Genomic DNA, 120341 nt, shown 5'->3' with positions numbered 1-120341 from the left:
TCACTGAATCCCAGACTGGCCTAGAATCTAAGACAGTCCTTTTGCCTGAACTTCCAGAGTACTGAGATTACAGGATTGCCTCCACGCCCCGACTGCCCGTGCCTTTTCTTTTTCGTAAAGTGTACATGGGCGCTGGAAAGATTGAGTCCTCTAGAATAGCAACAAACGCTCTTACTGGCCGAGCTCCCCTCTCCAGCTCCTCAAAGAGGAGAGACAAGGAAGAGGAGAAGAGGATGGATTACTCTCGTTGATTAGGTATATGGTTTTGTCTGCAAGTATGCGTGTACTTTGTGAATACAGTATCCTCCAGTCAGAAGAGGCATCCCATCGTCATGGAAACTGAGTAACAGTTGTGAACTGCATGTAGGTGCTAGGTACAGTCCGGGTCCTAAGAGCAGCCAATGACTGTATCCACTGAGCTGCATCTGAAGCCTGGAGTGTGACTTCTGATATACTGTATCAATTATTCAAAACTTTCCATTTTTATTAATTCGCCTAAAGCACATTGCATAACAAATTTTAGACTTTATTTCAAGTAAATATATTTTTCTAATGACTAAAAAACCGAAAGGAAATAATGGGTATGACCTAGGAGCTAAACAAGGGTGGTGCTAAATGTTTAGTTCACTACACACATGACAAGCATGAGGGACAGAATCAGACTTGATATGTTGATAGGATTAAGACATGACTTTTAACTTTGAAGAGTAAAACGCACTTTTTATGTGTAGAATACCTTGTTTATAAAAAGCATTAGGGACTTCCGGAAAAGGCTGTGAATAATAGACTGTTCATCATTACTCGTGTTCTAAATTAACAAACTGTCCTAACAAATTACTAGGATTTGCTTAGTTCTTGGGGAGGAGTGGGCTTTGGTGACTGTGCTTAAGCAGGAAACAGTACTCCTAAGGTGGTAGCAATCAGAGTGGGATCTTGAGTTCCTAAGCAGTATCATGCCTACTTTTACAAGCTACCCTTCTCATAAGACAAGGTGACCTCTTTTGGTTCTCTGAAAAACATCAAAAAAAAAAAAAAATCTGTTTCTCCTGAAACTCATTTAAAAAAAAAAAAATATGCCAGACTTACATGGTCTTAGATTACTCCTTTCAGGACTGTTTTAACTGGTTTCCTTAAAGCAGTTCCCAAGCCTCTACCCAATTGGAAGACCTATTCAGACTAAACAGGACTGAACATCACCTATAACTGAGTAGCTTTTAAAAGCTGAAGATGACACAAAAAATTAAGTGTTGACTGATCCATAAACTTAAAAGCACCATCTACAGAAAGTGAGAAATCATTGGACTTCTTCCAAAGACATGTGATCATGCTACCCTTGTAAACTCACATGCCTGCAACTTGCTGCCCATGCCATTCCCCCAAGCCCTGCACTATTTTGTCCCCAACACTGGTCTTTTGTGTTTTATTTTCTCCTTATCCATATAGTTCAAATTCTTGAAAGCCAGTGTCCCCTATTACATTCCCTCTTCTGGACTCCACTGACTTCCTTGGGCTAAGGGAATATGGGTAGAGGTACGTAAAGCCTAACTTTATTGTCCGCAAAAACACTGCAATCACAAAGGACCCTGTATACTTAGTAATTACCAAACATGGGTCAAGTTGGAAATACGGATCAACAGGCAGAATACTTGCCTAGTATCTCAAAGATGCAGCTTCAGCCCTCAGCACCACTCAAGAGTTGGTTGTGGTGGTGCCTACCTATAATTCCAGCACTCCAGCACTGGAAGCATGGGGGCCAGTTCAAAGGAGTTAGTTACCAGCTACAAAGGAGTTAGCCTGGGCTTCATGAGACCCTGTCCTAAAAAATACTGTCCCACACCCACACAGCATTATGAATAATGGGCAAAAATCATGCAAGCTTTGTAGTAAATCTGTATAGTCTACTATTTTGTATTGGACATAAAACAACAGTTCACAGAAACTAAAGCTGTTTTGATTTAAAGTTCTTTTCACAAAAAACCTGGCCAGTAAACCTCAAAAGGAGAATGACACTGTCAGAGTAAAGAAAGATACAAACTTGTTTTCATTTGTCTCATAAGACTACAGGAATAAAGAAAGCATTCTTTTGCAATATACACAGTATATGAAAATGGGAAATCTCAACAGCCTAGCCACCTCAGGTGGATATATTAACAAAACTTCTAAAACTTTAAAATATGCCAGAACAGATTGATAAGGTGCTATCTGCTATATATCAAATGCACTGGAGTGTGTGTTACTTGCAGCAGCTTTTCCTCTTCCTCTCATTGCTTTGATGTCAGATTTCTGGTGTGAAAATGTTTCTTTTCATAAACTTCAGGTATCTCTTTGTATCCTCAAAGTTAATTACAAATGAGGGACCTGTTGAGACATGTTGAGGTGTTTTGAGACTATGTTGAAACATTTGCTTTAACAGTTGTCTATTCTGGTTTCAGACAACTGTGTGAGAATCCTTCTGAATTTCCTTTTGTAATCCAGCACCCACTACTATCACAGGTGTATATTCCTCATTCACTATTTATTGAAAACTGACCATGTGCAAAGCATTCACCCACGGCCTAGCAGAGTGCATTCAGTACAAAGAAACAATAGCCATTCCAGATCAAGTGTACAAACACTCTTGAGAAAGGGTACAGGATAGTCAAAATGTGTTGAGATAGGAAATAACCAATGGATAAACAAAAGGGATGTGTCTACAGGGCAACCTACGTTTAAGAGCAGGCTGGGCTAACATCACACCATGGTGCTGCTCAGAAGAGCAGTTACTCTGCACCCCTGTTTTCCTTCGTCACTATCTCTGTTTCCACTTATGTCACTAAATTCACAATCAACCACTTGGATTTCTTTTAAACCACTGTTGTATTTGTCTGACTATATATAATGTTAGTACTACAGAAAGGGGAAGATGCTTAGTTAGAACAAGGGGGTCAATTCATCTATCCGAATATGCAATGAATAGCAATTGTGATATATGAGATGGAGCCACTTCAAAGTACTGACAATAAGGAACAGCTGGGAACAATGGTCTAATATAAAAGGTATGCCCACTGATGACTATTGAAAAATCTAGCACAGGACTTCCTGGGCACAGAAATGTTTGTTGTATGACCATGAAAAAACCGAACTTGCAAGGCTCTCTACTTTGAACAGCCACCACCTAAGAATTATGACACTGAACAAAGTAATCCATTAAGTTCTGAACTTCCATCTACAATACAGTAATAATTATACACTTAAGTAGCTACTAGAGGACTGATTAGGGACTGCCCTTAGCCAATTACCTGGAACAAAACACACACTAAATAGGACTTGTTTTTATTTGACCTAAAGGAAAACAAATTTCTCTACTCTTAGCTGAAAACAGAACCTTGACCCCACTAATGAATCTTAACTCTTTATTTCTTACTTCAAGCCTCCAGATAATCTTATGATCAACAGTGATTTGATACTTTGAAAAAATTAAGATTTATTTTTATCTGTAAGTACTTGCTCATAGGTATGCGTGGACACTATATGTGCACACGGTGCCCGAGAAAGCCAGAGGTGGCTCCGATCTACTGGAGCTGGAGTTACAAGCAATATGAGCCATGTGATATGGGTGCTGGGATCCACATTCCCATCTTCTTCAAGGGCAGTGACTTCTCCTAACAGATGACCTCTTAACACAAGAGTTATCTCTCCAGTTCTAGTAATATTTTTAAAATATTAAACATCTACTTTATTAAACTTTATCCTGATGTCTTAGTAGTACTCGTTCTTATAAGCTGTCCTTTCCTAATAATAAAGAATATTATAGAATATCATTTATATTACTGGCAAATATTATACTTAAGTCACATCTGGTCTCCAAGAACTTTTTTAACTAATTTTAAATGATAGGAAAAGGTAGACCAAAATACAGTGCAGATAGATAATTTGTTTACCTCAAACAAAAGGAAATGGCTCTACTAATTTAGGATTTCAAAATGAAACTGCAAATGAGCAAAACTTGGAATGTGGGAGGTTGCACACAGTATGTATGCAATCCACCTCTCAAAACATTACCAAACACACTTTCCAACTTAAATAAAAAAGCCTTAGTCCCTAAAAACGGCTAAAATGGCTTATTGATATGAAAAAATTTACCAAATTTAATCAGAAATAAAATCAATCCCATAACCCAAGGAAAACCTGTTTTACAATACAGCCCCACCTTTGGGGTCAGACAGCTGAAATGTTTATTTAGCACTACAGAATCAATCAAAGTTGCCGGTAGGTAGTCATGTACAACAGAATTTGACAAATTATACTTACATATGTTTTCTTAGGCATAGTCAGCAGCAACTGGAATAATTCAGATTTATTATAGGACAGTAAGGCTGAAAACCACTGGGAGTCCAACAGCTTTGTCTGGTATGAGGAAGAAACAACCCTAGTGCAGCAGAGCTTCCAGCAGTGGGCTAATGAGGGCAACCTAAAGATGGCTTTGACTGGTGGCAAGAACAAATGTTACACAGACAAGTCTCCTAAATGCGTTCTATATCCAGCATCTGTATGTTCGGGGTTATTCCTCCACCCGATTGTATTGACCTTCTGGTGCTTCGGGTACCAGATACCTTTACATCTCAAATTCTCTGAACACTTTTTTCTGAACACAGTTCTCAGTATAAAATACATACTTGGAAAGTCTGGAGGGAGACAGGGAAGGAAAACAACAAAGCCACTTTGCCCTGATCACTATCTAAAATCCTTAAGAGGTTTTGTGTTATAAATACTAACATGCTTCTGTAATAAGTAACACCTTTCTGATAAAAATATTCAAAAGATTAAACTAAATTAATAGACTTTGCCAGGTGAAAGACTAAAAATAGGATTTACAAGTAACCCCTAAAATTCCACTTGCATTTAAAAAAAAAAAAAAAAGTCTGCTTTGTAAGTATTCAGCTCTAGAAATCTGCATTTGCTGGGGTTTAACTGATGCCAATGTTTACACTTAAAGAATCACTATAAAAACAAAGCTCAGGATATTTAAAGTTCATGAATTTCTGATCAGGCTTAAAAGAGCTCACACTGATTAATGGACCTAAACTCACTGGGGCCACACGGATACTGCTACAAAAGTTCCAGCTGTATGCTCTTGGTAAGACGGGGTGACAACTCTGTGTGCTTTGTATTTCTTTTCATTCAAACTCCTTGATAAGATGCAAAGGTTTTAACTATGCAATAGAAGGTACATAATTTAAAACATTCTATAGAAATAACATGTTACCAGTAATTTACAATTTAAAAAGAAATCAGCCACAAGAAAAGTCAAAGCTAGAAACAAGATTTTACTATGAATCAGTGCTTCTATTACCCTTCTCAAGGAAGTGATATTGTAATGTGATGTAAAGGCAACATTGAAAGGTCATCTTTAAATTAACCACCTAATTTATCCCCTAAAATTACATAAGAATCAGTCTTGTACAGGTCAAGTTCAGTAAACTAACATGTTCTCTCAGCACAAAGCAGCACTAGAAAACAACAGGACAGATGAGAGGTGACTAGTTTTGTAGTGTCTGCTCCATCATCAATAACAGACATCAGACAGCATCCATCCCAGAGCAGACACAAGTAAAGACTAGGGCAAGAATGCATCACACTCTTGGCTGAGAAATGTCCTGTCGTCTCTGGAAATTTCTAGTTTGAATGAAACAATTTTTTCAAAGTAAATGAGGTCATGTAAGTTGGCTGCTTCAACAACATCATGATGAGGTGTGAACGCTCTGAATACTCCTTACATTCAGCAGGATTTACCAGAGATGTGCAATAGCTTGTCAGGGCAACTTCTAGATAGCTTTTATTTATTTGGGGGTTTTGATGAATTCTAGAAGAGTAGTCTAAAAAGATTTAAAAGGGTATGCTCTGAAACAGACATGAGCAATTTTTCTTTCAGAATTCATCTTGAAAAGAGTATCATTAAAAAAAAAAAAAGAAGAAGAAGAAGAAAGAAAAAAGAAAGACTCCTCTCTGATAGTGTGTCCCAACATTGAGCCAAGATGGCCAACTAGCACCGAGAAGTCACATAGAGCTCATTTGCAGTTCTCTTGGCAATTATCCAAATGTGGGTCAGTGAACACAGTACTGGAAGCGCCATTTGCAGGTACATTACAGTCATCATTAAATAAGCAGGAGGTGGGCATGTTCTTCCTAGGGGAGGTAGGGTACTAGCAGGAGATGAAATAAAATCAAGGGATACTGAGGTTATTCGATCACTGCCCTTTTAGTCCAGAGGTCACACTGAGGAGACTATTATGCTTTAAAGATAAGGACGATGCACTGCAAGAGCATGTATGCAGCATGATTACATTAGAATCAAGCTGCACCCAACAAAGGAAAAAAAAAATCCCTAAGTAACATTTAAATATGTGTTATCTGCCAGTCACAAATAGGAAAAGCACCTAGGGTGAACTCCAATTTACCAGGACCTTGATCAGGACCACAAAGCCTGAGTATCTTTTGTAATGCAGAAACACAGCCTCTAGTCACACTGGTTTAAAGAAAGTGATGGGTTTTGTGTTCTTCTTACTCTTTAAGTGAATTTTAAAACATGGTTTTACTTAAGGACTTTTAGCCTTCATACCAGCGTTAAAACTGAACCACTTCCAAATCCTAAGAAACAAAACCAAAGAGAAGCAAAAGCCATACAAACTAATATATGCTTCTCTCCTTCCTGCTTTTTAAGGAAATATGCCAAGCCAGGATCACATTTAAAAGTCAAAGTGTTAATTCTTCAGCATTCCTGACAACTAGAAGCACATTCACTGAAGGCTGAAGGTGAGGGATTGGATGGTTTAACTTTAATATCTGAAGAAAATGACTCCATTAGAGGAAAGAAAACCATCCCATCTCAATAAAGATTAATGCAAATGTGGCTAGAAAAAGCCACCAGGTACTCCAAGGGTTGATTCACTGTGGAAGAACTCAAGAAGAGTACTCTGACGTATACACAAGTCTAAACATCTCCCTTGTCCAAGTAGTTGTGTAAAATTCAAGATAAAGGTTTTAGTTTTATCTTTTAATGTCATTTTTCCCCACTTTATGGAATGAGGAAGAGTCCTCTTTTCCCCCACAAAAAAGGGAGCCACATTAGTATGTGTATATATTCCCATGACTCTAATATAAGTGCGGATCTCCAAAGCTTAGGGATTTTTCCATAAGAGAGTGGGCCGTTCTGGTTTACCCTCATGATAAAAGGGTATTCCACCACAGAGAGCCAGAGGTTTTCCAGATGTGTGTAAGAGAGCAGGTGCGCAAGGCAAGCAAATGAGCGCAAACAGTATTATGGAAAACATTTGAGAGGTTAGCTCCATGAGGACTGTGGGCTCCACAAGAGGACTTGACTGGGTAGCCTGGTCGGACACAGGAACAAGAACGCAGAGGACTGCTTCAGAGCTGGAACCCTTCCATGGGCGCCTCACACTGCTGGAAGATGTACTGCTGCTGGCTAAGGTCAACCTGCGGTGCGATGCTGCTGTCCTCATCTTCCGTCCCAAAGTAATGCTCAATAAGATCAAAAGCCTTCTGATAGATCTCCTGGTTTTCATGACTCTGTAAGAACTCAATTTTATCCAGACCTAAAATGAAGAAGAAAGAAGAATCTTTCTTGAAAATCTCAGGAAAAAAAAAATCTCAGTAACTACATTCTTAATTCTACTTTTTTGATGTAAAGATCTCTATGTACATATCAGAAATGATTATTACTATTACATCCAAAAACTAATATTATACAGTAACATCTTAAATTTAATGCACATGGCAAGCTGTTTCTGGCCTAGAGAAGTAAAATTTAGCTCGTGTTGTCACGTGTCATCCAGTGCTCCCATATTCTATCATAAACATGTGACTATCGTTCACTTCCTCCTCATTTTCAGCCAAAGGCTGCCCAAAGTCTTACCATATGCTTCCTCAATCAAAGCACAGTAAGGATTAATGCCTGAGCCGTTTCTTTTGGCTTCTTGTTCTCCAAGCCTCAGAATGTTTTCTAAGCCATTTAGGGCAACCTGTACAATTTTTGCATCCATGACAGTGAGGAGATCACAGAGTGGCTTGATACAACCCAGTTCTACTAGGTACCTGAATCAACAAAAAAGAACAATTTAGTCATACAAAATATTAATTGTTAGATTCTTATTGAATCTGTGAGGCATCTTCAAGCTTGTAGTAAAAATAAAAATAAGCTGTCAACTATGGAACTTTAGGGAGGAAAGAGTTTATTTAGCTCACACATATCAACTGCAGTCTGTTATTGAAGGAACCCTCCAACCGTCTGCAGAACCACCACTAAGCCATCTCCCTCAGCCCCAACTAGAACATAGAGTCTTGATGAGTTAATGCTATCATTATCTCTACAAGTAGGCACACTTCTCAAATACACGTTGTGTGAGCTAAGACAAGAGGGAAACAAATGAAGGACTCTTCGGATGTATGTCTTTTAACGGCAGCAGGACTTAACATGTAACACAGACAGTCTAATGAGAGAGACAGACTACACATTCATACACTACACTATCATGTTCATGGCGGATGTTCACAGTCCCCATCGTTCTACTCTCTCAAGTTAGACATGGAGAAAAAAGATAAGTGATGCAGCTAAAACCTGTATACATGGAATGTCACTGTGGAACTTAGTGCTAGTCTTTATATTCTTTCTACCATACTTTAAACTTAAAATACATATATAGATCTCTAGAAGGGAGATCACATAAAACTAATAACACTATACTATTATATGATAAAGATGAAAATCACTTATGATAATATGGAGATTAAGAAAATAATCAAAATCTATTCTTGATTACTAATTTAAAAAAGAAAACACCTCACAATAAACTAAGGACAGAGGAAATATGGTAAAAAGCTTTAACAAGAAATGTTTACCTAACATCATATTTGAAAACAAAAACAGAGACTAAGCAAGGGATACTCTCTAACTATTCCTATTTGCACACTATTTGCAAACCCAAGCAGTATTTTTAAGAAGGATTTAAAAAGGAATATAGAAAGAAATGGAAGAAAAATATTCCATTATTATCTATGCAGGTTAGAACACACACACACCCTAATCAAAACAAGCCTGGATAATAAGTACAGAAAGTCTATGATATAGGGCATGATACAAAGCTAATACACAGATGTAACTGTTTATACTCCAGTAATGAACACTTAGAATCCAAAAGTAAAAACGTAATACCATTATGGTAGCATTAGAAAACAGTATAAATCTGGTAGGGCATGGTGATGTACACCTTGAATCCCAGTACTCCAGAGGCAGAGAAGAGGAGCTTCTTGAGTGCCAGGCCAGCCTGGTCTACAGATTAAGTTCCAGGAAAACCGGAGATACACACAAAAACTATGTCTTGAAAAAAAATAAAACAAAACTGAAAATGAGGGAGGTTGTAGAGACAGCTCAGCATTTAAGACTGTTTGCTTCTCTTCCAGAAGGCCCAAGTTCAGTTCCTAACACACCATAGGAGGAGAAGGAGAAGGAGGAGGAGGAGGAGGAGGAGGAGGAGGAGGAAGAGTAGGAGGAGGAAGAGGAAGAGGAGGAGAAGAAGGAGAAGGAGAGAGAAGGAGAAGGAGGAGTGGGGGAGAGAAGGAGGGAGAAACAGAGGAAAAGAGGGAGAGAGAGATAGAAGTCTTTTTAAAAAACTGAAAAGAAGGAAAACAAAATGTCAGGGTTACACAGATAGCTCAGAAGTTACGTGTACTTGCTACTCAAAGATCTGAGTTCAGTTCCATCACCAATACCGGGCAGCTCACCACCTTAACTTGTCTAGCCTTCCAGGCACTTGCATTTACATGCACACACATACCCACACACATCACTCATACATGAATTAGAATAATTGTAAAAATAAGTCTTAAGACTAAATGTGCCTAAATGTACTTCTGAGTCTGATCTTAACACTGATAATTTCCCAAAGTGCCAGACACAAAGTGCATTCACAGTCAAGAAATTCATTACTTACTGATCAAGGCTTTAGATCATATATTGGGGATGGGGAGAGGTTAAACTTGTTTACCTTTAATTTCCAAGATGCTACCTAAGTAGTACTTACTTGATCTGCTCAGCTGATCCTCCAGAAGTTGCATTTGTGATGGCCCAAGCAGCTTCCTTCCTTGTCCGGAACTCTGCTGTTTGCAATATACTAATAAGAGCTGGGAACATGTTAGCATCTATCACAGTCTGAAAGTGAAGAAAAAGTTAAAAACACGGAAGTTACAGGATTTTTAAAAATATTACAAATTGTCATTATAACTTGTTTTATTTTTTGTTTTGTCTTTGCTCTCACTGACCTGGAACTTCCTAAGTAGACAAGGCCTGCAATTCACAGTTCTAACTGCCTCTGCTGTCTGAATGCTGGGATTAAAAGCATAACTTTACTAACTTGAAAAATGATGTTTGCTTTCCCTGTTACCATTTTCTAACCTTTATAAATAATTTATGTGTATGTGTGAATGCATAGACACAACACTGGCTCTCTCTTTCCACCATGGGTTCTGAGGATCAATTCCAGGTCTTTAGGCTCACTCAGCAAATGCTCTTACATGCTAAGCCATTGCACAAGCCCTGTTATCTTTTTAGGACGCTTATACTTAGTACCACAGATAATACTCTTATGGAGTTTGTGGTCTTAAAAAGTCATCAGAAGAGATGATTCAGGAGATAAAAGTTCTTGCTGTACAACACTAGCAGAGTTATAATTCCTAGAAGCCATTAGAAATATCAGATGTAGTGGCAAGCTCAAAATGAAGGTATTCAAAATTTTTACTGACTATTAAAGGCCTTTTGTAATCCTAGCTGGACTGAATCTCACTGTTCAGACCATGCTGTCCTCACAACTCCCATAGATCTCCCATAGTATCGCCTACCTGTTTATGACACAAACACAATAAACAAATAAAGTGAAATGTATTTAATTACCTGGGCCATGAAATGTTGATGCAAGTTTTTAATCACAATACTAGAGAGGGAGAGGCAGACATATCTCTTTGAGTTTGATGCTAACCTGGTCTACATAGTGAATTTCAGGCCAGCCATGGCTACACACTGTTACCCTGTCTCAAAATAACAGTATTTCTTTTTACCTTAATGGCACATTTTACTCAATTGCAGTTACATATTGTCACTACTCTTCCTAATATACTTCCTTCATGCTTGAAACTGGCCCAGAAACCTAATAAAGGTTAGTATAATTTCCTCTAAAAGGGTATATTTAAAGAAAACAGATCCTCCTGGGTCTAGTGGTATTCATCTTTAATCCTGGCACTCAGGAGATAAAAGCAGGCATATCTCTGGGAGTTATGAGGACAGCATGGTCTGAACAGTGAGATTCAGGCCAGCTGGGATTACAAAAGGCCTTTAATAGTCAATAAATCTAACACATGAGTTCACTGGAAAAATATAATTTAATAAGAAGTAAAGCCAATCTATTTAGCATATAGTCCATCAAAACATTTTGAAAACAGAAGTACTTCTTTTTGGATCTTCAGTAAGTCACCAAACTTTAAATGGTAAAGAGAAAATGCAGGGCTAAATAAAAATATCAAAAGACTAACGTCAGAATAAAGAAAAATTAGTCTGAAAAGGTAACACTGGAAGTTGACAGTTCTGTAAAAAATGCTGAAGTCTGCATATTAAAGACCAACCAGCCGGGAGGTGGTGGCGCACGCCTTTAATCCCAGCACTTGGGAGGCAGAGGCAGGTGGATTTCTGAGTTTGAGGCCAGCCTGGTCTACAGAGTGAGTTCCAGGACAGCCAGGGCTACACTGAGAAACCCTGTCTCAAAAAAACAAAAAACAAAAAACAAACAAAAAAACAAACAAATAACTTTACTTATAAAGATTTTTAAAAAGAGTCTGGAGAGATGGTTCAGTTGTTTGCTACTCTCTCAGAGGATCTAAGTTCCATTTCTAGCACCCACAGATGGTACACAACTGCCTGTAACTCCAGTTCCGGGAGATTCAATCCCTTCTTCTGGTCTCCAATAGCATCACATACACATGACAGACATACAGTAAATCAGGCACATATCTCGACAATGCACCTCACATACAAGGATAAAAGGCAGTACGACAGCGTTACCTGAATCTGTGCCCTATTTCCAGCAGTAATATTAGAGATTGTCCAACATGCTTCTTTTTTGATAGATTCCTTTGGGCTACTCAGCAGATGCAATAAACTCTGAAGAGCTGAGCAATTCAAAATTACCTAAAAGAAAGAAAAAAGAGTTTTAAGTTTTAATTATGGCATTGTTCTCAATATATCATTTGATTTTGGATTTCTGATGTGTTTTTGGTTCTTGAGACAAGGTCCAATGTAGTAGAGTGGCCTCAAACTCAATGCCTAATACAAGAGGATCTTGAAATCCCAGATCTTCCAGTATCTACTTCCATGGGGGTTAATAAGTACATCTTTAATTCAACAAACTTATTTTAAGACAAATGTAGGAGAAGGGGAAAAAAACCTCCTCCAACATTTTAAGAAATAACTTTATATACATAAAGTATTTTACACTTGCATTTATTCGTGTATGTATATAGGCTGGAGTGAAGCACAATACATATGGAAATCAGAGAGAAGTGTGCAGTAGTTGACTCTCCTTCCATCATGTGTCTTAGGAATCAAACTCAGGCATCAGGGTTGGTGGCAAGTGCCTTTATCATGTGAGCCAAATTACCAACCTAATAAAAAAAATAATTAGTATGAGTCTGAAATGCATTCTAAGATTATTAAAGTGGTTTCATTGTGTACATTCACAACCACTGACTGGGACATGTGTGGTGGTGCACACCCTGTAATCATTCACTTGGGAGGCAAACAGGAAGATCTTGAATTTGAAGATAGCTTTATCATTATAGTCAACTGGTTCCCTAAGAAACAAACAAAAAACTAAAAAGAAATAAAACAAAACCCCATAGTACAACATCTACAATGATGTTAGTATTTAAAAACTCTAAGAGGCACTAGAAAGACGGCTCGGCAGTTAAGAGTACTTGTTGCTCTTGCCGAGAGCACCAGGCTCAGCTTCCACCACCCACATGGTGGTTTATAACCAGGATCTGATGCTTTCCTTCTAGTCCTCAGAGGCACCAAGCTTACATATGGTACACATACATATGTACACACAAAACACACAAAATAAAATGAATTAAGCATTTTCTAAAACTAAAAATAGGGGCCAGGTGTGGTGACACATACCATTAATCCCAGCACTTGGGAGGCAGAGGTAGTTGGATTTCTACTGAGTTTAAACCCAGTTTAGTTTATACAGAGAATTATAGGGCCAACCAGTGAAACATTGTAAAACACTGTCTCCACTGAAAAGAAAAGGGGGAGGGAAACTTTGCTGTAGGCTTCTGGTGCTGAATGATGACATTCTAAGCCTTTGGGGCTGATTTTCTAGAGGTTGAAGAGGGGTTTAACCTCCGCAATCTCTCTACCTTATACTCAATAAACCATAAATACATACTGAAGTCTACAAGATACAAAAAGTTAAACTACCTTTAAAAAGCTTTCAAAAGTAAATCAGATTATATAAGAAACTAAAATTATACAGATAAAATCATTAAAATGGTGTAAAGTTCAAGAATCCATCACTCTATTCCAGAAAGAGGCAAGTATTTACAAAGAAATAAATCGAAAATAAGAGGTAATCTAATGGTTTTACTTACTACACAAATAAAATAACATACCAGATGTATGGAATATATTCTTTTTAAAAAATAAAAAAAATAAACCTACCGACAAAGTAGCCAGGAAAAACAAAATAAAACAGTATATTTCAGGCTGATCTGGAGATGCTGTGCAGCATTTCCAGACATACGATACTAAAATAACAGGCAAAAAAAACCCCCAACACTTCATCTAATAAAAACTGCTACATGTCAAAAATCCTAAAGTTAAAAATGGACACCATCTCATATGAAAAACTATTTGTAACATGCACGGCAATATGGCTCAAAGGGAAAGGTCATTTGCTGGCAACTGGCCTGATGATCTGAATTCAGTCTCCATGACCCACATAGGAAAAGAGACTTCCATTAAGTTCTTCTCTGACTACCATGTGACATACACAGGTATCACACCAACACATGCATAAAAAGACACAAAAGAGATGTAAAATAAAATTACAACAAATATTTTATCTTAGTTAAATAAATTAAAAGGAAAAACTTAAAATTAATAGAAAATTTCTTCACAAGTATAAATATTCAAAACTAAAACAAAGCTATGCATTTCCTATTTAATGTACCAACTAAAACAATGAAAATTCCAGCTCAAACTGTCTTTCATTTACAAAGAGCCTGGCAGTGGTGGTGTGTGCCTCTTAATCCCAGCAGAGGCAGGTGGATTCCAAGTTCAAGGCCACCAAGGTCTACAGAGTGAGTTCCAGGACAGCCAGGGCTACAGAAGGAGGACAAGAAAGGTAAGAAGGTAGAGAGGGTGATGGGAGAGAGATGGGGTGGGGGGAAGAAGAGTGGAGTGGGGAAGGGAGGGGCGGGGCAGAGATATACTTCTCATGTTGCCTGGCGTAAAAAGTCTTCTTACTACATCCTCACACCACAGAAAGCTGAAGAGCCAGAGAGGACAAAATTCTATTCTTACATGACAGAAAAGCAAAAAAATAAACAGAACTTTCTAAAATCAGTTTTGTCACAAATATTGTTTTTATTTTATTTTTTATTATTTAAAAACCTTGCAAATAAAGTAGGAATAACCCACCAAAATTAACGAGGCCCTAAGTCTATAAATCTCAGTAAACCTCTATGTAGTTAAAACAACCATTCTGAAGCTATGGCGCTTCACACTTTCACTATGTGATACACTCATTCACCACCAAAAATCCATGACAAAGTTAGAATAAGAAAACAATTAGCTTTATTCTTTCATAATTTGTGCCTGAAAAGCTGGATAACCTAAAAAAATAAATGTTTATCATCTACCAAAATTAAGCCCTAAGCTATAAATAAGCAGACCCTTGGCAAACAATAAGACTGAAACTGTCTTTAAAAGTTTCTCCTCAAAGAAAAGCAGAGGCCAGATGAATTAGAGTCCTAGCAAACCACCAAGGAAGACTTCATACCAGTTCTTTATTTGTTCCATAAAACATAAAGGAAAACTGCCAAATTCATTCTACAAAGCCAGCATTATCGTGACATCAAAACCAGGTCAAGACATATCAATTTAAAAAAAAAAAAAAAAAAAAAAAAAAAAAAATTTTCTTGATGAACATAAATGCAAAAAAATTTTTAAAATACTTAAAAACCAAATCCAAGGACACATTAAGACCAAGTGGGCTTTATCACAGAAAGGCAAGGTTGATTAACACATATATATCAGTAAGTGTAATATACCATGAGTAAACTCAGAGACAAGAAACTATATAACCATTTCAACTGACTGAAAAAGCATTTGACAAGTTCAACATCCCTTCACAATAAAAGTTATGATAACTTTAGGAATAGATGGTTCAAAACTTTAATACCTCAAATTTATAATAAAGGATATATACAACAAACCTACAGCCAACTTTAAATGGAGACAAATTAAGAGTATTTCCTCAAAAATGAAGAACATAAGTACACTTTCCTCTCTCTTTTTTGATAGTGCCCAAATTTTTAGCTAAAGCAACTTGACATAAAGACAAAGACATAAAGGAATTAAAACAAGAGACATAAAAGTCTCCCTATTTCTACATAGGATTCTGGTTTGGTTTTGTCCTTTTGTGTTTTTTGTCTTTTACTATTTTGAAGCAGGGTCTTAGCTCTAACTGGCCTAGAACTTCCTATGTAAACCAGGCTGTCCACAATTCAGAGATCCGCCTGCCTCTGCCTCTCAAGTGCTGGAACTGACAATGTGTGTCATTGTGCCCAGCCTTGGATCTAATAAATATATTAAAGTTGCAAGTTACAAATTTAATATAATTAAACAAAGAACATTTACTTGTACCAACAATTTACTCTCAGAAAATTAGAAAAAATATTCCATTCAAAATAACTCCCCCTAAAATCTATCTACGAATGAATTTAGCCTATAAGTAAAAGACCTCTACAGTAAAAACTTCAAGACAATGACAAAGAAAATTTCAGAAGATACTAGACAATAAAAACAGATTCTGGATTGGCAGAATAAATTTTATTAAAATGGATATAAGTAACAAAACTAATTTACAAAATTAATGCAGTATCTACCAAATTTCTTATGTCATGTTTCTCAGCTTTAAAAAAAAAAGGCAATACAAAATTCATATGGAACAACAACAATAAAAACAAAAAACAAAAACACCAAAACCCCACAGCAATCCTAAAGAGCAAAAACACTGCTGAAGTATCAGAGTACCAGACCTCAAGTTACACTAGACAACTACAGTGCTAGAGACAGCCAGATACAGGACACCTCTACTTTGCCCTCAGCAGATACCCTGAGAATTCCATACCCTACCACAGAGATACCTACAGCCTAAAGTTTAATGCTGCTTTATTCGTTATAGAAAAAAATTAGAATAAACCTAGCTATCCATTAATATAGATTAATGGATAATAAAAAGTTAGTATATATTTAAAAAGAGTATTATTCAGGTCTCAAAATTAAAATTATCAACTTTGTAGGATAATAGATATGCTTAGAATATATAATATTAAGCAAGATCACATGAACTTCAGAAAGAAAAAGCCCACGTGTTTTCTCTCATATGTACAATCTAGCAAATAATTTATGTCTATATGTAAGCAAGTGTACATGTGGGTATGTTATAACATGTAGAAAAGAGAACAAGAAAGGCTAAATATTGAGGGACAAAGGATTGAATTAAAGTAGAGCAAAGTGTTTTGTTTTTTCAAACTATTGACACAAACAATTCTAGGTTAACTACCCAGAAGGAATTATAAAGCTTCTAAGAGAATGTTAAGTGAACAATAGGGAAAAACAACAACAAAAACAGATGCACACTGTTTCACAGAAGTATACAATAACACTGCAAAAGCTAAACACGTCAGAAGTGTGTATGAGGAGTAGCAGCAGTTGGGAAATTCAATTAATTGTTAATACTGGGGGTAATAAAAGATCAAATTGCTGAGAGATGTCACAATATAATTTTTAAATACAAAGAAGTGATCTAGAAAATAAACATGTCAGGAATTAAAAAGAATACATGGCAAAGAGTATTCTAGAAAAACTTCATGGGGAGGGGGCCTTGGGCCACACAGAACTTCTTAAACAAAGAGAACACTGCAAAAAAAATGCCTAAAAGTGGGGTGGGGGTGGGGTGAACACATGGGCCACCCTAAGAAAAGCACCCTAAGAACAAAAAATGCCTAAAAGTGGGGTGGGGGTGGGGTGAACACATGGGCCACCCTAAGAAAGCACCCTAAGAACAAAAGCAGTGACTAGGAGTAAGGCTATTATAAAGTTTATACTCCCAAAATAAATAGGCCCAAAAAAGAGAATGAAGCTAAAATCTAAGTTAGGAATTTGTCAGGTCCTTTGTAAGACACAAACTGCATCTAAGAGGGAAGTAACACTTTGTTAAAAGGTCAGGAGGATATCCTGAGCTGTTCTTATGGGTGTCATACAACTGTGTCTTCATCAATCAGCTCTCTGAGACCGTGATGTGATGTGAGTGGTACTCAGCTCTGAGGAAGGAGGCTTTCTACTGGTATATATAGCTGTCTGAAAATTTCAAATCCGATTCCAATGATACATGCTTCTTGAATGTCAATGAAACAGCTGCAAGGCCTCCATGTTCCTGTAAGTAACCTCAATAAACCCACCGATTTCACTAAATCAGATAGAATCCTTTCTTTGATCTATTTTTGTCTTATCTATGGTGAGTATATCTTTCTATGTATTGCCTGAGAAAAAAAAGATCATAAAGGAAAGAATAAATTGAGGGAAATGATGGTTTGGAATGAATAGGAAGGTAAATTAAGTAGACATGGTAAAAACAAACAAACCAAAACCTCCTTATACCACTCTACCCAACACCTCCCCACATCCCCTCAAGATCATCATCATCATAATAAAATAATAATAGTAGTAATAATAACAACAACAATAATAAAAATTAAAATCCCACTATGTTGCCTAGGCTGGACTAAAAGTCAATATTCTCTTGCTTCTGACTCCCAAGTATTGGGATTAGAAGCATGCACAACCCCACCTAGCAATATATGTTTGAATACTTTGTGCTATGCCAGGATCTATTAGATTACAGAGGAACAGACATGATTAAGGTTAACATAGTATAGATCTAAAATTATATAACCTAGTGTAGTTTAATATGAAATTTCCTTCTAGGTTCATGTTTTGAATATTTGGTCTCTGGGAGGTAGCAGTACTTTACAAGGCTGTAGAGATAAAGAGACACCTAAGATACTGAGACTATTAAACAGCGTGTCAGTTGGGATGCTCAACAATACAAAATTTAATAACACAACTGTGCTTGTCAAGTTCAATGGACTCTAAAGTGAGAAACTTTAGAAAAGAAACTTTAGCACTTGTTCATACCTGTGTCTGAATATCATCCCCTGTGACAATGTTTCCCACAGCCCGCAAGGCAGGAGAAACCACTTTATAATCATTATGCCTGCAACCATAAAAAAAAAAAAGTTAGAGACAATAATTCTATCCAAAATCTTCTCTTTGGGGATGAAACTCAAAATAAGGAAAATGTGATTCAATTTTAGAGCAGAAAGGAACTTCATGATTACAGCTATTTAGGGAATCTAGCATGGTAGCAGAATTGACCATTACCTTAAAAAGAAATCATTCTCATTTTTAAAAAGTCTTTCCTAGTAATCTTTCCCGAGTACTTCAGCACCGAATTCCACACTTTTATTCTTTGCTACAGGGACCCTCTCTCTCCCTTACTTGTCTCATGGAGCTTCTGAGGTGACCAGGAAGCACAGGTAACATTTATACACTGTTCTTATTTCTGAAACTGCTATGTCAACAGTTCAGCTAACTTCAGAACCCAAATGAGATTCACATCTCAAACACTTTACTGTTTCCACTAAACTACAAAGCTGCCTTAATGGTCAAGAAAGGTTTCCATAAAGCCTGCTGTATATATGTGAAGACAGATATTGAGGACAGATTTCAAGGTAAATAAAACAATACATTTGAGACTTTCATTATCTTATTATGGCTATATTTCTTCTAAGTATTAGCTAAGATTTGGCTAACACAGTCTCAAATTATTTATGCCAAGAGTAAATCTTCCATGCTATCACCAAAAGCATTACAAAAATAGATCCAAAGTCTAAAACTAGTCTGGGTTGTTAAGTAAGAAACCGCAATTTATCATAGCAGCATGCATTTGATTTCTAGTACCTGGCCTTAGGCCTTCCAATATGGGTAGAATAACGGAGATAGAAACACACAGAGAAAACTTTCCAAAACATTCTGCTAAAGGACTAATAATGGTAGAGGAATAATACATTCTTCATTAGGTCTCAAAAATGAAACTAAAAATGACATCAATATAAACAAGAGGCAACTGGCCAATGTATAATAAATCAGTAAGATTTATAACCGACTAATACCAGGGGTGTGGAAAAAATCGTACAGTGTACTAGTTAGCATCAGCTGCTAACCTGGCACAACCTGAATAAGTCTCAACTGAGGGGTTGTCTGGCTGTGAGAGATTGTCTTGGCCCATGACTGCTATGAGTGGGAAGAGCCCGGTCCACTGTGAGCAACACTAACCCTAGTGATAAACTGGCTGAGCATGAGTTGGGCAGCAAGGCAGAACAAGTCAGTAAGCAGCAGTCATCCAGTTTGTACTCAGGTTACTTCCCTGGTTTCCCTCAGTGACAGACTGTGACCCGGAAGTGAAAATCAAATGAACCCAGTCCTCTCCTCATCTAAGTCCACTTCTGAGACTGAATCATGGCAACAGGAAGGAAGACAACCCAGGAGTGCGTCAGACACTTTCTTAAAGACCATCTTACATCAGAAGCTCCACAAGTCTCCTGCACACTCCTGCATCGATGACTGCCTGGATTTTATCATTGGGTCCATCTGACAGATACGAGAGGGCCCAGCAGGCATCAGCCAGTACATCAGTGTCGCTGACAAACAGCAACCAAGAAAGGACATTCAGACAGGGAGAAACCTGTGGGGAGAAAAAAAAGAGGATTACAACTTCTGGAGTGAGATAAGACTCTCAAGAAGCCTATCAGACAGATGCTGGGTGAGTTATGGAGTAGTTTATACTTCTAGTTAGGAACTCCTAAGTGTCTGAAGGACATTTCTATCTCTGGCAATGTGGTCAGTAGATACTCAGTTTATTAAACTGAGGTAGTCAGAACACAAGAAAAATTACTTCAGGAAGAAAATTCGTATGCATTTATCCTTAATACACACAACAAGGAGGTAAAGGAACTTCCACAAATACTACAGCTGAGAACTTCTGTTGCACAACTTTGTTATCTACGAAAACTGCTACAGCCCTAAAAAGTAATATAGAGCTTCATAGTGCACTGAGAAATTACCCTAAATTAAAACAAAAACAAACTACCAGAAGCATTTTCTCTACAAACCAATACATTTTCTAACATTCTAAATTTTACCAAAAATTACCTTAGCCAGGTGGTGATGGCTCATGCCATCCCAACACTTAGGAAGCAGAGGGAAGCAGACTTCTGTGAGTTCAAGGACAGCCTGGTCTACAGACCAAGTTCTAGGACAGCCAAAGCTACAAGAGAAACCCTGTCTTGAAAAACAAAACAAAGCCGGGCAGTGGTGGCGCACACCCTCAATCCCAGCACTTGGGAGGCAGAGGCAGGCGGATTTCTGAGTTTGAGGCCAGCCTGGTCTACAGAATGAGTTCCAGGACAGCCAGGGCTACACAGAGAAACCCTGTCTCGAAAAACCAAAAAGAAAAAGAAAAGAAAAACAAAAAAAACAAAGCAAACAAAACCTTTTGCTGTAAACATTACTATTTAAGAGCATTTTTCCCTAATAATTTCCCAAAAGCACAGTGTTTACCTTAGCAAATTCTGGAGGTGGGCTCTTCCCTCTGCAGAGATTAGATAAAGCCCATACTGCGTTCCGGGTCATGGTCAAGCGGTTTTGCTTTGAAAATAACCTACAAGTATAATGGTTCCATGGTAAGTTTTAAGATACTAATTCTCTATAAAGGAAATACTACTGCTGATAAAGGATGTCTCTATCTTTTCTCCAGAACAATAAAGATTTAATTCCTTTCCTACATTATTCATTCTCTGAGAGAAACTTCACTAATTTTAATACACTATTTGAGAATTTCAGTAAGAGACATCACTCTAACAATATAACAAGACAGGTGAAATCAAAGTAACACTAGGATATCCAAAATGAAATCCCTAGATGTGATACTTCTCATATATTCATTACTCAAAAAAAAAAAAAAAAAAAAAAAAAAAGACACTTACTGCAGAAGAGGAGGGAGGATATTGCAGTCTAAGACATAGTCCCTGCACATGGTACTATCTCCAGCAATGTTCCCAAGAGCCCAGACTGCCTGTAAAAGAATCATTCATAAAGTTGCATACTTTCATTCCCTCACAATTCTTTAAAAGAGATGCCAGTAACATTTTACAAAGTCATATAATAGCTCACCAATATTTTATATAAAGATTATTATTAACTCTAAAAACCGCTCATCAGGGAGTCAACCCAATTCCAGGATTAGAGTTAGAAAATATGTGACTGTGTGGAACGAGCAAAAGGAACCGTTTTCCATGCTAGGAACTGAACTCAGGACTTCACACAGGCTCAACAACTGCTCCCCCACTAAGCTACACCACTAGTCTGGAGGTGATTATTTTAAAGGATCCTATCCTCGCTCATAAGCAATATTTATAGTCCTTTGCAGAGGACAAGAATTTAAATGGCTTTCTTGGTAGATTAAAAATGTACTTAAGGTTGCTTTTAATAGAAACTCTAAGCACGTAACCAAAATAAAAATACAGACGTTTATTAAACTTGTGAAGGTTTAATAAACAATGGTCTCATAGGTGTACATGCCATACCGACACTTTTGGGGGGAAGACAGCTAAAAGCTCCAAGAATCCCATGGTTGGAAGGGAAATGCTAGAGGATTTCTTTCTCCTATTTAAACAAGCTATGAATCACTGTGCTGGCGTCATCTACATGAAGCTGGGTATGACTATGAGAGTGTGAGCTCTCTTGTGTGTGGTACTGCTGAGGTCTTACCTGCTCCTGGACATCTTCAAACTCTGAGCTAAGCAACTCGATGAAGATAGGCACGGCTCCTGCCTGAATCACATTCCGGGTCTGAAGAGAGTTTCCTGAAGCAATATTTGTCAGGACCCAAGCTGATTCAAACTACAAAGACAAAAGTAAGTTGCATTATTTTTTAAAATTTAAGTTATTTACATAAAGCAATACAATATTTTGGACATAAAAAAAAGTCTGGAATCAGACTGGGACTATTACTGGCATAATGTAAATACCATGCTCATTTAAAATAATTTCCAGAATACCTCAGTCTATAAAGAAATATTCAGAGGTATCTAAAATTTCAGACCAAAGTATAGTTACCATGAAACCACAGAAAAATAATGTGTTTTATAAGTTGATAGAAATGGTCTCTAATGAAAAGAAACAAAATGACAAATAAAATACTTCAATACAGTTAACATACCATTTCATTAATTAAAGAATTAAAAAGGAATAAATGCATTAATATACGTATTATACACATAATCTCTGGACAGTCCCAAGAAACCATTGATAAGTTTACATAGACAGGCCTAGTTGATTGGGAAATGGCCTGGAGCTCTCTATGTAGACCACACTAGCCTTGAAATCAAGAGGTCTGCCTGCATCTGCCTCCCAAGTGCTAGGATTAAAGACAAGTACCACTGTGCCCAGCTAAAGATAAGTTTCTTATAAGAAAAAGGGAAAGGGGGATGAGGAGGAAGATGAAGAAAGAGGTGGTGGCAAAGTTGAACAGAGTTGAAAATTCGATCTAGTATTACAGTATTGGTAAATAGAAATGAAGTCATTGCCAACAACAATTACAGCATATTACCAATTTTAGAGATCCCTAATTTTCTCTTTAGCTTAACATTAAGAAATCCAAAACTGACCCCTGAATAAGGTTAATTCCTTCTACCATTCTCTATTCTTTAATAAATAGTGTATGTAGTAGAAAAAAAGTATCACATTTCTATTTAGAGGTATAACTGAATGAAAAAATCAATTACATGTCATCAAAAATATACTTGTGGATATTTTCTAAGGTTTATATCAGGTAAAAGGCAACTGTCACAGGGAAAATTAAGCTGTCAATCATTGGATGTAGCAGAACAAATCCATGTGGCTATAGTAAATGTACAGCAAAAGAAACAAGATAAAAGTGAGAGAAACCTATGTGTTCTTTCTTGTCCCTTGCTTTAGTTTGCTTATTTTTAAGAGTAATGTGATCAGTAAAGGGTTACATTTATGTATGATGATCTGATTTGGTCTATAGTTGGGAAACTGTCTCCAGAACAAAAGGGCAGTCAAAGACACTCTGAAAGCAGAAATGCTTGGCCAGTACTATATGACTTACATACATGCAACTACATCAATAAAGACAGGAGGAGGGGAATAAAAAAATTAAAGCTGAAAGATCATGGGGATAAAAAGCACTTCATATATTTATCTCTAGTTAAATTATTAGTTGAAGATATGTTCAAACTATTTTCAATCTCTCTGAAACATATACATAAAAATATTTCATTTGCTTTTAGTTCTACTACCTAGGAAAAGTTCAAACAGCATACACATTATTTATCCTATAGAGGAAAGGTTGCCTAAAATGTAGTTTATGTAACTCACTATTTAAAACTGATTGGTTAGGGGCTGGAGAGATGGCTCAGTGGTTAGGAGCACTGGCTGCTCTTCCAGAGGTCCTGAGTTCAATCCCCAGAAACATGTAGCTCACAGCCATCTATAAAGAGACCTGGCACCCTGCCCTCTTCTGGTGTGCAGACATACATGCATACAGAACATTGTATACTTAATAAATCTTTAAAACTAATTGGTTAAAACACAAGGCAAATGAAAAGAAAGCAGCAGACTGTCCTATCAGAAGGCAAGTACAAAGTTCAAAAAATAAGGGCTGGAGAGATGGCTCAGCAGTTTAGAGCATTGACTGCTCTTCCAGAGGTCCTGAGTTCAATTCCCAGCAACCACATGGTGGTTCACAACCATCTGTAATGGGATCAGATGCCCTCTTCTGGTGTGTCTGAAGAGATCAACAGTGTACTCACATGCATAAATAAATATATTTTTTTAAAAAGTTCAAAAAATAATTACCAGTTACTATAGAGTTCAAGTCAAAAGAAGTTGAAAACTGATGAGAGGTGATCTGGAAAGAGTAGTCCTATCTGGATACTACAAATCTAAGAGAAAAACCATTGCAGTCAGATTTTGATGAAAATCACACTAATAATACCCTGATAACATAAAGAGCATGTTAAAGAGTTATCGGTAGGGAAAAAAAATCAATTTGAACATAAACTGCTGCCAGGTTGATACTGCTGGCTGAGTTTAACATCAAAGGTCTCTGGGAAAAATAAGAATCAAAAACCTACTCAGAAAAATAAAACAGAAAAACAGAACTGCAATGATGATTAGAAAAATGAAAAAGTGATCAAGAGCTGAACATGAATGGTAAGCAAGCTTCTGAAAGAGCTAATGTGCCATAGTTACGATTATACTCACTACATAATCATAACCATAATGGTAGCCATCTCTGAATGCAAACATCATTCCAGGATGGAAATGTAAAAGTAGTTTTGGTATTTATTGCATGTGTGTAGGACAGATGAAATGAGAAAGACAGAACTCACTTCAGGAATGGAGGCCTGCTAATGTCAGCCACTAGCAAATGTGTTTAATATGTAGGTAATTTTTTTTTTTAAAACTTGGATGAGAGTTACCTAGATGTCATTTCCTCAGTTTGTATTACAAGCTCCGTTTCACTAAGATAGGAAGCTTTGTTTTTTAATATTTCAGCCTTGAATGCTGGATTAGAAAGCAACCAGAAAGAGGTCGTTAAACAGAAAATCTCAGAACTAATGGTGACTACAAATACAGAAAGATATAAGAGAAAGAAACAATGACTACTTAAGTACTTGTATTAACTCAAGAGAAAAATAACCTGAAAAATGAAAGGGAGTATCTAAGAAATGTTATCACTAAAAGTAACGTAACATGGGCAATATTATTACAGCCTTAGCTTTCTCTGTTGTCCTATACTGATGTATTCTTAGCAGTCCAAAAACTGCACCACAGAAAACAGCCTATTGCATAACTACAATTGCTTATAAATTATGACCCGCTGATGTTTTGCACAGGAACTTGCTAAATAAGAACTGATTGCTACAGCTGTAATCTGTGTTCTTCACTTTGTGTTTTTCTCTCTGTCCTCTTTCTGAGTCTCTACCTTCTGGTGCTCAGTTCCTTTAATAATAAGGAAAATGAGAATCCAAAGCTGAAGTACTTCTGACCTCCTATCAAGTTTCCCACTCCAGGTTGAGGTACGCCTGGCTCCCTTTCTCCATTTGGATCAGGACTCTGTTGCTGGCCACTTTGCCGGTTCCACTCTGGTTCCTAGCAAATGCCAGGCTCACCTGGAGAGCAAGTGAAAAGAAAGGCTCACATCAGAAAAATAAACCCAGGTTATCAAACTCTGCAGAGAAGAGCACCTGAGGTATCTGAGCAACCCTCCAGGAAAGGTAGAGATCAGTGAAGATGGGAAGGGAAGAGGGTGAAGTTTACTGCAGTTTATCATACTAAGTTTCCAGAGGGGACAAGAAAGTCAAGAAAGGGAAAAAACTAAGCAAACTTCATTCAAATTTGCAACTTTTGGAGGAGTGCCATCTAATGTTTAGAAGCAGGAAACACAGTGTCTCAGCACTGCAGAAGATAGTATAAAGATGCTGGGCCTGAACTCAAACAAGTGGGCCCACAGAACATCTCAGAGAGCAGACTAGTCTCACACCAAAGGTTAGAGGGAATCACTAAGCTTGACCATACTCTTAAGCTAAGTAACTGCTTAATTCCAAAATCTTAGATTCTACCCAAATTCACTTCCAGTTTGAATGGCAAGAGAGTATCTGGGTAGTGATGTCCAAACAGAGGTATTTTTAGCTTACTTATTTGAGATACTCTACTGGTTTGAGTAGACAAAATGGTAGAAGTTCACTAAAACTCAGTTCTTTAGCTACAGGATGAAAAAAAATTAAACTTAGCCCTGGGATTTATTATTGAATCATCCAATTTCCTTTGTGCCATGTACTACCAGTCTCTTTCTGAAAGAGAAATGGTAAAAATCTTATCAAAAAACACTACTCACATCTCCAGAAAACAGGCAGGTATAAATACACTATCATTTACATGTAGTGCTCTCCCCAAGCCACAAAGCTTTCCAGAACACATCTATTTATTTGAAGCCATAGCAGAGCAAGTATGTCTCCAACATACTTCAATTTCGTACTGCTTTAGAGCTGATGGGTGTTACCCAGTACTCACTAGAGAGAGAATAGTATGCTGTGCTTCACATGCAGAAGGAAAGCTGGAGACGACAACCACAAACACTAGACTGGTTACTTCTCAGAGTTAAGGCAAAAATGTATAAAGTGGTCACTTGAGAGGAATCATTTTTCAGTCTTTGATCTCAATTACTAGTCTGGACAAGGGTGGAATCTAGAAATTTAGATAAAAGCAAATCAGATCTTTTAAAGATGTTCACCTAAACTCTAACCAATTATGAATCACAAAATGATATAGGACTTTATATGTGTCAGCCAGGAAAGGAAACTGTATAAATATACTATACTGCATATAAAGTACAGGAGAATGTAGAAACAGGGAGATTTGTTTCTCAAGGCTTATCATTTTAAGTCTAGAAGATTCTGCCTTATTTTGTTAGTGTATTAGTAGGCTTCTATAATTATCTAATAAAAACTAAGAACTGCTGATCTGATGGTATGACTGGCACTGTTCAACTACGCTCATCCCCCAGAGACTGGGGAGCAACATCTTTATAATTAACAAAACAGCTGTCTTTTCCCACAAACCATTTCAAATGATAAACTGCAGCAAACTCCTCTTTTGATCCCTAGTTCTCTTGGCAGGTTGCTTAGGGGCTCAGGCTCTGTTCTCTGCAGTGTTGGTTGTCTGGATTTCCTTTTTTCTGAGAAAATCTCTCTTTCCTTGCTCTCAGTGTAAACATGATTTTTCAACTGTCTGGCAATTCTGGACTTAAATGGAGACCAGAATTATAATCCAGAAAGCAGCAAGCAAAACAGAATCTTATATTCAAATAAACATAGGGATTGGCAAAGGTCAAACTGGAGAAGAAAAACTGATAGGACAGAGAAGTACTCTACCTTTTCTGGATTTCTTCCTTCTCCTCTAGAAGAAATTCACCACTGTAATAAAGATGTAAAATACAGAGAAAGATGGAGCAGAAAGAGAGAAAGTATCAAGACAAAGCATTAAGACTCAAGAGTCATCTGCAATGGCCTAGCCAATAGGAGCCTGGGAAATAGAATGTCATTTATAAAATGCCTCAATCATGAGTAGACAAAGGAGGTGGGAATTAACCTTATTGTTGGCAAGTATTTCTCCCATCTTGTGATCTATTTGTGATTTAACCAAATTTTATAGCTGCAGGGTATCTCTAAAAGGTCTGAGCCCTTCTTTGGTGAGAACTTAGGGGTGATAGATATTTATCAATAATTCAGATATTAAAGGAATCCTACACATACCAAGAATGTATAGCTACTGAATAATTAAAATAGTAGCAAAAGTTTAAATTTACTCAGCATAAAGTAGCATTTTTAGAATTCCAGATACTCTAAGACTGCAAACATGACAGTTGGCCCCTTATACTATAAAAATTGTTCAGTCCTAAGATGGTAAGCTCTCTGTACATTATTAGAAAATCAAACATAAAGCAAAAAGTTCTCATGGTAAAGTTTCTGTGTCGGATCTTCTGGTGTAGGAGGAGGGTAAGTTAAGAGCAGGTCTGATTACTGAGTTTCTGGGCCAGTCCATGTTATGTTTACCATCTTGAGAAGGCTAACAAGTAGTGTGTCTCTTGTCTCTGTCTCTCAAAACACAGCTTGCATAGGCTCCTACTGCTAAAATTCAAATAAAATACAAATTCTGTGAGTATTAACTAGGACCTACATAGTAACAAACTTATGCAAGCAGTTTATAAGGTAATTATCACCAATACCACTTTTAAACAAACAAGTCTTCATATAGATTAAAATAAGTAACTCAGACAAAATGTTTTCTAAAACAAAGTTCTACAACAAGAAATGAAAATATCCGCACCTGCAGTGTACAATTTTCTTTTCGTTTGAGGAACTCCACAAACCTGGCCACTACTCCTGGTGTGTTGATGACTTCGTCAATAGGAGGATTAGGTTCTGTTTCCCCATAAAATAAAAGAAATCTCAATGTAATAACTTTATAAATCAAAATTAGTCATAATACCCCCTCCTGTTCATTCCCTGACCAACTCTCATATTAAAATCTATCCCCAAAAGAAAGATTAAAATTGAGTTTGGTCACTTTAAAAGTAGTGTGGCTTGAAAGATATCACAAAAATATAAGCTTTAATCATGAGAATAAAGGAAGGGAACAATTCTTTGTTTAGTTTTTTAAGTATAAGTGAAATCTCTCCTGTGTGCACCCTCAGTACTGGATCTTGCATGCTAAGCAAATAATTCTTGTCACTGAGACATATCACCAGGTCCCAAGAATTCTTAAAATTAATGCCTTTACTATTGTGATTGTGATTCTCTTTTTTTTCTTTCTTTCTTTTTTTGGTGTTTTTTTTTTTTGTGTGTGTGTGGTTTTTTTTGTTTGTTTGTTTGTTTGTTTTTGGTTTTTCGAGACAGGGTTTCTCTGTGTAGTCCTGGCTGTCCTGGAACTCACTCTGTAGACCAGGCTGGCCTCGAACTCAGAAATCCGCCTGCCTCTGCCTCCCAAGTGCTGGGATTAAAGGCATGCGCCACCACTGCCCAGCTACTATTGTGATTCTCAACCTTTCTAATGCTGTGACCCTTTAATACAGTTCTTCATGTTGTGATAAACTTCAACCATAAAATTATTTCATTGCTACTTCATAGCTGAAGTTTGCTACTGCTATGACTCCTAGTGCAAACATCTGATACCCAGTAGTTTTATCTGATATGCAGCCCTGTGAAGGGGGTCATTCCAACCTACAGGTTGAGAAGCTTTTGTGTCCAAAGACAACTACTACTATCCAACAGCAACAACTATTATCAGTATTCTGATATACTTTCCTTAAAGTAGCAAAGTATAGGAGGTAGGAGGTTTCAATCTCTGCCCTGAGAACTTGGATGACAAGATTCCTAATGCACTTTATCACATTATTTCACATTTCTCACTAACAAGAAAGTGCCAGCAAGAATTCACTAACACTCATTTTGATATATGACAATGAATATAAGTTGTCATTTAATAAATACTTATTAGGTGAACAGATGGGAAATATCAGATTTTTATCTGTAGTAGTAATGCCAGAAAACATAGTTAGAGCAGAACCGCCTAGGGAGCCCTTTAGCCAGCCTTACTGTAAAGAAAGGCAAACCAGGCATGGTGATCCACACCCATAATCCTAACACTCCAAAAGGGGAGGCAGATCTGGAGTTTAGAGGCAAGTTCCAGGACAGCTTGTATGCTACATTACAGCTCTATTTAATTAGTTTAATGTTGTTTGGAAGAAAGGGGTTTTGGTAATGTGTCCTTTGCTTGGTTCAACAATTTTTTTCAATCACTCAAACATAGCAAACTTGGTAACACTAGAGATATACTAGTTAATATTCTGAATTACAAAAACATTGTATAAAAAAGGAGGAATAAAATAAAAGCAACCGTTTGGTTGGTCGGTTGTCAGTACAGGAGATAAAACCTAGGCCTTGTATGCATCGCAGGCAAGCCATCTACAATTAAGTTACTTCTATGGCCACAACAAATGATTGCTTTTATTTATATTTTAAGATGTGGTCTTACTATGTTACCCAGGTCAGCTTTAAATCCTAAGATTCCTGCCTTAACCTCCTAGAGTGGTAGGCAATTCCACAACCATCTTAACAACTACATAATTTTTGTAACGTATTTTAAATTTACTTATATACTAAATACCACTTGTTTGGTTTTTTTTTGTTTGTTTGTTTTTTAGATTGATTTGATTGATACACATTGGTGTTTTGTTTGGAACAGGAGCTACAGATAGTTGTAAGCTGCCATGTAGGTGCTGAGAATTGAACCTGGGTCCTCTAGAAGAGCAGCAGCAAGTGTTCTTAACCGCCAAGCTACTTCTCCAGCCCTAAATACCACTTCTTATATGTGTGTTAAATTATAATGCTCAATTTTTTAATGCAGTTATCATCTCAAGATATAAATACTTTTAATAACATGATTTTAAACAACCATAATTTAATAGTATGGTTCACTATTTATTATCAACATTTTAATACTGCTCATAATTACTTTTACCTGCCCAGAATAACAAGTACTATATACTATTTCATTCTAATTACACAAAAGGATTTATCCTATTCCATAATAAATCTATACTTAACTTTCAGTGGTAAACTACTAACATTAAAATCAGTAATTACCATTCAAGTAATTTTTTATGAAAAGCAAAGCTTTTGAACTTCAATCAGCATAAGCTATTATTATTATTACTTACTATGAGGTCTTTTACATGACAATTCCCAAATGAAAGTAATGTTCCTTTCTGGCAAGATCCATAAATAAATAAGAAAGGAAGAATTTCTACTTATAAAACATACTTCAAAAGAAAGCACAGAGAAACCCTGTAGAAAAGAGATTATAGACAAGGAATGCTTTACACAAGGATGATATGTATTCCAGACTTACCTTTTGAAAGTAGTTTCCTAAATTTCTGTGTTGCAGAAAGCTGCTGCTCTGGGCTATTCGAGAATATCATATCAGTCATGTCAGAAGTAATGACGCCCCCCTGGATCATAGACAAAGAGCAAATACAACACAATATTAATCTTAGTTCAGTGAAAAGACAACATAAAATGCTATCAAATTAATAACACATTTTCAAAAGTTATACAAGTACATAAAAATCTTTAAATCCAAAATTCCCAGATTCAAGTCCTAATACCCACAAGGCAGCGCACAACCACCTCCAGTTCTCGGGGACTGCCATTTTTCTTCTGGGCTCCCTGAGCACCAGGTACCCAAGTAGTGTACAGACATACAAACAGACAAAACACATGAATAAAGTACAAAAACTTAAAGTTCTTTTTCACGACCTCTAAATCTAAAGCAACTAACTGTTGCACATATCTATTATTGGTCATTTCTATTCTATTCTTTTTATTTATGAGACCAGATGTCATGTATCTCAGGCTGGCCTCAAACTCTCTATTTAGCCAAAGGCAACCTTAAACTTCTTATCTCGCCACCAATTCCTGAGCACTGAACTTTTAAGTGTGGCCACCAGACCCAATTTATGTGGCACTGGGGATTGAACCCAAGGCTTTATAGATAAGCACTCTGATACCTGAGACATCTCATAGCCCCAGCCTAATTAATCACATACCAAACTCTTATCACTACTAGGTAGTTTTCCTAGTTATTTGTTAATATCTGAGCTTCCAGATTAGTATAATCTTCTTGATACCCAATCAACCTGACTTTTTATGTTTATTTTTCCAACAGATGTATAGACATAAAATTGTGCATTTTAATAGGGCAGCATTAAGTATTTCTATAAACGTTCATCACTACTGCTGATGATGGAAATGTTCAACTAACACTTAGTAAAGGAGGTGGTGGTGATCATTCAGAAACCAGATTCTAACCACTACCAAATTCAAAAATGGAGTCTGATTCCCAATTAAACACATGTTTAAGGAACTACTACATATGTCTTCATATATAAAAACTATATACACCTATGTGTACATAATAGTGTTATTATATATAGTAAACAACTATCATTTTCTTCCTTTTTATATATCCTCACTTTAAGATTTATATCATGGTATTTAAGTTACAGGACATCAAGAAAAAGAGTGAACATTACACAAAGATTTTTGCATCCTCTTTTAGGGAGAAGGCTGGTTACATAAAAGCTATACTATTTTAGAAGAAAACATGACTTCCTTATCTTTATTTGAAGCTCCATATGGTTTAAAAAGTATATATATGCCTAATAAATAAGGTGTACATTCTGATAGCTAACTTTGTGTCAACCAGGTTACCTAGACAAATATTAATCTAAATGTTACTCTGAAAGTATAGATGTGATTAACATTTAAATCAAGAATCCGAATAGAACAGATTATGATTGCTTTTCTTAATGTGGGGTGAACTTAATCAGCTATAGTATTTTTAGACTGAAGTTTCCAGGAAGGGAGAGAATTCAGTCTCAGACTACAACAACAAAACTTCTTGAGTTTCCAGCTTGCTGATCTACCCTCCAAACTACTTGGTTGGCAGCTCCCACCATAGAAGCCTTTCCCTCCCTCCCTCCTTCTCCCTTTCCCAGCCCCTCTCCATGGTTCTTTCTCCAATAAACTCTGACTAATACATCTAGAACACTATATTCTGAAGAGGTGGCTAAGAAGTTAAGAGTACATACTGTTCTTGCAGAAAGACCCAAGTTCTGGTCCTAGAACTCACATTGGGACACTAACCTCTAACTACCTCTAACTCCCACTCCAGGAAACCTGATGCTCACTTCTGGCCTCCTTAGATACAAGTACCCACACAGAGAGACATCTTTTAAAAACAACTACACTCACTTAGTATCCCCTTTAGTAGTCGGAAAGACTGCCTGTCTATGTGTCTGTCTGTTTTTCAGTTCTGGCTGGCCTTGGACTCTATAGAACTAGCTTGAACTCAGAGATCAGCCTGCCTGCCCCTCCGGAGTACTGGGATTAAAAGTGTGCACCGAACCTATCTTCTAAAGGCCTGAGAAGATTTATCACAAACTGATTAAAATGATGGCCACAATTTCTGTGTTTGGGGAAAACCCAATTCCTCCTGGCTTAGGCAAACTGTAACATTTCCCACAGAACTCTTACCAACAATCCCTTAATACACTCTCATCAAATTAATGTTTGAGACCACCATTTGTGGAGGTGGGATGCAGCTCATCGGCCGAGCTCTTCCAGAATACACAAGTTCCTAAGTTGATCAATAAGACACAAAATTGTTCCAATTGTTTTCTAATGAAGACTGGGATGAATATAATTATTACTACTCAGTCAGAGATAAATACTATTAGCATTCTGAAATGCTTCCTTAGTTATAGCTATATATGTGTATATATAATACTATATATACACACACACATATATATAATACTATATATACATATATATACATATATGCATATAATATACTCTGTCAAATCTAAAAGGAATCTTCTTTAGCAAACTAGAGAGCTATGTAGTGATATAAAACCAAACAGTGTGTCACATGCCACCATTTGTATAGGAAAAGGGGGAAACATTTGTTTTCTTTCACACAGAGGTACTCATAAAGAATAAATAAGTGAGTATTAGTGACTACCAGGAGGAGAAAATATTTGGTGACAGAAATGGCAAATACTTTAAAAAAAAAAAAAAAGTCATATACAGGGATGGCTCAGTGGCAATGCTGTTTATCTAGCCTGAAAAGGCTGAGTTAAATCTCCAGCACCACAAAGATGTATGCATGTGATTTTATTAAACTATATTAACAGTTCAAAATACAGGGCTGAAGGGATGGTTCAGCAGTTAAGAGCACTTGCCATTCTTGCAGAGAACTTGGGTTCAATTCTTAATACCAACATGGCAGCTCACAACCACCTGTAACTCCAAATCCAAGGAATTCAGTACCTTCTTCCAGCCTCCAGGGGCATCAGGCACACACACACACACACATTAACATACACACAGGCAAAACACTCATGCTCATAAAACAATAAATATATCTTTAAAATACATAGACTTGCCATGCAGTGGTGGTGCAGGCCTTTAATCATAGCACTTGTGAGGCAGAGGCAGATGGAAATTTATGAGTTCGAACCCAGCCTGCTCAACAGAGTAAGTTCTAGGACAGTCAGAGCTACAGAGAGACCCTGTCTCAAAAAAAACAGAAATAAGAAGAAAAAACATATATACCAATTGCTCATTATAAAGGGATTTAATGACATTTTTATAAATGCATAGCATATTTTATAAATTAAAATTATTTAATTAATTATAATGCACAGAAACTCAGCAGATCTTTTATCTTTTATGGAACCCACAAAAAAGTTACAACAAAACTATCTAATACTTCTGATACAGAATCTAGTTTCCCAATGCATGTTGGTTCTACATCACAACTTTGGGGAGGGTGCATATGCATGTGGTGGTCAGGACAAAAGACAGTCAGTTCTCTGACCTTATGAGTCAGAGACTGAACTCAGGCTTGATGGACAGTGCCCTCTGTCACTGAGCCACCTCACTTTCTGTACTTTCTGTACAGCATACACCCTTCACTGTATACATTATCAAGTACAGTGAGATGTTTCAACACATGTTTTACAGTTTTGTTTTTGAAACAGTATCTATGAGGCCAATGAGGGACTGAAACTATCCTCCTTCCTCTGTTTCCCCAGTACTGGGATTATAGACAGACATTACCATGCCCAACTAACTTAGCCTTTCTATTAAACTGGAAAAACAAAAACAAAAAGCAAAAAAACAACATCTCTTACCTTCATCACATATAGACAGACATTACCATGCCCAACTAACTTAGCCTTTCTATTAAACTGGAAAAACAAAAACAAAAAGCAAAAAAACAACATCTCTTACCTTCATCACAATACCACCAAAGAGTTCTTTTTATTATCATACTTACTGGTGCCATCTCCATGTTATTTATCTGGGCCTCATGAAAGCCACCATCGGACATAACTTCTTCTTCTGTTTCTTCTTCTGCTGTAGCAACATTTCTTCTCTTGAATAACTAAAAAGTAAAAGAATGTTAGTCATATAATTTTAACACAAAGAAATTCAACACCCTTTTAGTTCTAAAGCTTTGTGCTGCCTTTAGTGTTTCCTGGTGAGGAAGACTTCAGACTTCTTTCTCTACAATCTTACAATTGACTCAATCAACTACCATACTATCTATGCCAGTATTCAAGAGCATAAAACTTAAGCAAGAGAGACATGATACTGATGACATAAATGTGATGGCAATGATGATGTCAACAACCCACACAGATGAAAACAACTTTGGGGCATATTGAGGTCATTTCCCTCAACACTTGATAAAACAGGCACAAGGCAGTCTTAACAGTTTTTCAGGAAAAAAATGACAGACACTATTAGAATGATTCAATACTTCATTTTAACAACCTTCAAGAATAGATAGGATATTGAGGTTTCTGGAGTTGTTAATCTCTAGGATCAATGACAGCAAAGGATGACTACATGAACAGTATCTTTTAAAGCCTCATTAATTTTCTGAGGCAATCCTTTATACTGTCTAAGTCTTCAAAACCTACTACTAGGTTTATACCACTCATCACAATTTGAACTAGCTACAAACTAACTGTAACAAGCAGCCATCACACTAGACAATCAGCTCAAAAGTTTAGGAATTCAAAGAGAGAAAAACAGTGTTAGATGCAGCTAGAACCTGAAGCTCTACAGAACACACTTCAACATCACTGGTTCAGGTGATGTCAACCACCTACGCAACTTTGGGGAAAGGACTAGGAATAAGTAATTCATAAAACACTTAGAATGGAGCAGGGCACTCAGGAGATAGAAGCATGTAGATCTTTGTGAGTTCAAAGCTAGGCTGGGCAGCCAGAGCTACACAAGGAAACTACCTCCACAAAAATGCTTACAATGCTACCTGATATATCAAATACTCAGAGTTAAGTATTATCCACACTTCAAAATATTAATTGCTTCAGTTCACTAATTTAGAGCTGTATAGTCATTTACAAAAAAAAATAACAATTACAGACTAACTTTCCTTGTATAGTTAATAAAATTTTGCAAAATAAAAAATGTGAGCTTTATGTGATAAGACAGAAAAGTGATAAGAGAGTGAGGCTTTTCTATGGCTGTAACCTCAGAAATAAAACCCTGTTGTGGTGGGTATTAATCCCAGCATTCAGGACACAGAGGTAGGCAGGACTGCTCTATGTAGACAATTCTAGTCCAGCCTGGGCTGCACAAGATACGTAGCAGGGCTTACAAAAAGATAAAGAGAGAAAGAGGGGAGGTAAGGAAAGAAGGAAAGGAAGGAAAGAAGACGCAGGCTCATAAAGCATTACAAACACTCAGAAATTAAGCACATCAGGAAGTTTAAAAATAACGAGAAATTAAGACCATTCTATAAAGTTTGTCATCTGACTTCAAAAATGTGAATTATTTAATTAAGCCTACCATAATGAATAATTAAAAAAAATAACATTTATCATTATAGACTTTAGAATTGGGGGAAGTATTTACAAAGAAAATAAAATACACCAAGAAGTAATAGTAGCATTTGGAAACCAGTCTGAAGGAAAACAGTTTCAACATTTTAAGAGAATCTCTGTTTAAGGGGCTGAGGCAGAAAGACTGACAGGAGTTCAAAGACAGAGTCTACACAGTGACTACCAGGCAGGTCAGAGCTATCAGGCAAGACCCCAGTTTCTACATGACCCCTACTCAAAAATCTACTAAATGACTAACTTCAGCAAAAGGAAGGAGTTTGGGAGTCAAAGGACCCTTTCACGGGGGTCACCTAAGTCCACCAGGAAATAAATATTTACATTATGATTCGTGACAGGAGCAAAATTGCAATTATCAAGTAGCAACAAAATACATGGTTGGGGTCACTATAGCATGAGGACTTGTATTAAAGGGTGGCAACATTAAGACAGTTGAGAACCACTGCCCTAGAAAACACGAGATTAAGGAGACAGCATCATTATAATAAAAAAGGTAAGAAATTCACAGTAAAGAAGTCTGAGTACAATAGCTATACAGCAAGTCCACAAAACAACATTAACTGATCCAAGAGAGAAAAAAAAAAGAACTGGGGAAGAACTTCTCCCACCAAAAAAGAAAAAAAAAAGCCAAAAAATTATCCAAAAAGTTCACAAATACAAAGTTAAACTAAAAAACAAAGCTAAAATTAAAAATTAACAGGACATAGTAATATATGCCTTTAGTCCCAGTATTTGGGGGTAGAGGCTAGCCTAGTCTACACAGCAAGCTCCAGGACAGCCAAAGCTAAATAGTGAGAGCCTGTCTCATATACAAACAAATGAATAACCTAGCTACAGAACAAAACGACTAAATGTTAGAAAGTTAAAGCTAAAAAAGTTTAAAAAAAAAAAAAAAAAAAAAACACGTGGGGGAGTGAGGTTTGTTAGAGAGATTGCCTCAATGGTAAAGAACACTGCTGCTCTTCCAGAGGACCTGGGTTCAATTCTAAGCACCTACCTAGTGGTTCAGGAACATTTCTAATTCTAGTTCCAGGGGATCTAACTGAGCCTCTACTGTCTTCCACAGGTATCAGGGATGTACAGAGTACACAGACATACATAAAAATAAAACACATACATAAAATGCAGAAATAAAGTATTTTTTAAAGGGATGGACAGATGGCTCAGTAGTTAAGAGCATCTGTTGTTCTTGCAGAGGACCAGCCATCCCAAGTTCATAGCTCCCACATGGCGTCTCACAGTTCCTGGATCTGACATCCTCATCTGGCCTCCATGGGTACTGCATGCATGTAGTGTGCATGTATACATACATGCAGAAAAAAATACCCATACACATAACATACAAATAAATAAATCTGTAATTCAGTAAACACAAAATAGGTTCTTTCTGTACAGGAAAATGTTTAGTTTCAACTGTCTGAGAACTAGACAGAGGTCATTTGTACATCCTACCTACACAACAAATACTAATTTCTACTCTACTAATTGATGTAGCCAACACTTTATTCTTGGCAGTACCAAACGCTTGCCGTACATCACTCAGACCTAACTGCTGGCACAAGGCAGTGACTTTTCCAGATAAATGACAAGGCAGCTGTGGGGAAATCAACAGTACTAAATGAATTCCCGTTTTCCTGATCTTTACTATCTTACGAACCAAGCTTGAAGTTTTAGCAGTTTATCCATACAAAACAGAATTTATGAAGTGACAAAGTTAAGATTTCTTGAGGAGAGGGGTCTTTAGTTGGCCTAGAACTCCCTCTAAACTGGCCACCAACTTAAAAATATCCACCGTCAGCCGGGCAGTGGTAGTGCAAGCCTTTAATCCCAGCACTTAGGAGGCAGAGGCAGGCGGATTTCTGAGTTCAAGGCCAGCCTGGTCTACAGAGTGAGTTCCAGAACAGCCAGTGTAAAGAGAGAAACCCTGTCTCAAAAAAACAAAAAACAAAAATCCACCTTCCCCTGCTTCCCAAGTACTGAGATTAAAGGTATACCACTATACTTGGCTCAAAGTTAAGATTTTTTTTTAAGATTTATTTATTTTTATGTCTATGAGTGCACTATCTGCATCTGCATGCCAGAAGAGGGCACCAGATCCCATTATGGATAGTTATGAGCCACCATGTGGTAGCTGGAATTGAACTTTTGGAAGAGCAACCAGTGCCCTTAACCACTGACCCATCTCTCCAGCCCTCAAAGCTAAGATTTTTAAATGAGCAATATTCCAGAAAATTAAAGCCCTAGCACAATTTCAGAGTTTTATACAATAAATAAGGTAAGCTTTCAACTATAACCACAAATACTTTTAGTTAAAAGTATGGTCATATTTTTCAATTTATATACTATGGATGTTGAGCTTCTGCTTTTAGTAGTTAAAAATAAATATAAAAAGCTATGGAAATTTCAGAACAGAACTGAAACATGAATAAGCAATCACAAAAAAAATAAGAATCAGTATGGTGAAAACCTTTTTGACACTGACACAAGGCTACTAAGAAAAAACAAATCTTTACCTACTGAACCAATTGCTATCCTGTTTTGTTTTGAGACAGTCTATAACCTAGGCTGTCCTCAAGCTAGCAACAATGTTCTTGTCTCAGCTTCCCAAGCACTTCAACTATAGGTGTGACCTACCACACATACCAGCTTTGTCCTGAGCATTTTAAAAGTGAGACTAAGTTCTCTATCTTCTAGTACATTTTCATACTTAAAATTATAATGATTAAAGGCATAAAAAGTTGATGAAAATTAAAGTTGATTCTCCGCATGGCAGAGAATCAACTCCCACAAGTTGTCCTCTGACTTCCACATACATCCTTGACCTACCATGTCTACTCCTACCCTGCCACACAAACATCATGCATACACACTAAATAAATCTAATCTTAATAATAACAACAACAACAATAATAATTCTATTACTATTATTCTAAAAGCATTATCCAAAATGTCCTTTTGGATAAAATACACTGAGAAAAGAAAAGGTTGAATTCTTTGAAATTTTACTTCAAAACATTAGGCATTAGAACTGTACAGAGACATGAGGCAGCCACAGCACACTGACGACAGCCACTCAGGTTAAGGTTTGGGTTTATGAGGTTCATAAACCTTCAAACTTTATCTTCAAACTTCACAAACATTTGTAATGAGGCAATGCTCTGTCATGAGAACATGGTAACACGTGCAAATCAGAAGCACAGAGCACTTTCCAAGGTGACTGACAGCTGAGACTGGAGCATCAGGCTTACCTGTTCTTCTCTTTTCTGCTTCCGTAACTGCAGTCCTTCTTCCTCCCTCCTCCTGCGCATCTCATCAGGATTCAGAGATTTGTTCTTGTAACTTTTCAGGCGAAAGTTCTCTTTTCCTGGCGTGGACATGATTTCTAGAAGAAAAGAGAAAACAGATGAGTATTAAGAGTTTTATTATTCAATGAACTCAGCCTTTAACATACATACATACATGCAAACATGTATATTACACACACACACACACACACAGACTCACCAAAAAGGTTATTTTCAATTTTTATTTCATTTGTTTATTTGGAGGAAGGATACCAGCACATTGTATAGAGGTCAATCAGCCTACCAGATAGAGCTTGGATTGCCAGACTCAATGGCAAGCATCTTACCCCCCAGTCTATCTCACAGACCCATTGCATTTCTAATAGCAATACTAAAATATTCAACTTTTTCTATGGCTAACTAATTCCATTGTATATGTCTGTAACAATTATATTTATCTCTCATCCGCTAAAGGACATTTGGGTTATTTCTACCCTTTGGCTAGTATGAATTACACTTCTATAAACATTTATGAAGAAGGTTTTGTGCAGATATATTTTCATTTCTTGTGCATATATAGTTATGAGTGGTCTTGTGGGTCACAGTAATTCTATGTTTTAATCCCTTGAAAAACTGCCAACTGCTTTCTGAGGTGGCCTCATCATTTTATATGCCATCACTTCATGTGAGCTGCAATTTTCTACATCTTAGCTAATAAAACTTCTTTAATCACCCTAGTATGTACAAAGTGGTATCTCATGGTTTTGATTTGTAATCTTCTGGTGACTAATGAAGTGCAGCAGATTTCACAATTACTATCTAAGTATGTATCTCTCAGATCCTTTATTTTTAAATTGGGTTTCTGTCTTTTCATTCTTGAGTTGTAAGAGGTTTTTGTCTGTTTTTTATTCATTATAATCTATAGATAAAACTCTTAAAATCTTAATTTTAGGCTAGCGAGATGGTTCAGTAGTTAAGAGCAGCTGCCACTCTTGCAAAGTTCCTGAGTTTGGTTCCCAGCACCCACACAGTGACTAGTGTCCACAGCTCTGGTCCATCTGAAGCCCTCTTCTGACTTCCAAGGGCACCAAGCACCCATATGGTTGCACAAACATACATGCAGGCAAAATATTCATACACATAAAGTTTTTACAGATTCACTGTAATGAACTCTCTAATTTACTTCTTATTCATGCTTTTGATGTCATATGTAGAAATCCTTAACCTTATGTCCTAACAGTTTTATACAGGTTCTCTCTTATAATAGTCCATTTCATGTTAATGTTTGCACATGATATGCAGTCAAAGTTGAACTTCATTCTTTTGCACGCCTATACAATTTTCCATATGGTATTTGGTGATCTTTTAATGATCTTGGTTGGCACTTGCTATAGAATGCACACTTGTGGCTGTTCAAATTTTGTATAAGAAATCCTAAGTCCCAGTATGAGGTGAGTTCAGTATGATTTGGTCATGATGGCAGACCCTTCAGAAATGAGATTAATTCCTCTATAAAACACACGACCAGTTGTGCACGGCAGTCAAGAAGCATAGGCAGGTAGATCTCTGAGTTGAGGCCAGCCTGGTCTACATATTGAGTTGCAGGAAACCCAGGGCTACAGACACTCTATCTCAAAAAGACGTGAACAGGGTTTACTTGTCCCTTCTGTCAAGTGAAAAGACAACCATCTATGAACCAGGACACAACCTCTTGCCAAAAATTAAATGTGCCAGAACCTTGGCCTTGTCTTTTCTAGCCTCCCAGAACCATGAGAAATGAATTTCTGTTGCTTGTGACGCATACAGCTGCCTGACAGTCCTCTTGCTGATAACTAGTTTGTCATATATATACATATAGTTTAGTTTTATGCCTTTCAATTCTATTCAATTGCTCTTTGAATTATCAATGCCTTATGTAAGTTTTAGAACAAGAAAGTATATGCACTCCTCCTTATGTTCTCTTAAAAGACTACCTTGGCCATTACAATGTCTTGTACTTCTTCCACATCAATTTTCAGAACCAGTCTGTCAAGTTCTACAAATCAGCTCAGATTCTAACAGAACTGTAATGAATGTATAGATCAACTTGGAGAGTATTGCCACCATAACAAGCTAAACATTCCAGTTTATTAAGCAAGTTAAATTTCTATTTATAGTCTTGATTTTTCTAATGGTAATTTTTTTAATCTTTATTTCAGTGTGTGTGTATGTGCCTATTTGTATATATGTACACCATGCCTAGTACCTCTTGGGACACCAGAAGAGGGGGTTGGATGCCCTGGAACTCAAGTTACAGACAGATAATTGTGAGCCACTGTGTAGGAGCTGGGACGCAAACCCAGGTCTTCTACAAGAACAAAAAGTGCTCTGCACTGCTGAGCCATCTCTCCAGCTCCCTATATAATCTTTACACACCATTCTGAGTATAAATTTTAATTTCTTTTGCTAAGCATATTCCTAAGTATTTTTCATTTTTTTTGTCCTAGTGAATCAAATTTTAGTTTTATTTTAGGTTTCCCATCACACGTCTATAGAAATACAACTTATTCTTCTGGGGTTTTGTTTGGTTGGATTGTCTGTTTGCTGGTCTGTTCTTGAGGTAGCCCAAGTTGGCCTCAAACTCCACCTCCTAAAGACTGGGGTCTTAGACATGGATCACCACACCCATTTTCAAATGATTCTTACATATTAACCCAAAATATCCTTCAATAGTGCTGCGCTATTAGTGTTAACAGTATTTCAGTGGACATACAAGAGCATTTCCTGCAGAGCTCACTCTACTTACACTTACTAATCTTGATACCTTTATGTCTTAACTTGTCTGGTTAAAGCTGTCAATACAAAGCTGAACATAAATAGGAAACAGACATTCAAGGCAGCCATTTAAGCAGGACATTACCCTAGAAAGTATTTCTTTAAAAGTTTTTTTTAACTTATGTATATGTGTGTTATTGTGTTTGTGTGAGTATATGTTATGGTTCTTGGGTGCCCACAAAATCCAGACAAGGGCATCAAAACCCCAAGAGCTAGAGTTACAAGTGGTTTTGAGTATTGGGAACTAAACTAAGGTACTCTGAAAGTGCAGGAAGTGCTCTTACGTTTTTAGTGTGAGCTTGGCCTTTAACACTGAGCCATCTCTCCAGCCCAGGAGGTGCTCTTAACCACTAAGCCATCTGCTCTCCACGGGTGTGCACTACTGTGTTGAGAGGCTCCTTCCTATTTTCATGAGTGTTTCTACTGCTGAAGGAATTTGGATTTTTGTCAAGTGCTTTTTCTATGTCTACTGAGATGTAATTTTTGTTTTTATTTTACTAATTTAAACCAATCTTGCATCTCTAGAAAAGAAAATCCCATTTGACTATGATGTGTTAAGTCTTTTTCACTATTGGACTCCATTTGTCCTCTGTTGAGAATTATGCTATGATATTGGCCTGTACTTTTCTTGTGAATACCTTATCTGGGTTTGGTATAAGAGTCTTTATAAAATGAAAGACTTTGTAAAGATTTAGTACTGAGTCTTCAGATGTGTGGTAGAATTAGGAGTTGAAGCCAGCAGGCCTAAGCTTTCCTCTGTGAGAAGCTTATTCTATAGCTCCACACCTTTTATGCTTTCATCTAAGCTCTTATTGTGATACAACTGTTGATCATATTTTTATAACCCTTTTACTATAAGAGTAGCTAGCTAGTAATGTCCCCAACTTTGCTTCAGTTTTGTATACAGTAATCCTCCCCTTTCCTATGGTTTTGCTTTCCCAAGTTTCAGACACCATAATCAACCACAAACTAAATCTAGAAAATTCCAGAAATAAGTAAATCGTAAGTTTTACACTGTTCATCATTCTCATTGTTATTGAAATCTCACACCATCTTACACCATACTGTCAGGTGAGTAAATCATTGCTTTGTCTAGTATACACATGCTATATCCACTACCTACTTGTTGGTAACTAAACATTTTGGTCATCACATCAATTGTTGGTATACTGCAATTCTTCTATGTACGGGTTCAGTTATTACCCAGGTTCAAAACCCATTGAAGGAAAAAGAATGTCTCCTCAAATGGCAAGGGAGGAATGCTGTACTTGATTTACAGTTTGTTTCTTCACTGACCTACTACCTAATAGTTCTGTCCACTACTGAAAGTCCAGTAATGAATTATCCTTACTCTTACAAATTTTTCAGTTATCCTTTCATTTGTGTCACATACACACATACACACCTCTTTACTACAGGCCTAGTAAGACCTTGTCTTTGTCTCCCTAGTGGGGAATGCATGCTACTCTTACAAAGGATCCCAGAACCCATGCCAGATGGATCACAACCACCTCTAACCCCAGCTCCAAAGTATCTGACACCCCTGGCCACCACTGCAGGCATCCACGTTTGTTCACAGACAGACAGATAAAGAGACTCATGTCCCCCCCTAAAAGAAGTCAGACATAGTAGCACAAGCTTGTGATTCCAGAACTTGGGAGGAGGCAAGATCAAGATTTCAAGGCCACCCTCAGCTACATAGCAAGTTCAATAGCATTCTGTGCTACATAAAAGGGCCTGTTCCAAAACAAAATTTTTCCAATTAAATTTCTAAAATCTAAAAATATTTTCACAAAAATTAACTACTTAATCATTCTTTTTCCTAAAGAAAAAAGATGATTTTAGCTGAGGAGAAACCCCTTAAAAGTCCTAAAGACAAAAAAAGTCAGAACTTGCTTATGGGAGAATGTACAATGCATACATTTAAAACCATTAAGCTAAGTCTAGTGGCTCACACCTTTAATCCAACACTCAGAGTAAGATCCAGTACAGACTGGTCTATACAGAGAAACTGTCTCAGGAAACAAAAAAAACATACCTACAATGCCTTTGCCACTGTTTTGATCAACTCTATATTTGTCATAGAATATGCTTTTGCCTCAATTCATTTAATAACAGCTCTATTCTCTGCCAATCTATATCCAAAACTCACTGACTAAAGATGCTATTTTTATTACATTCTAACATTATATATTCCCAGCATGCTAAGTCAGCCTATCGCTCCTGTAAACCTGAAACATATCCTAAATGGGCTAAACATTTAATAGCTACAATACCAATAATGGGATACCACAAAATATATTTTTTAATGCATATTGATGTTTTATCTGCATTTATGTCTGTATATCATATGCCTGCTTGGTGCTCACAGAGAAAAGAGGGCACTGAATCCCTTGGGACTGCAATTATAGACAGTTGTGAGCCATCATGTAGGTGCTGGGAATTGAATCTTCATGCTCTGCAAGAACAGCCAGTGCTTCTAACTGCTGAGCCATCTCTCCAACCTTCAAATGCAAACACTCTTAATTACATTGTAAGAAAAGACCTACCATCTTATTAGAAAATATGTGACTTTAACATGGAAAACTCAAACTACAAGAAAGCATTACTACATAATCAGAAAGATTTGAGTTACACATAAACCCTAAGAAGCGTAAGGTATATACAGACTTCTAAGGAGTTGTAGGTTCCTAAAAATGGAGTGTATTAAAAGTTTCTTTCAATCCTCTGCTCCCCCAAATGGTTTTACTGGCCAAAGCTGAACACCTGCAAATGCACAAGAAACAAGATGATCAATACTGCCCACCAATCAGGAAGCGTCACAAGATCTTCCAGGTACCTCTGAAGATACAGAAGCTAAAAACTAGGCTGCCAGTACAAAGTCACTGAAATAGCCAGATCGTTTCACCTGTTCTCTGAAGATAGTCAAAGCAAAACTCTCCTAAGCCCTTCAGATGCTCAGAGTAAAGAAACAAAACTAGAAAGCCTGAAACAGCGCTTCAGTGCAAGCTCAATCAACAAGCCACACCCACAAAGCTTCGAATTTGGTTTTGGCACTACACTCTAAAGTGAACAGATGCAAAGTCTCAGTAAAGAAATACAAGAATGGAAACATAGAAATAAGGCAGCAAAAGAAAACGCTAGTATGTGCATACACACACACAAACTATAATCAATATTCTCAAAAAGGGATTGGAGAGTTTGCTCAGTGGTTAAGAGCACTTGCTGCTCTTACAGAAGACCTGACTTTGGTTCCCAGCACACATGTCAGACAATTCACAATTGTAACTCCAGCTTCAGCAGTTCCAACACCCTCTTCTGGCCTCTGAGGGCATTCACACCCATGTGTGCTCACATACACAAACTGGGTTTTTCTTTTTTTTTAAAAAAAAAATCTTAAAGATTAAATACCAAGAACAAAATTAACAGAAACATGACATACATCTTTATCGAGTTTAAGATCAACAGACCATATTAAAATACAATGTCCTCATCTCTGAATGGTGCTACATGCCTGCAATCCCATTCACTGGGAGGAGCAGGGGAAGGCAAAATCAATACCTAGTTTGAGGCCAGTCTAGGCTAAATAATGCCTCAACAACAAATCTTACATTCACAAAGAACTTCAGCAAACCAGAAGGCAAACAAGGAACAGCCAAAAACAAAAGGCACAAATAAAAACAAAACTAAATGGATCAAAAATCTGCTCAAATTCATCAGCTGTAGGCAAGCCTGTAGGGCATTTTCTTAGTGATTGATATGGGAGGGACCAGTCCACTGTGGATGGGGGTCACCCATGGGTTGTTGGTCCTGGGTTCTATAAGAACACAGGCTGAGCAACCCATAAGGAGCAAGCCAGTAAGCAGCACCCCCACCCCCCACCCCATGGCCTCTGCATCACAGTTCCTGTCTCCAGGTTCCAGCCATGCATGAGTTCCTGTCCTTCCTTCAAGCTTAATAAACGCTTTCTTCCTTTTGGTCATGGTGTTTCGTCACTGCAATAGTGACCCTAATTTGGACAAATGGCAAGTGCTCTTAAAAATCTTTGCAGTGTTTTTACTAAACATATAAAAAAAAAAACCTGCTTTTTTACAGAAAACATGATGATTAATTTTAGAAAACAAAGACTTGGAATATTTTCCTATAGTTCATCCTCAGCAGATAATGACAATGTATTTTCATATTGTACTGTATTAGAAGGCTTGATTTTTAAATTTGCTATGTAAGTTAAAAAGAAAAACTCTTCATCTTGAATCTTGGCTTGGTAGGATCAGGACAGAATTTCCAAGCACTTCTGAAAAAGCTGTCAGCATAATGCTACCATTTTATACTAGGTATTTACATGAATAATAGTCTCAGCACTATTAACTTTAGAATCAAAATATCAATCAACTCTGAAAAATGCTAAAGATGTTCTACACCTTACAACATCAAACATTCAGGCAAGATTTAATACTTCATATAAAAATAAACACACAACCAACTCATACAAATTTGCTTTAGTCTTTAATAAATGGTAAAAGTATATTTATATCAAAGAATTATTTTAAAATAATTTCTGGGACCTGGAGAAATGGCTCAGTGGTTAAGAGCACTCACTAACTGCTCTTCCAGAGGTCCTGAGTTCAACTCTAAGCAACAACATGGTGGCTCACAACCTAATGGGATCTGATGCCCTCTTCTGGTGCATGTGAAGACAGCTATGGTGTACTCATATATATCAAATAAATAAATCTTTAGAAAAATAAATAATTTCTCTGATTTATTATCAGAAAATGCTTGATCTACCTTCCCATTCATAGTATACCTACATACTTTGGCTGCATAAAAATGTCTTGGGCAAAAATGGTCCCTAGCAGAAGAAGTCACACATATGCACCTTGATATACATTTTACAACTGTCAATAGTCACAGCTGAACCACACAGAGTACCATGATTCTACAATGCTACAGGAAGGAAGGAAAGTAGGGCTCAGGAATTCAAGACAGATAATTTAAAGTGTCCTGTATAATCTGGGGTGTCGAAATTGAGATGCAATCAACATTAAAATTCTTACCTAAGGGACAAGAAATACTAACTTTTCCAAACCTCAGAGACAAATTTCCAGTTTAAGGATCCATAGACTGCTTTTTTTAAAAAAGATTTATTTATGTATACATATGGCTGTTTTGTCTGCACAGACACTTGCACACAAGAAGATGATATCAGATCTTCAAGGCTGCAGTAACAGACAGTTGTGAGCCACTACCTGGGTGCTGGGAACTAAACTCAGAACCTCTGGAAGAACAGCCAATGTTCTTAATCACTAAGCCATCTCTCCAGCCCTGGAATGCTCTTTAAAAAAAGAAAAAGCCGTGCAGTGGTGGCGCATGCCTTTAATCCCAGCACTTGGGAGGCAGAGGCAGGCGGATTTCTGAGTTTGAGGCCAGCCTGGTCTACAGAATGAGTTCCAGGACAGCCAGGGTTACACAGAGAAACCCTGTCTCGAAAAACCAAAAAAAAAAAAAAAAAAGAAAAAAGAAAAAAAGAAAAGAAAAAAAAAAGTAGGGGGGAAAGGGCTGATGAAAACATAAGTCAGTTCTTGTCTACCATGTTGGGGTTCCAACATTAAAGAAGAAAATTCAGGTACTGGAAAGACAGCACAAGAATTTGGAACACTGACTGCTCTTCCAGAGGACCTGGGTTCAATTCCCAGCACCTACATCAGGTGGTTCACAACTGTTTGTAACTCTAATTCCAGAGGATGTGACTTCCTCTTCTAGACTCTAGGGGTATCAGATAGTGCACAGGCATGCACTTGGGAGGCAGAGGCAGGTGGATTTCTGAGTTCGAGGCAAGCCTGGTCTACAGAGTGAGTTCCAGGACAGCCAGGGCTCCACAGAGAAACCCTGTCTCGAAAAACAAAACAAAACAAAGAATGTGCTCTTACAGAAGACACAAGTTCAGTTCCCAACATCCATGTACAGCATCTCACAACTGCCTGAGACTTCTTGACAGGAACTGCAAAGTCTCAGGACACTACCACCTGCTCTCATGTGCAAATACCTACAAAGACACACACATAATTAAAAATACAAAGGGTGGGCTGGAGAAATGGCTCAGTGGTAACTGGCTCTTGCAGAGGTCCTGAGTTCAGTTCCCAGCAACCACATGGTAGCTCACAACCATCTGTAATGGAATCTGATGCCCTCTTCTGATGTGTCTTAAGACAGCAGCAGTGTACTCATATACATTAAATAATTTTTTTACAAAAGGACATATCCCAAAGAAATTAATAAAAAAAAAAAAAAAAACAGGGAGAAAAGATGAGGATGACATACAGAGACAACCCAAGACAACAATGTCAACAAACAGATGAAAACCACCAATCCAGGCTGTGTTAAGAGAATAAAGGAACAAGGGTTGTTTTTGGCACATACCCTAGTCCCAACACTTGGAAATGAGAGGCAGAAGAATCTTGAGTTCCCTGGGCTTAACAGAGAGACCACTTCAAAAAGCCAAAAACAAAGGATAATGATTCCAAAAAAGAGCTCAAGAAATGAAGCCACTCTACCCCCAAAAATATATTAACTCCTAAACATCAACTGGTTAGCAGGAAATTATCTCATAGTAGTCTATATGGTTTGGCTATATTTACAGTTGTATTAACAGATCCTATGATAACTACATTGACAAGGGAGGGGCAGTTTAAGTTTAGGTGACGCTGATAATGTAACACCAAGAAATATTTTTCTCTGAGGAACATCAACACTAAAACTATTCTAGCAAGAAATAATCCAGAGCCTGACATGGTTACAGACACCTTTAGTCCCAGCACTTGGAAGACAGAGGCAGGCAAGCGATCTCTGAGTTAGAGGCCAGCCTGGTCTATAAAGTGAGTTCCAGGACAGCCAGGGCTACACCTGTCTCAAAAAAATGAAAAAAGAAAAGGGGGGGGGGGGAGGAACAGGAAGAGGAGGAGGAAGATGAAGAAGAGGAGGAAGAGGAAAAGAAAGGAGGGGAAGGGAGGGGAGCCAGGCATGGTGATGCACATTCTTGATCCCAGTACCTTGATCTCAGGGTGGCAAAGACAAGGTGGATCCAGGTCTGTGACTATGAGGCCAGCCTGATCTACATAGTAAGTTACAGGCAGCTAGGACTACACAGTAAGACCATTAAAGATAATTAATAATAATAACAATAATAATAGCAGCAATAGGGGTTAGGGCTGTAGCTCATGTGCTTCAGCATGCCCAAAGACCTTCATTTAAGCCCCAGAACTAAAAGAAGAAAAAAAAAAAGAAAGAAAAAAAAAAAAGAAAAAAAGGGAGAGGGATGACCCAAAGACTTTCATTTAAGCCCCAGAACTAAAAGGAAAAAAAAAAAAAAAAAAAAAAAAAAAAAGGGATAGGGATGAGAGGAGCAATAAAACAAAAACAACAACAAAAAAAAACATTTATCAATATAGAACCAAGCAACACTTAACAGAAAAAATAGCATGTGAAAGTATAGAGACTGGAACCAGGGTGGTAGTTTTTTCTTGCTACCCTATTTTTAAACTGAGGTAAATTTAATGGTCATAAAATAAGGAACTTAAGACACTCTCTTAACTGTAAATAAGTTCAGCCTCTAGTTTGTTCTGATGTAAAGACTGAACTGCTGATAAAGCCAAGCTTTAATTATTGGTACAAACATTACGATCAGCCTTATGGCTTGAATCTTGGCCCCACCACTTACTATGAAATAGGGCAAGTTACCTAATCAGACAGTAAGACAAATCTTCTCAAAGTGGTTTTCCCAAAGATAATAACTGAAAAACATCTGATGTAGACAGAGTTGACCCAGAATGAATTTTACTACTTTCTGTGAGTCTCTCTATTCCTCAGTTAGAAGCCCTCATTCTGACCCCAAGCTGTCTTGTTGGTCACAAAGCATAAGAGACACATGGACAACTCAGCACATATCCTTATTCGTGCTGGAAAACTATTCCTGATGAGCAAGCAGACTTTATCTTTGTATATGAAGGGCAGCATTATTCTTGTTATATGAAGAGGATTATCCCCATTATTCCCATTCTGGATTATTGCCAGCTCTCAAAAATTATTCCAATTAGTCTACAACATTGGGACAGAATCAGTTTTTTTTTTTTTCAATTTAAGGTCAATTTTGCAGTGTTACTAAGGTCTTCAAAAAAAGACAAAAGGAAACTACAACTCATCAGTCCTCATTTCCACACTTTCAACAGACTACTTCACAATCCTAACACAAGTCCTATCTGTACTGCATCAAGGGAAGAGAGAAATCAGCTCCATTCAGCTGAATGAATTGTTATGGCCAATGTTTTCTTCGATTATTACACCTAAATTCACAAGCCCCACAAAGTACAAAGATAACAAAACAAAAACAAGAGTATTAAGGGATTATTCTTATCAATAAGTCAGTCACTGAACCAATCAAAGGTTTGTGCTGAGGATAACTTTGAGGATAACTTTGAACTCTTGATTTCATATCTCCCTCCCAAATACTGGTGCTAATCCTAGGGACGAAAAGACATAATCCTACTCTCCACTCGTGGGAAAAGGTTAAATGATAAAATAATTGAAAGCAACAGATAACAACAAAATATCTCAGGAAAATGACTGGTATAAAACAATTTATGACATAGTAGAAACTGAAGAAAATTACAAATACTGAACCCATTGAGCCTGCCAGTCAACACAGAAACAATACCGCTTACAAAAAAACCATTAGTCTAATACAAGCAATCCTGCACTTAAGGGAGGGGAAGGGATGAGGCAATGGCTGGAGGGGGTAGTTCAATAATTGAGACTTTGCTGCTCTTCCAGAGGACCCAAATTTGATTCCCAGAATCCATGTAGGAATCCATGTACAATTGCTTGTAATTCCAGCTCCATGGGATCCAACACAACCCTCTTCTAGCAACCTCTACAGGCAACTAACTCCACACATGCAGCATACACTCACATATGCACACATATAATTATTTTTTAAAAAAGAAAGCCAAGGCTGGAAAGATTTCTCAGTGGGTAAGAAGAGCTCTTGCTGGAAAAGGGTAAGGATATGAGTTTCACTCCCCAGCACCCAAACTAAAAAATAAGGGAATGGATGTACATGAGTGTAAACCCAGTATTGTGGAGCAGAGATATGCAGACCTCTGCTCAACTGCCTGCCAGCCAGCTTAGCTGACAAGCTACAAGCTTCAGATTCAATGAGACCCTTTCTCAAGACAGGCAGGCGAGCAAAAGATCAATAGAGGAAGTCCTTCTCCAGCTTCCACATTCACACACATGAGCACAAGAACCTGGACAGTCAGGTGCTTGCAACCCTCATGCAAACACCCCCACATACACAAAAAGAACCTACCACTAACAAAGTTTTTTATTTTATTTTTTCTGTGGTTCCCTTTGGTATGTGTCATTTCTAGATTAAAGTCAAGATGTGTAACACTTCATGAAGACCTCCAAAAAGCACATAATACAAGGACTGGAGACATAATCCAGTGACAGTGCACTAACCTAGTATGTGTAAGACCAGGAAATGGATCCCTGGCACCACAAAAATAAAAACAGCATATTGCCTGGCAGAGTAGGACACACCTATAATGCCAACACTTGAGTTTCAAGACTGCCACAAGTCTACATAAAGAGACCCTATCTCAAATGAAAAATAAAGCATAATGTAAGTGTTTGATTTAAGGTAATATCTTTATTCTCTTAACTCTAAGTTTTGTAGATTTGATTTTGTAGACCTTTTGGGAGGGTTAAGGGTTAACTACAGGCCTCTGGCATGCTACACTCCTGCCTGTTACAGGTTTTGCTTTCTTGTTTTGTGACAGTTAAGTTCCAGGCTGGCCTCAAAACTCAGTATCTTCCTGCCTCTGTCTCTCAAGTGCTAGGATTATAGGAATAAACTACAAGCTCTTACAGTGTATTTTTTATCTGCAAATAATGTTACCCTGGAACTGTAAAATTTCAAGAATTATACTGTCTTCTTCCAGTGGTTTCTGGACTAGAAAGAGCACTTGCTGTTCTAGCAGAAGACAGGTTTGGTTCCTGGTACCCAAACTTAAACCATCTCCAACTCCAGTTTTAGAGGCTCTAACACCCTCTTATGGCCTCTGCAAGCACCAGGCACCATCACGATGCACTTACATACATCAGGCAAACATTAACACACTTAAAAAGTAAGTAAAATATTTATTAAAAACAAGCTATTCTTAAAACTAATATTGTGTTCTTTCATGCTTTCATTTATACTAGAAAAAGCTAATATCTGCTTCAAGTTGCTGTAAATTTGCATTTTTCTTTACTTCTCAGGCCTCCATCTTAAAATTGTGTATCACATAAACAATAATCTGCCAAGGATAAATTATTTCAACAAAAGTATAGAGCTAAACCATTCTCAATTTCCTTTCAAAATTTAGATCTTTCAGCCTTTAAAATGGAGAAAGGAGGTCAGGTGTGACACATCTTTAATTTCAGAATTCCAGAAGTAAGAGGCAGGGGGATCTCTGAGTTCAATGGCAGCCTGGTCTGTATATGAATTCCAGAGCTATGTAATGAGAACCTGTCTATAAGTATATAAATAAATATTGTAAACATCATGCATACAAATCTATACAAACACATGCAAGCTATACAAACAAATCCATATAAACAAACGCAGGCATACTGTTGTTGTACCTGTAACCCCAGCATTTGAGAGGCTGAGGCAGGATTGTTTTGAGTTCAAGACAACCAAGAGCTACGAATACAATGCTAAGCCAGCCATGACTAAATAGTGAAACCTGTCTCAAAAACAAACACAAAGAAAAAGCAACCTACAGGCAAGAAGGTGGGGACTACTACCTACTTAGTCATCTAGGCTGATCGAAATTTTGAGCTGACTGCGTAGTGCACATCTGAAATCCTGCCACCCCGAAGGCCGGGGCAGGACGAGATGCTCAAAGTCAGCCTACCAAACAAAAACCAGTCTCAAAAAAACAAAAAACGAAGAAGTGGAGGAGGAAGGAGATGGTGTTTGAAGGAACTGTTTTAAGAGGGGTGGGGAAAGGTCAGATGATACTGTTAAATATTTCAAAAGCATTTCTCGGTGGCTGATTCTGATAGTAATTTAACCAAACCGAAGTTTAAGCCTTAAAATCAATTCACTTGAAACTTTTCATTGAAAAGTACTCTGGAAACAGCTGCATTCAACCCTCACATTCTTCTTGCCGACGTCCCTGATCCCAATCACTCTCCAGTTTTCTGCTCCCAAAGCGAGCCTCAGCTACGGCTTGGCGGTTTCCCTCGCATCACCGCTCACACAGCCGACCAAGTTGTCATTGCTATAATTACCACACCCCCGTCAGCAGCTCCAGGCCCGCGTAGTTATGACATCTGTAAACTGCAGCCTCCCGTCTCCACCCCCACCTCCCTCCAAACACCGGCCCCGGTGGTAACCTGCCAATTCCCGGATCGGCCCCGCACGCCTCGGCCTCAGCCACCGCACTCCGCGCCGCCCGCCCCCGCCCTCAAGCTAGCGCGGCGCGCAGACTCCGCGCCGCCGCCCGGCGCCCCGCAGTCCCCGACGCCGCTTCCACCGCCGCCCCGCCCCGACCCGACCGGCGTTCCTCACGGCGAGCACCAGCGCTCCCCACCCCCACCCCGCTCCGCTCCGCCGCCGCGCGGCCGTTAGGACCGCCGGGCCCGTGACGCACGGGAGCGACGCGAGGGTCCGGTCCCCGGCGCGCCAGCGCCAGCGCCAGCTCCGGCCGCCGCCCGCGTCCGCCTTCGCCCCGGGGCCTCCCTCGGGTCCACGGAGGGAACCCAGAGCCGCCCGCCGAGGGGGAGGGGCCGCGAGGAGCCCCCACTCACCGGCTCCAGGCCACCGGTCCCGGTGCCACTACGAGGGTGAGACGCTCGCTCTTTGCCCGCCCGCTGCGCCTCTTCTGCGCACAACCTTGACCAGCCGGCGCGCACCACGGCGGCGCTCACCAGGCCTCGCTCTCCGCTGCCGCGCACAGAGCCGCGAGACCCAGCTCAGCCGGCGTGCGCACTGCGCCTGCGTGCGGGGGCCGGCCTGCGCGCCTGCGTGCGCTTCTCCGCCACCCGCCGCAGGGGCTGCCGGGAAGCGGAGTCCCGGAGCGTAGACGCTCTAGGCTTGCACCGGCCAGGGAAAAGGCAGCGGCCAGGGCGTGGGTCTCTGAGGACGAGGTTGGCAGTCAGTAAAGGCGAAGGCATGTAGAAGTTTTGGAAACAAACTTGTCCTTACTAAGCTCTTCCAGAATGGACGGATCCCCCTCACATCACTATAGCTTCCCTCTCACATGGTAGGTACCTCACACCCGAGCATGCTTATTGGATGAATGATGGCATGGTTGGAGGCTGAGGGAGTATTACAAAATACGTCAGTGTCTCACGTTCAAAGAATTCACATGCAGCCCGTTTGCAAGAACCTTCTAGGTATTCTCTTCCGTTCTCACCCATTTTGCCTGTTAATTTATTAGTATCATAAAACATTACATTGATTTTTGAGCCTGGCATAGCGGTAACGCACGCCTGTATTTTCAGCACTAGGAAGTCTGAGGCAGGAGAATGGCGAATTCTAGACCAACATTACTACGTAGAAAGACCCTATCTCAATTACGGCAATTTTCAGCCAAAAAATTATTGCTTTGATCCGAGAAAGCACGCTAAAACAAACTGTTTAGGGAAATGATAGAATTTTTCTTTCTGGGGTGTAGAGTGGTGGCTTCAAAGGAACACTTTAAGACTGCCAAGCAGAGGTCACAGGAAAAGCTCACACACAGGACACGGTTTAACAAGTCAGTTTAAAAGGAATACTGAGGAGCAACGGACATGAATCAATACTGTTATAAATGTAAGACAGGAGGAGAAAAAGGACCATATGGACTAAATCCTAGGTAATGTTAATGCAGTGTTTCTTTCTCTTGGACTGTGTTGGCTTTAGTAAACTTGACACAAACTAGAGTCAGCTGGGAAGAGAGACCCTCAGTTGAAGAATTGCTCCCATCAGATTGGCCTGTAGGCCTGTCGGTGGGGTGTTTTCCTGATTCACCGTTAATGTGAGACTCAGTGTGGGCGGTGCCGCCTATGGGCTGTATAAGATAACAAGCTGAGAGTAAGCCAGGATCTAAATTCCTCCATGATATGTTTCAATTACTCCAGGTTCCTGGCTTCCCTCAAAGATGTACTGTAAGCTGAAATGCCTGCCCCCAAGTTGTTTTGGTTAGTTTTATCATAGCAACAGAAAGCACCTGGAACAACTTTCTTGCTCCTTCAGTCCATCCCTCCCTTTCTTCTCACTTTCTCCCTTCTGCATCACCTTCTCCACTAACGGTGTGTTCATTACATCAAAGCTAAATTTGATCAAAGCAGCTTGGGAAAAAGAAAGCATTTTATCAGAGAGACTTAGGGGCTAGTTTTGTTAATTTGACACAAGCTAGAGTCCTCTGGAAGGAGGGGACCTTAGTTGAGAAAATGCTTCCGGAAGGTCCAGTTGTAAGGCATTTTCTTAATTAGTGATTGATGGGGGAGGGCCCAGCCCATTTGTGGGTGGTACTATCGGTGTGCTGGTGCTTCTGGATTCTATAAGAAAGCAGTCTACATAAGCCACAAGGAGCAAGCTAGTAAACAGCATCCCTCCATGGCCTCTGCACTAACCCTGTTGGAGTTTCCTGTCCTGGCTTCCTTCAATGACTGAATACAGTGTGGAAGTATAAGCCAAATAAACCCTTTCCTCCCCAATTTGCTTTTTCGTCACATTGTTTCATTAGAGCTATAGAAACCCTAAGACAGGTAAGTATGCCTGACCATAACTGGGTTGATGTCTGATCATTATATTCTGCTCAAGACTCATTCAGAGTGGTCCTTGTGGAAACTGGTTATTCCCTAATCCACCCTTACTCCTAAGTGGATACAGCCCTTGAGAATCCTAAGCAAAAGTCACAGGTATCCTCTAGGTCTCTTCTCTTCAGCAGGGCCTCCTCAGCCCAGTGAGACAGACAAAACTCTGCTCAGGGTCTTGGCTGCTACTTTTACAATCCGCAGTTACTAAGGAAGGCTTGGGCAAGTGTTGGGCTCTGTGTCTTGCACTACCTCAGCACCTCTTCATTAAGGTCTTTTGTGGTGCAAGAGTTGATCCAACTCAACCCCAGTAGAACAGCTGCATAATGCCTTTACACAGAAGCATAAAGCCTGCACAGATGTGCACCTGCAGAAATCAGAAGGTACCCGATCTAGAACTGCAACTGCAGACAGTGAACTGCCACATGGTTACTGGGAGACAAACCAAGGTCCTTAGCAAGAGCAGCAAGTGTCCTTAACCACTGAGCCATCTCTCCTGACCCAGGACACTGTGTCTTTACTATCACTAGATGTGATAAGCAGAAGTCTAAGACTCTTCTGACCCTGCCACCACTGTGACCTCTGATTCTGGTGCTGCTCTGTATGATCCCCACCTGTATTAGTCAGGGTTCTCTAGAGTCACAGAACTTAGGATAGTTTCTATATAGTAAGGGGATTTGTTATGATGACTTACAGTCTGTAGTCCAACTCCCCAACAATGGTCAGCTGTGAATGGGAAGTCCAAGGATCTAGTAGTTGCCCAGTCCCACAAGGCTGGTAGATTCCAACAGATGTGCTGGCAAGTAAATATAAGCAGAAGAAGAATCTTCCTTCTTCCAATGTCCTTATGTAGGTCTCCAGCAGAAGGTGTGGCCCAGATTAAAGGTGTGTACCACCACAACTGGATCTGGGGCTTGTTTTGCCCCAGGCTGACCTTGAACTCAGAAATCTTGCCTTAGTCCCTGAGATTCATATCCACTGTGCCTCAAGATCTCCATGCCAAGATCCAGGTCAGAAACTTACATCTCAGCCGGGCAGTGGTGGCGCACGCCTTTAATCCCAGCACTTGGGAGGCAGAGGCAGGCGGATTTCTGAGTTCGAGGCCAGCCTGGTCTGCAGAGTGAGTTCCAGGACAGCCAGGGCTACACAGAGGAAACCCTGTCTCAAAAAACCAAAAAAAAAAAAAAAAACCTTACATCTCCCAGCCTCAAGATCAGGATCACAGGTGAGCCTTCCAATTCTGGATTGTAGTTCATTCCAAATATAAAGTTGACAACCAGGAATAACCATTACACCACCCCTTGAATGTCTATAGGACCCCTTACTTATTCCTAGCCAATAGGCTGAATAAAAGATGATGGAAGGCCTCCTGTGATGACACTTCATTTAGTATTGCTTTGTGTTTATGAAACTAAAAACTCGTGCCGGCCTTAAGCAAGTTGTCATACTGTCATTTGCCTATAGAAGGCCACCTGGTAGGGCCTGCTGATGGCCTCTAGGACCTGAATAGCCTTTAGCTAGCATTCAGTAAGAATCTAAAGCCTGCAATCACATAATCACAAGAAATGAATCCTGCTAATAGCCTGGGTGAGCTTGAAAGCAGAATCTTTCAGACTTGAGCCTTCATTTGAGAAACATGTACTTTATTGCTGCTTGATAGATCCTGAGCAGAGGATCCAGGTAAACTGTGAATACCCTCTGTGAATAGGTTTGATAGGTATGTATGCCCTGCCACCCCTCCCATCCCTCGACTCATGGGGAATGTCGCTATTAGGAGATAATGCCTTGTTGGAGTAGGTGTGGCCTTGTTGGAGGAATTTTAACTGTAGGGGCATGCTCTTAGGTCTCCTATGCTCAGGCTCTACCCACTGAGGAATTCCAGTCTCCTGGTTGCAAGATGTTGAACTCTGCTTCTCCAGGACCCTGTCTGTCTGCCTGCATGCTGCCATGCTTCCTGTCACGATAATGGATTAAACCTCTGAAACTGTAAGCCAGCCCCAATTATATGTTTCCCTCTATAGGAGTTGCTTTGGTCATGGTGTCTCTTCACAGCAATAAAACCCTAAGACACCCTCCCAACCAAAAGAAACTCCAAGATAATAAGTGGGTGTGAAGCCACTATGTTTGTGGTAATTCATTTCACAGAAATCACAAACTAAACTAATGCCCTGAGTATTGCTGGGTTATTTCACCATGTTAGAGCCTACAAGCTACAAGCAGTGTCTAGATTCTTTTCTACTCATGCTTGCTAACATCTGGAACATAATGTGTGTAGACACTGATCTTAACCCAGCTCATCATCTCTTTGTAAACTATTTTTATATGTTACTACTTTTATCATTCTTTTTTTTTTTTTTTTTTTTTTTTTTTTTTTTTTTTTTTTTTGTCTATGAAAATTAAAACCCGGGCTGGTGAGATGGCTCAGTGGTTAAGAGCACTGACTGCTCTTCCGGAGGTCCTGAGTTCAAATCCCAGCAACCATATGGTGGCTCACAACCATCTGTAATGAGATCTGATGCCCTCTTATGGGGTGTCTGAAGACAGCGACAGTGTACTTACATATAATAAATAAATAAATAAGTTTAAAAAAAAAAGAAAGAAAGAAAATTAAAACCCAGCTGACAACATACATACTGATACTGTTTTTAAAACAACTAGAAAACTGCAGGTTGAGAGTAGAAGGTAGCTTAGTCAGGAAAGTAGCAGCCACCAGAGTCTGAGGACCTGAGTTCAATCCCCAGCATCCAAGCAAAAAGCTAGGTATGTTGATTTGGGCTTTTAATCCCAGCTCTGGGGAGATAGAGATAGGAGTATCCCTGGGGCTTGCTGGTCAGCCAGCCTGGCCTAATGGCCTAATCAGTGAGAACTTCCTCTCATAAATAAAACCAAAAACCAGGGTGGATAATTCCTGAGGAACCACACCTAAGGTTGCCCACACAAATGCACATACTTTGGCATGGTGGCACACACCTTTAATCCCAGCACTGGGGGAGATAGAAGCAGAAAGATCTATGGCCTACATAGTAAGAGCCTGTCTCAAAACCTCTGCAAGTTGAGCTGGGAAAAAACCTGCCAACATAAGAGATATAGAAGTAAATAAAAACAATACAAATATGGATTTATGTTATTACTCAAAACATAAATGTAAAAAGACATTTTAATTAATTAATTAAAAGCATGCAATGGCAATGCATGCCTTTAATTCCAGCACTCAGGAGACAGAGGCAGAACTCAGATCTCTGAGTTCCAGGACAGCCTGGTCTACAGAATGAGTTCCAGTACAGCCAGGGCTACTATAGGAGAAATCTTGTCTCAAAAAAAAACAAAAACAAAAAAACAATGACAAATATATATAGAGAGAGAAATTGATTTAGAATTATATAATCTACTGTATTTCTTTTTTGTTACATACATCCTGTTACTAAAAACAAAATAGCCAACAGGCCTAGTTAAAACTGGCAGCTAGTAATAAGTACAGGAATTAAGTAACAGGTATAACAAAAGTGTGGCAATATTTTATAACGCTCCTATCCCTTCGCTTCAGCAACTTATTTTAATTCTCTGTTTAGACTTTGTAGGATATATTGCTCTATATTCTTTTCGAACACTTGTTTTTATGCAGTAGTGCTGGGGAATGAAGCCCAGGGCTTCACACATGCCAGGCCAGTACAACACCAACTAAGCTCAGCCTCTTAGTCTGTACTTTAAAGTATATAAATATAAGAATAGAAGCACAATAAAAGAACTAATTAAGTACATAGTATCTGTATTAAATAATGATGTATTTCTGTCCTGAGAAGGCTGAATATTTTTATTGTTTCCTTTTCCATTAACACTTGCATGAACTGCCTGGAGCCCTCAGTCAGTCTGCCTGCCTTCCCCCACCCCCTCCCCCATCCCCCACCCGTCACCCCCCCACACACACACATAATGGTAAAGCTGAAGAAAGTCAAATAGGAAATTTTGACTTGCAGCTCTGCTTTTTTGATTGCATAGCAGTGGTTCCTATAGTCATTGCAAAGTAATGACACCAAGCTAAGTTTTCTCTCAAACAGTACACAGAGTAATGAAGGTTTCATTTACTGGCAAAGCAGGTTAGAAGCTTCTTTAAAGGCATTCTGATGTATACTGTATGCCACCATAAGTTAAACATCTTTTCTAGGCTAGGATACTGTCAGTGGTAAAGCACTTACCTAGCATACCTAAGGCCATAGGTTCAGTCCCTAGGACCACAAAATAGTAATAATACCCACTATACGTAAAACCTCGTTCCATAAAGAAAATGTTATTAAGCACAGATGTGACCTGAAGTTGCAAAATTGGAGTTAAATTTTAAATAAGTTTGAGTAAAGAAACTTAGGAAGTACATTTTAACTTGCTTGCCTTTTTCTAAGGACTTATTAATATTATATATGTATACACACACACACATACTTACATATATATATAAGTCTCTGTGGCTGTCTTCAGATACAGAAGAGGGCATCAGATCCCATTACAGACGACTGTGAGCTACCATGTGTTTGCTGGGAATTGAACTCAGGACCTCTGGAAGAGCAGTCAGTGCTCCTAACCACTGAACCATCCATCTCTCCAGCCCATCCGTGGACTTTTTTTAAAGTATAGAACTAATCCTATTTCCAAAATATTAATCCTTCCCCACTGTGTTTCACTGTAGTAACAGCTTAGCCCACCCCCTCTGTGTTCCACATGGCTTCTTCACAGCTGACCTATTCTCTCCTCAGCTTGGTACTGTTCAGTCAACATATGCAGGCCGAACTGTCCTAACAACTAGTCATCCTTTGACTGTTCTTTTTTATTACTGTTTGTCTTAGTTAAGGTCTCATTGCTGTGAAGACGTGTGACCAAGGCAACTCTAACAAAGGCAAACATTTAGTTGAACTGGCTTACATTTTCAGAGGCTTAATCTACCATCGTCATGGTGGGAAGCATGGCATCCTGCAGGCAGCTTGGTGCTGGAGGAGCCAAGAGTTCTCTATGTTGATCCAAAGGCAGCCAGAAGAAAGATCCCTTCCACATTGGGCAGAGCTTGAGCATAGGATCTCAAAGCCTGCCCCTATAATGGTACATTTCCTCCCAGGCTACATCTATTCCAACAAGGACATACCCAATAGTGTTAATCTTTGTGGGGCAAGCATTCAAACAGATGAGTCTGTAAGGGCCAAACCTATTCAAACCACACTATTACATTTCTTTTTATTGGAAGAGGGGGCAGGGAGGGTTGTGTGGAAGTCAGACAACTTGCAGTTCTCTCCTTGAACCATGTGAATCCCAGGGATTGAACTCAGGTCATCAGCTTGGTAGCAAGTGACTTTACCTACTGAGCCATCTCAACAACAGCCCCACCCACATTTTTTTTTTTTTAATGTGCTAGAGATTGAACCTACAGCCAGCACAGGAGAGGCAAGCACTCTACCACTGAGTACATCTCTAGCTGAACTGCAATATAGTCTCTTTTGGGGAAAGCCAAGGGTGGGGAAAGCCCATCTGTGTTCTGTAAACAAACTCAGAACTCCTTAAGTAGGAAATCGGAGATTTCTAGATACCTAGAAATGATTGGCTTAGGAGTGAGTATTACAGCCTCTCAATGGTCCACTGTCACGACCCTGTGTACTTCTTACTTTGTGTTGATAGACCTAGCTATGACAGACCCAAAATGGGACCTCACAAGCAAAGGACGAAAATGGAGACCTGTCAAGCCAATAGCGTAGAAGCCAGATTTTAGGACAGCACCATATAATAGAATAAGTATGTTTCTTACAAGGAGAATACAGCTTAAGGTAAGAGTAGAAGGGAATGTTCTTATGAGGAGTTGAAGATTGAACAGTGAGAGGTCAGAGGTTTAGAATTACAGATAACTATGAATGTGGCAGTAGGCAACACACAGATGGTTAAGATCAGCCCCTCTGTTACAAATAGCACCTTACCGTCAAATTCAGGCCCAGTTGGGGTGGAGTCAACTTTTTTGGGGGGGCGGGGGGATTTAGTCTTTATATGAGCTATTCTCTTTGCCTACAGCACTCTCCTAGCTCTGAGCCCCTCTTACCTTCTGGCCTCCATTTGTTTTGAAGCTTCTTCCGAGTCCTTATTGTGCATGTCCTGCTCTGACTTGTAATCTTTAACTATGTATTCATATTTGTTCATGTGTCCATATCTGCCTTTCTGATTATTCAGGATAAAATGTTTTGGAGATATTTGTCTTGCTTAGCATCCAGAAAATAACAGAAGTGATTGTAGTAGCCAATAAATGCCTGATGAGTTACTCCTTAAGCCACATAATGGATGAATGGCATTGGAGTTTTGTTTGTTTGGGTTGGGTTTTTGTTTTTGTTTTTTTGTTTTTTTGTTTTTGTGGGGAGGTGGTTGTTTTGTTTTTCCATGACAGAGTTTCTCTGTGTATTCTTGGCTGTTCTGGAATTTCCTCTGCAGACCAGGCTGGCCTTAAGCTCAGTGATCTCTCCTGCCTCTGCTTCTCAAGTTCGTAGACTAAAAGTGCACCCCACTATACCAGGCATCGAGTGGCACTGTTTGATATGACTAAACTCTTGATGTCCTTTGAGTTTGCATCATTCCATTTCACACATTAATGATTCACAGCCAGGTACTCAAACGAAGTGATTTATTGGATATCCAAAGCACTTTATAAAATTACATAGAAAACCTGAAAGCATCCTGTTGTCCTAGTTTGTGTTATCATTTTAGAAAATAACAGACTTGAAAAAAAAAAATCCTTGTTCTATGTAAAGTATTCTTGCTGTCACCTATAGGAAAGGAGATGAAAGATGTCAAGTAGAAAAAACAGTGGGTAAGTTTTAGCTGGCATCTGCCCAATCAAGCCCAGAGGTAAAGGTGAAGGCACTAAAATGCTAGTGTGTGGTCAGTGCCTTTAGTGACCCTGTCATTCTGAAGAGATAACCTGTTATTCATCATTTTTGTCAGTTATCTCAAACCCTTCTGCTTCTTAAAATTATATAGACATTAAACAGGGCTGCCATTTGAGACCCTTTGCCAGGACTGTGGTAAAGAGACCATTTCTGGTCCAGGTGAGTAGCCCTGCGACCACATCTGATGCTGTGAAAATGTCCTATCCTGTGTACAAGTCCACAAATACCGGGGCATGGCCTGCATGCCACTAAAAACAACAATGGTTTCAGGGTTGGAAACACTGTCAACAACGCTGTCATGAACATCTAAGGCCCCAGGACTCAATGGCGGAGGGATGATATTTGAGAAATTGCCCTGACAGAAGGATCCTGTGAGTACTTCCGCCTCAAACACATAGATTAGCTTGTCTGTGTTAGAGGCTGTCCTGACCTTGTCTGCTAGTTTTGTGAGGCTCTTGGTGAAATATATGCCAGCTCCATAAACTGGGTCTGAAAGAGAAAAAACAAAATACATTCCGGTAGATGATGTCTATCTGGGTGCTAATATGTATCCTCTTTCTAGACACATAATTAATGACCTCCACCCTAAGACTCCCCTGAGACAAGATCACTGATAACATCAACAATAATTTTATGTTAGAACACACAATTAGAATTTACAGAGAAGTAGATGGCTTTCAGAGCAATTTCACATTGATTAGATTAAATTAACCTGTAATTTGGATAATATTTTCATTTAAAGTATAAAAATCTAAGATTTGGAGAAATTATGATTCAAGTCGATATTAACCAGGCAGCAGCAGTAAGGAAATGTGTTTTTCTTAGAACATTGGCAGGCTACACAAGCTACAAATAGGTCTATCTCTACAGCTACTGAGACTATAGTCTTTAAATAGCGTCCAGTAAGAACAGGCGGCATCAAGATAGGAGGATAGTTGAGTCTGAGGCCAGCCTGTGCTAAGAACACAGCATGAAAATCAAAAAGAGAAAGGGGAGTGGGCAAGAAGGTAGTCTTGGGTGTTGCAAGAGAAACAGTGTAAATGTCTTTGGTTTGTTCAAGAGCAACCTTGGTTTAGGAGAACATAGTCCTCATATCCCTTGCAAGGTATCCTAGTCTCTTACTGTGGCCTGGTACAATGCCCCACTAAGTATCCTCCATTGCTTTGAACTAGGTTTATGAAGCCTATTATAATATACCAGGAAAGATAGATTCTGAAATATTAACAACATTCAAGAGCCAGGCATGGTGGTATATGTCTATAATCCTGATGTAGGAGGATTCAGAGTTCTCAGCAAACCAAGACTATATAGAAAGACCTTGTCTCAAATAGCAACATAACAGAAATGAAAATAAACAAACCAAACCCCTCCAGACTAAAAGCCAAATTCTGGGCTTCAAGATGGCCCCTGTTCAGTAGCCCTTCTTCACTGTAGTGGGTCTTAATGCAGCTTAGTGACATGTATTAGCACCACAAGGCCAGGGTTCAGTCCTCAGCAGCAAAAACATCATGTAGAGGGGACATACTAAAGCCTCTGAAGCTCTAGTGTCATTCCTTCTTCCTGTCCCTTCTACACTGAATCGAACACCTGCTTAGGCTCTGGAGCAGCACTGGGAATTAGAAATGCAATTTAAGCTGCATGTGACAATTTGATAATTTTCTAGTATCCATTCTTAAAAAAAAATAAGGAGCCAGGCGTAGTGGTACACATCTTTAATCCCAGCACTTGGGAGGCAGAGGCAGGCAGATCTCTTGTTAGTTCCAGGACAGCCTGGTCTACAAATCAAGTTCCAGGCCAGCCAAGGCTACACAGAGAAACCATGTCTCAAACAACAAAAGGATGAAATCAAATTATTAAAGTATCATTTTAATATCTAATTATCAATATAATAGTTCACTAGGGAGGGGGCTGGAGAGATGGCTCAGAGGTTATAAGCTTGTTTTTCAGAGGGCCCAGGTGCAGTTCCAAGTATCATATGGTGGCTCATAACCATACATATCTCCAGTTCCAGGGGATCCAACATCTTCTGATCTCCACAGGCACCAGCACACTCGTAATGTAATACACATACATCCGTGCAGGAAAAAGATTACTCCACATAAATTAAATCTTGTAAAAAGTTGTATACTTTAAAAAAATGTTCACTAAGGAGATACTTTATGTGTATAGTAGGCTTTGAAATCCAGTATCTGTTTTATTCATATTTACAGTACATTTTGATTCATGTTAGCCACATCTTGTGTTCCACAGCCATTGGTTGCTAGAGGCTGCCACACTGAGCAGTACATGATAAATGGCTATGGTGATGTTTCTGTTCTGAAAACATCACAAAGAGAGCTCCCTAAAACATAAATGCAGAAGAGACAGTGCCAAAACAATAGTAGTCTGAGATTAAAAAATAAATAAAAGTTTCATTGCAAGAATTTCTTTTTGAATATTGCCTCAAGGACAAAAGAGATAAAGCTAAGAACAAAGCCTAATACATATATTCACATATAAAAATATATCCATATATATTAATATATGGATATGGGATGTTTATTCTTAATTCACAAGGAAATCATGGCCTTAAAATTCTAGTGTCCAAGCCCAAGCTGTGGTGGCGCACATCTTTAATCCCAGCACTTGGGAGGCAGAGGCAGGCAGATTTCTGAGTTTGAGGCCAGCATGGTCTACAGAGTGAGTTCCAGGACAGCCAGGGCTACACAGAGAAACCCTGTCACAAAAAAAAAAAAAAAAAAAAAAAAAAAAAATTCTAGTGTCCATAGTTTAGTTGTCTGTGAAGGTTTTTTTCAACAAAAGGCTGAGAACCTAAAGGACTGAGAACATGTTTTTTTCTGTTTTGATTTTAAACTATAAATGACAGGAAAATAAAGCATGATACTTTTTTAGAGCAGTTTGCTCAGTTCAAATATCCTTTCTTCCAGATGGTAGAACCAAAATAATAAGAAAGAGATGTAACTAGTTCTGACCCAGAAACTGTAACCATGCCCCTCCTCAGCCTAACGCACCCTTTTTATCTTCTGACCAAAATCCTAAGCCTATCTGCCCTGATGGGGGCATCTCACTGTCTCTGGAGCTCACTACACCCACTGTGTCTGTCGTGTGAAGCCACAGACTCCCACTGCTCAGTCTGCCTGCTGTCTTGACTTAAAGCTCAGCAAGTATAATGTTCCCTCTATCTCCACCCCTCCAGGCCAATGCACAGACTTTCAGCCTGCTTGCCTGCTCTATTATTTTCTCTGGCTCCAACAAAGTAATCTCTGAGTTCCCTGCCGAGTCCATTTTTTAAATTGTTTTATTGATGTTACCAGGATCCTGCAAAAGGGATTCTGTGTCCCCTTGTGGGATCATGAAGGCATGAACTTGACCTCAAATGAACCCTCCTACTTGCTGAATTTTTCAATTTTTTTGTATGTTTATAGATTTCATTTATTTTCTATGTATCTGTGAGAGTGCTTGTGTATATGTTTGTACACCATCTGTATGTAATGTCCATGGAGGCCAGAAGAGGGCACTGGATCCCTCTGGGACTGAGGTTACAGATGGTTGTGAATCACAATGTTGGTGCTAAGAATTCAACTCTGATCCTGTAGAAGAACAAGTGCTTTTAACTTCTGAGCCATCTCCAGCCCTGCTGGCTGGACTTCTAAAAAAAAATTATAGTTATTCATTTTTATTTTATGTGTGAGTGGTTTTGCCTACATCAGTGTGTGTGCACCAAGTATGTGCTTGGTGCCTGGATAGGTCAGAAGAGGGCATCAAATCCCCTGGAACTGGAGTAACAGATGGTTGAGAATCACCATGTAGGTTCTGGAAATCAAACCTGGGTCCTCAGTAAGAGCAGCAAGTGCTCTGAACCACTGAGCTTGCTGAATCTTTAAAGGAATCATATTGCTGGAGAAACTGTAATCTGGCTACAATAATCTGACCATGTTCTAGCCTGTGAGGCAGCCCAAGGGCAGCAGTCCCGGTCTAGGCAGTAGACCTAGAAAGGGACAAAGGCTACTGAGCAATCCTCTCCAGCAGCACACAGTGTTTGTTCTGTGTTTTCCCTCTCCTGTTTCAAAACAGGCGTTATCACTACACTTCTCTCAATCCATTTCATACCAGTAACTAATAAGTAAGAGGGGGCACTTCATCTGCCAGATTATACATACCTGATTAGTTCACAGGAAATACAGGACAGAAGGGCTAGGCATGATGGTACATGCCTTAAACCTTAGTAACAGTACCAGGGAGGGGAGGCAGCAGGCAGATCTCTGTGAGTTACAAGATAGCCAGGACTACATAGACTACATAGACTCACTCTGTCAGGGCACAAGACACAAGTTTCTTCAAGTCACTTCCTTAAGTAACTAAGTCACTTTAATTTAAATGTAAGCTTCTAACTAAGAAATGAGGAGTTGGTCTTGATAATTTTGTTGAAATGAGAAAGGTAAGGAAGGGACACATCAAGGTGCTCTCTGCAGACAGGATAGCTAGACACAGGAAGGAGGTTAAAACCAGAACCATAGCCAGGCGGTGGTGGCGCACGCCTTTAAACCCAGCACTTGGGAGGCAGTGACAGGCGGATTTCTGAGTTCGAGGCCAGCCTGATCTACAGAGTGAGTTCCAGGACAGCCAGGGCTACACAGAGAAACCCTGTCTCGAAAAACAACACAACAAAAAACAAACAAACAAACAAACAGAACCAACCATAGATCCGGCTGTCCACACTCACATCAAAGTATTGCCCACAAACAAAAGAGTTAAAAGAACAACCATTTCTAAAAGACTTCGCCTCTGAAGTCCGGGAGCAAAAGATCCCTTCCCCGCAGCCATGCACTGATGTCTGCTTGCCTGTGTCCATGTAGGCAGCCCTGAGGACAAGCCCAGAGGACAACCCTGATACCTACCGTAAGATGTCGAGTATAGTCTGTGGAAGCCAACTCTGCACACTGCATTGCAGAACTGATATGGGACCTGCTGAAACAACCTTTGGCTCCCAGATCCCCTTAGCGTCCTCTCTTCCATCATTTTCTTCTTCTCTTGGAAGGCAGCCAGCAGCATCTTATTGTCTATCTGTTCCACCTATAAGCAAAGAAAAGAAGAGAACTGATGCTCTGAAAAATGGCTCCTTAAATTGTTTCCTGCACTGCTTGAAAAATACACGTGCTATGTGGATGGAATGCATGACATTTGCTTTTCAGTTCTCTCCTAATTTGGCTTCTCTCTCTCTTCAAAATCTACCTACCTCTTTTTTCAATAAAGGCATTTAATAACATCAGTTGTTAGGCCTATAGAGCCAGACGTAGAGAGACAGGAGGATCAAAAAGAGATGAAGGACAATCTCAGCTACATAACAAGTATGAAGCTAGCCTGGGCTACATGAAACTCTGTCTGAAAAGAAAGTAATAAAATTCGCAGGCTTGGCAGATGGCTCTGTTAGTTAGTAAAGTTCTGGCTTGAAAGCATGAAGACCTGTGTTCAATCCTCAGACTTTACATTTTAAAAAGCCAAACACGTGACATGTGCTTGGAATGCCGGCATAGGGAAGACACATGTCCCCGGGGCTCTCTGGCTGGCCAAGCTTGCCTAATTAGCAAGTTCCAAGTAAAAGTGAGAGACCCTGTTTTAGTTACTATTGCATTGCTGTGAAGAGACACCATGTCCAAGGCAACTCTTATAAAAACCTGCATTTACCTAGGGCTTGCTTACAGTTTTTGAGGTTTAGTCCATGATCATCATTAAAGGAAACAGCTACGTGCTAGAACAGTAACAGAGAGCAAGACAGACTGGCATAACTTCTGAACCCTCAATGCCCAGCCCCAGTAAACCACCTCCTCCAATAAGGCCACACCTCCAAACCCTTCTGGGAACCAAGCATCCTAATGTATGAGCCTATGGAGGTGGGGGGGGGCATTCTCATTCAAACACCAGAGACACTCTCAAAATCCAAGGCGAGCTGTGGAAGTGAAATGTCCTGAGGCAGAACAATAGCTAAGGTTTTTCTGACTTCCATATGTTAGAGACCTCAAATATAAGTCTTTCCTGGCAGTCTTCTATGAGAAGGAATTCAAATCTTTTTATCTCCCCCACCTCGTAAGACTTTTATGCAAATGAAAACTTTATTTACAAAGGCCAGGCAGCATTCTCAGAGCTTAAGTAATTTAGGCACTGGCACTCCTCTGCCCCCCTTCCCTTCATCTCCTTTTCACGGTTTCTTTTAAAGCTGGCCAAGCCAGAGACTGTGAGGTCAGACCCCTGTCAATGGGGACAGGACACATCTCCACGTGTGTTAGAATATAACCGAGTGAGCTCCCCACCCAGTGTGCTGGCTCTTCTGCGTTCTGAGTGGCACACTCTGCTGATGAGAAGTAGAGTTTTGCCTTGTTGAGACACTTTAACTGGAGAAGCCTCTTTATTCCAACACCGTACACACACCATGAATGCCTGTCCTGCTACATGCACAGATACACTGTGTCATCAGCATGTGCAGCCACTGGTACTGCACATGCAATACAGACCAGCAATACAGACATAGTATATGTCTCCTTAAAGCTAATGGTTTAGTGAGATAAAAGTAGGTAAACAGAGGTAGCAGGGCAGGCTAAACACCGTGTGCTTTGCACGGTAGTGCTCAATGATAGGTAGACACTTGCTCATAAATCTTGAATCTGTGGCTCTGCTGGACGTGACATCATGTCTACCTCCTGATTCCAACTCTACTCTTCAGGCCTGTATTCCCACCCAGTCTTATTCCAGACTCCAGGTGACTGAGCGGCTGAGAGAATTTTTATTTTGGCTAAAGAACCAGTTAACAGCTCAGTAAACCAGAGCCTTCTTTGATTAGATATACCTTCACAACCCACAAGCCACACTTTTCAAACTGTTTCTCTCTGTCCTGAAGTTCCTGAGTTAAAGACACTGGGTATCGGTGAAATGTGTATGATTGTTTCATTTCATCCTGTTCTCCTTGCTGGTCAGTCCCCTGTCCTGAAAAAAAAAAAAAAATGAGTAAGATAAAACCTTGTTTCAATGCTCCATGAACACAGGGGGTAAAAAATGTTAATTATTTTTTTTTTTGTAAGTTTATTTTATGAGAGCTCTATCTGCATATATACCTGCATGCCAGAAGAGGGCATCAGATCCCATTATAGATGGTTGTGAGCCACCATATGGTTGCTGGGATTGACCTCAGAACTTCTAGAAGACCAGCCAGTGCTCTTAACCACTGAGCCATCTCTTCAGCCCCCAAACAAATTCTTGATAGGCAGTAGTGGTACACACCTTTAATCCCAGCAGTTGGGAAGTAGAGGCAGGAGAATATCACAGGATATGCATGCCTGGTATATGCATGCTGGTGAAATAAAGAGTTGAGCCACCTTGAGTTCGAGGCCAGCCTGGTCTACAGAGCAAGTTCCAAGACAGTCAGGGCTACACAGAGAAACCCTGTCTTGGAAAATCAAAAATCAAAATAAATAAATAAGGATCTAAACCTGTAGCAGATTATCCCACTGGGAGCATAAGCTTCGTACGGTTTAGGACATGCCGGAAGAGCCGTCCCAGGCGCTCAGGAGCTGTTTCTGATTAAAACAAACGGAAACCCCTGCTCTCCTTTTGGACCTAAAGGTATCTAAAACAAGACAGAAGCCTGCCACCTCTGCATTTCATATTTGTCTCTTTTACTTCAGGCCTAAGTGCACAGATATGTCTAGTAATAAGGAATACCAGTCTACTTTATCTTAAGGCTGAAGACACCTAATCCTCAATCACCTTGAGACCACCTCCAAGATGAGAACAACAGTCTGTGATGGAGAATCCAGGTTAGCCCCTGCCTTGGACAACTGTTATTAACAACAATTTATGTGACCACCTTGTAAGGCTCTGAGCTGAGGTAATGGTGGGCAGGAAAAGCCTTGATGAGGACTGCTTGCTTTCTCTGCCTACCCTCAAAGTATTCTTTTTTCTTTCAAGATTTATTTTCATGTTATGTGCAGGTGTGTTTTGCCTGCATGTATGTCTGTACAGTGTGTGCATGCAGTACAAGCAGAGACTAGAAGAGGGCATCAGATCCTCTGGAACTGGAGTTATAGATTCTTAGTGACCATGTAAATGTTTGGAACCAAACCCAGGTCCTCCAAAAGGATAGGAGACAGCTCTTAACTGCTGAGCCATGTCACCAGTCCCATAATTCATCCTTTAATTAAACCTAAAACTCACATAAGTAACCAGAAGAAGAAACTGAGGGCTCTGGGAACCCTTTATCCCTTCCTCCTCTTCCTAATGTAAACTACTGAAATCTGCCTCTGCTTTTCACTACTCCTGCTGAGTCCTGGGAAGGGTGACTGAGATAAGTCTCCTGGGGCTACCGGAGCCCTAAAACCCTGGTTCTAGAACTGCAGTGCAGTAAGTCATAGGATCAAATAGAGGGGTGATCAATTTGTTCTTGCTGACCTGAGTCATAAGACTACAGAGATGTGAAGGGGGAGGCATTGATTATGCTTTTCTCCCTACGGTAATGCTATGCTCATGGTAGTTATGCTGCTCATAGGAAACGTGTGTACGTGAGCCAGGTTGCAAAGCAAGAATTAAGAAGACACCCAGGGGGAGAGCTGGCTCAGCAGTCCACAGCACTTGCTCTTGCAGAGGACCTAGGTTCCTGGGTTTGATTCCCAGAACTTAGGTCAAGTTCCAAAGGATGTGACACCCTCTTCTGGCCTTCATGGGCACTGCATGCACGTGGCACATAGGCCTTGCATGTGTACCATGCACAGAAAGCACCCATACACATAAAAAACATTAAAAATTAAGAAAGCATGGGAGACAACAAAACATTCATACAATGTTTCAGTTTCCAGACCCTTCACTTCTTTTTTTTTTTTTTTTTTTTTTTTTCAAGACAGGGTTTCTCTGTGTAGCCCTGGCTGTCCTGGAACTCACTCTGTAGACCAGGCTGGCCTCGAACTCAGAAATCTGCCTGCCTCTGCCTCCTAAGTGCTGAGATTAAAGGTGTGCGCCATCACTTCCCGGCTCCGTTCACTTCTCTACCTCCTCTTTATCAAACCAACACAGAAATGGTCAACACAGTTTTAGAATTGAGGAAGGAGAAATTCAGAAAAGTTAGGCAACTTGCCCAACACAACTAAGTAGGTAAGATTAGAAAGTTGGCTTTCCTTTGTGTCTTCTACAAGGAGACATGACGTATGTCACCTGTGGTTTGAGCAGGAGCAGAATTCAGAGCTGAAGAATGTATGTATGGTGCCCCCTGCTTCCTCCCTCCGTTCCTTGTTTTCCTCCCTTTGCTTCTTTCTCTTCTCTCTCCCCTTCTTTCCCCTCTCCTTCAATTTTGAAATTCAGTGTTTTTGTTCAAGGAAGCTCTCTATTTGACTGAACACACAGGTAGATAAACAAAAACGATGGTAGGGGTGGGGATATCTTGCTTTATCCCTGTAAATTTTCAGTTTGACTTAAGAACAAGCATAGTAAAATAGCCTAAGCCCAAGCCTGGTGCCTAGTCAAAGGGACTTTAATATCATGCAATGCAGGTGATAAATTCAAAGTAACTCCACAGAGGTCTAAGTTGTAAATCTAAGAAAACAAGAGGCACAAAAGCAGAGGCAATCCAGAGCCTCAGACCTCAAAGGAAGAGACTGTACATTACATATTTATAGAGCATGAGATTAGCTTGCAGGTCTCTGGAATTCAACAAATACTAACCAAACTCCTGCTGCATACCAGGCTCTACACGGGTTGGGCACGGGAGACACAAAGATCCACAAGCTTCTACTGTCAGAAGTGATCATCAGAAATGATAAAGCAGCCTGAAAGGAGGTTCTGCTGAGAGGCCAGACTGACTCCTGACAGGCTTCAAACTGGCAGATCAAGAGATGAGGCCAAAATCTGTTTTTAAGAACTGGGCAATTCTAGGCAAGTCCTGCCCTCAGAAGCTGCCCTGCCACCTGGCCAGAAGCAAGGACAATGGGTCAGCACCAGTTTCCAGACCTCCCCAGCAAGTTTCCAGCCTCCACACCCCATAATGGACTGTCCCTAGAGATCGAATAAGAGAGGCAGGTGGATTTCTGAGTTCGAGGACAGCCTGGTCTACAGAGTGAGTTCCAGGACAGCCAGGGCTACAGAGAAACCCTGTCTCAAAAAACCAAAAAAAAAAAAGAGAGAGAGAGAGAGAGAGAGAGAGAGAGAGAGAGAGAGAGAGAGAGAGAGAGAGAGAGAGAGATCGAGTAAGATATAGGTCACCTACCCCGGAATCCCCTAATGTGCCTTAAATCAGGCCTGTGAGCTCTCTATCTTGGTAATGGGAGACTCCAGCATGCTAGACTTCTGCAGAATAAAACACTCTTGCATTTACATACTATTTGAGTCTGGGGTATCATTCTTCTTCGTGAATCATGGACCCTTACACTGCCTTGTGCCAATTTTTGTTTAAATTTTCTGATATATAGTTGATATCCCATAGAATGAAAGAGTATCAAAATTATCCTCTCTTAATAACACAAACTTTGACCTAAAAGACGTACATTTGAACCTCTGAAATGCTCCTGTGAAGCAACATGCCTAGTCTTCTCTCAAAAGTGCCACCTTGCCGGGCGGTGGTGGCACACGCCTTTAATCCCAGCACTTAGGAGGCAGAGGCAGGCGGATTTCTGAGTTCGAGGCCAGCCTGGTCTACAGAGTGAGCTCCAGGACAGCCAGGGCTATACAGAGAAACCCTGTCTCGAAGAAAGAAAAAAAAAAAAGTGCCATCTTGCAGGAGAACATGAGACTTCCATGACTCTACACTGTTAATCCTGGACCTCCTGAGATAACACTGGTATCAGTTAAATATCCAAGTTCATTTGGCATCAAAAACAAAATGAAAAACATCATCTTAGTTCTTATGTGTATGCCTGGTAGCAGCAGGGGCAAGAAGAAGGAGCAGACGCTCTGGAACTGAAGTTAAAAGGTGGCTGTGAGATGCCATGTGGGTACTGGGAACAAAAACCAGGTCCTCTGTAAAATCAACAGGTGCTTCAACTGCCATTTCTCCAGCCTCTGGTTTCAGTGCTTAAGAAGGGGCCTCATGTAGGCCAGCCTGGCCTGAAATCGGCCATGTAGATTTCTATACTAGCACAGTGTAGTATATAACAGGTCAATAAATGAATGGAATAATCTGTCTTCCAGGATGACATATGATTTTGCTTTTATAGTTTGGTTGCTGTGTTTTACTTTTTTGAGGGGAGGGGTCAGGATTGTCTATCTCATTATATAGCTCAGGCTTGCCTTCCTGCCTCACCTCATTTTTTTTTTAATTTTTTATTGGATATTTTATTTACATTTCAGATGTTATCCCCTTACCCCATCCCCTCCCCTGCCCAGGAACCCCCATCCCATCCCTCCTCCTCCTGCTTCTATGAGGATGTGCCCCCACTAACCCCCCAACTCCCACCTCCCCACCCTTGATTTCCCTCCCTCTGGGCATCCAGCCTTCATGGGACCAAGGACCTCCTCTCCCACCTATGCCAACAAGGCCATCCTCCCCTACATATACAGCTGGAGTCATGGGTCCCTCCCTATGTGCTCCCAGGCTGGTGGTTTAGACCCTGGGAGCTGTAATTATACGGATCTACCACGACTCAAAGTGACATTTAAAATTTTTTTAACCACATTTATTTATTTGTGTGCATGTGGGTCTGTGCTTGTGTCCATGGGTACAGACGGAAGACAAGATAGCTTGTGGGAGTTGGTTCTTTTCTATCACTCAGTTCCAGGGATCGAACTCAGGTCGGATAGCAAGTGCTTTTACCTGCTCAGCCATCTTGCTGCCCAGCAACATGACATTTGAAATGAGACAATATCTTAGTTAGCTCTAGGACTCACAAAGGATCTCTATAAACCCAAATTCCCAAAGTTCCTCTGATGAGCTTAGTAACAATGACTAAGAGGTACTTGGGTAAATCTCACAATAGCAATTATAGAGACCATAATGCTGCCAGAAACACATCAACGTAACAAAACTCCAAGTAAGTAAATCAAGTAAAATACAGTTACACGTTAATGCTCCATCTGCAGAATTGGGCACGTTCCATTTTTGTTGTCTTTTCTGCATGGCTCTAACTCTGTCTTTAGGCTTTTTGTATAATCCGTGACACCACGAGTAAATCCGGTAGTATGTGTTTCTAGTTCTTGATGAACAACTAACAGTAGAAAGGCAAAACATGGCTTACGAAAGTGATAGACCTGAGATAACCATGAGGACTCACATCTGTAACCCTAGGGAGGCTGAGGCAGGAGGACAGTCCTAAATTCAAAGCTCACTTGAGATACATAATCAATTTCAGGAGATTTTATCTCAAAAACAAAACCAGGTCAGGCACAGTGGCTGCTGGGATTTGGAGGCAAAAGAAGCTGCTGATGTGCCTGTTTAACATACCAAATCAGTACTGGGCTCTAGGTTCTCCCAGCATCCCTCAGTCCCTACCTGCTACAGGGCATGGCTGGCATATCTTGCTTGCCCTCTACCCTGAACTTCCCCGCCCATGGGCTGGGCTGCCCCTCCCCAGGAGGCTCTTCCCTAGATAATGCAGACATTTTTTATTCTCCTACTCTCCCCGACCCCCCTCTGTGCCTGCTTTCTCTCTCTGGCCCCCACTTTTCTGTCTCCTCACCTGCACAGCAACTCAATGAACCAGCCCAAGAGCTGTGCCCAATAAACCTGCCTTTATATACTTTAATTTGGCTTGAACTGGCTCATTTCATCAGCACAGATAACATCTCAGTGGCAGAGACCTCAGCACTAAGAGGCATACTGGCAGGAGGACCAGTAGTTCAAGGCTATCCTTAGGTATGTAATAATGAGTTTAAGGCCAGTTTGGGTTACCTGAGCCTTTTTTTTTGTTTTGTTTTTTGTTTTTGTTTTTCGTGACAGGGTTTCTCTGTGTAGCCCTGGCTGTCCTGGAACTCACTCTGTAGACCAGGCTGGCCTCGAACTCAGAAATCTTCCTGCCTCTGCCTCCCCAGTGCTGGGACCAAAGGCTTGCACCACTACTGCCCGGCCCCTCTCTTACTCTTAACCTCTTACTCTTAATCTCTTACCCTCTTATCCTCCTGCCTCTCTGTCCCCTTCCCCCCAATCTTCCTCTTTCTCCAAGTGGTCATGGCTGGCCTCTACTTCTCTACTCCTGCTTCTCTACCTCTCTACCTCTCTCCCTCTCTCTCTCTCTCTCTCTCTCTCTCTCTCTCTCTCTCTCTCTCTCTCTCTCTGCCTCTACTACCCTCCTGGCTCCCCTCCCCATGCCCTCAATAAACTCTATTCTATACTATACCGGTGTGTGACTGGTCCCTCACAGAAAGAGATGCCTCTACATGGGCCCGCTGAGACATCCCCTTCCCCATACCTCTCCACACACCCACAGAACATACTCTCTTTATCTCTTTATCTTTTTATAAACATTTCACTGGTGCCGAAACTCGGCAGAATACTAACAACCTGGCTTTGGGAGATTGGGGTTCACTGTTTTGTTCCTTTCTGTTTCTGTCCCATCTTCTCTATCTGCAGAGAGCACTTTGGAATATTATGCTTTGCCCTGGCTTAACAAATTTACTGTCAATACCAACATTAACCAATACTAATACCAATATTAACCAATACTAAAATTTCCCTCATCCCTTAATTAGAAGGACATTTACTTGAAATTTAACAAATTTTTTCCTCTTTTAATTTTTATCTATTTATTTATTTTGAAACAGTCTCTTGATATATGTAGCCCTGGCTGGCCTGGAACTCACATAGATTTACCTTACAGGTGCCAGAATAAAAGGTGTGTGGCACAATGCCTAGCAAGGGCTTTTAATTTAATATGCAGTCACTCACCTGACAAGCTCCAAAGACTCTTCTCCCTTTTCCCTGCCACTTCTTCCTGAACTTCACACAGCATACATTCAATCTTCATAACTGCTTCCATGAGGTCAGCCTGGGAACCTTTAATCTCTAAAGTTGCTGTTCTTGGACTGACAGTCTCTGAAATGGAGACACGTGAACTTGTCTGGAGCTCAGACAGCATGCCATGCTCTTTTTTCCCAAGGTAGAGAATATGACTATTCTCAATGACGTGGTGGTCCTTGGAGGTCAGCAACCTTTCAATCCACTCCTTGGCCTCACACATCTCCTCCACGTTTACACCCATGAGGTTGATGGCAGGAGATCCACCTTCAAAGCTGCTTCTTCTTTGCTCCCCTCTGGTCCACTGCAGGGCTAAAACACCTATCGAAAACAGATATAGAAGGCTGATGAATATTTAAGGAGCCCAGAACATCACAGCCACCATATGCCCCAAGGATATCACCCCCATTGTCAGCCATAGCAGCTAAGACCCATCTACCTGTAATGCTACACCAGGTATAAAGAGAATCTACATGCTTAGCTTATGGCCTCCAAAAAAATAAAAAATAAATAATAAAAAAAAACCATACCAGAAGGCAATGCTTTATCGTATCTACCCTCTGCTGTGTGTGATTTGCCATTCACAAATAAGTGAGTTTACCTATTCTCACCTGCTAAAGTGACATATTCCTTAATCTCTTGCACCTACCAGATTTAAAATTAAATACCTAAAGCTACAGAATTCAAGGAATAAAATTTATTTTTAAAAATCAAAACACAGAAGTTGAGAGTTGTAACATGTGCTTATAATCCCCTCATTTGAGAGGCAGAGCCAGGAGGATCAGGGATTGAAGGCTAGCCTGGATTACATAGAGATTTTGAGGCTAACCTTGGCAATAGGAGACCCTGTCTCAAGATAAATAAATGCATAAAATAGAGGGAGAGAAAGAGCTAGGGAGAGAATAAGGATGCACTGTATGAAATTCTCAAAGAATTAATTAAAATATTAATTTTTAGAAAAGCAGTAGCAAGCTGGTAACCAGGTAGGCAAAATATTTCATAGAAAGACAGACCTTATGGCTGGCATCTATGTTAAAAAAAAATGCTTATCTTGACTGCAATCAGAGAAATAGACCATCACCCATCAACCAGACAGAAATTTAGAAGTTTTGCAAGGTTCAGAGAGAGAGAGAGAGAGAGAGAGAGAGAGAGAGTGTGTGTGTGTGTGTGTGTGTGTGTGTGTGTGTGTGTGTGTCCAGAGAGAGTTAGGAGATCAAACTCGGGTGTTTAGGCAAGGACCTTTACCCACTGAGCCATCTTAAAGGTTCATATTGGAACTAACTGCCCAATGGAAATAACCTGATGCCCTCCAATAACCGACTGTCATTGTACTGATGAAAAGAAATTACCTTTACATGACTGAGTCACAAAAACAACATTTTGAGGGGGAGAAAAAGCAAGTTGAGAACTATTCTGGACATTGTTCCAAGAGCCTTACACATATTCTGGACATTGTTCCAAGAGCCTTACACATTTTATTTAAGCCTCACAATCCTATGAGATAGGAACTATTTAGTTCCTCTTACAAATGAAGTCACTTAAGATTCCCAGAGTCATCAAGAAACATGCAAGGCAGTAGGACTAGTCATGTCCGCCAAGCTAGTGGGTATGGATATCTGACACTAATGTTTACACAACCTTGCTTTCTAGCAGTGATCCCAAGACAATGGGGTAGGGGCTGGAGATGGCCCAATGATGAAGAGGGTATATCGCTTCTCCAGAAGACATCCTTCTGGATGGTTCTTCCCATCTGGAAGGGTTTGATTCCCACCACCCACATCAGACAGCAACTTAAAACCACTTCTTAACTCCAGCCCCAGAGGGATCTCTGGCCTCTGTAGGCAAAAGGCACTTGCATGCATATGCCCACCCTTCTCCTGTAACTAAAAATTTTAAAAATGATGATGATGATGGTGATAATACGACTGGGTAGTCAACATCAACATCTCTCAGCAATATTGTTGGTACCAGGAATGCTATGGAAAGCATTAAGACAGAACTCCAAGGGAGGAGGCAGGGAGCTGAGTAGAAATAAAAAGCATAAAAGCCAGTGTTTAGGACAACAACAGGGCTGGATAAATGCCTCAGTGGTTAAGAGCACTGTCTGCTCTTCCAGAGGTCCTGAGTTCAATTCCCAGCAACCACATGGTGGCTCACAACCATCTGTAATGGGATACGATGCCCTCTTCTGGTGTGAAGGGAATTCTAACTGGAGGGATACCTTTTCCTGTTTTCAGTGGTTATTGGGGAATTTACATTACTTTCTGGAAGGACACAAAAACAGTACATAGTGACACTTTCTTGATCCATCATTATTAGGAGAGAATAATTATTTCAGATAACAGAATTGTTCAAATCACCAAGGGTAACTTTTCTAAGAACAAAGACACATTCAATGAACTACTCATTACATAAATATGTCAAATGAAGACGCGCTTCTCTTTACCCCGGCTAGTATAACTTTCCTTGATAACCTATGATAATCCATATCAAACATTATCATTGTTAACTATTTTCCTGATTTCTAATTTCTTCGCAGATATTTTCAAGAACTACTGAATAAGTCACGCTCCTTGTCACTGTGCTTTAGGTTAATGACATATAGAACTTCCATATTCCCTTTTTGCATGAGCCTAAAAGTCCACCTCTCACCTGTTCCCCTATACTCCATGAGATCTGACACACACGAACTGTGTTTGTTTGCTTTTATGGGTTTTATCCATGTCAAGGACTGCTCTGCCACCGTTGGCTGATGGAAATCTTTCCATCCCAAAGCTCAGCCTTGAAATATTCTTGTCTGTGAAGCCATTCTTGACTCCTCCCCTCCCCTAGTCTACCCGAGGAGTTTATACATCTTCTCCTTATTTGCCTCCTGGAACTGGTTTAATGCTTTGTAATTTTAACTTACAAAACATCTTTTGATAATTAGAAATGATCAAAATATTATCTATTATTTATTTAAATTATGGGGTGTGTCTGTGTGTTTGGGTGTGTGTACGCATGTGCACATTTGGAGGTTACAGGACAATCCGTGAGAATCAGTTTTCTCCTTTTCTGTATGGGTTCCGGGAGCTGGACTCTGGTCATTATGTGCTTTTATCTGATTAGCCACCTCACTGGTCCACAATCACCTCCTGTTACTATGACCACTCCACAGACAAATAAATAAAGGCTCCTGAGAAGCACCATACCAAGATTCTTGATGGAGTTGCCCCTTCTGTACTTCCAGCCTGCAGAGCCATTAATCATTCCACCCCGAAGAGTGAGACAGAACTAACCTCACAGGCACACAGCATCTAAGACTGGTTTTTTGTTTTGTTTTGTTTGTTTGTTTTCGAGACAGGGTTTCTCTGTATAGCCCTGGCTGTCCTGGAACTCACTCTGTAGACCAGGTTGGCCTCGAACTCAGAAAGCCACCTGCCTCCCAAGTGTTGGGATTAAAGGCGTGCGCCACCACTGCCCGGCATCCAAGACTGTTTTAACCCATCTATCCCAGCAATCCCAAACCTAGCTCAACTGTGAGATCAACTAGACAGCTTGTAAAGAGACCTGCTTGACTAGGTCAGAGTTCCCGAATCAGATCAGTAATGAGAATATATGGACAGGCACCCCACCTCTTCTTTAGAAGAGAGTCTCATATAGCTCAGGATGGCTTCAAACTTGCTTTTAGGTGAGTACAACCTGGAACTCCAGATTCTCCTGCCTCCACTCATGTCCCACTATGCCTGTAAAACTCTTAATTTCTTTTTTTTTTTAATTGGAAATGATTTTTTAAAGATCTATCTATCTATCTATCTATCTATCTATTTAATGTATATAAGCACACTGTCCTTGAAACACCAGAAGAGGGAATCAGATCCAATCCAATTACAGATGGTTGTGAGCCACCATGTGGTTGCTGGGAATTGAACTCATGACCTTTAGAAGAGCAGCCAGTGCTCTTAATCGTTGAACCATCTCTCCAGCTCCAACTCTTAATTTCTTACTCACCACTATTACTGCTGAGATTCAGCTCATTCGACCTTTTTGTCATTTCAGCACAAAAAACCTAAAATAAGCAAAGCAGAAGAGTCACAGCAGAGTGGACAACCACAGTAATAAAAACCTCTACCTGAATACACTGTCTCATTAGAGTCCATTCCCACTGCCACGCACCCTAAAGCAGCCTTAGACAGTCCAAGAGCACACGTACAGCACTATGGTCTCTTAGAACACTGGAGAGAACCTGTGGGTCCTACATCAGATAGCCTGCATATCAGATACTTACATCATAATTCATGACAGTAGCAAAATTATAGTTATGAAGTAACGGAAAATAATTTTATGGTTGGGGGTCACCACAGCATGAGAAACTGTATTAAAGGGTCGCAGTGTTAGGAAGGTTAAGAACCACCATCACAGAACATCTGAGAAATTAGTACAGGTAAAATACTGCAAAGACCTGGTAGAATTTAGACAAAATACAAGCTTTCATCCATTCAGGTATTAATGTAGGTAAGAAATTAAAGCTAAAATAAAAATATAGATCACTTCTACACATTATCAGCACACCAAACTGTTTTATATGGGTTCATTATTGTAAACTACTTAAAATTGGAGCTGACTCACTGAGCAATCAATATATGTTCTATATGGTAATTATTGTTACAGGGAGCTTACAGAAAAAAAGACTGAGTATTTCTAGGCATACCCTTTAAGACAGAGTTAACTTGAGATCTAAGTGAAATCTCTTAGAGGTTTTGAAACACCTTATCCAGTATTTTTCTTAAAGTTGATATAATGGTAGTACTTTACTGAAAACTTATAATACTAATAAGATAAAGATTAGAAGACTAGATTTTGCTTTATATCTGCACTTCAAAAATGAAGGGGGGAGAAAAAGGGAGGGAAGGAGGGAGAGAGAGACAGAGAGAGAGGGGAAGAGGGGGGAAGAGAGAGAGAGAGAGACAGAGAGGGAAAGAGAGAGAGAATGTTTAGACAGGTTGTTACTCTCTCGATACCTAGCCCTAGATGGCCTGGACTATGTAGATTACACTGGCCTTGAACTCAGAGATATTCGTGTGTGTGTGTGTGTGTGTGTGTGTGTGTGTGTGTGTGTGTGTGTTAGGTTTTGGAGACAGGGTTTCTCTGTGGAGCCCTAGCAGTCCTAGGGCTAATTGCTCTGTTATCCATGCTGGCCTCAAACTCAGAGATCCACCTGCCCCTGCCTCCAGAGCACTAGTATTAAAGTTGTGCTCCACCCTTCTCAGATCCACCTTGCCTCTGCTTCCCAAGCAGTGGAATTAAAGGTACACACCAACACACCCAACTCAACAATGAAGTTTCTTAGTCTGTAGAACATTTCCTTTATAAAGTGTGTCTGTAGCTTCTATTTCCAGAGCAAATAAAATCCCTTGGTCTGACTATATTTAGTTACCTGGAGGGATTATGATAGGTTGTTCCCTGTCGTCCCCATCCAAGAATTTGGTAGTGAGCCAACTTTACCCACTGATAAGCAAATGGTAAGAGAAGCCATATACAATGGGTAAAAGTCAGTTCTCTGGTTATGTCATTTCAGAAGGCAGAGGTGTTGCAAGGTTAGAAATACTTCGGCAAAGCTTCTGAATGACAGGTGACGGAAGCTGTAACTCAGCCACTAGCAATAACGTTTATGAAAGGTGTAGACAACAAGCGGGCACCCAGCGAAGAGCCTAGAGGTCTTCAGTGGAGCCAAGGACAGGATTTGGCAGTGTCTTTCCAGTTCTGTTCACCAGCGATGAACACCTGATCCTCAGGAGACATGCCAGCAATGGGTTCTGGAGAGCTGTTCCTCTCTCTGAGACAAAACCACCTGGCTTAAGTTAATATGGAAGAAATGTTTGCTAAATGACCCTTTATTGTCTTTTATATAGACCCACCTCTATCCAGGACAAAAACCACCAAGAAATATCTTAGAAGGAGGAGGAGGAAGAGGAAGAGGAAGAGGAAAAGAAGGAAGAGGAGGAAGAGGAGGAAGAGGAGGAAGAAGAGGAGGAGGAAGAGGAAGAAGAGGATGAAGGGGGAGGAAGACGAGGAAGAGGAGGAAGAGGAGGAGGGGGAAGAGGAGGAAGAAGATAGGGGGATGAGGAAGAGGAGGGGAAGGAGGAAGAGGGGGAGGGGGAAGAGGAGGAAGAAGATAGGGGGATGAGGAAGAGGAGGGGAAGGAGGAAGAGGAGGGGAAGGAGGAAGAGGAGAAAGAGGAGGGGGAAGGGGAGGAGGAGGAGGGGGAAGAGGAGGAAGAGGATGAGGGGGATGAGGAAGAGGAGGGAAAGGAGGAAGAGGAGGAAAAGGAGGGAGAAGAGGAAGAGGAGGAGGAGGAGGGAGAGGAGGAGGGGGAAGAGGGGGAAGAAGAGGAAGAGGAGGGGAAAGAGGAAGAAGAAGAGGAGGAGGGGAGGAAGAGGAGGAAAAGGAGGAAGAGGAGGGGGAGAAGGAGCAGCAGGCAGCAGGTATCAGAGAAAGAATCATCCCATATCAGAAATAGGTTGCTTACCTTTAAAGGACAGAGAGAATAAATGCCAACAAGGGAATGAGAAAAGCAAACACAAACACAAATATGGCTTAGGTAATGACCTTTGCTGTTAGGCCAAGGGCGGGTAATCTGCAGAAATTAAACGTTAGAATCCAATCCTTACCTATAGTGTGATGGACAAGAGATACTAATTAGCCGTTGGTAATGAATGAACAAACTGTACGACTTTCCCAAGACGCTAACTCACCTTGTATGTCTCCACATCTACTGGAAAGATCACAATCCTCACAGTTAGCGTTTTTTCCTTGTACTCTTTAGCAAATGCAGAAACTTCCTCAAACATTATCTGAGCTGCTGTACTCTTCCCCAAACCAATCATTCCTGTCCCGAGAGCAGGAAAGGAAATGGAATTTATATCTGGTTTAAGGCATTTTTCTAGACAGGACTTCATTGCATCTTTCAATGTCTGTAAGATAAATACAAGTTCGAGATCAACCTTTGAAACAAAAATAAGGCTTCACTTACCCTTCAGTTGTGTTCAGTATTCACCATGCCAGCCTGCTTATTTAGTTTTAGGATAGCTTGGACTACAGAGGTTGAGACTAGCCTGAGCTATACAGTGCCAGCCTGCACACAATGGGTATGCCCATGCATCCTTAGAGGGCTGTTAAGACCCCACTCCTCAAAAACCTAAAATAGCTATAAGCTACATAGTGGGCAACATAAGGCTGAGAAACTGAGGCAACTGAATGCTACTCATGGCATTTGAGCACTGTGATCTCTCTCAGTTATACAGCCCTGAGCATCTCCCTAGCTCAGGAAGTCAGTCAAGCATCTGTGTGCCACTCCCCTGCCGATCCCGGGTTATCAAATTTAATTTATTTTAGTTTATTAATTTCATTAAACTGACAGTTTAATGAAATTTTATTTCATTATTTTAGTTTATTAATTTCATTAAACTGACAGTTTAATGAAAGAGATGAGAAGAAAGCAGTATCCCCCTCCCCCCCCCCCCCCCCTTTTTTTTTGTTTTTCGATACAGGGTTTCTCTGTGTAGTCCTGGCTGTCCTGGAACTCACTCTGTAGACCAGGCTGGCCTCAAACTCAGAAATCTGCCTGCCTCTGCCTCCCAAGTGCAGTATCCCTTTAATATTATTACGATCCACTGTGTAGCTTCTCCTGGAGAAGTGCCAATAGTTTGGGCAGCCTCAGATTTCCATCAACTGTTCTTTCTCATCTTTTAAGATCAGGTCTCACTATGTAGCTCTGGCTAGTCTAAAACTCACTATATAGAGTAGGTGGCCTCAAAGTCATAGAGATCTGCCTGCCTCTGCCTCCCAAGTGCTGGGATTATGTGGGATTACCCTGCTAATTAATGTTGAAGTTGGGGGGGGTCAGCTCTTCTGAGCTAGGGACAAAATGGGGGACTCCCTTTACCAGCAGGGCTTCCCCTTCCCTGACTTTGTCTAGGAGCCCAAATTCCACACCCTCTACCTGAGGGAGGTCCAGTAGTCCCTGAGGAATCTACGAGTTCAACTTCCTCTGTTCCAGATAAGAACCCAGCCAGCCACCTGGGATTCCTGGAATGTTTCTCCATGCAAAGAAGGCATTCAGACAATTTTAAACTCCAATTATTTTCATGTCCCTATAAACTCCCTTCCCAGTCTCCAAAGTCCATATATAGCCCTGGTTCACTCTGAGTTAAGTGTATATTTACGAGCCCACCCTAAATAAAGATAAGTGCACAAGTCAAGATTGTCTAAGAGAGCTGTTTCATTAAGATCGACAGAGAAGGCCTTTGCCTAAAAGAGCCTTGTAACACTAAGACCGTTAAAATGCCCTCCCTGCCTCCCACCCACTCATGCCCAGCTGGACTAAAATCCTGCAGAGAACCCCACCTATATTGGACTCCAGTTCATCCTTCCAGCCTGGTGTGCATAATCTGAAGGCTCTGAGAGGGAGGAAACAGAGGACACAGAACCACAGCTGGCCCCCCCAAACACATACCACAGCCGGCACTCAATGTGGGGGGTACAGCCAGCTGACACATACAATGGGAATTTTTAAAAAGTAGGCCACATGCCAGGCTAATTTTCCATCAAGTTTTCAATATTACACTGAATTGCTATATATAGACAGGAAGATTGTCTGTGGAAGAACCTTGGAAAGATGAAGCATAAAGAATAACTGGAGCCGGGCAGTGGTGGCGCACGCCTTTAATCCCAGCACTTGGGAGGCAGAGGCAGGTGGATTTCTGAGTTTGAGGCCACCCTGGTCTACAGAGTGAGTTCCAGGACAGCCAGGGCTACACAGAGAAACCCTGTCTCAAAAAACCAATAATAATAATAATAATAATAATAATAATTGGAGATCAGATTTAAATTACAGAACTAAGAGAGGACAAGACATGACACAAGTTCAAAAAAAAGGAGAAATACACAATCCATAAAAGATACAAAAAGACACAAGTGTAATGGCTTATAATCCTGGTACTCAGGAAGCCCATGCAAGAGGATTGTCATGAGTTTTAGGTTAGCCTGGACTACAGAGTTTCAGGCTAGCCTGGGCTATACATTGAGACCTCATCTCCAAAACACAAAAAATAACCAAGAGTGGTGGCATATACCTTTAATCCCAATACTCAGGAAGCAGAAACAGGTCAGTCTCTGTGAGTTCAAGGTCAGCCTGGTCTACATAGTGGTTCCAGATAGCCAGGACTACATAGAGAGAAACACTATTGAGAGGCCAAACCTACTCTATCTTGATCAGCCTCCACCTTAAAGAAAGAAAGCCTGAGAACCTGACCTGCAGCTGAACCCAAGCTGCACCCAAGTACCAGGAAGGACCCCATAGCTTGTCCGTGGCCAGTTACTCCCTAGCTACTTCCTAGCAACAGTTAATCAAAGATTAGTCTGATTGTTTGAGATGTACTTTCAGACCGTTTGTGATTATATACCGTCTTGCTTCAGAGCACCCACCTGTCGGCTTATAGTCAGTCTATTCTATGCTTGACAGACTGGACACCCCCTCCCTCATCACTTGCTTCAATTTTCCTATAAGAATTTGTCCTGCTGAGGGTTTGAGGCTGCTCAGCCTTCCGGTCCTGCTGTGTCAGGGTTGAGTTAGAGGAGAGCCAAGTCCAAACTTTTAAAAAAGAGACCCTAATGCTTTAAGAGACAGCTGCTTCGAGAGAGAGAGGCACATTGGGATTAAGCATTTCTCTACATCTGGGTGGACTCCCTCTAGTCACTAATTTTCTTGTTTTAAGGAAGCCAGAAGAAATTGTAGTAGCTTTGAATCCAACTCCTGTGAAAGGAAATAAGGAGAAGCTGAATCCTCTGCCTCACTGTGGAAGGATGGAGCAGATCACTGTGTATTAGAGAGCAAACTGTGTACAGACTGAAGGGTTCTGGGTTTCAGTGCCCATGTGCAGTGTGATCACTTAGACTTTCAAATCAAACTTCAGGGAACTTGGGGTAACCATACTTGCTCAGCCTTTCAGCCAGTCATAGGCATGTTTTCAAAAAAAGGAAACACATCTGTGGTGGTTTGAATATGTTTGGCCCAGGGAGTGACCACTATTAAAAGGTGTGGCTTTGTTGGAGTGGGTGTGACCTTGTTGCAGGAAGTGTGTCATTGTGGAGACCAGCAATGAGATCCCCCTCTTAGCTGCTTGCAAGCAGCTCTTCTCCTGTCTGCCCTTTTTTTATTTTTGTTTTTGTTTTTTGTTGTTGTTGTTGTTTTTCAAGACAGGGTTTCTCTGTGTAGCCCTGGCTATCCTGGAACTCACTCTGTAGACCAGGCTGGCCTCGAACTCAGAAATCTGCCTGCCTCTGCTTCCCAAGTGCTGGGATTAAAGGCGTGCGCCACCACCGCCCGGCCTCCAGTCTGTCTTTAAATCAAAATATAGAACTTTCCACTCCTCCAGCTTCATGTCTGCCTGGACTCTGTCATGTTCCTGCCTTGATGATAATGGACTGAACCTCTGAACCTTCAAGCCAGCCCTAATTAAATGTTGTCCTTTTTAAGAGCTGCCTTTATAAGAGTTGTCTCTTTATAGCAATGGAAACCCTAACTAAGACATCATCTAACAATTTTTGATAAACATAATCAAGCAATGGAAACTTATCAAAATGCTTAGATGGTTTAAGTATACACATTTGGGATTATTTTGAACTTACCTGGTGTTTATGGTCAGAACACCATGCCACATGGAACACATACCGACTGGACAATTTAAATCCTTTTGTGACCCGCACCACTTCATAATCCGAAGACGGGTTAACCTTGTCAAGTTCTCTTTCCATTTCAAGCCCGGCTTGTTTAAGAATTGACTGTGCCACAGGTCCCGTTTTTAAATTCTGCATGTATCCAGAATTAACAATTACATCTGTCTGGAAAGGGAAGAAAACACAGGAGTCATTGTTAAATCCCTCCTTCTAAAATAACTAATTTGTACATCCCTAGAAGTTCAGAAAAATAAGTTTTGAATATTCCAAATCCAAAAATTGGTGTTGGAATAGAGACATATTTCTGAGAGAATTCATTTCATTGCTATGAGGCTGTTTGATCCTTTTTTGAAATTATGTACTTATATAAAACATATGGCCATTACTCTCACTTTTTGTTGAATTATACTTAATATATTTCAAGCTTCTGATCATTTCTTCTGACTTTTTTTGTTTTAAAGACTCTATTTTCAGGCTGGAGAGTTGGCTCAGTGGTTAAGAACAACAGTTGCAATAGTTGCTCTTGCAGAGGACCTGGGTTCCCTTCCCAGCCATCACATGGAAGCTTGTAACTGTGAGTAACTGTACTTCCAGGGGATCCAAAGTCCTCTTCTCAGCTCTGCTGTCACCAGGCACGCATTTGGTGGCAAACACACACACAGACAAGACACTTATATTCATAAACTACTAAAATAAAATTTAAAAAAAGATTTTATTTTCAATATACGCTGTATGTCTCTGTGTGAATTGGTACACGAGTGTAGCACCCGCAAAATCCCAAAGCGGGTATCAGACACAGAAGCTGGAATTAAAGAGTGGGAGCTGCCCGATTTGGGGGGTTGACACAGAACTCGGTCCTCATAGAACAGTCACACTCTCAGCAGCTGAGCCTTCTCTCCAGCCTCTTTTGTTGGTTGGTTCTTTCCTTTGTTTTGTTTTAGGGACAATGTCTCACCAAGTAACCATGACTGGCCTGTAACTCCCTGTATAAACCAGGCAGACCTCAAGTTCACAGAGATCCATCTTCCTCAGTGCTGAATTTAAAGGCATGCACCACCACAACTTGTTTGTTTTGATTTTGGGACGGTGTCTCCTATAGCCAGAATGACCTCAGACATCCCAAATAGCTGAAGATGACCTTAAATTCCTGTTCCTCTTGCTTCTACCTGCCCCATGTTGGGATTACAGGTTTATGGGTTCTAGGGACTAAACCCAAGGCTTCACGCTGCTAAGCAAGTACTCTACCCACTGAATTGCATCCTCCGGCCCGTCTATGTCTATCTTTTTACCTGAATGCTTTTTTTTTTTTTTTTTTTTTTTTTTTTTTGAGACTGAGCCACACTCTGTATTCCAGATTTACCTTGAGACATACCCATCTCTTCAGAGCTAAAATTGCCAGCATACACAGTCTACCCATCCAGCTGTTATGTTGTTTCCCCAGTGCTAAGGATTGAACCCAGGACCTTGCACATGCCAAGCAAACATTCTACCACTGAGCCAAATCCCCAGCCCATGGTTGTTTTCGAGACACATCCATACGGCTTTCATTCTCTGCCTTATCTCTGTCACTTCCCACTGTTTCTATGTAGGTTGTTTGGTAACAAGGAATGAAGTATCTTAGGAACTTTAGGAACAGAAGACATCTCATGTCTTCACGTCCTCATGTACAAGGTTAAAGAAAGTATAAACAAGGCCAAACGGACTTTAGTGACAGAGCTTTTTTTTATGGGTCACCAGATACACTTATCCAACTGTTCTCCAGGCAGCCACTTAACCAGTTTATCTTCAATAGCCATTCTCAACCTGTGGGTCATGAGCCCTTTGGAGGTGTCAAATGACCCTTTCACAGGGGTCGCCTAAGATAGGCATTTACGTTATGATCCATAACAGTAACAAAATTACAGTTATGAAGTAGCAACAAAAGTAATTTTATGGTGGGGGGGGTGTCACCACAGCATGAGGAACTATACTAGAGGGCCACAGCTTTAGGAAGACTGAGAACCACTGACCTAGAGAAACAGTACACATAGACACCAATCACATTTCTTACTACTTTATCCTTTAACTCTGAGAGCAGTGCTAAAGGGAGCTGTGTTCATGCAGCTTCAGCACTGTGGCGATTTGAATATGCTTGTCCCAAAGAGGGTAGTCTGTTAGGAGGTGTGGCCTTGTTGAAGGAAGTGTGTCACTGTGAGGTTGAGCTTTGAGACCCTCCTCTTAGCTGCCAGGAGGATAGTTTTCTCTCGGCTGACTTTGGATCAAGATGTAGAACTTTAGCCAGGCAGTGGTAGCGCACGACGCACGCCTTTAATCCCAGCACTTGGGAGGCAGAGGCAGGCGAATTTCTGAGTTCGAGGCCAGCCTGGTCTACAGAGTGAGTTCCAGGACAGCCAGGGCTACACAGAGAAACCCTGTCTCGGGGGGGTGGGGGTAGGAGGAAGATGTAGAACTTTAGGCTCCTCCAGTCTCATGTCTGCCTGGATGCTGCCACGCTTCCTACCTTGATGATAATGGACTGAACCTCTAAAATTGAAAGCCAGTCCCAATAAAGTGTTTGCCTTTTTCAGAGTTGCCTTGGTCATGGTGTCTCTTCATAGCAATGGAAACCCTAACAAAGCAAATAACAAAATTCTTATCAGCCATCAAAGGAAACGTAAGCACATCTATAGATTTTGTTTGCTTTGTGACAAGGTGTCAGTCACTATGTCGTCTTTGTTGGCTTACAACTTGATTTGTAGACCAGGCTGGCCTCAAATTTAGATCAAGTCTTCTGTTAGCATTCTGTCTAAAATCCACCCCCGAAGTTACTTGGCAACAGCCAGGTAGGCCTGATCCACTATAAAGGGGGCTGCTTGCCCCTTCCTCTCTCTCTTGCTCTTGTTTTCTTGATCTCTTGATCCTTCTGTCTCCTCACCCTTTCCCCCTTCCCTTCCTCTCTCTCTACATGCTCATGGCCAGCCTCTACCTCTCTACTCTCACACTCTCTCTCTCTGCCTCTACTACCCTCCTGGCTCCCCTCCCCATGCCCTGAATAAACTCTATTCTATACTATACCAGGGTATGGCTGGTCCCTCAGGGGGAAGAGATGCCTCTGCATGGGCCCGCTGAGACATCCCCTTCCCCATACCTCACCACACACCTCCACAGAACATATTCTCTTATCTCTTTATCTTTTTATAAACATCATCTGCCTCTGTCTCTAGGGTGTTGGGTTCCAGGCATTTGACGAAGTACTCCATTCATCATGGATATTAATGGTTTACCCTGAAAGAGCAATCTGAATTTGCCATTGGGAGGCACTGGCACCCTTCAGAAGATGTAAGGTTCCTAATGCTGCTGACGACAGATGAAGACAATAAAATCTGGTAAAAGGATTGTTTTTCAATAACGCTTCTGCTTAAATGTTAAACACCACACTAACGACTCCTCAGACAGTTCACTTCATGGCGTCTCCTCAGCTTTCACGCTGATGTCTCGTAGGCTGTCAGTGCTACTCTCAATGACGGCTAATTCTAATTTGACTGTGGTCACAAGACCAGTAATCCCAAAAGCAAATAAGTAAATAAACAAAATGATTACTTGAAACTTCAGTGTGTCTAGCTAATGTCATCACTCCCTGTCTGTGGACTCTGTGACCAAGTCACTCGAGCCTCCCTGAAAGCCTTCCTCCTGCTAGTTCACACCTCCCACAACCTGAGACCAGCCTGCTTTCCCCAGGGCAGGGAATCAAACGCTAAGCAAGCATTCTGCCACCAAGCATGCCAGCCTGTGGGTGCTTTATTTATTTATTTATTTATTTATTTATTTATTTATTTATTTTTGTTTTTTTTGACACAGGGTTTCTCTGTGTAGCCCTGGCTGTCCTGGAACTCACTCTGTAGACCAGGCTGGCCTGGAACTCAGAAACCCACCTGCCTCTGCCTCCCAAGTGCTGGGATTGAAGGTGTGCACCACCACTGCCCGGTGCTGTGGGTGCTTTTAGAGGGGCGTCAGTAGGGCTTTCTCCTCTGCCCTGTCCACCATTACTTTTTGCTACTTCTGTGAATATGCTACTATAATCACAAATGTACATACTCTTGGGTTTCGTTTTCAGATTTTTGAAGCAGGGTTTCGTATAGCCAGAGCTGGTTTCCTCAAACTCAAGGAGCTGAGAATGACCTTGTATCCCTGATCCTTGGGGCTTCCACCTCAAACTACTGTGATTACAAGGGCGGGCCACCATGCCCAGCCGTATTCCTAAGTACTACTTTTGTTTACTATTATTGATAGATTGCTTCAGCAATGCTCAATGATTTGTTTCCCCAACGAGATATTGCCAAATAAAGGGGTTTTTTTTAAAGATTAAAAATAAGAAAGAACTAGAGAGATAAGTAACTCAGCCAGTAAAATACTTGCCAGAAACCATGCAAAAAAAGCCAGAGGTGCTGACAAGCACTCAGTACCCCAGCCAAGCCAGAGAAGACCAAGACAAGTTCCCTGAAGCTGGCTGGCCGATTAGGCAGAGCAGACCTGACAAGTTCCAGACCAATGAGAAACTGTCTCAAAAAAAAAAAAAAAAAAAAAAAAAAAAAAGAAGAAGAAGAAGAAGAAGAAGAAGGGTGGACAGTACTTTAGGAAGACAACCAAGGTTAACCTCTGCACATGTGTGCGAACCCCACCCCCACCTCCAAGCATGCATAGACCCACAAGTATACACCTACCAACACACACGTATAGATACACATACGTACTCATACACATAGAGATATACATACACACATACATATACACATACACATGCTTATGCATACACACACTAAATTCATGCATTCATTCATTCATTCATTCATTCTGGTGGTATCCTTTAATCCCAGCTTGGGAGCATAAGAGGCAGGTAGATCTCTGTGAGTTCAAGACCAGCTTGATCTATACATACCAAGTTCCAGGTTAGCCAAAGCTCTATAGAGACCTTGCCTCAAAAAAGTAAAAATAAAAATCTAATGCTTGAGGCTGAGGCAGGAGGATCATGAGTCTTGGGTGACATGGTAGAAAACAAAGCCTATTTCAAAAACAACAAAGAAATAAGAGCCGGCTTAAGTTCTCTGAGATCAAAGAGTATTCCAATTGCTTCTGGTTCTGAAGAATCAGAGCCTAACCATTATAACTCCCATACGACCATGTGCCACACACTACGGTAACCATCCCTTGGATAATGATTCAGCTTTTAGATGTTTAAGTGCGGTTGTTATGTGTTTTAAAAGAAGGACTGGAGACTGGAAGAAAGCAAGCAAGTTAGGATGAATGAAGCCAGTCTCTAATCCAGAGGGCCTAGCCCCGATGTCCACACTCTCTAATCCCCAAAAGATGCACCTTACAGTCTTCCACTTTAAGCATCTTAGTAATTAACCATTAATTCCAGGACTCCCTTCTGTCAGTGCCGGGGAATAAAAACAAAAACTTACGGTTTGCAGTTCAATGCGGCCTTGGACAATCTGGAGAGTCAGGCCCGGGCCTATGTGAAGAGTCACATCGGAAGAAGGGTTAGTTTCTGGACTCTCCCAGGAGCTCACATCCTTCCCTAGGATGCTTTCTGAGGCAGATTTAAAGGACTCAACAGTGGGGTCCTCATTGCTCACCAGATGAATCTCTCTCAAATTACTGTTAATTTGCTTGTCATGGAAATAAAGCCAGATAGTTTGTAAAATTATGCATGTACACAAATCCAGAGGGAACTGGAAAATTCCAGAGCTCAGGGCTGGAATTGCTACTGTCTGAATGCGTGTATTGACTTTGGTAACGTAGTTTAGAATGTTCCAAATGGCATGTTTCAGTAATTCGACAGCCATGTGGCTGTCCATGTCTGTCCACCGAGGTCCAACCGCGTGGATAATCAAATGGCAAGGAAGCCTCCCGGCTCTGGTGACGGCGAATCCGCCAACCGGAACTTTACCATAGGCGGCAATGAATCTTTTGCTGTCTTCTTGGATTTCAAAGCCACCAGCTTTCACCAAGCTTCCAGCCAGGCCACCTCCATGCAAAAGGTCTTCATTGGCTGCGTTCACCACAGCATCTACAACATGTCTGGTAAGGTCATCCTTCCAGACAGATAACTCTATCCCAGGGATCAGTGTCCCTCTGAAAACCCTCTGAGCAGGAAGGCTGCTTTCTGCTAGAGTCGGGCAGCTCAGGGTAGAGACGCAGCCAAACTTATTCTGGAGGACTTCACACAGCTGACTCTCATTGCTTTTTAAAATTTCAAACATGTTGTGATTAATGGGAATTTGCCATCTATGCTGTCCTTCAAGAGAGTCGTTGGCTAGTAAAGGAAAACAAGACAAAACAAAGAAATGAACAGCGGTTCCATTGAAAAGGACATGGTTCCTTTCCACACTGGAAGACTGCGTTTCTTATGTGGAAAGAGAGACAACTTCCATTGCCTCCCTTACTGACACTGCTTTTCCTCACTACATGACGTAACTGGGCGTCAGGAATAAAGGGAAGCTGTGGTCATAACTTCTCTGCGTTTTTTAAAGAAAGAGATTTATTTATTATATTTATATGAGTACACTGCAGCTGTTTTCAAACACATCAGAAGAGGGTGTCAGATCCTATTACAGATGGTTGTGAGCCACCATGTGGTTGCTGGGAATTGAACTCAGGACCTCTGGAAGAGCAGTCAGTGCTCTTAACCTCTAAGCCACCTCTCTAACACTTCTCTGCTTTTCTTTTGTTTCTTTTTGTTTGTTGTTTTTTGTTTTTTCGAGACAGGGTTTCTCTGTATAGCCCTGGCTGTCCTGGAACTCACTCTGTAGACCAGGCTGGCCTCTAACTCAGAAATCCACCTGCCTCTGCCTCCCAAGTGCTGGGATTAAAGGCGTGCGCCACCACCGCCCAGCTAATTCTCTGCTTTTCTTAATGTCTTAGTTTTAAGTTTGCTTAGAAGCAAATCTTGAGAAAAGACTTTTGAGTGTAAGTATTTGAAGAGTTGATTCTAGATAACACCAGGGGTTGAAGTTAAGGAGAGAAAGTAAGAAACTAAGACAATAAACACAAACAAACAAACAAGGATACTATGTGTGCTGGCTAGCAAATGAAGCTCATCTCTACTAGAGGGCAGAGCAGATCGTGTAAACTCAGAGCCAGAGCCCCAGAACAGTCATCATTGCAAGAGCTGAGATGTGTATCCAGCTTCCATGGGTCACTAGTCAAAGCTGTTCCTCACTGAGAGGAGATGGGCAAGACAGGACCAGACCAGCCAGGGAGCAGAAGACCAGCAACCTCTGGCTCATGCCACTTACTCTGGTCCTCACAGTCAAAATCAACACAGAATTACAGCTCAGTAGCTTGAAGAATTATTTATTATGCTATGCATACCCTTCCTTAACCCCAGCACTGGGGAGGCAGAGACAGGCAGATCTCTGTCAGTTCAAAGTCAGCTTGGTCTTTAGAGCCAGTTCCAGAACAGTAAGAACTACATGGTAAGATCCCGTCTTTAAAAAAAAAAAAAAAAAAAAAAAAAAATCACTGCATTTTTAAGACTACAGGATGTGCTGTTCACATCCTTCTTAATTTGTTTATACATGGAAAATCTAGTCAGCTCACAGCCTCTATAGCTATTTGGTACTAAAGTTCACCTCAGCAGAAGTCACAATTCCCAGGACAACCCCATCCAAGGCTGAGCAATGTTACTTATGGCCTATCTGGTGCACCTGTACCACACACCTCAGCTTCCAGAGACTTCAGTCCTAGGGCAGGGAAAGTTGATGGTGGTGATAACATAAGGCCTCACTGTAGTCCTTGAATTAGAATTTTCCTTCCTTGGTCCCCTCAACTTTGTGACTACTACAATACCCTTCCAGCATATAAATCCAATTTCTAGATAACCCAACCTGTAGAGTGACAATATTTTTTTTTTCTGCAAATCCCTCTTACTGGACAGTGGTGGTGGAACATGCCTTTCATCCCAGCTCTTGGGAGACAGAGGAAGGGGAATCTCTGAGTTCAAGGCCATCCTGGTCTACAGAGTGAGTTCCAGGACATCCAGGGCTACACAGAGAAACAAAAAGAAAGGAAAGAAGGAAGAAAGGAAGGAAGGAAGGAAGAAAAGAAGGAAGGAGGGAAGGAAAGAAAAGAAAATCCTTCTTACCTTCAGAAACTGAACCTTTGCCAGACCTTGCAACCAAGTTAATAATATACCTAGAAATCACTTAAATTTATGTACTCAATCTGTTTCCCTACTCTCTGTATATATCCAGTCTTCTAAACTTGCCTTAACAATGTAACCAACCTTATATGCTTTGCAGTCCACTTTTGGTTGTGAGCCTAGCCTTTAATGGCTGAGCCATCTCTCCAGCCCTGCAGTCCGCTTTTAAAACAAACTAAATGCATGGCTTTATTATGTATGTGAGTACGTTGTCACCCTCTTCAGACATACCAGAAGAGGGCACTGGATCCCACTACAAATGGTTGTAAGCTACCATGTGATTGCTGGGAATTGAACTCAGGGCCTCTGGAAGAACAGTCAGTGCTCTTAACCATTAAGCCATCTCTTCTGCCTCTAAATGCATAGCTTTAATCTTAAACTACAATTCTTCCATGTCCCTGACCCAGAATAATGTGTGTGCCTGTGTGTGTTGTGGTAATCATTTGCTAAAAGCAGCCAACAGATTGTAAGGAATCTTTTTTTTTTTTGTTTTGTTTTGTTTTGTTTTTTCAAAACAGGGTTTCTCTGTGTAGACCTGGCTGTCCTGGAACTCATTCTGTAAACCAGGCTGGCCTCGAACTCAGAAATCCTCCTGCCTCTGCCTCACAAGTGCTGGGATTAAAGCGTGAGCCACCACTGCCCAGCAAGGAATCTTAAACAAAATATATAAATAAAATAAATTACAAGGGGCTGGAGAGGTGGCTCAGTGGTTAAGAGCACTGCTTGCTCTTCCAGAGGTCCCTGAGTTCAATTCCCAGCAACCACATGGTAGCTCACAACCATCTATAATGGGATCTGGTGCCTTCTTCTGGCCCGCAGGTAGGTATACATGCAGATAGAGCACTCATATACATAAAATAAAAAAATTTTTTAAAAACCATAAAATTACAAAAAAAGTAAATAAATAAATACAAAACAAAGTAATGATAGTAAAATAAAAAACAAAATAACAAAGTATGAGAAACAACATGTGGATTTATGTTGAAAACATCTGTTTGTGGGTCACCTTCTTTCCTTCTAAGCTTTAAAAAAAAAAGAATTCTTAATTCCTTTACCATATTCTCTTTTCTGTGCTGTGTTAAATAAGCAGCTGTTTATTTATAAATGCTGTTAGGGACAGAAAACAAGGACAGACAGACGTTGGATACACACAACAGACGAATTACAGACAACAAACTACAGACAAATGGAGAACATTTCAGAGAACAAAGAGCTTCCTCTTTATTCTTTGACGAGGTACCAGTGCAGCCTTTGCCTCTAAGAAAGGAAAAAGAAAGATGCCTCATTTCAGAGATGTTAAAATGTAGACAACAGATTAAATGTAGTTGTTTACTCTGTTTCTAATCTGAGTCACTAAGAAAGACTTCTGGTGGTGACCTCTCTTACCCAAAAGAAGCCACAACTAAGCAGTCAGTCTCAAAAGGCCTGGGCACTAATGGCAAACGTTAAATGGGTCACCCTTAGAAACTAGGCAGGTTGACTCTCTCAGCTCTTGGTAGGCCTTTCTGCCCATTTTGGCTGTCGAGGAATGGTCAGAAGTGTGCCACAGGGCTGGAGTCCTGATGTGCGCCTTTAATCTCATTACTCGGAGGCAGAAGCAGGCAGATCTGAGTTCCAGGCCAGCCAGATCCACCAAGTGAGACCATTCTCAAACAAATAGAAAAAAAAAGAGTCTCTACCAACAAGTAAAAGGACAGTGAGGGTTGGGGTGGGGGAGGAAGAGAACAAGTCTTCAGCTGCCACAGTGCCTCTGAAGTAGTTCCCCTTCTGAAGCAGGTGCCCATATCTCCACAGTGACTGCAGTCACACACCTGAGCCCCTGAAGGGGAGACAGTCTCCTTCTGAGTGCCCTCTTCTGCACTGAGGAAAGAGCTGGGTGAAGGCTTTCTTAAGTGAGAGAGAGAGTGAGGCGAGCATACCTGGTCTTCCGGTGGGAGCTGCTGCTCCTGTATCCTGTAAAAAAAAAAAAAAAAAAAAAAAAAAATGAGATGGCTGCTTTAAAAGCCTGAAGGTACAAAGGCAGAGATGACCAATCGTGCACACACACCGCCTGATAAGCAGGAATGCCATGGGTTTTCAGGTTTAGAGTTTGGGGAAGGAAGTAATTTTTTGGTTGTTTAGATTCATTATTCAGTTTGTTGATTTTTATTGTGTTTTTTTTTTATCTTGTTGTCTGTTTTTGTTTTTCCCTTTGGTTTTTCAAAACAGGATTCCCTGTGTAGCCCTGGCTATCCTATCCTGAAACTTTCTGAAACTCACTCTATAGATCGGGCTGGCTTCAAACTCAGCCATCCTCCTGCCTCAGCCTCCCATGTGCTAGAATTAAAGGCCTGCACCACCACTGCCAGGCTTATCCTATTAATCTGCATACCTAAAACACTGAAACACTAAAAGCTGTATCAATATTGAGCCAATCTATGCCTCTTAAAAAGGTCAATGCACTTTCTGTTTGTCCATCCCACACTGTAGGCCAGGCTAGCCTTGAACTCACTATAGAGCCCAGGCTGGAGCAGTTCTCTTACCCTAGTCTCCCTAGTGCTGAGGTTATTTTATCTGCCACCATGCTCAGCTGATGCATTTCTAAGTCAGAATAAGAGAAAAGGACAGAGGCTAGCACCTGAAAAGTCTCAAAGGTCTCAACCACAGGGAGCTAAAGCTCTCAGATGGCCTCCAAAGTCTAGCAGGATTTCTCTGGCCAGAATAGAAAGCATGAGGCCACGAGCCTACCAGTTGCATCTCCCCAATCTGTAATGACCCACTTCCAGCTGCCTAGTTCATGACAAACAGAAAGTGGGTGTTTTCAGATCTACTCAAAGGGGCCTTTCTCCACGCTCACTTCCTGACCCTGTCCTGAGAGACAACTAATGAAAGAGTAAAGAAAATCCACACCATATGGAGGGTGGCATGAGACTGGGTCTCACGTAGCCCAGGCTGGCCTCAAACTTGCTACATATTACCAAGCCCAATGTATGTATTACTGGAAATTGAACCCAGGGCTATATGCATGCTAGGTAAGCCTTTTATCATCTGTGAACATTCCTAGTCCTGGAGATGACACTGAAAGAAAGAAAGAAAGAAAGAAAGAAAGAAAGAAAGAAAGAAAGAGGGAGGGAGGAAGAAAGAGAGAGAGAGAGAGAGAGAGAGAGAGAGAGAGAGAGAGAGAGAGAGAGAACCATCCATGGTCATGTTCATTTTACTAATTAAATTAGTATATTTTTTATAATTATATTATTTATTAATTTTTTATGTTTTGAATTTTTTTTTTTTTTTTTTTTTTTGGTTTTTCGAGACAGGGTTTCTCTGTGTAGTCCTGGCTGTCCTGGAACTCACTCTGTAGACCAGGCTGGCCTCAAACTCAGAAATCTACCTGTCTCTGCCTCCCAAGTGCTGGGATTAAAGGCATAAGCCACCACCGCCCGGCATGTTTTGAATTTTGAGACAGGGTTTTACTCTGTAGCTCAGGTTAGCCTAGAACCTGTTATGATTTTTCTGCCTCAACTTCCTAAGTACTGGATGCCCCCATACTCAACTATATTAGCATACTCATGATTTTTCATTTCTCACAGGGTACAACGAAAAAACTTTTAAATTTTTAAGTTTATACATATGGATGTTTTGCCTGCATGTATGTTTGTATATCATATGCTTGCTGGATCTCCCGGAAGTAGAATCTCGGTATGAGGACTGGGAACTGAACCTGAGTTCTCTGGAAGAACAGCTAATGCTCTTAACTACTAAGCCATCTCTCCAGCCCCAAAAGAAAACTTTAAAAAAGATTATATGTATGTCTGAGCCTGTATGAGTGTATACACCACATGCACGGAAGAGTCAGCAAAGAGTAGAAAAGGAAACCAGATCCTCTAGACCTGAGGTAACAGGCAAGACTGTGAGTGCTAAGAACCAAACTTAGGTCCTATACAAGGGCAGTAACCACTGAGAGTACAAAACCATATGAGACTGCTGGGTGTACTGAGAACCCCAGCTTTCTTAATGTTGTGGGGAGAACTCTTTGTGTAACGACTGGACTTTTCATGATGAGAGGTATTTATATTTCTGGTTTTACCATGTAATAGGCCATTGTTTAGGTCCCACGTGGGTCTTCAGATGCTTATATTGGTTTGTGTTCCCAAGTGGAGTCTGTTGATCCAGGAGATGATGGCCTGTTTCTGGGAACAGATAGAAAGAATACAGTAAGTGCTGACCAAAGCGGAGGCAATTTAGGTTTTGGTTATTGTTTTTGAGATAAGGCCTCATCCAGTTACTTTTGGCTGGTCTGGAATGTGCTATGCAGATGAAGCCTCCCGAGTACTGGCATTAAAGGCTTGTGCCACCAATGACTACAGCCGAGGGGATCTTCTAAGAATATACCATAGGAGGCTGAGGCTTTTAATCCCATTGCTCAGAGGCAGAGACAGCTGAGTTTGAGGCCAGCCTGATCTACAGAGTTCTAGGATAGCCAGGACTACACAGGAAGAAAAAAAACAAAAAAAAAAACAAAACCCTGTCTTGGAAAAAAATTAAAAAGAAAGGAAAATAAACCATAAGAGACCGGAAAGAAATTTTTGCACTTTAGTAGTTTTTCATGTCAATGGTGAGGATTACCATGTCATTTTGACATTGATACTGCTTACCTTCAGGGAATTATGGTTGAAGTCAGAAGGGGGAAGACTGTAAGGGCTGGAATAGGATACACTTTATGGAAGTGAGGTCTTGAAGGTGTTGGTATACTCAGAAAATGTTAACAGAGTGCTGAGACCAGGCAAAACATCTAAGGAGCAGCCTTCTTAACACTGGTGCTTGCCACAGGGCATTTAGAGACTGAGGAAACTGCTTGAACCTGCACGGGATGTGTTCTACTGAATCTGTTATAAACAACTCTGACCTAAGGATGTCTGGATCAAAATCTGAAGCTCTGGGAAATTTTACTTTTTCATGATTTGAGCCTAGCAGGTTAAAAACGAAAAATTAGGAACTGTTAGACTCATGACTAAACCTTACAATACCGTTGTCTAAAACTGTTGCTATCATTGAGTCGCTGGGCTGTTCTCTAATGTCTTTGAAATAGAAAACCTGTGTACAACATCAGAGCACAGTTGGCTATGCACACTGAGGAGTAACTCGAATACTAACCAAAACTGCCCACACAGAGCCACCAGAGGGCACTGTTGCTTTCACAGAAGAAAGACCGCTAAGGTTTCCTGGAGGCTGCTGATGGGAGGCTGTTTGGGGTGCACTTGTCTGTCTTGAGGCAAGTAGGCAAAAAGTAAGACTTCCTTCTTCCTTGTCCTTTTATACAGGCTGCTGCCAGGAGGTGTGACCCACCCAGACTTAGGGTGGATCTTCCCATCTCAAATGACCCGATTAAGAAAATCGCTCATAAGCACTACCCAGCTAGCTGGGGTTTTAGTTGATTCCAGACGCAGTCAAAATGACAACCAAGATTAGCCATCACCTACAAGCGAAACTTAACTACCACCTACAAGCGAAACTATGGCGATAAGTTAATTAACACACATAATTCCCACCATGTTTCTGTTGACACTACAAATCTCACAGACCCTTCCTCTTCCTCCTCCTCTTCCTCTTCCTCTTCCTCTCCCTGGCCTGGAACTGAGTCCTCTGACTTCAGGCTACAGCTCTCCCAGCCTAGGATACTTTCCTCCCCTCCCCCACACCCTTAAGACTCCGCTTGAAATTTTTTGAAATTTTCTGCTTTGTTCACAGGTACAGACTGCTTCTGTGCTCAGTGCCTCTTTACCTCACTCTCTAGGGGCTCAAGGAAGCAAGCAGATCTGTGCTATTCTCTGACTTAAGGCCCCAGAGCAGAAGACCCCTGTTAGATGAGCACATCCATAGAATGTGCTCATCTAACAGGAAAAGAACAGGTGATAACAGGTCACCAAGCAGGTAAACTCCCTCCACTTGAAATCAGGACGCATCTCAGTAACTAGTCAAACGTTTCAAAAGGCACAAACAGGTGAAATTCTTTACCCCTCTATTCCGCTCCACTTTTGGGAGGCCTGAACCTGGGATTCCGGTTCCCGCCACTCTTCCGATCCTGCAAGAAAAGAAGGTGACCTGCCACTCGGTGGAAACTACTTCCTCTAAGTGCCCACCGCCGAGTGTGCGGACTACTCACCGGCTGATGGCCCTAGGAGGCGGCAGAGCAAGAGAGGCGGCGGCTCTGCGGGGAAGAGAGAGGGAACTCCTGGGAAACGAAACTGAAACTTTGCTTCTAGGGTCTCTGGGGCAGGACACGCCTTTGCTCTGTCCTGGCTGTGCAGCGCCTCTGAACCCAGAGCGAACCAGGCACCGACAGCCATGGCCTCCAGTCCCGACCCGCCGTCCCCGTTACTCGTTCGGCTGCGGGAGTCCATCCCCCGGGCGCATAGGAAGCTAGAGATATACTTCCAGAGCCGGGCCTCGGGAGGCGGGGAGTGTTCGGTTCAGGCCGTGGGCCCCAGCGCCCCGGACACCTTCGAGGTGAAGTTCCTAAAAAAATCAGGTGAGCTGGGGCAGGGGAAACAGGGCAAGGCTCGGGTGCAAAGGTGGATCCCAGCAGGGATCTAAACCGATCCATAGACCCAAAGTGTGGGTCTATGAGAAACAAAGTGTGGGGGTTGGGACTAAGGAGGAAACCCAGAACCTTGTGCACACTAGGCAAGTGCACCACCACCGATCTAGACCCCAAGCCACTTTACTGTTGTAAATAATGATTCCATCGACATGTTTTTAAGGATTAAAAAAGTAATACATGACCACTTTTAAAAGGAAAGTCAAAGAAAAATTATCTGAAGATAGTTTGGTTTTTTGGGTTTTGTTTTGTTTTTGGTTGGTTTTAGAAACAGAGTTTCTCTCTGTATCCTTGGCTGTTCTGGTCTGAACTAGCTCTGAAGGCTGACCTCAGACTCAGAGATCCTCCTGCCTCTGCTAGGATTAAAGGCATGCAGTACCACACAGCCTCAATGTGAGCATGTCCATGCATTCATTTCTGAGAGTCAGCTAATGCATATACATTCTAAACTTCTCCATTCTTGTTTTTTTGGGGGGAGTTCCCCCACTTAACTATACAATAAATATTATTCAATGTCATTGAAATGAGAGACTCAAAACCATTACAAAACTGTAAGTCCGTCCCCCCCCCCCCCACTATCCCTTTGAGACGGGATCTTGCCATGTACCAACCATTGGTTGGCCTTGAACTCATGATCACCATACCCCTACCTTTACCTTAAATTTAAGTGCTAGGATTGTGGGTGAATACCAACATGCCCAGACTAGAAATGTGGTTTCTAATAACCAAATTATATTCTACAATAAAACTTAAGCTTCCTACTTTAGAGTTCTGAATAGATTCTCGCATCAATAGTCTGCTATTCCAGAATGCCAGGTCCTTTGTATGCATCTGACAAGGGGACTACAACAGATACCACCAAGGTCCAGCTTGGTAAACCAATGTGTTTATTGGGCTTACTTAAAGGAATATGGGAAATGACTCAAAGGCAACTGCATCACCAAAGCCCACCTAGCATGGTGACAGCTCGCAAAGCTGGGAACCTGGAGCACACTGCACAGCCCACAGGCAGCTCAACAGGTTAGAGTGGCCTTTCCAGGTGCCTCAGTTGTCTAAACCAGGGAGCTTAGAGTCCGCTTCCTACAGGCAGGTTCTCTGGTGTCCTAAGTTTTCTTCACAACTTGCCTTGTCTGAGAGTCTCCTAGGCAGATCTTTAATGAGTCTTCATAGCAGCTCTGTTCTTCGAGTCTCAGAAGGACTCTTCCCAACAGTCTTTATGGCTTACTCTGTTGGGGGGTGCTATTGAGTCTGGTCAGTTTCAGGGATTTCCTGAAGCTATTTTGAGTTGTTTACCTTCTTGCTGAAGGAACTTCTTTGCAGAGTGGAATGTTTCAATCTTGAGGAAGTTTACCACACCAGTTCCACACCCTACGTTCATCCAAATAAGCAATACAGTGTAACATCTATTTCTATACTGTTTATCTTGTGGGAAGGATTAAAAATCATCTAGAGATTCTTAAAAGTCTATGGAAGAGTGGCCAGTGGTGGCACATGCCTTTAATTTTAGCACTCTAGAGACAGAGGCGGGCAGATCTCTGTGAGTTCAAGGCCATCCTGGACTATACCAGGAGTTTCAGGACAGCCAGGACTACCTAGGGCCTCAAAAACAGAAAACAAAAAGGGAACAAGAACAGAAAAGCATATGGGAGAAGGTGGGTAGCTTCTGCGCAAGTCCTAAGCTTATTAGGGACATCTTTGGAGGTGGCATCCTCAGACGTTTCTAGAATCAACCTAGAGGGACACTAAGGTCATCTCTGTAAGTTATCTCTCATTTCTGTGAATGTGTGTTTTTAATGTCTCCCCTCCCTGAAGATAAGGAGAACGTGTTGAAAAAGAGAGACCACCAGATGTTAGTTGGTGAGAAACCTGTGACCATTGTCCTGGAAACTATTAAAAAGCCAGTAGAGGACCTGAGACCCAGACTTCCATCCTTGACACAACCAGCTGAGACACCAAGCCCCAGACATCTATCCTTGACACAGCCAGCTGAGACACCAAGCCCCAGACATCTATCCTTGACACAGCCAGCTGAGACACCAAGCTCCAGACCTCCATCCTTGACAGAGTCTCTGAATGAAGCACTGTGTGATGAGATGTATCTCGGTGATGATCATGTTTTTAACTCTGTTGACTCAGTTGTCCAAAAGGTGAGTGTTGACAAAGGAGCTGGTGCTGCTCTGGGGTCTGCTTCCCCCTCCCCCTTTCCCCTCAGTGTGTTCAGGCAGCATTGTGCACAGGTAGGACTGGAGCTTTGTTGGAGCAGGTGGACTAACAGGATCTCAGTGAGCCTGAGTTAGAGAGAAACAGCCTTCTCTGCACACGGTTTTCAGTGAAACATCTCTCTTTATTGGGGTGAACAAGGGCTATATAAACCTGGGGAAGTGGGTAGGAGATTTGGGGATGAGTGTCATCATTGGCTGGGGGACAGAGATGCTAGGGAATGCTTTATTTGCATGAAGAGGAATTCCAAGTGCTTGCTTGATTGCACCTGGAATTGCTTGTGTCCTTTTAAGGAAAGAGGAAGTTTAACCTGTAATCTAGCCACCAGGCTACAAGACTACCTGGAGTGGTAGAGGTGGGGGTCATAAGGCTTATGTACACTGAGACATCCTGGCCCAGACCAAGGAGGAAGCAGTCCTACTCCTGTGGGTCTCTGGACTAGATTTTCAGGGTTTGAACATGTCTGGGCCTTTGCTCCTGACCAGTGTCCCTGGTCTCACGGCTTTTGGGACCCACAAGCTGGCACTGTTCCCATAACTGCTTCTGTAGTCACCACCTCTGCCTTCTTGGTGCAACAACCTTGTCCCAGGGGCTAGCTCCTAGGTAGGTACTGGACTAGGCACTGGAGTACAGAGGTGCGCAGAGACAAGCTTCCTGTCCTCACGCAGATTGTATTGGGTGCACAGACTGGAAGCAGTGAACTGAGTAGAAGCACTTCAAAGACTAAGACATTCGAGAATAAAAACAGTTTTGTCTCAAAGAGGAGCAGGGTGGGGGCTTGCAAGGGGACGATGGGAAAACTTCTTGATGAAGTGACATTTACCCTGAGGCTTAAATGATGAGAATGTATTAATTATTTTTTAAAAATGCATTTTCCAAATAGAGACTACTTTCTGTGTGCCAGGCACTGTTGTAGGGGCTAGGGACACAGACAGATTGCAGACCGCTCTTAGGGCCCTTAGTCCTCTAGTAAGGGAAACAAAGAATAGTAAATAGATTTATAATACAATTCTTTCCAGCAACAAGTGCAGGAAGAATAAAGGCAGACACATGACAGTGGCAGAAACACTCTCATAAATAGGGTGCAAACAAAGAGACAAATCCAAATGATTCTTCATCGGAAGAACGGGAATAAATGAAAAGACCTAGCTGTGTGGTTTTGTAATAAGAACATTCTAGGCTCAGGGAAGCACATGCACAGGCCTCCCAGGAACTGGCGTCTTGAACGCAGAAGTTTCATTGAGGCAAGAGTAGAGGGCAGGCAGTGAGGAAGGCTGGGAACGTGAAAGGGGACAAAGGGGACGCAAAGGCAGAGCTGAGGGTTTTAACGGAGCTGTGGAGCTTTCCTTGATGTCTTTGAGCCTGGTGGTGAGGGATCTGGATTGCATTCGGAAGGGACCACTCTGGCTGCTGGGTTGAAGCATAGGCAGAGGAAGGGGCCAGGCTGCAAGGTCAGTGGCTGCAGTGGGCTAGGTGGATGACAACCTAGATTCTAGATGGTCCTGATAGAGCTGTGGAAAAGACACTGATTCTGGAAGCATCCAAAATGTTCCATGTGGATTAAACGGCATCTGCAAAACCCTAGAGTGGGTTCAAATCGTCAGAAATTTTGCTTTTATATTACATTCAATTTGCCCTCCTTTTTATCCAAATCTGGTGTTTCTGTCTCATCACTGAACTTTCAAAAATCAAGGTTTGAAAGACTTAGTAACTTTCCATGAGTTAAGTGTTCCATGCATTAGGGTTTTCCTTTTACTTTGTTTGTTTGTTTTTTCAAGACAGGGTTTCTCTATGTAGTCCTGGCTATCCTGATCACTCACTATGTAGACCAGGCTGGCCTCAAACTTAGAGATCCTCTGCCTCTGCCTCCTGAGTGCTGGGATTAAAGCCTTGTGCCACCACTCCTGGCTGCTTTGGGGTTTTCTTAAAGTAAGTGGGTAAGTAAGAAAAAGCAGCATGAAATGACGCCAGGTGAGACTCCTTCTTGGATTTAGAGCTACCTTCGAAGTTCAAAGCTTGCAAACTCTTTCTTGAGGACCACAGCACCTTCAAGGAAAGCAGAGTCGTCTTTCTCTACCCTTAGTCCCCAGGGTCAAGCAGATGATGGTTGCTCTAGACACCGATCTCTTGGTCACCGAGTATTAGAAAATGTTCATGCCCAGGCTTCCTTACAAACCAGTTGTATGAGCCTCTGCAGTGAGGTCTGGCATTGGCTTTCTTTGGCTAATTCACTTTTAGACACCGCCCCCTTCCCCCCCCCCCAAGGTGAGTCTAATCGCAAAGGGGGCTAGCAAGCCTGGCTTGCAGCAGACCGCTCCCCCCTCAAGAGACTTAAAAAGTCAGTCGACAGTAAGAAAAAAAGATGGTGTCCTTTCTGGGTGTTTCTGGAGAGGGGTGGATATCTGAGACATCTTATTTGTACCTCGACTTTTTAAACCTTCAGGTCTTTCTTGCTGTGACCGCTGAGCTGAACTGTGACCTGCTCTCTAAAGAGCAGAGAGCATATATAACCACGGTCTGCCCTCATGTCAAAAGCATGGAGGGTAGAGACGGAATTAAGAAGGTGTGTGGCAACTTCAAAGATATTGAAAAGATATATCAGTTCTTGAGTGCCCAGCTTATGGAAAGTGAGCAGAAGGGGAAGTACGCCCCACAGAGATACACACCTTCCGATGTGGAGAGGGAGCCACCCGATCCGAGCAGTTTTGAAGTTTCTGTACTTTTGCTTGAATATTTCAAGCATATTTATCCGGGTAGAATAGAGGCCATAGAGAAAAAATTTGGTGTAAACATTGTAATCCAAGAGAGTGCTCCCAGTATGGTCTCTATAGGCTTCACCTCCAGCCAATCAGGAAACTTAGAAGAAGCAAGTCGGGCTTTTGTCAGAGGCTTTCAGAAATGCACGCAGTCTTTGAAGCAAGATTGTATCTCTTTAGAGGAGCACCAGAGAGCAAAGGAGGTCAGACAGGAGCTGAGTCGCTGCTTCCCAAAGCTCTTGATAAAGGCACAGGGAAGAAAGCTAACTCTCCTCGGCTCTTCGGCTGACGTTTCAGCCGCCACACAAAAGGTCTCCCAAACTCTTGTCCTGACACCTGTGAAAGTAACCACATCTGGGTACATGTCGGGAATCGAAGTTGATTCGACTCGCTTTAAGCTTCTAGAACCGGAACTGCTTCAGGAAATCTCAGAGATCGAATGGAAGTTTAACATGTGTGTCACAGTCCTGGAAAAAGGGCAGAAAACCTCCATTCTCTTTGTCCCCAAGGATAAAGAGTTAGACTTGTCTGTGCAGTCATACACAAGTTTTACTGATGCCTTCCAGCATGCCATGTGCCAACTGAGGACAGAAGTTATGTCGCTGAAACAGTTGGGCAAGGAGAGAGCTTGCTTACACAAGACCAAGTTTGCCGACGACTTAAGAAAAAAGCACCCACACGTGCACTTTGTGATATCTCAGGAGTCAGTGACCTTGACTGGTTTGCCGAATCACCTTGCGCAGGCAATGCAGTCTGTCTCCAAAAGAACAGGACTCTCTCTGTCGTCTGGAGAGAAATTGGCTATGGATCATGAAACACCCATGGAGATCAACAGGGATGACTCGAATGTAGCTTTACCTCCTCCTGGAGGCTCTGCAAGCAGCCCTGCAGCCTCAAAGGGGAACAAGGACGAGGACAACTGTGTCATCTGCATGGATACCATCAGCGACAAGTACGTGCTCGATAAGTGCAAGCATGAATTCTGCGCCTCTTGTATCAGCAAAGCCATGTCAATCAAGCCTGTCTGCCCTGTGTGTCTGACTTCCTACGGTGTCCAGAAAGGGAACCAGCCAGAGGGAACCATGACTCACGCCATTCAAAAAGAGTCACTTCCGGGTTATGAAGGCTGTGGTACTATCGTGATTCATTACATTATGAGCGCTGGCACCCAAACAGTAAGTGTGCCCGAGGAATGGGAGTTTCTTTTCACTATGCTAGAATTGCCTAAGTCCAAAGGGGCATCCTATAGCCTCTTAGATAATGGTTTTTCCAGGAAATCAATCACTCTATGATTGTGGGTAGGGTCATAATAGAAGCAGTGATGATGGTGCCTACTTAGAAATTAGATGCCTATTTAGTGACTTTGACAGTGTACTGAACTCAGGGCCTTGGACATGCCAAGCAAGAACCCTGTGAGCTATGCTCCTAGCCTTTCATGTCTTTTTCTTTTTTGGTGGTGGGGGCTTGAGACAGGGTTTTCTGTGTAACAGCCCTGGCTGTTCTGGAAGTCAATTTGTAAAGCAGGCTGGCCTTAAACTCTCGGAGCTCCACCTGCCTCTGCCTCCAGAGTGCTGGAATTAAAGGTTTGCACTACCCTGGCCTCATGTCTTTTTATTAAAGAAATCATGTGTTAGGATGGGAGGAGTTGGCCAGGTAGAGTCTTAATTTGAAGAGGAGAACTATGAATTATTCAGAATATGAATAAAATGTCAACATTTTTCTGGCTTTCAATAGGCTTCATCTACTATGAACATACCTTTACTATACTAAAATTCAGAGGTGTGTGTGTGTGTGTGTGTGTGTGTGTGTGTGTGTGTGTGTGTGTGTGTAAACATTTTCTTTTCTTCATACAGAATAAGCACCCAAGCCCAGGAAAGGCTTATCCTGGAACACATCGAATTGCATACTTGCCTGATAACACCGAGGGAAGAAAGGTTTTGGATCTGCTCCGAGAAGCCTTTAAACACAAGCTGACTTTCACAATAGGATATTCTCGAGCATTAGGAGTCTCAGATGTCATTACATGGAATGATATTCATCACAAAACACAAAAGTTTGGAGGACCAGAAAAGTAAGAGTCTTTTGAAATGTAATGGTTGCTGAATGAAGTACAAGGTTGTCAGATGCTGCAGTTAGAGGCTGTGGGTATAAAATGACATTCTAGCAGTAGATGTTAGCCCAGCATCTCAGATAGGTTTACTGTTGCTATGATAACCCAAAAGCAATTTCAGGAAGAACAGGCTTATTTGCTTTACATATTCCTAGTCACAGTCCACTGAAGGAAGACAAGGCAGGAACTCAAAGTAGGCAGGAATCTGAAGGCAGGAACTAATGCAGAGGCCGTCGAGGAGTGCTACTTATGGCTTGCTCAGCCTGCTCTCTACAGCATCCAGGATCACCAGCCCAGGAGTGGCACCACTGACATTGGGCTGGGTCCTTCAGACATCGATCTCAGTTATAAGAAAATGCCTTACAGGCTTGCCAACTGCCCGATCTTATGGAGGCAATTTTCTGTGTAACCCTGACTGTCCTGGAACTCAGTCTGTAGACCAGGCCAGCCTGCCTCTGCCTCCCAAGTGCTGGGGTTGAAGTTGCCACCACCGCCCCAGGAGGCACTTTCTCAGTTGAGGTTCTCTCCGCTCCAATGACTCCAACTTGTGTCAAGTTGACATAAAACTAGCCAGCACACACAGCACACACATACTAGTCCATAATGATAATTTCAAAGACAAAACAGACCGGTCCACCCATCCTTCTACCCCGCCATTCATAAGGTATGGCTTGGTTATTTCGTTTTGCTTCAAAAGAAAGCGGTTTCAGAATCCAAGATGAACGCTACACAAGTCGATTAAATTTAGTTGATAAATTTCATGTTTATTTAAAAGATAGATCCTAGGAATGTTATTTGCATTTGATTTCTTTTTTTTTTTTTTTACGTTTATTTATTTTTATGTGCATTAGTGGTTTGCCTGCATGTATGTTTTGTATAAGGTTGTCAGATTCCCTGAAGTTACAGACAGTTGTGAGCTGCCATGCAGGTGTTGGGAATTGAACCTGGGTCTTCTGCAGAAGCAGCCAGTGCTCTTAACCATTGAATCGTCTCTCCAGCATGACTTTGATTTCTTTTAAGGTCATCTCCCTCTTCTTTGCCACTTTTTTTCCCATCAGTCCACAACGATACTGAACTCAGAAGGCTAATTAATACATGGTAGAAAAAAGTCTTAGTTATAAAGCGTCCCAAGATGGTGAGAGATATATTCCAGGAAATATGATTGTACTTTATGAAACTCAGAATTCCTCCACCTGTGGCATCCAAAAGAAATATACCGTGAGACCGTTTCAAATCCCCTAATTTGAAAAGCCCATAGGGACTGGAGAGATGGCTCATCAGTTAAGAGCACTGGCTGCTCTTCCAGAGGACCTGAGTTTAATCCCCACCAACCACATGGTGGCTCACAAGTATCTGTAATGAGATTTGATGCCTTCTTCTGCTGTGTCTGAAAAGCCCACACGTGTATGATTCCTACTGCCTCTGTAGAATACGACAATTGTAACATTATGTACATCAGTACTTAGAATAAGTTAAGAATTTAAGCGATCTGGCTAGAAAATATGCTGGTCAGCCAGCCAGGCACTTGAATGACTAGATATCAGTCATTGTCTGGATTGCCAGAGAATGTCTGGAACCCAGAATACTAGATGCTCAAATACAAAGTACAAATAGTACATACAGATTTTGTTGTTGTTTTGAAGCAGGGTCTCATTATATGGCACAGGCTGGCCTCAGACTCTCAGAGCTCTGACTGCTGTGGCCATCCAAGTGCGAAGCGCCTGTGCCACCATACCTGGCTCTTGTACACATTCTTAAGAATTATTTGGGAGGAAGCTAAAGGGTTTCTTTTCTTTTTCTTTTTTTTTTTTTTTTTTTTTCTTCCTACAGTTTTGGCTACCCTGATCCTGATTACCTGAAACGTGTCAAGGAGGAGCTGAAAGCAAAAGGGATTGAGTAAGGAAACTGCAGGGAAGATGTCTATCCACTTGAAAAAGAAGTGTGTTAGGAGGCTGTGTTAGTACAACCAAAATGTTTTTCTAGAAAAACTTTATAACATTTTTCATGTGAAGTAGTTTGCTTGCCAGTTATTTCTAGAGTGCCACTCTTTGATGGAAGGCGAACTATAAAGGGCACGGGCTGGGAAAATGGCTTCATCTACAAAGTGTCAAGAAAGGAGCTCAGATCTGCATCCTCCATAGTGTGATGGGATGCACTTGTAATCTTAGCACTGGTGAGTGGAGACAGGAGAATTCCTGGAGCTTACTGGTTAACTAATCTAGTCAAAACCATGAGTTCCAGGTTCACTGAGAGACCTTGTCTCAAGAAATAAGGTGGATCGGGACATGGTGATGCATGCCTTTAATGGCAGAACTTGGAAGGCAGAAGTGGGCAGTCTCTGTGAGTTTCTTTTTTTTTTTTTTTTTTTTTTTTTGAGACAGGGTTTCTCTGTGTAGCCCTGGCTATTCTGGAACTCACTCTGTAGACCAGGCTGGCCTCGTACTCAGAAATCACCTGCCTCTGCCTCCCAAGTTCTGGGATTAAAGGCCTGCGCCGCCACCACCCGGCTCTCTGTGAGTTTCAAACCCAGCCTGGTCTACAGAGCCCAAGTCCCAGGACAGCCAGCTATACATAGTGAGACCTTGTCTCAAAACAAATGTTAGGTAGACAAAAATAAAGATATCTAACATCATCCTCTGTCCTGTATACACACCTCCACACACACGTGTATAAACACACACACACACATACATACATACACATATGGGGACGGGTAGAAAAGGAAACTTTATAGTTTTGTAGGATTTCAATTTTTGCTGAAGAAATCTGATGTCATTCTTGAGTTATGGTTGGAGGTGTTAGGTGAGTTTGTAGTCATCTTCTGTGTCCTTACTTGAGCCATTGGCAACTAATGCCACCTTCCCTGGTCTTTGTTTGCTATGTTTATTTGAGACAGGGTCTCACTTCCTAGCTCTGGAACTCGATTTGTGGACCAGATTGGTCTTGAACTTAAATCTGCCTGTATCAGCCTCCTGAGTGCTGGCATTAAAGACACATGTTACATTGCATGTTTTTTTGTTTGTTTGAGGTTTTTTGGTTGTTGCTGTTTTTGGTTTGGCTTGGCTTGACTTGGCTTGGCTTAGTTTGGTTTGGGTGTTGGGACTTAAACTCTAGGCCAATGAGTTCCATCCCATAATTCTTTTTTGTTCATCTCTGTAGCAATACATTAGTTGTTTATTTAATCTCTGCCTGAACCCTTGTGTAAATGGGAAAGTGAAACTCCTGTATAAGTGGGAAGTTTAAAAACAGGTTTGCTGGGAAAGACCCATATTTCCTTCCCTATGCTTAACAAGAAAAGTTTCCAGAAGATCAGGCAACTTTTGGTAGTAAATAGAACAAGAAGATTCATATTTTTCAGAATACAGTGTCTAGGAGATTGTGTCTGATTACTGCCTGACTCAAGTTGCTAGTAGCTCAGCAGAGGGATAAATATATTTAAAAAGAATATGTTCCCCAAACCTTTGGGAGAGAGATGACTTGAGACCTTGGCATTAATTTGGAAAATAGTTTCTTACCCCAGCACGTACTGATTAGACTCTGACTAAGCCTTGAACTTGGGCTCTACTCTCCCCTGGTCCATGGAACCTGTTCTAGAGGATGCACTTGCCCTGCCATAGAAGTGCAACATGTTTCTTACATTTTTCCCATGCATTATGTTATACTTTTTTGAATATATACTGTTTCAAGTTTTAATGGATAGCCTTGACTTAGTTTAATATTTTATAATAATTGTAACCTGCAATGTAGTAGCTTTTTGGTTTTTAATCCTTTGAATCCCAGTCTATGTTATCTCTTATATATATAGTCTTTCTAATCCTGTCCCTGGCCAGGAGTAAAGGAGGAAGTGAAACCTACCGTAGAGTCTATATGGTATGTCACAGTTAACTATAAGTGGTTCTCCAAGTCAGAAGGAGATCACAGCAGACAGTGACCTGGTGACCTGCATTCCAGCCACTCTCCAAAATGGTAGATGACACCTTGACTTTCCCTAAGACGTACATGCACATACATAAAACCGTTTTGGCCAGATATTAATAGCAAGTATTTATCAAGTACTTATTCTGTAAGTACTTTACATTAATCTGATCAATACAATTAATAGCCCCATTTGAACAGAAAACTCATACACAGAACATAGTAGTCAATCACTGAAGATGATATAACCAATAAAGAGGAGTGCTAACTTCTACTTTCATCTTCATTTTGGTGGTTTTTTGTTTGTTTGTTTTTTGAGACAAGGGTATTATAACCCAGACTGGCCTCTCCCTTTGTAGCCAAGTCTGTTCTTGAACTCTGACCCTCCTGCCTCACCTCCTGCCCAAGTTCTTGCGTGTATCCTAGGCAGATCTCTCAGGATCTGCTTCCGCAGCCTCCAAGTGCAAGGCATGCACCACCATGCCTGACTTCTGCATCCAGTTTAGACCTTTTCCTTCTCATGATTCACCAAGTGTTTATCATTAAGACTAACTGATCATTTTCTGTCTTCTAATCTTGTAATTAAATTTACTCTAAAGAAGGAAAAATACGGTTTCTGTTAAGTTCCGGGTCTTTTAGTTCATCCAGTGTGTATATGCAAATTCCATGTGGTCTGAGTGCTTAATGGCATTTGGATTTTTTTTTTCTTTTGCAAGGTGTTATTATCTGCATTAAATAAATTTTAAAAATTAAATTACATACAACAGACTATGTGCTTTCCCTCATTCCTTGTTAGTATTTCCTTAGGTTGGATTTCTGGGTATTTCCTATGACACATACAGTATACAGTGGTGTGTGGAGGCATTTGGGTTGGTGTGTGTAGCTCCACCATCACAAAACAATTCTTTTAATTGACTTCACTTTTGATTGCAATAAATGAATAAATAAGTAAATAAATCATGTTTCTCAATATTTTTTTCTGCCTAGTGAATCTAGGTTGCTACAGAGACAAAAGTAGACCACAGGGCCAGTGAGATAGATCAGAGGGTAAAGGCACTTGCTGCCATACCATTTGATGCCTGGAACCCACAAAGTAGAAGGAGAAAACCAACACCTGCAAGGTGTCCTCTGACCCCCACGTGCATGCCATGGCACTCCCTCAATAAACAATTTACTTTTATCTTATGCATATGCATGTTTTGCTTATATGTCTATGTGTGCACCACATGCATGCAGCGCCTTCAGAGTTCAAAAGTGAGCATCTAGATCTCTTGGAACTAGAGTTATAGACAGTGGAGAGCTATCGTGTAAGCTGGGAATTGAACCCAGGCCCTCTGTAAGAGCAGCAAGCACCCTTTTAACCCCTGAACCATCTCTCCAGAACAATGAATGTTTCTTGTTAAGTAGGCTACAGGTTTCATCTTTTTGGAATTGCAGAAAACATATTTAGTCTCTATTAAACCTGTCACCCTGTCCCTGCTTACTGAGTGCCAGCAGCAGATTGGGGGCACTCTCCTCTCCAAGAGAAAAAAAAATGCTAAAAATCAAGATATTTAATATTTCCTTAAAACAACATCAAGATAGAAGTCGGGAGGGAGGAAAATCAAACTTATTTAACTTTTTAATTTTATTTATCTCACTGGTTTGTGGGGGGTTTATTTAGCATTATTGTTAATGGCAGTAGTAGTATTTAGCAACAGTATTTAACATTATTACTAGTTAGTAGTGTTAGGGAGTTCACTCCAGGAAAAGACTACAGACTCAATCAGATTATAATTAATTAAGTTTATTAAAGCTGGTTGCTAGCAGGACAACAGTCTGTGAGCCAAACTTGAGATTGCCACACAAAGTAGGGGTGAGGAAGGATTTTTTTATGGGGGAAAGGCACAAGAAGACTTTGAATGTCTGAACAAGCAAATGAAGAGCTATTCTGCCTGCCAAGATTGTGTAGTAAAGGCGACCTCAAAATAGTCCTCGAATGTCTGCATAAGCAGGTTACAGAAGCCAAAATATAGTCATAACAAGTAGATAGTTACTGCTGTACATTTCTTGGGGTGGGGGTGTGGTCACTGAGTCAGGGAGTCAGAGGCAATGACTAGTGGGCACCAAGATGGATGCCTAGCATAAAATGGAGTTTGTTTAGACAACACAGTGTTAGTATTTTGATCGATTGGGTCCCAAGGCCTCTAAAACACAGTGACTAAGGCTAAGATTAAGATACTATTTGTGAGCTCATGACAGTGAATACAAAGAGAAAGAGAAAGAGACAGTAGTCAAGATAGCTAGCATACAAGCATACCCTTACGGGTTACCACCAGCTACCCACACGACCCCTGAAGAAAACACAATAGGTCACTCGGCAGCTTTGACCACTTGGCAACTGAGCTGGAAAGGACCCCAGGCGTCAAACTTTAAGATGCCTCATTTTCTAATGGAGGGCACTCAGATCGATTGCCAAGAAAACATGAGTGAGTCACCGTGAAATACACACATATTAAAATATAGTCCTGGTGAAATCATTGGCTCCTGTGTCTCCAGCATCTCTCCTGTCCACTGTTTAGGTCCCACCCCTTTGTATAGTTCAAGTTTCAATGTGGTTTGGCTCCCTCAGAGTTCTCTCACCGGGATTACTGAAATACCCTCAGAGATGCTGTCTCCACCCTGTCTTCACACCTCATTACCTGCCCCCCTGAAAGCATACATTATTTGTACACAAATGATGGGTCTCATAGATATCTCATACCATGCACTTTGATCATCTACAATGTCACCGTTAGTCCCCTCTGGTCCTCATTTCACCTCCTGATATGCAGTATTTGTCTTTCTGAGTTCAACTTAATGTTGCTCAACCTGGGAACAGACCAACCCCTACAAACCCACATCTACCTCACCACAGGTCACCACAGCCAACTCACAGACTTAGCCCTTGTGCCCATCACTGGATGAACGGATAAGGTAGCTCAGCAGTTAAGAATACTTGCTGCTCTTGCCGATCCTTGACTGCTATGTTCTACCTAGCCAGGACTGCCACTAAGCTGACAAACACTGTCCGAAGATCAGCTTCAGACTACAAACTGCTCAGGGCATTCAAGTTGCTCAGTGTATATGAGGCTGACAGGAACATTCTACAGAACTTTGAACTCAAAAATATTTAATCCTAAGATTGCCAAATACAACCAAGCTGGACACTATAGAAAGCTTGGCAGAAATAGTTTCATTATTTTAATTAGTTATTTTGTGTTAAGAGTTACAATCTTTCCTTTCTATTTAGGCAAAAAAAAAAAGGGGGGGGGATATAAAAATATTAGGGGGAGCTGGGCAGTGGTGGCGCACACCTTTAGTCCCAGGGAGGCAGAGGCAGGCGAATTTCTGAGTTCGAGGCCAGCCTGGTCTACAGAGTGAATTCCAGGACAGCCAGGACTACACAGAGAAAGCCTGTCTCAAAAAACAAAACAAAACAAAAACAAACAAACAAAAAAGAATAATAGGGGGGAAAGGGCAGATTATGTAATCTCCTTTTATAGATCTTTGTATAATGGTACAAAATTAAGGCTATATTCGGTTACATTGTTTAGATCTTTGTATATTGATAAAAATTTAAGGTTTTATTTGATTACATTGGTATAGATCTTTGTATATTGATATATAAGTGTTGGGAGCTGACTTTTAGCAGAAAGCGGCTATCAGCTTTTCAGCCATCTTGAGCCATATACCCTGACGTGAGACTTGTTTTTCAATAGCCTACAACAGCTGAAGCACACTCTGATATCCCACATATTTTGTTTTGCTGTTTACTGCCCTCAGCTGCAAGGCGCATGTGGTATCCATGCCTGCAAGGCGCACGGTGCACGTGCTATCCACGCTATCCAAGCCTGTAAGGCTTATGTCATATCCACACCTACAAGGCACGTGGTATCCATGCACCTACAAGGCACGTGGCAAAAGCATATAAATACCCCAGATTTCCCTTCAATAGAGAGAATCCGGGAGACAATGAGAGAGACAATAAAGGAGAGAGAGAGAGACAATAAATGAAACTTGAGACTTGATCAGACCCTCTGTCTTGTCTCCATTCTTCGAGTAGCCTGCCTCTCTCTCTCTTCCCCCCCCCCCCCCCGCCCCCACCTGCGGAACAGAGTAAGCGTTACAGTTTGGCTGCCCAACGTGGGGCAGCTCGGTCCTTACATATAAGTAAGGATATATTTTAGTTAACACATACTATATATCAACTCCTTTTAAGATATTTTACTTATGAAATTGACAAAAATGCAATATGAGTTCTAGTTCTTTTCAAAGCTACTATTACAAATTTTTTAGGATACTTAAGAAATGCAGGTATAGGCAGTGGTGGCACACGCTTTTAATCCCAGCACTTGAGAGGCAGAGGCAGGCGGATTTCTGAGTTCGAGGCCAGCCTGGTCTACAGAGTGAGTTCCAGGACAGCCAGGACTACAGAGAAACCCTGTCTCAAAAAACAAAACAATAACAACAAAACAAAACAAAAAATGCAAGTATATAGTTGGTCAAACTTGTGGTATTGATAGGTACTAGCTTAGTTAGTTAATCACCAATGTTTTCTAATTTAATCAGATAGTAAATAACAAGCAACAATTCCCTATTCAAATATACTGAGATAGTTAAATGATCTTTAAAAACATCAGAGATCTATAGAATATGGCATTTAAAGATTTTTTTTATTATTAATTTAAGACTTCTTGGGCTGGAGAGATGGCTCAGCGGTTAAGAGCACTGACTGCTCTTTTAGAGGTCCTGAGTTCAATTCCCAGCAACCACTTGGTGGCTCACAACCATCTGTAATGGGATCTGATGCTCTTCTGGTGTATCCGAAGACAGCTACAATGTACTCATATAAATAAAATAAATCTTAAAAAACAAAACAACAACAAAAAATAAAACTTCTTTTGAACATTGAGACATGTGAGCTCCTGGCGTCACCCACATTCTACTTCAGAGAAGATGACAAACATTGAAGACCCTCCTTATGGAGTTTGCTTCAAATGTGGCAAGCTGCCACTGGGCAAGAAACTGTCCTTGCTTCAGCAGCAGACAGAATACTGTCTAAGCAGGACACAAAGAAAGTCAACTGCCAAACTCTACCAGGACAAAGTAGAGAAGTCCTTCATAATTTTTTCCTCACAGAAAAAAAAAAATGTCAGATATTCTGGGTCAGTAAGCTAAAGAGATGAATGTTCTAATGTTAGAGAGGAATCTTGTGTGACTGTCCAGGAAGCCTGCAGTATCTGTCATTTCTATAGTTTTGGAAATTTCTTGCTCTGTACTTCCTGTTTAATTGGGTAATACTTATCCTTAGATCTCTGATGGGGTTGAAGACTACATAATCATAGTCTTAAGTTAAGCTTAAATTGTTTAGGATGTAAGAAAACATTAAGGTCTAAAAGGATGTTATTAGGTTGATGAATACCAGTGATGATAGTGATTTGGGCATAGAACTTTGCACTTGCTGAGATAGGATAGATAGTAGTTTCTCCAAGGTTGCCAAATACAAATAGACTGGACATTGTGAATATCATTCTTGCTAGACAGCATATAGTTTATTGATGTAAGAGAAAGAGTCTTTTATTTTAGACAAAAGGGGGGTAATGTTGTAGGATATTTGATCACGTTGTGAATCCTGACATTGTGAACTGGAAAAACCTGGTTTTTGTTGCGTTGTAGCTCAGCCATAGTACACACCTTTAACGCAAGATCTTTTTGTAAACTAGAGTTAAATACATCAACCATAGATCAAAAGGCAGATTAAACAACTAATTGACAGGGAGTAAACTTAAGAAAACCCAGGAAAGAGAACAGAGGATTTTTTTTTTGTTTGTTTTGTTTTGTTTTGTTTTTTTGAGACAGGGTTTTGTTGTTGTTTTTTGTTTGTTTGTTTGTTTTGGTTTTTTTTGTTTTGTTTTGTTTTGTTTTTCGAGACAAGGTTTCTCTGTGTAGCCCTGGCTGTCCTGGAACTCACTCTGTAGACCAGGCTGGCCTCAAACTCAGAAATCTGCCTGCCTCTGCCTCCCAAGTGCTGGGATTAAAGGCGTGCGCCACCACCGCCTGGCGAACAGAGGATTTCTGAGTGTTTTGCCTACATATATCTGTGTACCACTTGCATGCCTGGTGCCTGCAGGGACAAGAAGAGGAAGTCAAATCCCCTAGAAATGGAGTTACAGAGGGTTGTGAGATGTCATATGGGTGCTGGGATCTGAATGGATCTAGGTCCTCTAAAACACAGCCAACACTTTTACTGCTGGACCACTCTCCAGCCCCAGATTTTTTTTTTTTTTTTTTAGTGTACCAGGCACTTGGACAGTTTGTTTCATGCAATCCTCATGGTACTACTGCAAAGTAATTATGCCTCTGCACAATGCATACATGCAACTGATGGAGGCTTACACTGATGGGGTCGCACAGTCCTGAGACAGTGTTTGCATCCTATATGATGATGCTGTTTTATTACCAAGTGTTGTGTTTTATAAAAAGATAAGGAGAGAGAGAATATGTTTGGTGGATGTGTAGTCAGGTGTTAGGGAAAG

General features: G+C 40.8%; 3 protein-coding genes and 1 long non-coding RNA gene across 8 annotated transcripts; 2 read left to right on the top strand and 2 right to left on the bottom strand.

Annotated features, from left to right (window-relative positions):
- Positions 1 to 5286: 5286 nt before the first annotated feature.
- Positions 5287 to 54684, bottom strand: Kpna1 (karyopherin subunit alpha 1). Its single transcript, XM_034514985.2, has 14 exons — positions 54494 to 54684; positions 39788 to 39921; positions 34946 to 35053; positions 30950 to 31049; positions 28367 to 28461; positions 22220 to 22351; positions 21436 to 21524; positions 21011 to 21110; positions 19972 to 20135; positions 18527 to 18605; positions 12104 to 12229; positions 10077 to 10204; positions 7913 to 8091; positions 5287 to 7592 (listed from the first exon to the last, which is right to left on the bottom strand). The coding sequence occupies exons 2-14, from the start codon at positions 39914 to 39916 to the stop codon at positions 7405 to 7407; spliced, it is 1617 nt and encodes a 538-aa protein (XP_034370876.1). The 5' UTR covers positions 39917 to 39921; positions 54494 to 54684; the 3' UTR covers positions 5287 to 7404.
- On the top strand, positions 54664 to 68308 carry LOC143444047 (uncharacterized). The gene is made up of 2 exons (XR_013113569.1): positions 54664 to 54948; positions 68247 to 68308. It is a non-coding gene; the product is annotated as an uncharacterized LOC143444047 (long non-coding RNA).
- Parp9 (poly(ADP-ribose) polymerase family member 9) lies at positions 63109 to 102491 on the bottom strand. 5 transcript variants are annotated; one of them, XM_076942884.1, is made up of 12 exons: positions 102349 to 102491; positions 102201 to 102267; positions 100273 to 100375; positions 98021 to 98162; positions 93469 to 94322; positions 87980 to 88192; positions 84046 to 84264; positions 81302 to 81359; positions 77243 to 77632; positions 70232 to 70368; positions 68289 to 68463; positions 63109 to 63879 (listed from the first exon to the last, which is right to left on the bottom strand). In XM_076942884.1, the coding sequence occupies exons 3-12, from the start codon at positions 100285 to 100287 to the stop codon at positions 63485 to 63487; spliced, it is 2598 nt and encodes an 865-aa protein (XP_076798999.1). In that variant the 5' UTR covers positions 100288 to 100375; positions 102201 to 102267; positions 102349 to 102491; the 3' UTR covers positions 63109 to 63484. The 5 variants fall into 5 exon arrangements, with proteins under 5 accessions (XP_076798999.1, XP_076799000.1, XP_076799001.1 ...); XM_076942885.1 differs by having other exon boundaries at positions 98129 to 98162; XM_076942886.1 differs by having other exon boundaries at positions 93469 to 93518; positions 98129 to 98162.
- A 39-nt stretch (positions 102492 to 102530) lies between these two features.
- Dtx3l (deltex E3 ubiquitin ligase 3L) lies at positions 102531 to 114552 on the top strand. Its single transcript, XM_034515402.2, has 5 exons — positions 102531 to 102714; positions 104596 to 104930; positions 107447 to 108934; positions 109613 to 109830; positions 111700 to 114552. The coding sequence occupies exons 1-5, from the start codon at positions 102531 to 102533 to the stop codon at positions 111767 to 111769; spliced, it is 2295 nt and encodes a 764-aa protein (XP_034371293.1). The 3' UTR covers positions 111770 to 114552.
- The last annotated feature ends 5789 nt before the right edge of the window (positions 114553 to 120341 follow it).

The sequence above is a fragment of the Arvicanthis niloticus genome, chromosome 12 (assembly GCF_011762505.2).
Source record: "Arvicanthis niloticus isolate mArvNil1 chromosome 12, mArvNil1.pat.X, whole genome shotgun sequence".
NCBI lineage: Eukaryota > Metazoa > Chordata > Mammalia > Rodentia > Muridae > Arvicanthis > Arvicanthis niloticus.
This window is presented reverse-complemented; position numbering and strand designations above follow the sequence as displayed.

Excerpts from the sequence above, each read along its gene's own strand:
- Kpna1 (XM_034514985.2), bottom strand. The coding sequence starts at position 39,916 with ATGTCCACGCCAGGAAAAGAGAACTTTCGCCTGAAAAGTTACAAGAAC. Across the intron at positions 28,462-30,949 it reads TAGGAAACTACTTTCAAAAG|AACCTAATCCTCCTATTGAC; the intron begins GTAAGTCTGGAA and ends ATGGGGAAACAG. Across the intron at positions 22,352-28,366 it reads AAGAAAATTGTACACTGCAG|TTTGAATCAGCTTGGGTCCT; the intron begins GTGCGGATATTT and ends TTGTCTTTGTAG.
- Parp9 (XM_076942884.1), bottom strand. Across the intron at positions 70,369-77,242 it reads GAGTCTTTGGAGCTTGTCAG|GACAGGGGACTGACCAGCAA; the intron begins GTGAGTGACTGC and ends TTTTTTTTTCAG. Across the intron at positions 63,880-68,288 it reads ACTATACTCGACATCTTACG|ACCCAGTTTATGGAGCTGGC; the intron begins GTAGGTATCAGG and ends TTTCTCTTTCAG.
- Dtx3l (XM_034515402.2), top strand. The coding sequence starts at position 102,531 with ATGGCCTCCAGTCCCGACCCGCCGTCCCCGTTACTCGTTCGGCTGCGG. Across the intron at positions 102,715-104,595 it reads GAAGTTCCTAAAAAAATCAG|ATAAGGAGAACGTGTTGAAA; the intron begins GTGAGCTGGGGC and ends CCCTCCCTGAAG. Across the intron at positions 104,931-107,446 it reads TTGACTCAGTTGTCCAAAAG|GTCTTTCTTGCTGTGACCGC; the intron begins GTGAGTGTTGAC and ends TTAAACCTTCAG.